The sequence below is a fragment of the Molothrus ater genome, chromosome 14 (assembly GCF_012460135.2).
Source record: "Molothrus ater isolate BHLD 08-10-18 breed brown headed cowbird chromosome 14, BPBGC_Mater_1.1, whole genome shotgun sequence".
NCBI lineage: Eukaryota > Metazoa > Chordata > Aves > Passeriformes > Icteridae > Molothrus > Molothrus ater.
Window position 1 is genome coordinate 1917825 of NC_050491.2, and position 128907 is coordinate 2046731.

General features: G+C 46.8%; 4 protein-coding genes across 5 annotated transcripts; 2 read left to right on the top strand and 2 right to left on the bottom strand.

Moving 5' to 3' along the window:
• The first annotated feature begins 1470 nt into the window (after positions 1-1470).
• CHIC1 (cysteine rich hydrophobic domain 1) lies at positions 1471-20868 on the top strand. 2 transcript variants are annotated; one of them, XM_036402222.2, is made up of 6 exons: positions 1471-1640; positions 7957-8011; positions 14331-14486; positions 16065-16121; positions 16310-16369; positions 17051-20868. In XM_036402222.2, exons 1-6 carry the CDS (start codon positions 1471-1473, stop codon positions 17099-17101), a joined length of 549 nt encoding a protein of 182 aa, XP_036258115.1. In that variant the 3' UTR covers positions 17102-20868. The 2 variants fall into 2 exon arrangements, with proteins under 2 accessions (XP_036258115.1, XP_036258117.1); XM_036402224.1 differs by lacking the exon at positions 1471-1640 and adding an exon at positions 6400-6567.
• A 3537-nt stretch (positions 20869-24405) lies between these two features.
• On the top strand, positions 24406-47155 carry LOC118698564 (pre-mRNA 3'-end-processing factor FIP1-like). The gene is made up of 16 exons (XM_036401943.2): positions 24406-24804; positions 25588-25627; positions 28501-28585; positions 29711-29817; positions 30501-30559; positions 31603-31713; positions 33969-34099; positions 34785-34909; positions 35869-35974; positions 36981-37179; positions 38030-38056; positions 38593-38650; positions 39091-39146; positions 40217-40421; positions 42152-42310; positions 45841-47155. Exons 1-16 carry the CDS (start codon positions 24711-24713, stop codon positions 45971-45973), a joined length of 1695 nt encoding a protein of 564 aa, XP_036257836.1. The 5' UTR covers positions 24406-24710; the 3' UTR covers positions 45974-47155.
• Positions 47156-48419: 1264 nt separating this feature from the next.
• On the bottom strand, positions 48420-78402 carry LOC118698563 (ligand of Numb protein X 2-like). Its single transcript, XM_036401941.2, has 10 exons — positions 78327-78402; positions 65339-65774; positions 62706-62932; positions 61220-61416; positions 59645-60010; positions 57554-57736; positions 56390-56564; positions 56010-56220; positions 51541-51699; positions 48420-50721 (listed from the first exon to the last, which is right to left on the bottom strand). Exons 2-10 carry the CDS (start codon positions 65725-65727, stop codon positions 50586-50588), a joined length of 2043 nt encoding a protein of 680 aa, XP_036257834.1. The 5' UTR covers positions 65728-65774; positions 78327-78402; the 3' UTR covers positions 48420-50585.
• A 32575-nt stretch (positions 78403-110977) lies between these two features.
• Positions 110978-122813, bottom strand: LOC118698511 (ras-like protein family member 11A-like). Its single transcript, XM_036401839.2, has 4 exons — positions 122596-122813; positions 121206-121262; positions 118848-118930; positions 110978-113714 (listed from the first exon to the last, which is right to left on the bottom strand). The coding sequence occupies exons 1-4, from the start codon at positions 122738-122740 to the stop codon at positions 113247-113249; spliced, it is 753 nt and encodes a 250-aa protein (XP_036257732.1). The 5' UTR covers positions 122741-122813; the 3' UTR covers positions 110978-113246.
• Positions 122814-128907: the final 6094 nt, after the last annotated feature.

Here is a 128907-nt window from a genome sequence, read left to right on the forward strand (position 1 = left end):
GACAACAAAAATTTTCACTGTCGAGTCATCCGCATTTTTCTGTAGTCTAGAAACTCCTGAAAAACAATAAAGATGATTCATGAGGGAAGTAGTTTCCTAGAAACGACAGACAGGGATTCAGACCCATTTTTACCTCATGCAGGAGGAGGTGAGCTCATTCCTTAGAGTACCTGTAGGTCAGGAATTCTGATTTGTACACACACCAGAGCCAACACTTCATAGGAGCTACGTTAACACTAAGAAGGATCAACCCCCCTCATAATATCGTTTTTCGCTCTTCTATTGCAATTAGAAACACCAATAGTTTTTAGGTTATTTTCCATTTGCAGTAGGTGAGTAATTAAGTGTTTATTATCTCAATAATAGTTTACACCTGTGTGCTGATGGGGGCATTCCCCTGAAGTATTCTGAGAATTTTTTGCTGTTCCTGTGTAGATTCTCTTCCCTCTCACCACCCCATCACGCTGCACGTAACTCACTTTCCAAACCCACCAACAAACCCCAAAACTCTGGGAAAACTCCACAACCCCCGCCCTCCCTCATCTTCACCTCAGGCGCCCCGGGGAGCGACACAGCGGCAAAAACGGGAGGGGGTGGGCGGAAAGCGCTACCCGGCTGTTTTTATTAAAACCATCACAGAAACACACCTGGAAAAGAGGTTTAAGTAAAGGAGAATCAGCAGCTGCCCTCGCCTTCCCTCAGGAGCCGCCCCTCGCGCACCTGAGGGGCGGGAAAGGGCGCGAGCGCACCCGAGGGAGACGCGCGGAGTTATAAATGCAAGAGTATAGATATTCAGGCCCCTTGTACGCCGAAGGTTCAGGGGTGATTTGATTTTTTGTGGGTTTTTTTTTGGAAAGGAAATGAAAATCCAGTGAGGTTTTTTTCCGGGTTTCCCTATAAGCAGCTAATTAAAACTCCCCTGAGGAGCCGCTCGCGCCGGCTCGTGACCCTCGCGCCCCTGAGGGGCGGGAAGGGCCGCGCGCGCGCACCCGAGGCGGGGGCGGCGGGAAGGGAAGGGAGGTCGGGGCAGTTATAAGCTCTACTAACGCTAGTAGAGATATTCCGCTTCCGTGTGCACGGAAGGCTTGGAGCGAGTCTCTGAAAACAAATTAAAGAGTTCAACGAGGTTATTCCGGCTTCGCCGTAACCACCAACGCTAACTCCTCTCAGCAGCTCCCCGTGCCGGCTCGTTACCCGCCGCCCTGGAGCGGCGAGCGAGCACGCGCGCACCTGAGCGGGCGCCTCCAGCCACCAACACCGGCCACAAGCCGCTCCCCACCGCCTCCGGGGAGCTCGCGCAGGGGGTGGGTGACGCGGGGAGCCCGGCCCGGCCGCCGCACCGTGCGGCCCGGTCCGCAGCCGCGCTCCCGCGGGGCCGCGCTGCGCCTGCGCGCCGCCCTCCCGCCGCCGTGGCCGAGGCGCGGCCCCGCCCCCGGCGCGCGCTGCGCAGGCGCGGCGGGAGGGCCGGCGATGAGCGTCCTGCTGCCCAATATGGCGGACTTCGACACGATCTACGAGCTGGAGGAGGAGGACGAGGAGGAGCAGGATGAGCCCGAGCCCGTGGTGCGGAGCCAGGAGCTGCCCCGGCCCCGCGACGCGCCCGATCCCGTAGCAGTACGGGGCGCCGGGCACATCACCGTGTAAGGAAGGAGCGGGGGCAGCGTGAGGGGCCGGTGTGGCGGGGCGGTGGAGCCGGGCGGGAGCGCCGGGAGGGGTGAGGGCAGCGGCAGCTCCGTGCCCCGGCCCTGTCGGCCCCAGGCTCCCGCCCCGCGGGGCCGAGAGCCGCAGCCCTGCGCCCCTCTCCCCTGTCTGTGAGGGGAACTTGGTGAACGTGGGCATTTTCCGGTAGCTCGAGGGAACCCCCAGCCGTGAATGAACAGCCGGAGTTGGCTGTCGGTGCAGAGGCTGCAGCGCAGCTCTGGCAGCCCTCCCTGCTTGCTCCTCTTTATCCAAACAATTTGTTAGATAAAAAGCAAAGTCCACGCGATGCGAGGACGAACAGCCTGTTCAAAGCATCTCGCTGTGACCCTTGTGTGCCACGGCTGAGCCGGGGAGCCCCCACACTGCACTGCAGAGGAGGCTCCTGCCCGTGCTCTACTTTATCTGCCCCCAACTTAGTTGAGAGTTTGGTTTAGATTGAGTGTTTTTATCACTGGAACACAGCGTGAGCCAGAATGTTTGCTGCTCATTTAAACAGTTGAACAGAAGACGAGCAAGCTGTGTTTCCTTATATGTAATGTTTACTCATAGGGATTTTCTTAGTATTCCTGCTCCAGCAAGCTGAAGAATCAATAGAAGCAAGTGCATCCTTAACAAGTTGTTGGTTGTCATGTTAATTTTCACGGCAGAGAGGGAGGTATTGAAATTTATGTATTGCAGAGACCCACCAAGCTTGTGTTGCTTTGGCTCTGTCTTTGGATTGCATAAAATTCCCATTTCTCTCAGTAAATAGGTGCAGTGTGCTCTAAGTCCCTGCAGCAGAAGCTCTGGCTGGGGAGGCTCTGCCATGCCATGGGAAGTGGGGTTGGATCTGTGTCCTCATGGCAGCCTGGCTCAGGGATGCATTGAGCTGGTGCCAGTGGGGAGCTGCTCTGCTGCACCGCAGTGCATTTGCTCGTGCAGATGGAATTTCTTTGTGTCCTCACCCCAAAGAGCTGCTGGCCTGACTAAAGGAGAGGTAGAGCACAAGCAAAGATGCTCAGAACGCCAAGTACCCATCTTAGGAGCTACCTGATTTGAAGTGCTGAACTGGAAAAAGACATTACACACTCATCTGCTTTGCTTTCTGTGATGCTTTTTGCATGTTAGTGATATTACTTACAGTTCCTTCTTGGCTCCAGCATCTTTTTGGGATGGGTAGGAGCATCTCCAAGAACTAGGGATGTCTACATCACAAAAAGCACTCTTGTCAGTGAAGTGGAAATCCTTAGCTAGCTACATGCCCTTGTAACCATCTGAGCTGAATCCCCATCCAACTTATTTTCCCTTTCTCCCACCCCTCTCAGTTTTCTTCCTGTAACAGGACCTACCTGCATGGTAGGAGGCAGCTTTGATCAGCTCATGCTGTATTTTTAAATCTCCTTATACTGATAAAAACAGTTCTTGGATGTTACCAATAAAATACAAGTAAAGCCTGGACACTGGAGTACATAATCCCAACCTCCTGTTAAATGGGAACTGGTTTGCTTCCCAAAGAGTCTGTGTGTTGGAACTCTGTCACTTTTTGATCACACAGAGGCTGCTGCTTTTGAAATCAGTTGGCTGCAGAAGCAGCCTGCTCCAGTTACTGAAGGGAGAGACGTCATCCAGGAGAACCTGGGTTTGTTTGCTAATGAGAATATCTGAGCTGGCAAGTCAGACATTATTTAAAAAAGAAAAGCAGTTATCTTTATAAAGCCATTGTTTTGCTTGGATTTTTGTTTCAGATGCTCCTGTTCCTCAGCTGGCACTGGCCTTCTTGAATACTTTTGGTGTATAGAGAAGGGATCATTCTCAAGTTCCAGGGTCACTGCTGCAGTTTTTCATGTCCACTTCTCTTACAAAACTCCCAAGTCGGTAGATTCAGACTCTCAGTTTCCTGCAAGAGAGTTTCTATTCTTATGACCTTGTCAGTGAGCTGCTTGCTCTGACAGAGTAACTATTCTGCAGTATCCAACAGTACTAAATACAAATTCCAAGAGTTTTCTGAGGGTATTTGGCAGGATCTTGTTCTTCCCACTTTACTTTTGCTAGCCATTCTACCCCTGTGCATGGGAAGAGTGACCATGTAAAGTGTATTTGTTTTATTTTAGTCAGAGAGGATGTGTGTAAAACTGGTTGGCAAAATCTATGTTCATCTTGTCCAGAATTCTTTGAAAAAATTCTGTCATATTTATTGGTTTTGAAAGCTTTAGAATTTTAGCACAGATAAATTACTAGGTCCTAGTAAATGCCTTTTCTTGTGCAATTCCCTTTTGAGGAGTTCTGAACACCTTGTGTGCTGTTTCTCCCATAGTCAGTGTGGCTGCTTGGTGTACCCAAGGATCTGCACACAGACATTTGTAGTGAACACTGAGTCATGCCCAGCAAAGCAAAGGCAATAACTTCCAAAAACAGAGCAGTAAGCAAACTGTAACTTGGCTGTAGCCTTGTATTTATCTGCTATAATTTTTCCATATCATTAAGTCCATTTGGATGGATGGTACTGAGGTAATGAAATAGCAATTAAACATATTTTTGCCATTAGTATCCAGCTTCCTGCTGAAGTCTGCAAACCTCCTAGTCTGGCTAGAAGTTAACTTTTGGTGTTGTATCCTGTTTTCTGTAGGAGTGCCCCAGGGACCCACAGTCTGGGGAAGAGAGGGAAGAGTTGAGATAACATTTGACTATTATCTGGTATTGTTCCACCTTCCACATGTTTAAAACAGCAAATGACCTCAGCCTTCTACTCATTACCAAAAATTTCATTTTCCAAAACATCATCTGTGGGTAAGGATTCTTGGATAGTTCTGTTGGCTTCCCAGGAAAATGTTCTCAGCTGGGGAATGTTAAATGTTCAGGGAGATTTCAGCTCAGGGCTCTTGAGGAATGTCATCTTTACCCTCTCATGTTGCCAAAGCTCAGCTGATAGCTCATACAGAGCAGTGTGGGATCTGAGCCCCACTCTGCAGAGAGGTTAAACATAACCTGGATTAGGTGTGGGGAAAAGAGCTCTGCTCAGAGGGGGTTGGAGAGCTTCACTAAACAGGTTTAACTTGTGCAGTCCAGTAAGGCTGATTGCTATCTATAAATACAGGAGTGGAGAACTGAGAATGAGGTGAGATTTAAGTCAAAAAAAATTAAAGGTAAAGCACCTTGAAATATTTCTCTTCTAAATGTAAGAAAGTGTTTCCAAACTCTTGCTGTTTCAGTTCTGGGGACAGAAAACCTGAGCTCCTGCTTTGTAAACTAAACAACATTACCTTGTGGTACCTGTTGCAGGTGAGGTTTGCAACTGGTGGTTCAAGATGTTCATTTCAGCCTTTACTGAGGGATTGATGCATTTTTCTTATTATAGCTCCCTAGGACAAGTTGTGTTCTCAGCACTCTGCAGATGGGGGAAATGAGGTGATGGGATTTGCCTGGTGCCATCCATGAAAACAGGGAAGGAGGGCCAGAGCAGGCAAGTGAGGTGCCATCCATGAAAACAGGGAAGGAGGGCCAGAGCAGGCAAGTGAGGTCATCCTGGTTCTGTTGCAGCCTCTAGGAAACAGTGCCTGGCTCTGAGAGGTACTTGTCATGCAGTGAGGAAAGTGCAACAAAGAACGTGGGTGACTGATCTGAATTTCTAAATGTTACACTTTGGGCAGCTTGCACTGAGGAGTCACAGAACTGGCCCAGAATAAATCACCACCAGCTGCTGCTCCAAGTGACTTAAGGGACAGCTACTGGAGTTGATGTATTGTGATTTTTAAATGTGACTGAATTTTAGAAGATTTCATAGACCTGCTCATGCTAGATCACTTGTCTGTTGTAGGAAGTCTAATTAAATTAATTACCTCTTGATCAATACTTAAGATTTTAACTTCTTTACATGGAAGGTTCTAATAACACTTCAGTACTTTCACAAAATTCCCTCTAAAGCTGTACAACTGTATAACATCCTGCTTCAATCTTTTTATTTTATTTGGTTGTTGAGTCACCCCTCTGCTCCATCTAACAGGAGTTTAATGTTTCTAAGCCCTGGAGTAAATAATCACAGAATGGTCTGTAAAACTTCCAGAGATACTTCAGTAAAACTGTGCTAAAGGCCATCAGTGATTCTGACTAAATAGAGAGTTTAAAGTATAGTTAAAACATAAAGTTATATTCTTTAGCCACTCCCAGGTGTCAGTGTGAGAAATGCCATTCTGTAACTCAGGTTTCCTGGACATGCTGCAGCTGAAGGGAGTGTTTTGGCAACTAATACAAATTAGTTATTTGGGGGTTTTAATGTGTGTCATGACATCAGCTTTGAAATTTAACCCAAAACACATTGTGATCTTGCATTCCTAATCAGATGTATTAATCAGAAAGCACTAATTTATCTTGTTCTTTCTGGAAATTGGGGTGCAGTGGGAGTTTCCATGAGTATATTTATCAGTGAGGTAAGAGACACTACCTGTGGCTTAGGAAGTGTTTGAACTCTGAATTGTTGGAGGTCAGAGGAGGGTTCTGAGGAGCAGCTGGTACCTCTTTGCTCTTTATTTTTCATTTCTTTTGCTGTATCCTAAGCTGCTGCTCCTGGCCACTGTAAGAATCAGTGTTGAGGACAAGAGACCTTTGGCATGGTTGAGTGGAATTGGTCTGTTAGATGGGTAGAGTAAATAATTCTTGAATTTTCCAGTAGTTCTTTTATTGTGTTGTCTGATTGCTCCTGCTTTGTGATCATTCCAGGTTGTTCCATTGCTGATGCACAGAAAAGTCTGGGTTCCTCAAAGCAAGCTTGGGAATGTGCTTTATAATTTTAGTCTTTTTTTTAAGACTGGAAAGACTACTTCATTGCTCTCCAAGCTTCCTTAAAACTAAACATATAACATTACAAAACCTGGAAGATTTCAGCTTCAAAAGGTACAAAATGTGGAGGCTGACTTGCCAGATTACAGAGAATGGAAATGTGCTATGTTAGTAACCTTTGTGCTTGCCTAAAATCTTACTGGTTGTACTGTTTGGGGGTTTCTGTAATGTTTTACACAAATATTGCTCTTTACAAGAGGCTCTAACTTAAATTATTCATTGAAGGACTGGATTGAACTTCACCAGTGTTGTTGCCAAACATTTCAGTTACTGGATTTCTAGAGCCAGCACACTGCTTCTGTTCTGCCTGTCTCTTCTTGAAGGTTGATTTGACTTTTTGTTCCCTGGGAGCCATTTCCATGGTCAGTTTAGGGTACCTGGGGTGTTCCAGAGTGCACAGGAGTGTGGGTGTGGCTGTGATCCACTGATGGGCACTGATGTCCAGGGAGGTGCTGGGACCTTCAAGGTCCCTTCCAACCCAACCATCCCACAAGTCTGTGATATTTCAGCAATGCTGCTATTGTTAGAGACCAGTTTGGAGTATGGCAGCTGTCAGTTTGACTCAAAACAAAGTTTGTTTCTTCAATAACTCCTACAATACCAAATATAATTGTTCTCTTCTTTTTGGCAGTGATTCTTTCAGGTATTTTGATTTTTTTTGAACACATATTCAGGAGATAGTTTAGCAGAGCTGATTTGATGTACAATATATTTAACTTTCATCAAACATATAGATTGTAGCTGAGGGCCAGCTGCTGCTGTATTTTGTAAATTACTGAATTTTAAAGGTTCAGGAGTTTTGGAATAGGTGGTAACAGGTTTACAAGCCAAATCCAGCTCCCTGGAGCTTTCACTGGTTATAAGGAAAACCTTTTGCTCAAACCCGAAAACACTTCAGTGAAAAGTAGTCACAGTGGTACCCAAAACTTAATTTTCTAGAATTTCATAGTTGTTGTAAAAGTCTCCTTTGTGTAGGCTCTTAGGAGGTGCCTTAACTCAGCCCAAAGGAAGTTTTTAAAACCACATAGTTATAAATTTCTATGATGATGAATGGGTTCCTTAAAAGAAACTTCATCTGTTGCATGTGGAACAACTGCATGTGTAAGAAAGTCAAGGGGTTGTTGAACCTGGGATTTCTTAGCTGGAGGGTTTTTTCTTACAGAAATCAAAGATTGAAACTTGCTGCCATCCAGTTGGAAAAGGATTTTTCCACTTCTGGAGGTGCTGAAGTAAGGCCCTGAGCTGTGTTTGTGTCTGAAATGGCTGAATGGTACCCCAGGCCTTTATTAACTGAGATCAGAACTCGTGAAATAATGCAACTGTAAGGGCAAAGGAAATTAATAGTGGCTTCTTTTTAAAGTAAAAACTCTTATTACAATTTTGATTAAGGGAAACAAAGTAAGTTAGGTGGAATATATTTTGTTTGTCTCTTTTGTTTTCAAGGTTTGGCTTGAGCAACAAGTTTGATACAGAATTTCCTTCTGTTCTGACAGGGAAGGTAAGTGTGAGATTAAACTGTTCTTTTCCATGGGAGGAGCCAGTGCCTCCAGTGGTTTCTGTGTTGGATACCTGAGCATGATCCCACTAAAAGCTGTTACCTGTGGCCTGTGTGACCCAGCTGCTCGCTGCCCAGCCCCTCAGTGGAGCTGGAAACAAGGAGGATTTGCAGTGATTGTTATCATTATTGACATTCCAAACACAGCAGAGCTCACTGTGGATCCCACAGTTTCCATGCAGACATGAGAGCAGCACTCACTTAACCTTGCTTTGGAAATACCTGGAGTTTGTGCTCCCTCCTGGGTGAATTAAATCAGTGCAAACACTGGACCTCTCTTTTAGGTACGCCTGACAAGCCTTGAGTATGTTTAGACAAAGCTCTGGAAGTGAATCTGTTTTATCTGAAGCTTTACAGAACAAAACATAGTGTTAAATCTACAAATTAAGGAGGTTTTTAGTACATTTGCACAATTACCATTTAGTTCTGAAAATTAGTGGTGATAAGTCTCTTGCTTTCTCTGGAGTCCTGTCATCTTACTTAATGCAAGTGTAAGGAACTGTAATTTGTAGCTATTAATTCAATCTTCACTAAATTCTTAGTTAGTTTTAAATTATTTTTGTAATTATATTTTTTAATCTTTTAATTACTTAATTCTTTTTCTCCTGATTTTTTTTCTTCCTGCTGTTTTCACTCTCTAGTGCTTTGTTTTTACTTTGATTTATATCCCCCTCATGTATCTTTTCCAGAATTTGGGAAGAAAAAAAGTTTATTTGGCTCTTTCTACTTTGTCTCATGTCATCCCCTAGAGCTGCACTTCCTCTGCAGCCCCTTGCAGGGGTTGAGTCATACCAACAATCCACCAAATGCAGCTGAGTGGTTGCTCCTGCTCCTGCCAGATCCATCTGGGCTTTCTCCTCCTGCATTTTCACCCAGAGTGCAGTGAATAAAACCCTTGTGCTGAGGTAGCCCAGCTGATCTGCCAGCAGTAGCCCTGAAAAGCAGCTTCTGCTTGGAGCTTTTGGGTGCTGAAAATCAGCCTGGGACTTTTAGGATCTCACTGAGCTCAGACAGACAAATCCTGCTGATTCCAGTGTGAGGGCTGCTGAGAGCACTTTGCATTTCACCACCTTGTCTGAGGCTTTTTCTTTTCTGGTCACTGAACAGCCACAATACATCTTAGAAAAAAACAATTTTGATGTTCTTTTGCTCAAGTTGTAGTTTATTATAAATAAGCCTGTGGAAAATCCAGGCAAGAAACATTAAAACTAAATTTAATGGTATCATTTCATCTCTGTCTCTCTAAAATATATTTGAGTTATTAAAAAAACCAACCTACAGCCAAGTCTACACTTTTTCATACCAGCATCAGTGGCTGTCACATTTTCCACTTGACTGTCCTTCTGTTGTTAAATAGACAGTGAACAAAAGCTTAATTTAAAGTTCACTTGAGTGCTTGGACTTAATTTAGCAAAGACAGAAAAGAGGAGATTCTTCTGTTGGCATTTACCCTTCTTGTCCTGTGTGTGAAATCAGTGCTCCAGGAGTGGCATGGCAGGGATTTGCTGTGTGTAGGGATGCTCCTCTGCTGAGAATCTTGATATTCTGTTGTCTTGTGGATTTGAGGGGCTTTCTGAGCAAGGAGATGAATTCCCTTTTGTCAGGGGAGAACACCAATCAAACAAGATAATAAACACATTTCTCTTCCTGCCTGCCACCACTGCCATGAAAGACATTAAAAACCACAGTTGTGGGGCTTTCAGTTTTTAATACTTCAGTCAATTGCAAGAAATAAAGAATCTGCTTCTTCCTCTGGTTGAGGCAGTCAATCATCTTAACCTCTGTTGAAAATGAAAATGCAGTCATTTTTTTCAGTAAGTTTTTCTTCAAATACCCTGTTAAATAATTCACAATAATCAGTATTGTAGTCAACTGAGACCCCACTTTAAGATCCTCTGTTGTTAAAATGTAATTTTTTTGCTTTTTATGAAATCAAAATTTATGAATAACAGTGACTGTTAATATTTACAAATTGGGATTAAAATGTTTACTCTGATCTTGCACTGGTCCTCAGCTCCTCTAAGACAATGTCATAGTTTATTCATATGCCTGTGTAACATTAAGTTGAATGGCTTTGCTGCCCCTGTGAATTGATATTCATAATAAATCCCATCTGCTAATGGAGTGTAAGAGATGAAGCCATTAGATGGGTTTGATGGAGCTCTCAGTGGTACTGGTTTTCTTTGGAATAAATACAGATGGAAAAGATGTAGGTTTTTAAAGCAGGATGAGAATCCTAATTAGAGAAAACTCTGTAGCTACACCTTTCTCCCAGAAGCACAAACTTGTGGGGTTTATGCCACATTCTTGTGGCAGGAATTTCCTTAAGCTTTCTGCCCTCAGCCCACCCACATCATGATGGCAACAAACCTGATTTTCTTTATCTGAAATGTGCAATCCCCCTCCTTCACCCATTTTCCCAGTCTCCCAGTTTTTACAGAGCCTGCATAGCTGTTGTAGGTTGGCCTAGAGCTACATGCTGGTAATTACATCTTCAGTGTTTAATTGAGACTTCATTGGTTGCTTTCCTTGGGAGAGGTGAATGTGTACATTTGAGGGCAGAGACAATAAAATAATAAAGGAAAGGAAAATCCCAGGTACATCAGATGTTTGGTGTAGCTAATTCAGCTGGATTAATATTTGTCTTGCAGGATGAGACAGAAACTCACCTGGTTTGTAAATCCCAAGCCAGGCTTCTTTTCAGAGGAACATTATGAGGAAAGATTTGACTACACTTAATACAGAGGCAATATTTAACTTTTAATAATGCAGTTGGACCTTGGCCTAAATTGGAATGCTGGTTAAATTTAAATTCTGTGTGCTACAGGTTTACAGGATTATTAATTCTCTTAAACAAGCTTTTAACAAAATATTCTCTGTGATTTGGAGCACAATAGCAGCCACTGCTCCAGGTGACCAGAAAATGATGGAGGCAGTGATCCTGAAGGGGAAAAGTGGAATTTCCTGCTCTGATCATGAAACAAAAGGGGTCCTGCCCAGAGAGGAGTGTGCAGTGCAGGGCAGGGGGAGCCATAAACTGAGGCTGGGCATTGTGCTGTGTGATTGATAGGGCTGCTGCTGCTGATGACTGAAGGAGGAAGATCAGGCCTGCTGGGCCTTGCTGCCTCCCTTCCTGTGTTTGGAGATCCTCTGCATCCTGTTGTAAAATATTATGACACCCCCTCCTTTCCTTTTATGTTTTTTTGTTGTTTTTTTTCCCTCCTGAAAGGAGCTAATGTCCCTTCCCAAGGTGTACAGCACAGCCAGGAGCAAAGTGCTTATCTCATTCTTTTCAAGAGCCAGACACAAACTCTCCAAGAGATTTCCAGAATTGCTCAAAATTAGGCTTTCTTAGGGAGCTGTCTTTGTGCAGGAGGAGCTGTTAATTCTGTTTGTTTGAAATACATCAGCCCCTTCACAGACACCTTTCAAAAGCTGTACCTGCAAGGAGGCAAGAATTGAAATTGTGTCAGAAAATCAACAGTTCTGTGCTGACTTTCATTTAGATTCCATTTCATTATTAGATTAGAGCAGTTATTTACAGGTATTTTGTTCTTAATCACTGTGTAACAATGCTGAACTGTCACTGAGCTGTAAACTGAGCAACAAAATTGTGATTTCTTCTGTTTGTCACAAGATGAGGCTTATCTTGCTGTCCAGTTCCTTTAGTTTCAGATGAAGATGTGTCATTAGTGACAGAAATATTTGTTGTGATTCCATTTCCTAAAGGCAGAAACAATCCAATAGTTGGGGTTAGTCAAAGGCATCTTAATTAATTGCATCTTATGTTGTAGCCAAGTATTCACCTTTACATGAAAATATTTGGTGAGTTAGCAGGCAGTGCTGCTTTCATAATACTACATTAAGGTAAACATCAGACCAAAACTCCTGAAATGGGAATTTTCTGTTGCTTAGTGGCATCCAAAGTTGGTTTCTGGTTTAGCCATTTGCTCTGCAAGAATGAGAGTATTTCAGTATTCATCTTAAAATGCAGGAACATGTTACCCTGATGTGAACAATGAGTCCCTAAAAATTATCACAGGAAGAGGGAATTTCCCTGGGCTTTCTTCTTAGCTCCCAAATTTTTCTGCCAGTTGTGATCTGAGGAACTGGTTGAGTTCTCTTCATGTTGGATGTTATCACTGATAAAGAGTTATTCTTGTTAAACTAAATTCTGGCCTGTGCCATTCCATTGTCTTTGGCAAGTTTGTTCAGCTGCATTTGGAGCTTGGGCTGTGTTGTTGTCAAGGTCCAGTAAACTTTGTGTCTGAAGGAAAAGGAAACATTCTCTTTTCTTAGGAAATCTCATTACAAAAGTATGAATGGCTTCTAGGAAAAAAAAAAAACCTACTTATTTTTATATTTCACATAAGCAGAATATAAAATTGTAAAAGATCTTTCAAAGGAAGTGCCATTTGTAGATATCTAAATATGAGGCCCATAGAAACTTCCTTAGGAGTTGAGAATGCCAATTAATGTAGGAACCCCAGTTTACTTTGAGGCAGTGAGTGCAGCAGCTGCCTGAGGTTACTGCAAACCACCAGCCCAGATGTTCTTTCCTACAAAACACTCTCCCACGTTGAAGATGAAATGGTTTTGCTCATGTGCATCTGGTATTTGTTATATCCCAGTACAAGATCTGGCACTGGCAAAGAAATCCATAAAACTTTGTTCCAGAGACATGCAAGTACAGGATAGTTTGCCACATTACAATGGGATTTTTTTCATTGCAGATGTCCCAGTACAAAGGATCTCAGGGGGTTTCTTTGACCGTTTTCTTTTATTTTTTTTCCCCTAAACTGCCTCTTGTAAAACAGACAATTTTTTAGTTACATTTGTAGATGTAAAACAAAACAGTCTAATTAATGTGGGAGGGGGACAAGATAACTCCTTTCTATGTCTTTATTAATTCCTGCTGTAAAATAATCCCAAATTAAGTTCTCATGTTTTTAACTGTAGGCCTGGCTGGTGTGCAAGGCCAGCTGCCCCTGACTCTGTAGTGCCTGGTGACCTGAATGGCCAGGAAACAGATGTTGTATTTATTTACTCCCTTCCCTGCAATGCTTTAAAGAATTCAGCTCAAAAGGCAGAGCAGCAGCATCAGGTCCTCTCCCATTTCCTGCCCTGTGGCTTTGCCCCTGCTGAAAGGGATCTTTGTCATTAAATGAACTTTGGTTGGTGTTGCTGCCCTTGTTTGCAGAGTCAGATGAGCAGAGCTGGGCTGCCTTGGCTGGGGGCTGTGGAGCCCAGCTCTGTGTACAGACTCCCACTGGGGATTTGCATGCACATGGCAGGGAGGAAGGAAAGATGGGGTTAATTGTCCTGAGTTGTGCCTGCCTGCTCAGGTCTCTTGTTGGGCCTGATTTATTCTGCTCTGTGTATTTGAATGCTGGGCTGCATTAGAGTTAAGGGTGTCATCTTGGAGTCACTGCCTCAAATCCATGTTTGCCTTGTCAGGTGGAGTGACTGGATTCTGTAGGGAGATGAGAGGCATTTGGGCTGTGTGAGTAGGTGAGAAATGCAGTTATTGGAGAAAAGAGCTTCTTGCTGATACAAAATGTGTAATTCCACTGTGGCTCTGCCCTGGCAATACAGGGATAAAATATTAGTCCTGAATTTCCAAAAGCTAGTTTGCAGTAAGTAGGCTTTATTCCTAACCCTGTACACGGTGCATTGTTCTGCCTTAAATACAATCCAGTGTATTTCTTTTAGGCTTCCCTGTTTTAGGAAGCAGCCACGAGGGAAGTTGTGGCTTCATTATGGGCCACTTCAGGAAGTGATTTGTGGACAGAGCCTTCACCCAGGCACAGTGCAGACTTAGATTGCTGTGACACTAATTTGGACAATATTCTCCCTTTCTGTGGTACCTATTTTTGCTAAAATGCTCCCACATTCCCTTGGAAAGCAGACCTCTGTCACTGTTCCATGGTTTTGCTCAGTGTAGCCAGTGCATGGATTGCCCAGCTGTGTCCCAGTTCTGATTTTGTCTGGGCCCATTGTGTTGTCAGGCCCATTGATTAATTTCTGGTGCAATAAATACAGATGAGCTGCTCATCTAAAAGATGTTTGGCTTTTGAACTCAGCTTTGTGCAGTGCATGCACTAGAAATGAATTTGTGGCAGGAAAATGACTTTTCATGCTCACTGGGTGACCAGTGCTTTAGAAGATTGTGTCATTGCCTGTATCATTTTAACCTCTAGAGGCAATTTCTGTGAAAATGCCCCTGTGCTGGCTCTCCCTGAAGTTGAGCCTTCTGTTGCAGGTGGCCCCTGAGGAATTCAAGACCAGCATCAGCCGGGTGAACGCCTGCCTGAGGAAGAACCTCCCTGTCAATGTGAAGTGGCTGCTCTGTGGCTGCCTGTGCTGCTGCTGCACTCTGGGCTGCAGCCTCTGGCCTGTGGTCTGTCTTAACAAAAGAGTGAGTCCATGGTTCAGCACGTTCTAGGGATTTTTAAATTATTGGTAGGATTAAATAACTTTTCGTAATATCTTCCCCATTTTAAAACCTTGCTTTGGCCTCACATTCAAAAGATTATTCTGGTTTCCATCTTAGAAAATAGAAAAAAATTTGAAATTATACCAAATTACCAGTTGACTCAATAGTTTTAAGAATAGCTGGTCTCATCTCAGTTCAAACAGGATGGAATATATGATACTCTAAATTTCCAGGATTTTTCAAGGTCTAAGAATTGAGTGCAGAACTGAACCTTCATGACCTTCAAAGAGTGGCAGAATGAGACTGAAAAATCACTTCTCCTTTTCACACCCCCCATCCCCACTCCCTCCACTCCCTAAATAAAGATTTTTAAAATTTAAAAATCACTTTTTTGTATGCAATAGACACCATAACATTTCAGAGCTGTGCTTTATTTGCTGTATTTTACTGTGCTGTTTCTGTTAAGAACAAGTACAAATTTATTTTCTAGACTTCCCCCCTAACAGAGTTGACCACTCCTGTAATCAGGCCCAAAGTAATAATTTTGAAAAGCACTTTAGTCAATTACCTCTGTGGTTTGTGTTGAGAATTGATTTATCACAGCAGTAAGTATTGGAAATGCATTAATGTGTTAACTTGTTGAAGTGCTCATCACTGAAGCTGCATCACTAAAAAATTACAGGACTTGTTTTAGTTCATTTTAACTGCTTTTATAAATGTAATTATTGCAGAGGTTTGTGCCTGAGAGATACAAAGGGAGCATTTGCAGTTTTAAAGCCATTTTTAATATCCCTGTACCAATGAAAATCGAAATAAATGCCCATTAATTATATGAAATTCTCAAGGCTGCAGAGAATATGCACCAGGTAGGGGAAATTATGGCACTTGCATAGGAGTGTGAGAGTGATAACAACCATGCAGTGATTAAAATTAAATGTATACCATGCAGGATCATCACAATTGTCTTTTTGTGACCTTCAAAATCACTGAAACTTGAGAAATTATCTCCTCTCCACAGTCGTGGAAAGAGCAGGACATGAAGGACACGTTTGGTAGCCAAGAGTTGAAAATAATTTGTTGTGAACTGGAGTTTGGTGCTGAGAGTTTTTTTCCAAGATCCAGATCACAATTCCCTTAGCAAAATCTGGAAATAAAGTGTATGGAAATCTGTGTTTTCAGCAGAATACCTGCAGTGAGTGTGGATTTGGCCAGGAGACTCTGCTTTGTTGGCTGTGGGAGGTAAAAACACCGAATTCAAAAGGATCTCTTACTAACTGAATGAACTCTGGAAAAGGCACAGGCCTAAGTTGCACTTGATCTTAGAAATTTTTCCAGTGATTCCAAGTTAACAAAAAACCCATGAGTGTTTTCCTTTTTTGAAGAAAGGAGGGGTGGGGGTTGAAGTTATAAGATTTCCATGTATTTCTTCTTTGGTTCATTCTACTTTTATAAAACTTAACTTACTATGGATTCACCTTAGCCAGAAATGCAGCAGTGAGATCCTGCTGGATGAGAGCAGCTGCTGAACCATTTCTGATCCACTTCTGACTTCCTTTCTAGACTAGAAGATCAATTCAGAAGTTATTAGAATGGGAAAATAACAGACTATATCATAAGGTAAGAAAAGAGTGCTTGTTTGTTTCAGCTTGAAGAATATTGGCAATGAAGGATGTTACAGTCTTGTCATAATTCCATACTTTATACTGATCCTAAATAATAGATGCTAGTAATTCAGTATTGCTAATGCTTGGTGCATTCCTCATCCAAACAAGGCTGTGCTAATCCTTTGTTATTTATTTCCTTAGCTTGGTTTGCACTGGAAGCTGAGTAAAAGGAAATGTGAAACTAGCAATATGATGGAATATGTGAGTACTGCTTTTTACTTATTGCTGTTGAACAGAACTATGGTTTAATAGAGAAAATCCTTCACTTAGTGACCCTGTGCAAAAAGATCTCCCAGTCAAATGTGCAGTTTGGTCTGTAATTTGGAATGAGGGAGACCCCCTGGGACTTTCTGCATTGGAGTGATTCCCACACCAGCACCAGTCCATAGTTCCTTAACACCTATCCTCCTTTTCCAGTGGTCTTCACAACCCCTTTGATTCAAAGAATTTTGCAGAAATACTGCATCTTTCCAGGAATGGGGTTTTTTGGTTGGACCTTTTCTTTTGTGTTTTTGGTTTGTTTTGGTGGGGTTTTTTCCTGCCAGCTCTAAATTTCACATGGTTTTAAACAAGACAGACCTTGTAGAAAAGCAGAATTTCAAGTATTCCTGTGCTTCTGCCACTCCCCTATCCCCTTTAACATGTGAAGATTGTGTGGGCTTTAGGGAAAGAGATCCACCCCAGAAAAAGCCAAGCCCCAGAATCCCTCTATTTCAGAATGTCTGCAATCTCTGCTTTGTTACCCTGGGGAACATTCCCTCCTCACTGACTATCTCAGATATATTTAGTCTTATGAATTAGCTTATGTTCATGGAAATTGTGCTGAAGCTTTGAACTTTTTGGTTACTGTCTCCTGTCTTGTCTTTTTCCCTTCTTCAACAGGTAATATTAATAGAGTTCTTACCAAAATACCCCATATTTCGACCTGACTGAGGAACAACATTGGTCTTTCATGTTACCTGTCATTTTCTACCCTTAGTGCCTTGTAGATGATTTTGGAAAGAAGATGGTCTACTTTGCTGTGACTTAAAAATGGTCTTCAGTAGAAATCTTCCTTGCTGTTACTTTCTTTTGTTAAGAAGAGAACAATTTGCACATTTTTTTATGTTAAACGAGGCTTCTATGTTGCACTCTGAATTTTTAACATTACCAATAACTGATAGAGTTGCCACTAGGGATCTTAACATCAGTGCTGCTTCAACTTGTTCTGAGCATGCTGCCTTATTAATTTCTCTCTTTGCTGTCCTCCAATGTGCATCCTAAAGCTGTGTCATCCTATATTTCATCCTAAGTGTTGCAATCCTAGAAACCCTCAGTAGGAATGTCCAGGTAAACTCCAGTAGTAATGATTTTAGTAGAACCTGCTTGCATAGGACTTGCAATCAACAGCACTGGTTTTGTCCTGCACTTTGCAAAATCATCATTTACATTTAGGGGGTTCTTTAGTTTACCCACTATGGATTTGTAAATATTGACTCTTTGCATAATGTCAAGTGTGGTATGCCAAGGTTTACAGAATGTATTATAGCTCTTATTCTATTGCCAACATCCCCAGCATCTGCTCCATGTGCTCCTTCCCCTGGGATTGTACAGCCCCACCCACACTGGTTTTATGGGAAAGCCATAAAGAGTTTGTACATATGTCAGATGTGTAGGGCTCAGTTGCACTTTGTTTAGTAAATGGATGAAAAATGCATAGCATTTCTGTCTTTATTTTAAAAAGTATTTCAGGTGATGTTTGCAGCACCTGAAATACAAAGCTGAAATCTTCACCTCTGCAAAAGCTGCATTTGTGGGGTAGATGGCAGCTGTTGTTAACAAAATACCCTAAAGTCTCTTTTGAAGTGAGGAATATATATGGATGTTAAGTTCTATTTTGTTTCAAAGTCAGGAAAAATTAGCCTCAAATCGGAGATCTTCGTTACAGAAGAGAAAAATCAGAAACAGCCAAATCCCAGCTGAAGCAGCACCTTTGTTACTGGTGTGGCTGCACTTCAGCATTTTCACAGTTCAGTGAGATGAAGTCCCTTCCAGTGGCAAGAGGTTTTATCTCAGTCAAAGTGGAGTTTCCAGACATGCTGAGGGGAGGAAGGGCAGCAGTTGAAAGGGCTCCTGAATATGTTTTGGCAGTCAGGCACTGTCTGGAGAGCCAGGAGAGCCTTGTGGAATTCAGTATTATTTTGGATTCTTCCCTGTTTGCCTGATCTCAGGAAGGGAAGTCATTGTAGAAAAACTTCCTCTAATGGCTGATCTAAGCAAGAGCACTTGATAAAAGAAAGCAAATGGAAATTGTTGCAAGTTCCTTGCCTTTCCTAACTAGAAATAACAAAGCCCAGCAGATAACTGAGCATCTGCAAGTTGTGGTGGATTTCATTATCAGTGTCCAGGCATTTCTTTGCAGCATCTTGACTCCCTGCAACATCATCCCAAGTTGCTTTTTAGTTTCAGGGTGACTTGGGGTTTCCTCTGAATGTATTTGCATCTCTCCAGTTTGCAATATGCTATTAAAATACAGTATTTGTAAGACCATTGCATCCCAATACCTGTAGTAGGTCAGATTCCTTGTACACAGTGTTTACAGAAGGCCAGTTTTATGCAAGTTGTTACTCAAAGGGAAGTTTGTGCTGTTTCCTGTCCCAGACTGATGGTTCACAGTTTGAAATCTGCACATTTCATGCAGAAACTTCATTTGACTGCTAGATTGGTGACAACTAAATGTGTAATTGCATTTGTAACATGAATAAAAATCTCCTGTGTTGTTTGAAATTATCATTAGCTACACCTGCAACTCAGATTTCCATTGCAGAACCAAGCAAAGTGTTGTCTCCAATTTATTTCTTTTTTTGGGGATGAGTGTTAACTGGAAGCAGAGAAAATAATGGCAGAAAAGGCAGAGTAAACCAAAACTGAAATGGCACACTCAGTTCTTTCTTTGGGTTTCACTGACAAATGAGTTTCTGGAGTAATTAACAGAACAATGGAAGTTTCTTACTGTTCTGCCAGAACTTTGTTGTGCAAAATACTCAAGAAATCTCAGCAGGTTCTGATTTTCTTCTTCATGCAAATCTATTTTCTCCCTGTACTTGCCCAAAGGGGAGAACAGGCACTTCCCATGGAACCACAGAATGGGTTGGGTGGAAGGGACCCCAAAGCTCCTCTCATTCCACCCCCTCTTCCACCAGCCCAGGTTGCTCAGAGCTCCATTCAAACTGGCCTTGAACACTTCAGCACATAATATTAATTTGTAAAGTTTACATTTTAAGTACATAAATCCTATACATTTTAATTTGTCCTTAATTATTACTTGTGCAGTCTTCAAACCATGAATGGGTCTTGTCTTTGTGTTTTAATTGACATTTAATTATGTGGCCATAACATAAAGAACCAGAGCCAAACCTGTCATTTACAGTAAGCTCCATGTTTTAATAAGTAGATAAATTTGCATTAAAATGCAAAACCAGCAGCAGTATTATATTTGCATGTGAAAGACACGGGATTCATAGCTCACTGGAAGGTGAAGGCAGCTGGCAGTACTGCTGTGAACTCTACACAGCTTCTTTTTGCTTGGCCTGTCCTTTAAGACCAAAACATCACAGGTAATTCTGTCTCCCAAGACTGGAAATCTCATTTTTGACAGTGAATGATCAGCATGACTTGGTGAAGTGTTCATGGAGGATATCTGTGAGAATTTGTAGCAATGTAACAGATTAAGATCAGCAGAGTGAGTGGAAGTGGTAAAGAAAGTGCCTTGGCTGGTTCCAACACCATTGTGCAGAGAAGGAGAAAAGGGAACTAACTGGTCCCTCTCAGGAGTGGGAGTTTGCAGCAGATTTTTAAAAGCAGCTACTGTCTACCAAATCAGTGTTTATTTCTTCACAATAACATGGTGACACTAATTTTGTTTCTAGGTTTTATCCAGGAAATCTTTGGGTTTGTATCTAGAAAGTTTGGTATGTGGAGAGTACTGAAGGAGTGCAGAACTCTGGCAAAGCACCAAAGCTCCTCCTCAGTGATTCCCCACCTGCCCAAAGGTGTTTTCCCAGAGGTGGAACACAGAAGTGTTCAAACATGCACACCCAAGTCTAGGGAGTGTGGGTTCAGTTGTAAATGGGTGACTTTTAAACAGAGAAAAAAGAATTTTATTAAATCTGGTGTGGTTTTGATAAATACAAAAAAGAAGTTCCTATGCTCTTCTTGATAGGTACAAAACTCCATATGCAAAACCATAAATTGATGTTTATTATTGTCCCACTGACAGTTTACTTCATTTTCTTGTCAACACACTACCATTGGAGCAATAAAAATGTCAAGCTATTAACATTCACCATCAATTATTTATCACTTTAGTAAGCAATGTTATGTGATTCTTCTGCCATTCTTTTGTTTTCTGCTTTTGGTGTTCTTACAGTGTTGTAACATACTTGTATTGCTTCTGAAAAGTGGTTTTGTTTAAGCTGTATGAAACTGTGTTCTTAACACTTTTATTCTGTTTACAAGTGAACAGCCACTTTTTTAACAGGACCTCACGTCTGGAGAGTTTTCTCTCTATTTTTTATTTTAAATGAAAATAAAATTCTAACTGAGCTTGCTTTCTATAATTTACTGCACTGGCTTGTGCCATTGAAAGAAGCTGGAAGTCAGACATGCTTCATCACTTTGAGACATTTTTCTTTAATTAAATTCAAAGATGAAAACCTTGAGTAGTGCAATGTGTTTATGGAAAAAAAACCCTGAAATTTTCTGTGTCTGTCCCTGTAGAGGTGTTTCAGTGGGATGGCAGCAGTGGTGGGGTGTGTCTAAGTGAGACACACCTGACACAGCCAGGCCAGGGCCCTGGCTCCTTCAAACAAGGCTTGGAAAGCACAGGAGGGATTTCCAAAGATGAGAACTGCAGCATGATCATCAATCTGATTTTCCTGGTGCTCCACCTTCCTGCCAGGACAGTGGTGGAGTCCCCATCCCTGGCAGTGTTGGAAAATGTCTGGATGTGGCCCTGGAGGACGTGGTTTAGTGGTGACCAGCGTGGTGCTGCTGGTTGATGGTTGCACTTGGTGATCTCCAAAGTCTTTGCCAGCCTTAACAATTCCATTATTTTCTGCTGGGCTCACAGACCCTCCCTGGTAAGGGAGGAAGGAATCTCTCCCTGCAGCATTGCTCTCCAAAAGCAGAGGTTTCCTCACACCTCCCAGGGAGCCAGCCTGAGCAGGGACAGGGTGTGAGGGTGAACAAATCCTGGCTCCCAGAGGGGTTTGTGCCCCTTTGTGTGTGTGAGCAGGCTGCCTTTGGAGCTGGGAAAGCAGGACTTCAAACTAAAGCCTTTGGCTCATCTCTGAGGGAAAAGCACGCATTCCTGAAAGGGGCACGTGCAGTGTTTTTGTTGGAAGTTGTTCTGGGCAAACCCAGGGCTGCTGGAGCATGGAGCTGATCCTGGATGTTGGCTGAGAAAGCAAGGAATGTTTCTGGGCTGTTCAGCCAAAAGGAGGATGAGGGGCTGAGTCAGGAGTTAATCCCTGGGGGCTTTAGGAGATGTAGTTGCCCAGACTTAGCAGCAAAGGCCTGTGTTAAGGATATTTGGGATTTGGCCCTGACTCTGTTGGAAGACAGTCTCAGACCTGTTGGTAGAGCAGCTTGCTGTGCTGTCTGTGCCACTTGAACTGTTCTAGCTGAGTTTATTTTTTTTAGTGAAGCTTGGAGAGACTTCAACCCTTCATTTCTTAGACCAAATTAAATGTTAGCCTCCTCTCAAAAGCAAAGTTTTGTTTCTGTTCATCCTGCTTGCATTTATTTGAATAGGAGTGACCAGGAACAATATTCCAGTTAGTGGCTCCTGGCCCAGAAGGCACCAGGTATTTATTTCAGTGTTGATAGTTCCCCTTCTTGTGTGAAAAGAATGTGATCCATTAAATTTCAAGGGTCACATTTGTCTCCTTAGTGGCTGTATTGTATTTCTGATCCTTAGCTGTTCTGTGATAAATCTGGGGCTATTTCTCTTCAGCCACTTGTAGTTTGTACAAGTTCCCTGCAGACACTCATCAGTCCAGACTCAGCATCTGACACTTTGTACTGGTGAATCTCTCAATATTTCCATTACTGTGTCCTCCCAGTCCTCCAATTCTCCTTGTACTTGTGCTCCCAGTCTTCCTGGGAGAAGTGTTTGTCACAGGCTGATTCAGTCTGCAAAATTAACACAAATGAGTTTACTAAAAAGATTAGTTCCCAGATAGATGCCTGAATTTTGCTTATGAATTTTCTAAATGCCCTTTTACTTACTTAGTCCCTGACCTGCTTTAAATATTTCTACATCTGACTGAATTTTTTACGTCTGACTGAATCAGTAATTTCCTTGTTGTGGTTTATCTGGGAGATGGGATCTACCTGGCTTGGTTGATTTACATCTGGTTATTTTATAAACATGCAAACAGCAGATTTGGGTCTGGGCTAACCTGTTGAATTCTACATTTTCCCTAATCACTGAATATGTTTAGGTAATGATCCTTTCAATACATTCACATTTTATTTCACATTCTTTATGTAAACCTTATCTATAGTAGCCTTTCTTGAGCAGAAAATTAAAATTTCTGCAGGAAATAGGTTTGTATATTTGTATTCAGTGATAACCATAACCTGAGATTTTGGCTAGAAAAGAAACACTTCTTCACAACAGTGCTGGTCCCATGGGATAGGTAATAAAATTGGAAAGAGGAATTACAGTAGCTCTCAGACTAATAAGAATTTAAAATTAAAAGGCAAATATTAATGAAAAGGTGATGACTGATCTGTATTTACTGTAAATTATACGGTGTGCAAGCCTGGAGGGGTAACTGAAAACTACTGGTTCTCCAGAGAGTTTCTACAACAATCTCCTTGGACATTTCTGACAGTGAAGTGTCTGAACACAGCAGCAAAAGGAATTCTGGGTTTTGTTGTAAATGGAAAAGAGTGGAAAATGGAAAGGCACTGCTGAGGCCTGTTGGTGAGCAGCACTTTCCCACCTCTATACAGGTAACCTGGCTCCACTGGTATAACCAGAGGTCTCATCAGTATAACCAGGGATCTCATTGGTATAATCAGGGATCTCACTGGTATAACCAGGGGTCTCATTGGTATAACCAGGGGTCTCATTGGTATAACCTGGCTCCATTGGTATAACCAGGGGTCTCATTGGTATAACCAGGGGTCTCATTGGTATAACCAGGGGTCTCACTGGTATAACCAGGGGTCTCATCAGTGTAACCAGGGGTCTCACTGGTATAACCTGGCTCCATTGGTATAACCAGGGGTCTCACTGGTATAACCAAAGGTCTCATCAGTATAACCAGGGATCTCATCGATATAACCAGGGGTCTCACTGGTATAACCAGGGATCTCATTGGTATAACCAGGTGTCTCACTGGTATAACCTGGCTCCATTGGTATAATCAGGGATCTCACTGGTATAACCAGGGGTCTCAACCCCCGGTGATTTTTGGATGTCCAGTTCCTACGGTGAGTATGCATTCAGCGTTCCCAGTGTAGGGTCCAGCAAGGCACAAGGAGCAGGAACGCACCTCAGCCCCACCGGAACCGCAGGGCAGAGAGTGGGAACGCTTTAATCCGGGATTTTTCTGGAACGGTGTAGTGCATGGTAAAGGTAACTTGCTTCAGGATTCTCTATAGGTTTTGTGAGAATTAGTGCTGAAAATCAGCTTGCTCTAAGTTTCCCTGTGATACTGAGGGAGGTAAGGGCTCTGGTGATGCTCAGACAGGAGCTCCCAGGTGGAGCTGCAGAAGGAGCGTCAGGCGCTGCATCTCCAGGCCCTGAAGTTCAGCATTCACCGAGGAGCTGCACAGCCGGACCTGGGAGGTGCAAACCCCACCCAGACAGACCCGAGTGTGTCCCCAGCCGCTCGGGAGCAGCGCTGCGCTGACAGCCGCGACACGGAGCGGCATTCTGTGCTTCCCGGTGCCTCCTCGGCAATCCTGCGGGACTCCTCACGTCCTTCCCGGGCAGCTCCGTGCGGGAGGCTCCACAGCGGCCGTTCGGGCTCTGCGTTCCTTTCCGCGCCGCCCCGGGCCGAGGGCGGAGAGCCCCAAATCCCCCTCAGCGGAGCGCTCTGCGAGCGGGGCCGCGGGCAGGGCCGCGCTCCCCCACCGCGCATGCGCGCGCAGGGTTGGCGGGGCGGGCTTGGCGGGCGAGCGGCGCCGGGGCCCGGCGGGGCTCTGAGGGCGGCGGTAGGGCCCGGCGGGGCCGGCGGCGCGGCTCCGTGCGGCCGGCGGCACTAGGGCCCTGCGGGGCGCTCGGGCGGCTCTAGGGCCCGGCGGAGCACCGCGGGCGGCTCTAGGGCCCGGCGGAGCACCGCGGGCGGCTCAGGGGCCCTGCGCGCCCACGCCGGGGGTCTCGCCCCCCTCCCCCCTCCCGCCATAGAAGCAGCAATGGCGGCGCCGTAGCGCGGCCGCCGAACCCCCGCCCGAGCGCCGCGCCCGGGCCCGGCGGGAGCCGAGCGGGGCCGCCGCTCCTCCTCCTCCTCCTCCCGCCGCCGCTCTCCGCAGCCCCGCGGCCGCCATGGCCACCGAGCTGGAGCCGCCGGCCGCCGGCGCCGTGTCGGGCACGGCGCCGCTGGAGGCGGAGGAGGACGAGGAGCACTGGCTGTACGGGGGTAGGTACCGCCGGCCGCGGGGGCAGCGCGGGGCCCGGCCGGCAGCGGGCCCGGCCCCGCCTCAGGGCCGCCCCCGGCTGCGGGGCCGTGCGGGACCGGGGGCGGCCCCGCGGGAGGGAGGGACGGGCATCTCTCCCTGGGCCCCCTCAGAGGGAGCGGCCTCTGCCCCCGGGCCCGGAGAGGGACCCGCGTCCGCCCCCCGGCCTCCCCTCAGGAGCGCTTGAGAGGCTCTTGTGGGCGGGTGGCGGCGTGTTATTGTCCTTTTATCAATAACACTGGTGCAGGGAGGTTAACGAGATGCTTTGTTAAGAGTTTGAGTTCGCTAATCACCCAAACCTTGTAAACCCCTGGGCTAACGGGGCTGGGATGTGGCCGCTATAAACCACAGGACTTTAGTGAAACGTCTTTGTCCTCCCCATAGGCTTTCCACATGAATGCTTTTATGTTTGTTCTCCCCTGGCACGTTAAAATTTTATATATAAAGACCTTGATAGGTGACTTCAGTTCCTGTCTGATAGTTGTCTCTGTTCTCTGAGACTTAGGATCTACATTTTGAATTTGGTTTGGTGTGAGACACCACCTCTGCAGATGGATGGTGTTTGTTGGGTTGGGTTGATTTTTAGTTGTTCCATTTCTAGTTGAACTCTTTTGAAAAGAGAGCGTTGGGGTTACAGTGCCTTGGCAGCGCTGGGTATTTCTGTACCTGTGATGCCTTTTGTGCTTGAATTTAGCTTTTTTCCTTTCACTTGAATGATTCCTTTGTTCTTACTGTTGTTTTTGCAGATGACACCACTGGTAAGCAAGAAGATGGACCAATTTCTGGGTGAGTCCTGAGGCTGTTTATTCACTGTAACAATACATGGTGTAGAGGTTGAGCCTCGTTGAGCAGAGCTTGGTGAGTGCTTTGGAGCAGTGCTGTTGCCAGGAACAGCAGCCTGTCCTTTCCCCATCCCATGGGATCATCCCCAGCTGTCCCCATGGGGGTGGCAGGCATTTATGGATGTGGAAGCTGAACTGGATGAGTAGACTGGTTGGATTTAGAGCTAACTTTTAGGCCCTTTTGTTTCTCTCAGCAATTAGTTTCAAAACAGATCACTTTTCCAGTTTAATTCCCTGGGGAAAATGATGCCCTGAGATTGGTTTTGTGGTAGCCTGGCCTTGCTAAAACTGGCCTGTGCTTTAGTCTGGGAAAGGTCAAAACCTTCAGCTTGGGTTAAAATCTTGAGCTGCTCAAAGCAGCACATTCTGTGAGATCTGTCAAGTGGTGTGGGTAAGACTTGGAGATAAAACCAGTCCTCAGTTTGGCTTTCTGTGTGTGGAAGGGACTGTGTGTCCTGGATTATATTCCCTCTCCATTTGTAGCTGTGTGTTTTGCACCAGCAGAGCTTGGTCTCAGCACAGGATTACCTGTTTGCCGTTTTAAATGTAACATTTTTCAGAAGGCTTGGTTTTCACTGGGCTTGTGTGTGTTCAGCCCCTTCCAAAGTTCAGTTGAGGGTTTATTGTCATTGTAGGTTCAGTGTCTGGAATGTTGAGGTTGTTACAGATACTGTCCTACTTCTGTGCTTAAAGAATATGAAAGCTTGTTCAAATGAGCAAGTGGTGAAAGACAAGGTAAATTGTTACCTAAAAACATCAAATGAGCTTTGTGAGGAGGAACAACTTTTAGACAGAAATTTACAGATGCTTTACATAAATCTGCTGTTCCTTGTCACGTTCATCTGAATGTAATTTTATTTTACAAGCAGGACTAAAAATCTGAATTTCTAGCAACTATCTCTAATAACTGCAAAATGTAGGGAGAAGGAATATTAGTGGCCATGCTGGCTGTCCTTTTTTCCCCCTCCTTTTACTTTTTGCCCCCATATTTCTTTGTTGCACAATGAGAATCTACCTAAATGAAGTGCTGTGAGGTGTTTTAAGAAAAATGACTCTTTGTTAGCTCTGCTGTCAGCAGCTGCAGCTCCAGGGATGCACTGCTGGCTTGTCTGGAGTGTTTGTCCCAGCCAGGGAGCAGAAACCTGCAGAGTTTGGGATGCAGCATCACTGACATCCCGAGCCTAAGGGATGTGTTGGAGGCCAGCAGGATGCTGTGCTGCCAGCAGTGCCCAGGACTATGTTGGCATTCTGGGCAGGTGAAATCTCTGCCACGTTTTTCTGTGCCCAGACAATGCTGGGGACCTGTCAGCTGCTTCATTCCTGGGAAGCAGAGAGGTTGGGGAAAGGCTCCTGCTTCCCAAGTGTCTCTCTGAACTCCAGTTCATACATTTTAATGCACACCCACAGATGCTTCATGTGACTTGAAGCTGAAGGTAACACCTGTCACTCTTCCTGAACACAGAATCTCAGAGTTTTAAGGAGATTCAGGCTGGAGGTCAATGCTGAGTTCCTTGGCTTGGGCAAAAGTTCTTGAATCCAACAGAGAGATTTTCTGCAGTGGTCCCTGCTTTGGTCCTCATGTCACAGCCTGTGTCTGCAGCATGGAAATACCTGGAGGCTGATTTTCCCTCTGACATCTTGGCTGCCTTTTGTACCTGACAGTGTGTGCAGGTGTCACATCAGGAACTTGGCACCCCAGGCACCTGTGCTTGGTCAGCTGCCCAACCCTCAGCCCTCTTTGATCTTGGCCTGATGAATTTCTTTGTGTATGGGACTTTCCCAAAATGAGGCTTCAGTTATGCTCAGATTGTTTGTTCTTTGTTTTACACTCAGTAACAGTTGAGTTGTATTATTTTGCCTTTCTTGTGTGGTGTCTGGTGTCACTCTGAAGTAGCTTTAATGTGAGCAGTGTTTGGATTCTGTGAGATGTTGCCTGTTCATTTTTGAAAACAATCCTAGGGATGTTTCTTGTCCGACGTGGGATTTTAAATCAATAGCAACAGCTCCACAAAGCACTGGTGGAGAATTGGGTTTCTTTGGCTTGGGCTGTTCTGATTGTCTCTCTTGAAAAAAACTCAGAATTATTTTGAAGTTCTACTAAGCTTCACCTGTGACATTAGAGACAGATGAGCTCTCTGTATTTCAGTTCTGTAAAACTTGGCACACTCTTTTCTTGTATGTGTACATCAGTTCCACTTTTTTGCTTGGCCAGTGCAATAAACAATGTTAACATTTGTACAAACTCTTAAACTGGAGTTAAATCCAAACCTGACCATTGTTTCATCAGGTCTAATTTGAATTGAGTGAGAAGAACAGGTACATAATTTTTCCCATAACTTTTCCTTTTGGGATTTTAACTACTTACTGTAAACTATTTGTAGAAACACTAAAATCATTCTTTCATTAATTTCTCTGGGACAGATGCCTTTGCTGTTGACTAAATGCATGTGTAATTATTAGCATCCTTAAGGAGGAGGTGAAATTTTGCTTATTATGGTCTTACTCTTATCAGTTGTGGTTGTGCCAAATCCGAGCTGAGCCAGCTGCCACTGAGCTGTTGAGTGCTGTCAGTGCTCTCTGGATGTGTGAAACTGATTCTTCCCAGCAAAAGCAAAGCCAAGCCAGGAGGATGGATTTTTTTTTTTGGTCAGGTAGTTGAGCAAATGCCAGCAGAACAAACACACAAGAAGAATAAAGCACTGAGTGAAAGTCACCTGGGCAAAGGCTTTAGAACTCATTGTAGTGACTCTCTAGGCTAGGCTTGTCCACTTTTTCTTCTGTGTCATGGTCTCTTTGTTTTGTCTGTCCCCCCTGCAGACACACAGAGTCTGCTCACCCTCTGCAGGATGCTCCCCAGGAGAGCCGGCCCGGCAACAGCGAGGACAGAGAGATGGCCCAGCACGTACGTGTCCACTGCCCACGGTGCCTGGGGGTGTCTGGGCTTCTCAGCACTCCTGGGGCCAAGCAGGGAGTGTAAAGATCCTCCCTGCTATCTGCAGTGTTGGGATGTACTGCCAGCCGTTCCCAAAGCTAGGTCCACAAGCAGCCCTGTCTTGTCATCCTGCCTCGAGTGGTGGGGAGGGAACCCTGCTGCAGGCTCTGCTCATACCCCCTCAGGGGCAGATCAGGGTCTCTGATGCTGCAGTCTGGTAGGAAAAGCAGAACACAATGTGTTCCAGCTCAGTACTCAGTGTGACTTCTCAAGGACCTGTAAAATCTGGGAAACACTGGGATAGAAAGCCCAAGATGCTGAAAATCAGTTTTGGTTCAGGCTCAGACCTTTGAGAAGGCAATCTGGTGGCTCAGTGCTGAAAGAGGAGGAGGAGGGTTGCTTCTCCCCACCCTCCTCTCCTGGACTCTTTGATGAGTTTGTTTTCTGCCACATCAAGAGGGTTCATTCAGGGTTCTGACAGACCCACGTGCTGTGGAAAAGGAGGGAGGGTGAGGGATGCCTTCCTCATGTGGGGTGAGGTACTAATTCAGCTCGTGCTGAATTCTCACAAAACTGCACTTGCTGGATATCTGGAAGATTTCTTCTTCTATTCCCTTATTTTTGTGCTCAGCACTGGGGTTGCACTGGAGTCAAATCTCTAAAGTGAAGTGACTTGGGGGCTGATTGTGCTAAATCAACCAAACCAAACTCCTCAGCAGCTCCCTACCACAGAAGTTGTGGTGAGAGAATATTTGCCTTGAGGTTCTTAGGTGAAACCTGGTGAATGTATTTTGGTGGTTTTCATTTGTGGTTGTGTACTTTGACCATAGCCCTTGTGAAGGAGGTGTGCCTGAAAAGCCCCAACTCTCAAAAAGAACAGAGGGACATGGTGAAATTCTTAGAACTGAGCTAAATGTTCACCAGGTTCACAAACATCACTCCAAATTTCATGTAGGGCCAAATCTTCAAAGGACAGGGGAGTTTCTCTGTGGGCATTGTTGGAGGCTGCTCAGGAAGCCTCCCAAGATTTGGCTGTGCTGGAGAACTCTCAGGTTGTGTGTATTGATGAGCTGCTGTGTGACTGTGCTGTTGCAGGCCCTTCCCAGTGGTGAGGATGATGAGGATGACAGTGACAGTGACAGCGATGACGATGATGTGAAGGTCACAATTGGCAACATCAAAACGGGAGCGCCGTCCTACATGTGGGTACTGCTGGGGGTGGGCATTTGGGGCTCAGGGATCCAGCATGAGGGCATGGAAAGGGATGGGCTGAGAGCTGCTCTGCCTCCTGCGAGCAATGGCCACAACACTTCTGCAATTGCTTGTTGGAGAATCCATCTGTAAAATGGGAATGAGAATCTGTGGGGCTGCTGCTGGGAAATTAATTTACTAATTCCTGGGCTCCCTGGGGCAGAATCAAAGGTGGGAAGTTCTGTTTAACTCATCTGTGAAAACTTCCAGAAGCAAAATCTGTACTGCTAAAAATTTGCATAAGCTGTGAATTTACTAATTTCCAGCTGTCTTGATTTTTTGTGGCTCAGAAATGGCAAGGCTGGATTTGAGAAGCAGGAAATTATACTTTCTACAACTCTGCCTAATGTGCATTGAATAAAAGTAATGAGAGAGCCTTTTGCTTGCTGCTACCAGCCTTCCTCTTACACAAGTGACTTACCTGTGCTTTGCTGCATATTCTAATTTTCCACTTTATGGATAATTTCCTTCTCTTGTTGTAGAGGTGGTTTCACTCTGATGGATGACTCTGAATAGCAAACCCAGGTGAACTGAAGCATCTCCTGAAGGGTGTCAGGGCTTGAATATATTTTGCATGAGAATCTTTAGCCAAGTAATTTGTTCAAATGCCAATGTAGTGATTCTTTTCCAATAGGGGAACTCCTATGAATCTAAACTTAAAAACGGGTAGAGGCTATGGAGCATCAGCTTCAGGTACTGCTGTTATTTTTATCCTTCACTTTTCCAGTATTTCACTGACAGCTGCAGCAGCTGCAAATTTTGCTCTGTTTAAAAGAATATAGAATTAGTGTAAACCAGCAATAGGAAGTGCATTTCCTAAAAATCAGTGTTCCCAGCATAGTGTGAGGGGGCAGGAGGCAATGGAGTGATTTAATTACCCATCACTGAGCAAGGTGACTATAATTCTATTTAAATTAGGAAAAAATGTATTGATACTTTTATAGTAAAACCCCAGAATATTTCTAAAATATATTGTTGCACTGGGGCTGAGCATTGCAGCCCTGGAGAAGGACTGGAACTCAGTGTCCTGAGCTACTTGCAGTGTGAGATGCTAAAAGAAACAAAACTCTGGCTTTGAGTAGCAGCTGTGCTTATTTGGCTGCTGAAATTTTCCACACCAGTTTAGTTTAGTTTCCACCACCAATTCAGTTTAGTTTCTCCTGTAAATTGAGTCTGGGATTCTGTCCTTCCACATATGTGAGACTGTCTTTTCATGGGCTTCATCTACTGCCTTCCACTAATTGCTTTATCCAAATGAATTCTCTTCTGATTGAGAAAATAAGAACAAATTCTCCTTGTAGGTTTTGTACCTGAAAGATTTTTGCAAACTCCTGCAAAAGAGTCTGCAAAAGAGTGATCCTGAAAAAGGCTCTTGTTATGAGAAAATGTGTCTGTCTTGGGAGGGGAAAATAGGTACTTTGTCTGGGGAGAAAAATAATTTCATTTTATTTTCATTTGGGGTAAATTTCATGCATGTCCTAATGATTTACTGTCTGTAGTACCAATCTGGGTTGAATTTGCTTCTCTGCTGTTCAGCTGCAGGTGCTGCACACCCTGTTTGTTTATGGAGTGACTGGAGTCCTTTTTATTAAAAAGCTGATTGTGGTTACCTGCGTGCTGTAAACCCGGTGATTAATTCACTGCAGTGCTTTGTTTTTGCTGCAATAATTTGCTGAGCAAATGAGTGGATTAAAGGCATTGCATTAAAAGTTGTAACAGTCCCTCTCTCCCCAAAGCCAAGTTGCAGCCCAAAGGTATTGACTTGGATGCCGCAGGGAATATAAATGGATTGCCTGTGATAGAAGTGGATTTGGATTCATTTGAAGACAAACCGTGGAGGAAACCAGGTGAGGCCTCACAGTTCCTTGTGGTAGATATTTTCTGCAGTTCTAGTTGTGTCTCTTGATTTCCACATGTAATTTCTGTCCATTTATTGTTGCCAGGGAACAGGGAAGCTGGAACAATGTGTGTTGCTCAGTCTCTGCTGCCTGGCTAGACAGTCAATGGCATTTACTGATTGAACAAGCCATGGTCTATGTTAAATTGGGTTGCATTTATTCTAGTAATTGAACTTCCCTAAAGGGAACAGCTATTTTTTTAATGGTCTATTTTATTAATTCCCTGCTTCCTGAGAACATTGCACTGATACCAATCCAATAATGTTTGGCCTTAAAGGCAGCTGAGCGGGGTCAGGATTTGGCTGTTGATATTTGTTTTCCTTTTCCTGTGCAGGAGCTTGTTCTGTGTCCCCAGGCCAAGCCCAGAGTTGTCCCTATGGTCCCTCCTCATTTGGGGCTGCCCACACTTATTTGTATGAGGGAGAGTTCTCCTCTTACAGCTGTAGGATGCTACAAATCAGCTGCTGTTTTTCTTCTGATACAGAAGTAATTGAAGGAACTAGACATCCAGATTTTTGCTGTGCTACTCTCATAAAATGTGCTCTGATGAAACGTCAACTGAAACAAAAAGTCCACTTGCCTTTTCTCAGCCATCATTATTCTCCCTGCCAGCCCCTGTATTTTATTTATCTTTCAGCAATATTGCTGTGCTGAGTAAGTAGAGCTTTCCTGAGGTTGCCTGTGGTGTGCTCTGGGTACCTCCTGCCCACATGAAGGGCACTCCAGTGCTGAAAGCTCCATGGGCATGTCCAGCTATCAAACCAGCACTGAAACACCCTGCAGATAGTGCAGGCAGAATGGAACAGAAGCTTTTCTTCTGCAGGGATTTCTCCTTGATTGCCAAGTGAGACAGAGGGGAATGGGAAGAAAATGAGTTAGAAAGAATGCAGTGAAGTTCAAAGATAAAGCGTGGACATGGTTGTGGCCATGCTGACATCCCTGGAGCAGAGTAGAGCCAGCTGGCCCTAAAACAGTGTTGGAATGCAATAGAGGGAAGATCTCTGCAGAGCTGTGTGGTCTGTAAGTTTATTTTAGATAGCAAGTAGCTCATTACTCAACAGCCTTTCAAGTTTATATCCTTTACAGTTAATTGTTCAGCAGCTTGGTATGTCTTTGAGTGAGGGAGTGGAAGGAGAAATCCTGTGTGGAAGAACTGATAGAGGTCTGAAATAGAAGCTGATAAAATCGACAAGTAAATGTTGTGTTGCTGAGTCGGTGTGGATGCAGTTTGCATGTTTGGGTGGTACAGCAGGAAGAGTGGCCAGCCCAGGAGATAAGCCTCACTGCTTAGACCTCACACTTAAACCAAGCTCAGCTTGGGCAGAGTTTTGCCTTGCTCTTGTAGCAGCTCTTTGTTTTGGGGTTGGTCTGTGTAGGAATATCTTTACATGGGGGATGTTTGAGGGACACCTCAGCGGGGCAGGAGGTGCTTTGTAGTGCTGGGAGGTGGGAGGGGTGCTCCTGTAATTCCTGCAGCTGGGGTTGCCCCTCTGCATCTCTGGTTTCTTGGCAAGCAGTTTGTGGTCACCTCTGTTATTCAGAAGTGCTCGTGCTGAATTAGCACATTGCACAGGAGGCTGGCAGTGGGAGATAACACTCTGGGATGGCTAATTAGGGTTGTGACTGAGCTGTAATTACTTGTGTAGTCTGGGATGCATCAATAAAAACCTTCCACTTTAGCTGCCTTTCACGAAATGGGTGAGCCCCAGAATCTCCTCTCAAAACAGCAAAGGCAGTGTGATGGTCAGGAGGGGAATGTGTGGGCTTAGTTCTGCCAGTAAAAAGGTTCTGTGGCTCCACCCCATTTTTGTGGTGGGGGCTGGAACTGTCACTCCTGTGCTGTGCCCAGCACTCAGCTCATATGGACAATTGGAAGAAATCAGCCTGAAAAAATCAGGCTGGTGAATAAGTGATTGCAGGGAGCTCCTCCCAATGGCCTGTGGAGCTGTCCTGTGTGTCCCAGGGGCTCCCACTGCTGCTCAGGCCATGTTCCCCTCCCACCCATCAATAAAAACCTTCCACTTGAGCTGCCTTTCACCCAAGGTGCAACCTCTGGGGCACCCACAGCTTTCTGACAAGGAAAGGCACAAGCTGGGCTCTCTGCAGTACTTTTGTTGCCTTAACCCTTCATATAAGCAGTTAAAGGACAGCTTGAGAGTGCAAGTGTGCTGAACCTCTGTGCTAACTCCTGCTCCCTCTGCCAGGTGCTGATCTTTCTGATTACTTTAATTATGGATTCAATGAAGAAACATGGAAAGCTTATTGTGAAAAGCAGCGGCGGCTTCAGCTGGGGCTGGACCCTGCTCCTCCCATCAGCACTGAGAACAAGATCACGGTGGGTGACCTGTGACTCCTGCTCCTGGCTCCAGGAAAACTGGGATTGTGTTTGTAGTCACAGAGATGAGGGTGTAAGAGCAGGAAATACTTGGGTTCTGAACTGTGCTTTCAAAAAGGAGAAATGCAAAAATGAATCTTTAAATCTCTGTTGAAAATATTTTCTGTGAGGAAGGAATAGTTCCATCAACGTGGCAAGTTTGAACCACTACAGCAGCAAGACTGGAGTGAATTTCCAGTTGGCTTGGAAAACCCTCTGGATGAGGGAAGGGCAGGGAGGGGAGCTGAGCCCCCAGGGTTGTTTTGCTTACTGCTGGAGCCTGCTGCAGTGGTGTGGCTGCCTTTTGTGTTTGCAGACTGCCTTGGCCATCAACCTTGCAGGAGTCCATGGTGGCCATCAGAACTTCAGCTAAATTGTCAGTACAAGTATTGCTCATTCCAGTTTTAACTTAGGGACTCCATGGAAAATGATATGAGTTTAATAGAGTCATAACAGAGCTTCTGGTGGGAGACAGTGGACAGCAGGCTGAGGCTGGAATGGCCATTGACTGACACAAATGGCTGTGCCTGGACTGAAGAATAGGTTGCTGTGATTGTTCCTTTTCTTTTGCTGGGGGTTAATCTCTGGTGCTCCATTCAGTTGAAAGAAGGGCACAGCACCATGTGTTATTTATTTCCTTCCATAGGTTCAGCAGGGAAGAACAGGAAATGCTGAAAAAGAAGTGGAAAGCAACATCATCAAAACAGAGTTCAAAACAGACTTCTTGGCTCTGGTGGGAGGACGAATGAAGGCTGGGCCTCCTCCCAACAGGTAAGAGAGGAGCATGTGTTTCATGGGGGCACCTAAGAACCACCTGGGCCACATCTGAGTCTCCTCAAGCCTCAAAGAGAAGCTTTTAAGCTTGGCAAGAAGCTGCTGTGGTCACTCATTCAGTGTCACCTCCAGCAGTGCAACCCCTGCCATCCATTCCCCCCTCCTTGGCGCAGGGAGGGAATCCTGGATCCCAGGACACATCTCTGGGAGTGGAAGGAGCCAGGCAAACACCTCAGCTTCGAGGGCTCACACTGCTGACATTGCTTGTGCTTGCTTGGCTTATTCCTCCTCCCACGATGTTAATCTTTGCCTCCTCAAGTGGAAGTGGATTACGAGTTTGGCAGAGGATAAGAGGAGCTGTTGGTTCCTGAGCCTGTGTGCGACGCTGCTGGATGTGTGGTAAAACAACTGAGTCATTCTGAGGGGCAGCCTCTGCTGGGGAAACCACTTGGCCCTTAGGAGATCGATGGGGTTTTATCAAAAGCTTCAGAAGAACACACCAGATGAGCCAGAGCTTTGGGCTCAGGATGTTTCTGTTGCTTCATTCACAAAACAGCTTTTGCACACCTGCCTTGCAGAAAGCAGCCCTGCATCCCAACTTTACTGCTTGTTTGGGAACCAGCTCTGTGCTTCAGGGATGAGCATTAAAGCGCTGCTCAGTCTGTTGGATTTGAGCATTTTGGGAGCATTTCTGTCCCGGTGTGTAATCCCTGTTTTTACATCTCTTTGTGGTGGTTCTTTGGATAACATTTCTGGGTGCTCAGAGAGCCCAAACCCACCCCTGCTCAGAGGGAAACTGTTCAGGAATGCAAACGGGCTTCTCCTTGGCTTCTCATCCCCATTTGAGAGATGTTTCCCTGGTGGGAAAGAAAGCATGAAAGAAATCTGCTGACAGCAGGGCAAATTGCTCCTTGGGGTGCTTCTGAGCCTAAAAAGGTGCCTGTGCTTTGTCCCAGGAAGCTGGGTGGGACCATTGATGTCATCGGGGGCCAGGCGGGCACAATCCGCAGGGTGGAAGGGAGGCGCCGGGATAAGCACGCCTCGGAGGAAAACCCCATCCAGGTAAAACCCTGCAAGCCTCGACAAATTGCTGATTGTATTGCACTGTGCTGAGCCCTGGGCAAATGTCTGTGTGCTCCTGACCTCCCAGTTCATACCTGCAGAGCAGCAGCTACTGCATTGGCCCTGTTGAGGTGTGTGCATGGATCATTCCCTTCTGCAGGCTCAGTTAATTTCTGGGTTAAAAGCTTGGTCTTGCTAGGAGCCAGATTTGTCCTTTAAAGACCAGTCTTCCCTTTGGAATGGTAAGGCCTGAGTTCTTTCATCATCAGTCCTCCCAAAGTATTCCTAGGAGTGTGTAGCTGGGAATATCTTCTGTGGATTAGTCCCTTCCCTTCCACTGTGGGGTTGGAATCTTCAAATCTGCAGTGAAGGGTTTGTACCTGGGGCTGGTGTCTCTCTGTACTTTAAAGTAACATTTAGTCTCAAATCAGTTGGTGCAGCCCACACCTCAGACTGAGCCTGGGCCTGTGTTACTGGATCTTGTCTCTTCTAAGAAATGAATGCCTGGGTTTAAAGCTGATCCCAGTCCTGGGCTTGCCTGCCCAGTGTGACCATAGTGTTCTGGTTGGTTCCTAGGCAGGAAGCTGCAGGGTCTGAGGAGCATCTGCCAAATCCCCTTCTCTTAACCACCTTGCCCCCCTGCCAACTCTGCTACCTTGCCAGAAAAACCTAAACATGGAACCTTTCCCTTCCTAGGCCAAATTCCTTGAGTTTTTCTCTATGGTTTTGTGGTTCATTTATTTTTTTAGTAGTCAGTTTTCCAGATTTTGCCCACAAGAAGAGTTTGCCTAAGAGACAGAATTTGCTGGGAAAGGGTTTTTTGTTGTTCCTCCCCCTCACAAGCACTGCCAGCTACACTTCAGGTCCCTGTGGTGCCTCTCTGCATTTTGGTCACTCTTCAGGCACAGCCACAGTCCTGTTGTGGTGATGCTGCCAGCACTGTGAGGGCCCTGCTGCAGGAGCAGAGGGATTAAAACACTCTCTTCTCATTCCTGTGCCCCCCAAGGTGCTGGGAGACCATGGCAGTAAGCCCCAGCCCCCCCAGCAGCCCCAGCAGCCCTCCCAGCCCCAGCAGCCTCCTCAGCAGCAGCCGTTTGCTCCACCAGCAGGGCCTCCGCCTCCCCCGCTGGCCGGGCCTCCTCCTCCACACTTCCTGCACCCTCCTCCTCCAGTGACTTCTGTTCCACCTCCCCTGCATCCTCCAGGTATGTGGTCACTCCATGGAACCCGAGTTGGGATGTCCCAGGCTTGCAGCAAATCAGAGCTCTCATGGTTCAGTGCCATGGGATGGGTGAGCACTCAGGGAACAGATCCTGACCCCTGGCCAGCCTTTGTTTAGTCTCCATCAGCCTATTCAATATTTGCCCTGAATACTTACAAATGGCAGCTGGTCCTTGAAGGAAAACCTCTGGGCTTTGTTTCCCTGAGGGAACCTTCCAATGCTACTGATCCATTTGCTTTATAGATAAATGTCAAGAAGCAGGTTCCTGTTTCTCTGGAGGAAGATGAGAACTTTTGCTTCTGGCTTAAATACACCAGGCTGAAATGAGGGGCCACACTCTGGGCTTCTCCTGCTCCTGGAGCAGCACCAGGAGCACTCCATGCAGGGACTCCTGCCTGAGGAGGATTTGCTGCAGCACTCAAGGGCTCTTTTCCCCAGTAGTTTTTCCATGGTAGCTTTTCCTGCTGCCTTAGATTAAAATGCTTGACAAAATCAAGTTGGACACACTGGAGTGGAACCTGCAGCAGGTTCTCCTCTCCAGCTCTTTCAGTTGTTCTGAAGACCAAATCAATTGTTCATGTGTTCACACTCAGAAAAGGAGTTCCCCAGCAACATTTTAAATTGTAAAGAGATTATTTGGGAAAATGATATCTTTTATAGGCTAATTCCTGCTTAGCAGCACCAATTTTTCTCCTGCTCTGTTTGCTCCAGTATGTGAGATTTATTCAAAATTGTGCTTTGAGGTTTAGTGTGAGCTACAGAGAGTCCACGCAGTACAGAGAGGCCACGCTTTCCTTGTTGTCCTCACTTGTTTTCCCTGCTTATTTCCACAGGTCTGCCACCTCCAGGTCCAATTCCAGGTAGGTGTTACCTTGTTCTTAATAACAGCAGCAGTTTTGATCACACAGGTTCAGAGCATTTGGACTAAGTAACATGAAATAGGATGGCACCAGTTTAGAGCACAGCTAATTTAAGATTAATAAACTCCAACTGAGCATTGAACCTGAGCTGCTTATCTTCTATTCTGACACAAATCTGTAGGTCAGAATAACTTGATTGTTATAGTCTGATCAGAATGGAACATGTCTACATCCCAAGGACCACTTTTCCTCCCTAGGGCTATAGGAGTTAATTGCTACTCCTTGATGAATCTTATGTTCAGTATTTAAAAGCCAAAATAGAAGGTAGTTTTTGCTTTGTTTTTCTTCCTATATCCCTACAAAACTAACAGAGCTTTAGGGTGTGAATTTGGGGAGGAGATCCTATCCTGAAAGAAAATTATTCTATTTTAAATAGAGCCTTGTTTAGGGTAAAAAGATTATTTAATGGCTTTCAACTGTGAACAGCACTTGTGAAGCTGCAAGATCTTGGTGCTGATTTAGCCTTCTGTGTCTAGGGCTGTTCCCACCACCTCTGGCACCACCACCAGCTCTCCTCATCCCAACCTTGGATGGGTAAGACCACACCTGGGTAAGATCACACCATGGGGGGGGGGGGAAGAGAACAGGTCCAAAATCAGTGCTGGGGATGCATGGTCTGTCTTGAGTTGGGGTGGGGGAGAGCAGAGTCTGTCAGGAATCCTCTGTGCATTCATCTGGATTTGGCATATTCAAGGCACAGGAAGGAGCCAGTAAAATCTAGGTAAAGCCTAGAGTAGTTCATGGCTTTCTCTGAAGGTGCTCCAGGTAGTTTGTGAGCAGTGGTGATTTCCCAGGGCAAGCAGTGGGATTATGGCAGGTTTGGAAGCTGTGGCAAAACCTGTGAGCATTTCTGATAGTGGGATTCCCATAAGAATGCTCCACAGATCTCTAGGAAAAACAGGGTGAAGCTGCAGCACAGCCAGAGCTGTGGGGGTCCCTGATGTCAGTAACTCACCCCCTTTTCTCTCCCAAAGGCAGCCAGCCAGCTACAACAACAGGCAGCCACCTCCCTTTGGCTACAACTCTGCAGGTGAGCACCGGGCAGGACACATCCCACTGCTGCTCTCTCTCTTGCCTGGCTCTTGGCAGCCCAGGCTTTTCTGAGGCTGGCACTCACCATGCCTGCTCCAGCTCCAGGCTCTTGCTGTGCCCCAGAGGGTCCCAGTCAGGAGCACAGGCTGGGTGTGCTGCTCTCAGTGCTGTGCACCTGTGGGGATGCAGTTTTGTGACCCAGTGCTGAGGCCCAGGTCGCTGTTTGGGCAGATCCCTAGCACAGAGGAGCCTCCCCAGTGCCTCAGCAGTGTGTTCTCCTGCCTGTTGGCACACACATGTGCTCACCCTCACTCATATTCTCCCTTTTCCCCAGCCTCAGGGATTTGCACAGCCATCCACAACTACTGAGCTTGGCATCTCCTTCCTGAGTTTTTGAATCTCTCCCCCATTTCACCCTCTCCCTTGCTACAGGCACCATCTCCTGTGGTTTTGCAATGGGAGAGGCAGTGCCAGGATTTCAGCAGATTCCCTTCCCTGGTGCAGCCCCAGGTCTCTCCCAGTCCTGCAGTGACCAGGAGTGGCTCCTGGCTGTGCTGAGCAGTGGGAGCACAGGCAGCCCTGCAGAGCCTCCCTGCAGGACAGGGCTGCAGGAGTGGCAGTGCCAGCCCTTCCCAAGGAGAGGAGCCTGCAGTGCTGCCAGATGTGGCACTGCTTTGGGATGTGACCTCACCAGTCCAGCTGGCCACCTCTGCCTGGGGACTGCTGGTGGCTCTGGGCTCCCCAGGTGACATCCTTCACTGGCAGCTGCTGCCCCTGGCCCTCCCAGGTGCCACCCTAGAGCAGAAGGTACCTGGTGGGAGGTGGGACCTTGTACAGGTGACCAGAGCCCAGGGCTGACAGAGACTGTGCAGTGCTGCCTGTAAATGCCTCCTCAGGGAGGAGTTCCCTGTTCTTAGCAAACTGCTGGGAAGGAAGGGAAGGACAGCAGGGAGCTGGGCCGTTGTCTCCTGGGATCCAGCTCTGCTGCCAGAGGGCGTCTTTGGGAAGGGAGGGACAGAGGGGTGCTGGCCATGCTCTGGATGACAGGGGCTTCTCCTCTGGCTGCAGATTCAGGTTTCATCAGCTACCCCCCCATCTCCACGTCCCACACGCCCTGGGTGACCACGGTGGACAAGGGCACGAGCAGCTCCAGCAGCAGCCACTGGGAGTACTCGGGCTCCAGGCGGGACCGGGAGCGGGAGCGAGACCGGGAGAGGGACAGGGAGCGAGAGCGGGACCGGGACCGCACCCCCACCACCAGTGAATACAACAAGTGAGTACAGCAAATGAGTGCTGCCCCCTCCACCAGTGAATACAACAAGTGAGTACAGCAAATGAGTGCTGCCCCCTCCACCAGTGAATACAACAAGTGAGTGCTGCCCCCTCCACCAGTGAGTACAAGTGAGTGCAACAAGTGAGTGCTGCCCCCTCCACCAGAGAGCACAAGTGAGTGCTGCCCCCTCCACCAGTGAGTGCAACAAGTGAGTGCTGCCCCCTCCACCAGTGAGTGCAACAAGTGAGTGCTGCCCTCCTGTGCTCCTGGGCCACCTCAGCGTGTCTGGCCAAGGGCTGGGTATACAGGACACCAGCTGAATTCTCTGGAATGTCTGGGGAAGAGCTCCTTAGGATCAATAACTACAGCACAGACAGGGAGCTGTGCCACTGGCTGATTTCCTGTCTCTGGGTCTGGGTTTTTTTGTTTAAATCCAGCAGAACCGGTTCCTCTTGCTCTCCCACGAGGCCAGTCAATGAAATAGCCCCTCTGTGTTTACTCAGTGTTTCACAGCTCAGTGTGAAGCACTGGCTGCAGGAGCTGCTGCTTCTTGTCTTCTAAATGTCACTGTCAGATCAAAGGACAAACAGCCTGCTCTGCTCTCCTGTGGGGCTGGGAGTGCCATTCCCTGGGAGTCAGCCAGGAAATGGGAGCAGGACTGGAGGGACCACCTTGGTGGGAGCTGCTGTGGCCTCAGCTGACAGCAGTGCTGGGAGCACTTGGGAAAGAGCAGGAGGCTTGGAGCCTCCCTGTGTTCATCTGAGGTGGAGGCTGGGCTGCAGACACTTCCCAAACCCATCCCCTTGGTGTTCAGTCAGCAGCAGTGTCAGTTTTCTGCAGGCTCCAGGCTCAGAAATGCCAATAATCATTCAAAACATGATCAGAATGTGCATTCCTGGCACAGGGTCCTTCCTGCTGGGGAGCTTCCCAGCCCAGGGAAGGAGCAAACAGGGCAGCGTGCTCCTAGGATTTTTTTTTTTCCTTTACAAGCTTTTGGGCACTGTGGATGGGAGGGGGGAGGAAGAGAACAGAAGACAAACTTGCTAAAATTGGAAGAGCTCATACTCCCCCACTTCCTGGTCCATGCTGGAGCCAAGGCCTGGGCTCAGCACTCCTGAGCACATTGCTGGCATTCCTGGCTGGTGTGGAGCACCTTGGTGCAGGTCAGAGGAGGGCAAGTGGCCGTGCAGTCCTTTGGGGCACTCCCAGCTGATTGATCCTGGACATTTATTTGTCCAGCTTGTTTCCAGGTGTGTCAGAACAATGTCTGTGACGTCCTTTCTCCCAAGTCCTGAGTATTGTTCCCACAGGGGCACTGTTAACCCTTTGGATTTTGGCTTTCAGAAGTTGACCAGGAGGATGTAGGGGGGAGTGTGGGATGTGTCTCAGTTTGGGGTACACCCTGCCCACTCCTGGGGACTGAATGAGGTGCTTTGAGCAGGTAGAGAAAGCTGCACTCACAGTTTGATGGTTTGAGCCTGTGGGGAAGAAGAGAGCACCTTAGCCCAAGGATGGGAGATGATCTGTGTGTGTGTGTGTGTGTGTGTGTGTGCTGAGGGCTCCCCGCAGCAGGGAGGGACGATGCAGGAGCGCTGTGTGTCGTGTGCGCTCCCGGTGGTGCCGGTGCTTCCGGAGCAGCCCCGCTCGGTGGGAGGTGCCAGGTGTTGCCGGTGAGGGCGGTCGCAGCCCTGCCCGCTGTCCCTGTGCCCACGTGTCCCTTGTCCCCCCAGTGACGACGAGCGGTACCGCTACTACAGCCGCGAGCGCAGCTACGACTTCGAGCGCGATTACCGGCGCAGCCGCGACCGCAGCCGCGAGCGAGAGGAGCGGCACCGCGAGCGCCGCCACCGCGACAAGGACGACGGCAGCAAACACAAATCCTCCCGCAGGTCAGCGAGCAGTTCCTGTTCTGGGGTGGAACGGAGCCTGGCTCATCCCAGCTCCCTCTGCCCAACAGCCTTGGGCAGGAGGAGCCTCTGGGATGGGGAAAGGAGAGCTCAGGGTTGAGTTTGTGCTCAGCGGGCTCAGCCTCCCAGCAGAGCTCCCATCTTAATGAAAGCACACACAAAGGCCATGAGAGCAGCCTCAGCTTTTGGTCCTGCTGCTCCTGTGCACCAGGGCAGAGCTCACAGAATCCAGTAGGTTGGAAAAGAGCTGTAAGATCGAGTCCAGGCTGTGACCCAACACCACTTTGTCACCCAGACCATGGCACTGAGTGCCACATGCAGCCCTTCCTTAAACATCTCCCGGGACAGTGACTCCACCACCTCCCTGGGCAGCCCATTCCAATGCCCAGCCACTCCTTCTGTGAAGAACTTCCCCCTGCCTGCACTCAGAAATTGCTTCTTGAGCAGGAGGAGCAGAGCTCCTGCCCAGAGCCTGGTAGTGAGGGGGTGATGGTCTGCACCAAGATGAAAGTTCTGGGGCAGAGCAGCAGGTCCTGAAATCACAGCTTTTCTGCAGAAAATGGATTTGCAGCAGATGATCTTGCTGGAAGAGCAGTCCCCAGCAGAGCAGCAGCCCTGCTCTCTGGGCTGAGGCAGGTGCTCTGCTCAGGTCCTGTGTCACTTCACGTCTCATTAATGACTTGTTCTTGCTCTATTTTCTTGATGTGTCAACTCCCTGCTTTTAGGGGAAATTCCTGTCAGCTCTGGAGGTAATTACCCTTATTTTGAAGCTGGTATCAGAAAAACTCCCTATGTAGTGACTGGAGGAAAAAGGCTGCTTTTGTCCTTAAGGAGATGAGTAAGTTTTCAAGGAAGGACTGATTGCTAAAGGGTTGGAAGCAAAATGATAGGAAGAAAGACTAAGACCATAATAAAAACTTAATACAGAGCAAGTAGAAGCTGAGCTGGTATCAGACAAACAAGCCATTGGCTTTAGGGTTATTTCTCAGCTTCCTCTCCTCAGAATTGAAACCTTGGAGTAGATACCTCACTGTAGGAATCCCAGTCCATGGTCCCCTCCAACCCAAACCTTCTGGTATTCCCTGCTTGAGGCACGCTGAGGTTTGAGCCTGTTTGAGGCCCTGTAGATGAAAGGGTTTCATTTCCAGCTTGCTGCAAACTGAGCAGTCTGCAGGAAATCACTGACGCTGGTTTCAAAGGACAGTCCCAGTGTCCCAGCACAAACCACTGACACATCGGCCACGAGGTGGCTGAAGGTGTTTTGTGGAGAGGCAGCAGCCTTTTATTTTTCCCTATTTTTCTTGCCTTTAATGGCTGTGAAACCATTTATTAAACCAGCCAGAAAATTGCTTGAAGCCAGGAGCTTTTCAGCCAGGTTCAGCCAGTTCAGTGTCTGCTGCTAAACTGGAATTCCAGCTGTGCTAAGAATTGGTCTGCACACCTGACACTGTCCCTGCTCATGGGGCTGTGCCTGCACTCACAGTTTATCCTGGGCTGAATTTATCTGCTTGTTCCTGTTCTCTGGGCTGTGCTTTAACTCTGCCACCTTCACACCACAGTCAGCTCCTGAGAGCTCCTGTGGTTTGAACCTGTGAGAGAAGCAGCAGAAAATCTCCTTCTGGGGGGGGCAAACCAGCGCTCTGCCTGTTCCTGCTGGGAGGCAGAGCTGGTCCTGGGGCCGTGGTGGCTGCAGGGAGCAGCTGGCAGGGCACAGGCTCAGGGCATGCACAGCCTGCTCAGGCCTCTTCTGCCTGGCATTGCTCCCACATCACAGAAGTCCTGGGTAAACATGCCCAGTTATCACCCACATCTGGAAAACTGGGGAGATAAAGGAGTTCCAAAGCAGGAAGCCAGTGAAGAGCCAGGTCAGCTGTGAGTCAGCACAAGCAGAAACAGGATCTGCCTCCATGGGGAACCCACATTTCTCTCGCTCCACTGATCCCTTTGCTGCCTCTACCCCAGGGATTTCCCACACACCTTCAGAGGAGTGAAAGTTTCAAACACGTCTCAGGTTTAGGACTCCTCCTCCTCTCAGCCTCTGTGCTGTGCCACAAGTGCTGGAGCTCGCTCAGGAGTGGAAGAACAGCAAGGTGGACAGCTGCCTGTGGACACTGCCAGGAGGGGCTGTGCAGTGGGACAGTGGCTGTGGCAGTGTGTGTGACAGTGGCAGTGTGTGTGTGTGGCAGTGGCAGTGTGTGTGACAGTGGCAGTGTGTGTGTGCCAGTGACAGTGGCAGTGTGTGTGACAGTGGCAGTGTGTGTGACAGTGTCTATGGCTGTGTGTCAGTGTCTATGGCAGTGTGTGTGACAGTGGCAGTGTGTGTGACAGTGGCAGTGTGGCAGTGGCAGTGTGTGTGACAGTGGCAGTGTGTGTGACAGTGGCAGTGTGGCAGTGGCAGTGTGTGTGACAGTGGCAGTGTGACAGTGGCAGGGTGGCAGTGGCAGGGTGGCAGTGGCAGTGTGTGTGACAGTGGCAGTGTGTGTGACAGTGGCAGGGTGGCAGTGGCAGGGTGGCAGTGGCAGTGTGTGTGTGACAGTGTCTATGGCAGTGTGTGTGACAGTGGCAGTGTGTGTGTGACAGTGGCAGTGTGGCAGTGGCAGTGTGTGTGACAGTGGCAGTGTGTGTGTGACTGTGTCTATGGCAGTGTGTGTGACAGTGGCAGTGTGTGACAGTGGCAGTGTGACAGTGGCAGTGTGGCAGTGGCAGTGTGTGTGACAGTGGCAGGGTGGCAGTGTGTGTGACAGTGGCAGTGTGTGAGTGTGACAGTGGCAGTGTGACAGTGGCAGTGTGTGTGACAGTGGCAGTGTGTGTGACAGTGGCAGTGTGACAGTGGCAGTGTGTGTGTGACAGTGTCTATGGCAGCGTGTGTGACAATGGCAGTGTGTGACAGTGGCAGGGTGGCAGTGGCAGTGTGTGTGTGTGACAGTGGCAGTGTGACAGTGGCAGTGTGTGTGACAGTGGCAGTGTGTGACAGTGGCAGTGTGACAGTGGCAGGGTGGCAGTGGCAGTGTGTGTGACAGTGTCTATGGCAGTGTGTGTGACAGTGGCAGTGTGGCAGTGGCAGTGTGTGTGACAGTGGCAGTGTGACAGTGGCAGTGTGTGTGACAGTGGCAGTGTGACAGTGGCAGGGTGGCAGTGGCAGTGTGTGTGGCAGTGGCAGTGTGGCAGTGGCAGTGTGGCAGTGGCAGTGTGTGTGTGACAGTGTCTATGGCAGTGTGTGTGACAGTGGCAGTGTGTGACAGTGGCAGGGTGGCAGTGGCAGTGTGTGTGACAGTGGCAGTGTGTGTGTGACAGTGGCAGTGTGTGTGACAGTGGCAGGGTGACAGTGGCAGTGTGTGTGACAGTGGCAGTGGCAGTGTGGCAGCGCTGATGCATCCCACAAATCCCCGCTGTGCCCTCGGCAGTGCACAGGTGGCTCCCTCAGCAGAGAATCCACGCCCCTGTGCCCATGGCTGGTCCCTGCTGTGGCAGGGCTGTGTCTGATGTCCCTTTGTCCCCTGGTTCCCGCTCAGGAAGCAGCACGAGAGCGAGGAGGGCGAGAGCCACCGGCGCCACAAGCACAAAAAGAACAAGCGCAGCAAGGAGGAGAAGGAGGCCAGCGAGGACGGGGCTCAGGAGGGCGAGGAGCAGGACACCAAGGAGTGAGCCAGGCCCCCTGCAGCCTCGGCAGGAACTCTCTCCTGTGGAACCAGCATGGAATTGGTGATGTTTGGTTTGGGGGGTGATTTTTTTTATTATTATTTTTTACTTTTTTCCAAGGGAAGAGGCTGACTGGGCGAGCCGTGGCACAGCCGGCAGCGCTTCAGGAGCTGAGGCTGCACGTGCCCTTAAACTTCCTTTTTTTGTTTGTTTTTGATACAAGACAATACAGCAGTACTAGTTACAAAGCACTGAGCTACTCTACTCATCCACATCCCTAGGGAGAACTTTGGTGTATCAGATCCTATGGTTTCTGATGGAAGATGGCTTCAGCTGAAACTAATGCAATTAGGTCATAGTTCTTGGTTCTTTTTGGCATCATCGTTCCTTTTTGAGGACTAGGACAGTAAGTGCAACTTGAAATTTATTGTCCAAAGAACAGCGTGACTTAGATCCAGGAGCCAGCTTAGAGTCTGGTGTCCAGTAGTGAAAAGTCTCATCCCTGAATAAATCTCTTTATAGCTACAGAAACAGCTTCTGATTTCTCCGTGGCCAGCTGGGCGTGTCAGGAGGAGCTGCAGGATCTGCTCCAGGTGGGCACAGAGGCCTGCCTGGATGTGGCAGCTTCCAGAAGCTGCTGAGGGCGTTCACACAGCGTGTGCAGAGACTCCAAAACTGGTTTTTTATCCATTGCAAAGGTAGTTCTGTCATGTCACACCCCTGTGTGGGGAATCAATGAAGATCCACAGCAAGAGCATGAATTTCTCTTTAATTCCTTTTGACTTAACTATTTTATTTCCTTTTTTTATAAGAGTTGACTGAATAACCTAGAGTACAGTAGAGAACACCAAGTCCCAGTTAGCAGTTTGCCCTCATGGGACTGGTGTTTCTATTTGGGTATCACCAACACTCCTGTCCGATGCATTCCTTTCCCTTAGATCCCAAAATAAATTTAGTCAAATTCCAAAGTTTCTTTGGATTTAGTATTGGTTGGGGAAGGGGCGACAGAAATGTTTCTGGGTGAGAAGAACAGGGGAAATAATTTTGAGGGGTTTTCATCTGTCTGGTCATTAGGTTCCTGCCGTTCTGTTCGTGTGAGTCCACAAATGTCTCATTTTCCTTTGACTTGTTATTTAAAACTGTCTGAAATATTTGTCCTAAAATAATATGGTTCTGAAATGTTCTGTATTTTTTGGTATTGTAATCTTGGAAGAATTGAGTGTGCTGGGAAGTGCCCACCATGTGCCAGGAGAGCCCTTGGGTTTGGGTTCAGCATTGTGACAGTGCAGTGATGGGTTTGTAAGTGCAGGAGCCCAGGGGAGGAGGAGGAGACTGGGACTTCTGCTGGCTTTTGGTTTTCATGGAGTTCTCTTAATGTGCTTGAGCTGCTGGGGAATGTGTGTGCACTGGGCCAGGGGTAGCTGGGATCAGGCTGTTCCTGCCTCTGCAGCCTCGGTGGAGCCCAGATCCAGGAACATCTCTCACTGCCCCAGCACCCCCAGCTCCTGGCCCTGGCTGTGCAAGGAACAAGGCAATGCCCAGGGCTGGGCTGCAGCTGGGAGTGCCCAAAAGCTTTGAGGAGAATGGCATGAACTTGAGGAGAAATGCAGACCAGGGTGGTGAGGAGGATTCAGGAGTGCTGGTTCTGTGCCCCCTGGCACTGCTCAGCACAGAGGGGCCCAGAGCCCTGCCCAGCCTCCCTGGGGAGCCTGCCTGAGGTGAGGATGGGACCTGCTGCATTTCCCAGCACAGCAGCTCTGCCCCCTGGGCAGTGCCCCCAGCCCCTCTGAGCTGCCTCTCCCTGCCTGCTCCCCTGCAATGCTGCACCCAGGGGAGGGGCCTGGCCCCACACAAGGACATTTGTGCCCCCTTTGCATGTCCCTGGTGCCTCTCCAGGGGTGCCAGGGCTGTTCCACAGCCACTGCCTGAGCTCCTGCAGAGTTATTGGTGATCACAGCCAGTCTGCACCCGGTGGGGCTGGGGGACTGGCATGGGGAATCCAGCATGGAGTCAGTCAGGGCTGCCCCTCCTCCTGTGGTATTGCAATGGGCTGGACCAGGTCACAGAATATTCACAAATGGGGAGGTTTTTGGGGCCAGGAGCAGCTGTGGATTTGAGGTAAGTAGTTTTAAATTGGTTTCTTTTCATTAAATAGAGGTAAAGTGCCTTTACTATCAGGGAAATGTACAGGTGGGGTGTTGGAAATCTGTACTCAGCAGCAGGAAGCTGCTGCAGGTTCAGCGGTGTTGGGATGTGGGGTTTTCTGTTGTTGAGGGATTTTTCCCAGCCACAGTGTATTTCAGGAGAGTCCAGCTCCTTTCCTGGGAGAAGCAAAGACAATGACACTGTTTCCTGCCACAGGGTCACTTTTTGCAGCAGTCTTGCTGAGTGAGCTGTTCTGGGGGCATTAGTTACTACATGGAAAGAAAGAGTAAAAACCACACCTAATGCATATTTTTCAGCAATATTACAATAATTTATAAAAGCATCAAAACAAACTCAACATCTATTAACAAGCTGATTTTTGGAAACAAAATTTAAATTATGAGGACATTTTGGTGAAGTTGAAGGCACCTTGAAAGGAGATGGAGTAAAAATGGTTCTGCAGCCTCCTCCTCCCTCCACTGCCAGCCCAGCAGCTCCTCCCTGCTGCCCCTTCCCCACCTTTGGGGCAGGCAGTGGGAACCACCCTCTCTCTGTCCACATCAGTGTTCACTGTTCCAGGCACAGATTCTGCACATTGATTGGAAAGAGATAAAAAATTGCTTCATGTTTTTGTGTCCCAGCGAGGTCAGTGATGAGTTTTCTTTGTGGATTATTCTGCTCTCAGCATTGCCCAGTAGAACAACAGCCCTGGAGGCCAGGTAGCCCCAGCTGTGCTGCCAGAGTGCCCAGAGGTGTTCTCAGCCCAGCCAGGGCTGCTGCCAGGGTGAGCTGAGGCTCCTGCAGTGTCCTGGGCTCTGGGACAGGGTGAGCTGAGGGTCCTGCAGTGTCCTGGGCTGCTGCCAGCATGGAGCTGAGGGTCCTGCAGTGTCCTGGGCTGCTGGCACCATGAGCTGAGGGTCCTGCAGTGTCCTGGGCTCGGGGACAGGGTGAGCTGAGGGTCCTGCAGTGTCCTGGGCTCTGGGACAGGGTGAGCTGAGGGTCCTGCAGTGTCCTGGGCTCTGGGACAGGCCCTGCTGTCCCTGCCTGCAGCTCCCAGCAGAGGAGGTGAAGTCACCGCGTGTGAACAAGGCCCAGGGACAGCAAATGACAAATTGCCAGCCCAGGAGAAGCTTCAGCCAGGCCTGGGCTCTTCCCTGCAGGGCTGCTACAAGGAATTAAACATTCATTCCAATGAATTAAACATTCATTCCAGGCAGCATTTGGACAGGGGACAGACTCCTTGGATTCTTACAAAGCTGCTCCTGCAAACGGTGCAGCACAGGAGCAAAGATCTCTCAGTGCAAGCTGGTTTGAGAAAAACCCATCATCTCTATTGCTCATTAAACTGCTAAAAAAGGGAATTGCTTCAGGTGGAGTTTGCAGGTAGGAACTTTCACAGTGTCAGAGGTCAAAGCACCCTGCCTGGGCTTCAGTTCTTCAACTGTAAATTTTACCTGCACAGTGGGTTTGAACTGAAGCCAGGCTGGGCACAGTCTCCTTCTGGAGGTGACTTTTCCTGCAGCCAAGATCCATTGAGCTTCCCCTGATCCCATAAGTTGATTTTTTGCTCCAGCTGCAAGAGGGACATGAAGGGAACTGCAGGAGAAATCTCACCTGGCAGTACAGGTGCTTCTGCCCCTGCCTGAACTCTGCCCTTCAGCACTGGCAACATAAAAATAAGACAGGCATCAGGCTGGGCCAGGGCTGTCTGACACCAGCCCGTTCCCTTCTGGGAAAAGCTGCTTTTATCAATCCTGAAACCAGGGAAACCCGTGTGCAATAAGTGAATCTTACCCTTGACCTTCGATAAAGTGACATTTTGCAACATCATATTTCAATGAAACCCCTCTCGCTGATGCCTTTGAGAGTGGTTCTTTAAGTTGTTGAAATTGTCCCTTTGCAGTCAGTCAGTGGAGTTGGCAGGATCCTGAACTGGGATTTGTGCCAGGACCCTCCTGCAGGTAACAAAGCTCCACCAGGCTGCCCCAGCAGCTCTGAGCTACTGTGGGCTTTTCATGAGTTAAATCATCCCTTGGGTTACTGACACCTAAAAATGAGGACTGGGAAATCCTGATAGAAATGCCTAAATCGGGTCCCCATCCTTACAGATCCAGTAGCTGCTTCTAGAAGCCTCTGTTTTAACCTGTTCAAATACTCAAGGGAAAGCAGAGCCCTAAAATCAAGGCAAGCCTCAGCAGCCTCCAGGGCAGGTTGTGGAGAAACACTGGGAAGAGCTTTCTGTGCTCCACCAATCCTAAGGAGCTTTCATGAGCCTGAGCAGCTCAACAACTCTTGGGTTAACCCTTACTTTGAATTCAGCATCCAGATTTGTTGGTAAAATGTTTTCCATAGAAAGGAAGCAACGAGTTTTCCATGGCAATGCAGTGGGGCAGTCCCTGTTTCCTGCAGCTGTGGCCTGGCTGCTGCCCAGCTGCTGTTGGATACCTGAAGTGTTGGGGCTTTGCTGGAGCTGTCACACCAGGCTCCCTGGCCAGGACACCACGGTCAGGGTGACTTTGTTCCTCTGCTCCTTCAGCATTGGGATTAATTCTGAGTTGCTCATTCCTATTGCTGGCACTCCATTCACTGCCACGATTTCATCTCCACACCTGCCCAGAGACAGCATCCAGTGAGGACTGGGGTCAGTACCAACCCTGAGCCAAACCATCAACTCCTCCTTGAGAGAACATTTCCCTTGAGCCATAGGGCAGGGAAAAGGAGAACACTGTTGATGCTTGGGTGACAGCAGTGAGGGTCAGGCAGCAGGGGAGGAGCTGTGCTGGTCAAACCCTGCTGGCCCAGGTCAGTCCTGCAGCTCCTGAACTGCCACCACCGGAGCTGGGAGAGGGCCCTGCCCCCTCTGGCACACCCAGCCCCTTCTGGGGTGCAAGGGCTGAGCCCCCACAGCCCTGTCCCCGCTCCACCAGGCTGAGCCCAGGGCTCCCCCCTCAGCTCTGGAGCGAAGCCCAGCTCCCTGCGCCCGGCTGTGTCCCCTCCCTCTGTCCCTGGCAGCCCCACCCTGCTCCTCCCCTGGGATCTCTCACCAACACCCACCCCAGCAAAGCTCGGGTTAAGGTTCCTGCACAGGAGAGCTTTTGCTGCTTCTCTGGGGATGCTTTTCCTAATTCAAGAGGTTTTATAGGCTGGAACCTCCAAGATTCATCTCAAACATCCCCTTTTTACTTTTACCTAATTACTAAATTAAACCCTTCACAGTTAGGTTTTAAAGGGCTGAAAATTCCTTTTCCTTGCACCTTTATGGAGAAACCAAAACTGCTTAACGCAGGCCACGTTTGTTACAAGCGTGGCAACAATAGAAACTTTCAAACTGTGCAGGGTCATTGGCTGGAGCTGAGCTCTTCCAAGGCTCAGAGCCTGGAACCCCCCAGCCCTGGGGTGGGGACGGTTCCCGGGTCCCTCACACCTACTTGAGTTTCCTGTCCCGGAACGCGGGAGTGCCTGGCACGATGGTTTTGATGAAGAAGGGTTGGTTTCCTTTGCTTTCCTCAAAGCCTCCCACGATGCTAAAGCCCCAACTTTCCAGGTTTCCTTTACTGAGGACAATATCTTGACAGAAGTGAAGGTAGCTGTGTCAAAAACAGAGAGGTTCTGAGGAAAATTGCCTGAGGAGGAATTTGTTTTCCCTCATTGAAAGCACAGCTATGAACAGCCTCATTTTCCTGGGTTTTAGGATTTGGGACACTCCTTTGCAAGGTGTGCCTGAGGGTTAATTCTCAAATGGGACGATCCCAGGCCTTTAGAAATCTTTGCAGAGTATTGGTTTAAGAGCTAAGAGGAAATCAGCCAGCTCTAAAGGGGTTTGGGGTCTGCAAGACTCCTGAATAACTTCATGAATTCTGCTAATGAACACCCTCAGCACCAGAGACAAACCCAAATGAACAGTGAGCAGCAGCTACACCCATGCAGGTGATGAGAGTGGAGGGATTTTATCCTCTCTGTGCACTGCACTGCCACAAGGGAGGGATTTTATCCCCTCTGTGCACTGCATTGGCACAAGGGAGGGATTTTATCCCCTCTGTGCACTGCATTGGCACAAGGGAGGGATTTTATCCTCTCTGTGCACTGCACTGGCACAAGGGAGGGCTTTTATCCCCTCTGTGCACTGCACTGGCACAAGGGAGGGATTTTATCCCCTCTGTGCACTGCACTGGCACAAGGGAGGGCTTTTATCCCCTCTGTGCACTGCACTGGCACAAGGGAGGGATTTTATCCCCTCTGTGCACTGCATTGGCACAAGGGAGGGATTTTATCCCCTCTGTGCACTGCATTGGCACAAGGGAGGGATTTTATCCTCTCTGTGCACTGCACTGGCACAAGGGAGGGATTTTATCCCCTCTGTGCACTGCATTGGCACAAGGGAGGGATTTTATCCTCTCTGTGCACTGCACTGGCACAAGGGAGGGATTTTATCCCCTCTGTGCACTGCATTGGCACAAGGGAGGGATTTTATCCTCTCTGTGCACTGCACTGCCACAAGGGAGGGATTTTATCCCCTCTGTGCACTGCACTGGCACAAGGGAGGGATTTATCCCCTCTGTGCACTGCATTGGCACAAGGGAGGGCTTTTATCCCCTCTGTGCACTGCACTGGCACAAGGGAGGCTTTCAGCATCACTGGCAGCAGATGTGAGGTGCAGCAGCTGCCAGGGGAGAGCAGGGAGGGTTTTCCTGCAGGATCCAGGCTGTTCATTCCTGCAGGATCCAGGCTGTCCATTCCTGCAGGATCCAGGCTGTCCATTCTGCTGTTGGGCTCCTCGGTGAGAGCTCCTGGCTCTGCATTCCAGCCGCTGAGGTTTGTGTCCTCGGGGGCCGGGGCGCTGCCTGGGCTGGTGGCACAGAGCCCCAGGAGGGGACACAGGGTGTGGCAGGAGCTCTCCTGGGCTCCCAGGCTGCCTCCAGCTCAGGCCGGGTCCTGGCACCCGAGCTGTGAAACTGCTGCTCATCATCACCCGCTGAGCTATTCCAGCAGCTAAACTTTTCCTAATAAACGTTTTTGCCTCAAGGGCTTTGCTTGAGCACTTTGCTGAGGAGTTTCAGATTTCAAAAGCCTTCCCAGTTAAATTCTCACCAGGAGAAAGATCCAATTATCTACTTTCAAACTGTAATTTACTTTTGTAGGAGTTTTTCACACATAAACACCAGGAGACCCAGCTGGAGCTTACTGATTCCTCCGTGCTTTCCTTCCACCGGTACCACACAAGTGCAAAAACACAGCTCTGAGCCATGGCTGTGGCAGCTTTTGCAAATGAATAGCCCCGAGAGCAACAGTGGCTACGTCAGCACAGAGCATAAATACAAACATCAGGCACGTTCCTCCAGGAGCTGGAAAGGGCTGTTTGCTAGGAATCCGTTTTCCATATTAAAAAGGGGTTCTAGGAAGAAAAACTTTAATTTACCACAATCAAAAATGACTGTGGGAAAAGAATTGGAGAGTTTAGGGAAGGTCGAGGTGCAGGGTGCACGGTGCCAAGCACGCTGCTGAGCTGGCAGTTCTGAGCTGCAGGGGTGGGACTGGGAGCTCCACATGGTTCCTGTGGGAAGAGTCAGGCTGGAGTCACATAAAGCCCAGGGAAGAGGGAGGCAGGAAAATGCTTCTCCAGGAGCCACACAGTGCACTGTGCTTTCAAGAAACAAAGGTTTTAGAGAGAAAAGATAATCAAGCTAAATTTTTGTTTTCTGGTACCTTTGGGATCCAGGGTGTGCTGGATTAGAGCACGGGCCCAGTCCAAACCAGCTTTTGAGATGGTATTTTATACTGGCAGTGACTGGTGTGCATTTAACACAATGCTAGGAAGAAACCAAGGTTTCTGTTTGACAGAAACAGAAATCACGGGTACAAGAATCAAAGCCTGAATGAAACACTGTGGGCTCAAGTGTTGCAAGGACCAAATTCACTTCCCTAGCCCTGAGCACTCGTTTCAACTCACACCTTTCAGCAGCAAGTCTGGGTTCAAACTAGAAACAAATACACTCCTCTAAAAGGAAAGGGATATTTCTGCTGGAGCAGAGGAATAACTGAGGGAAAAAAAGCTGAACAAACCCAAAACTGCACATGCAATTAGCTTTGAGCTTTCACCCTGCAGGACACACCAACACTGGGGCTAGGGCAGCCACCAGGAGCAGATGCCAGTGGAACAGCTGGTGCTGGCTCCAGTCTGGGCACACTTCTGGGGGTTTCTGTGCCAGTGTGGTGCACACGGGGTCTGTCAGGGCCACAGGGCAATGGGCATTCCCCTGCAGCTCTGGGGGTTTGCTCCTGTGCAAAGGAAACCAGTGCGGGTGGGACAGGAGCTCTCTGCAATGGAACCGCCCCACAGCAGTGATGGCACTGGGATCTCACTGCAGCTGCACCTCCCTGAGGTGCCAGAGCACCCTGAACATGCCCAGGTGACAAACACCAGGTGGGTGACCAGCCAGAGGCCACCAGGCCTCACTGGGAGCAGGTGGGAGAAGCAGGGAGGAAGCACAGGAATTCCAGCCCTTTCTAGTGCTGGAAACAGGAGGAAGGTTCTGTCAGATCCCAAAGTGAAATAACCTTGCTGTTATAACCTATAAGTAACCTTGCTGTGTGCCCCCTACCAACCCTCACAGCCAGAACTGCAGACACATTCCAAGGGCAGAATTCAGGCTGGAGTAAAAGAATCTGGAATCACTTCTTGCTTCAGGAGTCAAAAGAAGGGAGAACATCAATAGCAGCAGCAAAGGAGTTCCCAGCAATGCATGAAATGCAGGTGATGTCAGGACAGCCCTGAAATGAAGGCAGGAGACCCAGGGGCAGAGAAGACTCCAGTCCCTGCACAGAGCATGGGGAGGCTGCAAGTCACCTGACAGCCAGAAAAACTGGCAAAGGAAGGAAAGAAGCCCAGGCAGGCTTTGCCTTGCTGTAGTTCACTGCAGCAGCAGCTGAGGGTTTGTGCCCTGCTTTGGGCTCTCCAGGTGCAGCTCAGGGCCAGCTCACACCAGACCTGCCTGGAGCAGCCAGGCCAATGCCTGGGGCAGCAGAGGGGGTGGGAGGAGGTGTGAGCACAGGTCAGGTACAGGAGACACAAAAGCTCCCTTTCCTTGGGCTGGTTTGTTGAACGTTTCTTTCCAGGCTGCTGAGTAACACAACAGAGGCTTTGTGAGTGGTTCTTCCTTAGGTGTCTCAAAGAACCAGGCTGTAAATGATCCAAGCTTCCCACAGCAGGTTTGGCTTTCTGTTCCACCTGCAGATGCTCCTGCAGTCAGCTGGGATGACAACTGACTCTGCTTTTCACAGTGTTTTGATGTAACTGCTAAAGGGAGGGAGCCAGAGGTTCACCCCTCCAGGAAGGAGAGGGAAATTCAAACTTCTCTTGGAACTTACCAGGTTCAAACCTGTGCTGTAAAGCTTGGCAGCAGGAAAACTCAACTGTGCAGAATCATTTCTGCTTCATGCTGAAGATGACACAGTTACAACAGCCAAGAAGAGTTAGACTGAAAGAATGTCTGCCCCTAAGTGAGATGATCAGATTAGAAACTCCCAGACAGCCCAGGTGTCTCTTGGCTCATTTGGGGGATGCAGAAAGAGCCCCAGAGGGATTTCAGTCAGTACTTTAGCAAGGACTGTATCTAACATTGACTACTTCTCTTTAAAAAGGGGCTTTCAGGGCCTCTAAAGCACGGTTACTGTCCAACAGGAGTGTGGGAATGATGTCACTCCAGAAAAACAGTGGAATTTCCTGATGTACTCATTATTCTATGATCTCATTGGCAAATGAGGCTTTCCACTGCCTTTCAGCTAAATGGGAATACCAGGAATGCTGCCAAGTTCATCAACAAAGTAATTAATTTCTAGTGTTTGAGTGAAAGTCAACCCTGTAATTACCAGCTCTCCATCCAGTCCCTGACACACATACCTGGGCAATCCAAGCCATGTGATCCAGAGGGGAGACCAGCTGAACCCCTGCTCCCTGATGTCCAGGGCTGGCTCTGGGGAGTTCAGGGACAGGATTTCCAAGGCTTTCAGTGTGACTGAGTGGGAAGCTGCATTGGATTTCAGAGCTGAGACAGCTTCATAGTAGTTCAGGTGAGTCAAATCGATGCCATTGATGCTCAGAAGGACATCCCCTGTTGATGAAATAAAAGGGGATTGTTACAGACCTTGGGCTATGGAGCCCATTTCAGCCTCAAGGTGTCATGGGAGCCCTTTTCCAGCCTCTCTCAGGGTCCAAGTCCAGATTCCTTTGAAAATACCCCACAGTTCCTAAAGGAGAAAGGCTCTGAGAGCCTCCCTTACCTCTCTTGATTCTGCCATCCCTGAAGAGGCATCCAATGGGCTGCACACTGGTCACATAGATAGGGAGCTTGTTCTTGTTATCCCTTCCACCTCCAATTGTGATTCCCAAAGATTCCTTTGGCTCCTTTTTTATTGCAACTGTCTTCTCATGACTTACATATCCCTGAGGCAAATCCTACAAAGCAATGACAGCACAAAATGCACTTCATTTAACAGGAGAAGCCCAGCTCTGGAAGACAGCACCATTTGTCTCCATCACCCAGAGCATTCCAGCAATGTTGCTGGAGGGCAAAGTCAGCTTCCCATGTCCCTGCTGTGGGTGGGAAAACAGAGCAGCATTTCTAAGGTGAACCCTCCGTGCTGTCCTAATGATCCCAAATCCATTTGCTGCAGGGAGATGCTCCCTCTGAGGAGGGGAATTTTGCACTGAGGAAGAAGCCATGAGCTCATACAGGGCTGCTCATGCCAAGCAGTGAAGCTCTCCCTGATTGAATGTCTAGGCTGCAGTGAAGGCACACATTAGAGCACAGGCTGTACAACAGGGTGTAAATGCTACTCAGGGATTTAAATGCAGGAACAACACTCCAGCCACACAGGGCAGGAACTCCCTGAGCTCCAGGGACACTGAAACACAGCACTCTGAGCAGCTGCAGCAGGTTTGTCACTCAGATGGAAGTTCTGCACACAGGTTATCTCTGGGTTCATTGCTGCTGCTGTTTGTTGTGCCCCCAGGGGTGGCAGAGCCCCTCTGCAGTCACAGCAGCACCACGGGGCCACCTGGGGACTCTTCTCCTGGACCATAAAGGGCTCTGGCCCCACAGCAGCTCAGCTGGGTGTCACTGCAGCACCCTCAGTGTGCAGGCTCGAGGGATGTCAAGAAGCAAATCCCAACGTATCTCATGGATGGCAAATTCCTTACTGCCCTTTCAAATGACTAAACACCAGCTCTGCATCAACACTGAAGAAATTTTGTCACCTTTTCCCCTTCAAATTAGTTTCCCTATAGATGACAAAGCAGTTTTTCAGTAGCAAAAGCCCCAAACCTGCCCAAGCAGAAATGGAGCTGCTGATCAGCCTTCTGTGACAAAACACCATCCCAGAACAACACAATGCATTTGTTAAACCAGGAACAAGCAGCACCTTGGCCTCATTTCCCAGCCCCACCTTCTGGTAGGTGGATTTTCTCCTGTAGTGGCTCTGGTCTGGTCGCCTCCGGTGGTGCACAGGGCTGCCCCCATTGCTGCTGCTGCTGCTGCTGCTGTTGGAGGTGCTGCCATCCTCCCCTGGCTCCCCCAGCTGCAGCCCAGACTGCCTCAGGATCACAAAGTTCACTCTGGATTCCGTGGTCTGCCCAGAGAAACGAGGAGTGGAAATTAAAAAGACAGAGAAATGGGTTAGAAATGAGGGACAGCCCTCATTGCCTTGGGGAGAGAGAAGGGCTGGCATCAGTTCCTACAGAGGCTCCCCACCAGGTCCTCAATGTGATGGAAAGTCTTTTGTGATGAGCCAGGGAATGTGATTGGAAAAAGAAAAAGGGAGTTAGCAAACATGAGTCAGAAGGAACAGGAGTAGAGACAGGCTTCACTCGTGCCTCCCTCCCCCACAAATGCCAAACAAGAGAAGGTGGATGATTAATTCCTGCACTTTGCTACAAACAACTAAAATAGCATCTTGTGTTGTGCCACAGTGACCAGAGCTGGAACCCTGGCTGCTCCACACAGTGACCACGACAAGCACTGGATGCTTTTATTGCACAGGAAGTTGTTAAAGCTCTTTCCCTCCCAGCTTTGTCCATCTATTGTTCACCATCTCCCATCCATTTTTTCCCCAGGGTACCTCTGGTTAAACACTGCACCAGCTGCTTGTCTGGCCTTGGCAGGGCTGCAGGGGAAGTGCTCCCATTGTTCCTGCTGCCCCCACTGGGTTTGTTCCTTCAGATCACCTGACAGAACCTCATTGTGAGGGACTCACTGGGGAGGGCCCAGTGCTCACTCGGCTGTTTCCTGCCCTGCATGGCAGAAATGCAGCTGCTGCTCTCACTCCTTGCCACAGGACCCTGCTGCCCTGGTGCCAGAGAGAATTCCCTGGCCTTGGAAAAGGGATTTTTTAAATTACATTTAAGCAAGGATTTCAATTAGTCCTCAGAGGAACAAATCATGTTTGGAAACTGTCACAGTTTTACACAGATGTCACTTCCAAAGAGATTCAACCCCCAAACCTCATGAAGCCAGTTCTGGGACTTTGGTTGCTGGTTCCAGTGGGATCAAAAGAGTTCCTCATATGGGAGTTGTGTGTGCACATTGCAACAGGAATGCAGCAGCACTTGTGGGATGCAAACAAATTCTAAGAGGCCCCAGAACAGAAGCACAACATGGAAAAGGAGCTCAGTGCTGGAACTGTGCTCTTTCTCCCATGGCACTGTGCTCCTCTGATAACTGTGAGGAGAGCTGCCTCTCCCTCCTGCTGACCTCACATCCTTTCTGGGATATAAACAGAATGGGATGAGGAGCATTGTGTCAGGATCTGTAGATAAAAACACAAACTGGAGGCACTCGCCTGGGGAGATAAAGAATTTAAACTGATCTGGGTGATATCTGCTGCACATGCAGCAGTCCTTAATCCTTTAACTAGAATTCCTTGCCCACTCCTTCCACCAAAACCTCTGGCATGCTGCAACAGGAGCACATTCCACAGGGAAAGACCACCCCTCTTCTACCCATTCAGTACCTTGGAATGCTTTCACCCTGAGGTGCCCCATGTTTTCCAGTCTCTCTTCACAAATACAGATAAAATGGGGAGAAAGGGCTTCAAATCAGTCCAAAGGGCTCTGTCTGTGCTGCCAGCCCATCCCATCTCCCAGCCAGCACCTTCAGTGTGACTGTTGGAAGCACAAGAGGCTGTCCTGATCCCCCCCCGTCTGCTGCATGAATCCACCCTGTGCATCCCAACATTTCCTGTGCAAGGCTGAGTGAGAGGCTGCAAACACCACACAGGAGCTGCACTCTCCTCAGGTGAACTCCTGTGCCATGAGGCACTGCTTCCCCTCAGACCTGTCAGGGCTGACTCACCACAGATTCCCACTCTTGGTGTTTATCTGCATTTGGAAGTGGTGCTGCCCACACATCCAGAGGGGAGTCACTTTCCATGACAGAGATTTGGGGGAATGCAGCCTGTCCTGGTGTGTTCTGCTAGCCCTGGCTGAGAACAGGAGCCCTGCCAGCAGCCACTCACAGCCATTTCCATGTCTGAACTCACCTGGATGATCTGGGCAGCAGCCTCAGGAGTTCCTTGCCTCAAATCCTGCCCATTTATTGAAAGGACTCTGTCATTCCGACTCAGCTTCCCATTCTTGGCTGCCAAGCCCCCCTCTAAGAGATCCAGAATAAAAATCCCAGCCTCGTCCGTCTTCCTGATCAGTTTGATTCCCAGGGGCTCGGATCGGTCTCTCTTCACCAAGGTGACGTGGATCACTTCCCTGCTGCTGGAACTGCAATCCTGCTGGGCAGTCCTGTTGGAAAAGCCCTTCTCCTGCAGGACCATGAGGTGCAGAACAGGCCCTGGGTGGCGCAGGAAGGAGACAGCCTGGCAGTGAGTCACGCTGCTGATGTTGACGCCATTCACCTACAAAGACAAACAAAGCACTCACTAATCAGAGCCCACATTAATTAGGGGCTGTCCACAGTGTGGGGCACGGCCAGGCTGGGGCAGGATGGAAAACTCCCTGTGCAATCTGGGACTCTGATTAGGGAGCAAAGTTTTCTAAAAAAGAATGAAAAAAGCTGATGGAATTAGACTGTAATTGGTGAACAACTGAGGACAGGAACAAGACAGGACAACCCACACAGCTAACAAACCTAAAAATGTTCAGTCATTCCTTCCATGCCATGTAAATGCAGATCTGCTTTGCCTTAATTTCCAGCATTCACTACAGGCTTGGAGAAGACACAAATCTCCACTTTTGAGTGGTCCATAGTCTACAAGCTTCTGGAATCATCCACTTAATTATGCAATTACCAGGGTGACTCTGAGAAGGCAACGTTTTGCCTTTCCTGTTGTCACATCAGAGTCTGTGCAGTCTTTTAGGATGTCAATAGTGCTCCTAAATGTGGGTCCTGCCCTATTTGCTGAGACTGAGGCATGGACAATCCAACTGGGTACAACAGGAGTCACTCCATTGGTCTGCCTGAGAAACCAACTCAGAGATCTCATCAGCCACTTGGGTGGGAGCTGCCAGCCCTTCCTGATGCCCAATCCCATGGGACAATGGGGATTTATGGCTTGGCAGATGACTGGGCAGCCATGGCTGGAGGTGCTAACAGCTGTCACCATGTGTACAAGGTGTCACCTGGGTCACCCAGGGCCACACAGCCCTGCCAGTGTGGGCAGTGCCCTGGCTGTGGGTCAGGCTGGGGCTGGAGCTCTGCATTTACTCATTCTGGAGCTGACACTCACTGCCAGTCAGCAGCTCTCACCCTGGACCTGCCCACAGAGAATATGCAGCTTAAGCAACACAGTGCAGCAAGCAATTATGAGACTTCCTAACTAGAGCAGAGAAATGGGGCTGCTGTGTGAAATTTATCAGGGAGCAATCTTTTACTTTGTCCAAAACAGCCTACATTTCAAAAAGCTGTCAAATATGCAAGAGAAATATGAGTCTGACTGGAAGGAATGCCAGCAGTGCTCCTGAGCCCCAGCAGACACACAGTGCTGCTGACACAGAGGTCTGAGCAGTGCTCTAAAACCCTCAGCTGCAGAGATCTCCCAGTTTTTCCAGGCCCTCTCCTCCCCCAGCCAAGGGAAGCAATGGGGCCACCAGGGGGGTTTCCCTACCTCAAGGATGTGGTCTCCAGGAGCAATTCTTCCATCAGCAGCAATCACAGAGTCCCTCAGCACTTCCTGAACAACGATGTTCCCCAGGGGGGTGTCCTTACCCCCAACTATCCTCATCCCCAGCTCTTCCTCTGGGTCTTCCCGGTGGATTTCGATGGTGGTAGTTTCAGCCACAAGACTGCTTCTCTGAGGAAGGTCTGGTTGTGGAAATTGAAGAGAAAAAACAACACATTAAGAGAAATTTCCTTTTCACAGCACCTCAAGATTCAGGTTGTGTTCACTCTGGAACATCTGGAGGGAAAGCAGCTATTAGGAGACCTAAGGTCACATAAAAAGCTTAGAATCCCTCTGTTTCTTTAAAGTTTCTCCAGAATTTTTCCCATTTTCTCCTAGCTTTTGGTGAATTCAAACTCTTTATTGTTGTTGCTTGGGATTTATTACAAGGCATTCAGTATGGTTTGGCTATATTTAGAGATTTGTTTTTCTCCTGTGATAGCTGGCCTGCTAGAAGCACACACATAATAAATTCCAGTTTCCATGATGCCCATGAGGGAAAGGGACTACCCAGCTGTAATTACTGCTCTGCAACTTCCTTCCTCTAATTTCCTTTGCTCCCCTTTTCCCATCCCCCCTGCAGACCAGGAGGAATGTTTGGTGTTTCACAGCATGGAGATGAAGCAAGGCTGCACTTTGAAGATGAAAGTTGCTGTAAGCAAGTGGGCTGAGACCTCCCAGCATGGGGACACTCACACAGGCCCAGCACAGGGTGAAGGGCAGGTGCCACACCAGGGATGCAAAACCTGCTCCAGGTGTGCTTTGGGAAAAGGCCAACAGGGAACTGAACTGACCTGTGAGTTACCTCTGTCCCAGGCACAGGGGCTGAAGCTGAGCCTAACTCTGAGACAAGGCACTGAGGTCTCCACGCTGCTGCCTCCTACCAAGCTGAGACAAGGCTGCTACACTGAAGTGGAGATGCTGATTTGATCTGCAAGGCTTCCAGAGCTGCCTGTTAATCAAAACCTAACTTATGCTACAAAAACACCAGGAGGGAGGTACTGACCACTCCAGGAAACTGACTGTATATTTAACTTTCCTAACAAGATTAACAAGAACCTGGAACACTTCCTAGTTACTAATTATCTGGCTTCTGCAAGGGCTTTAAGTGCTCCACGTTCACACTGACAGGGACTGCCTTTGTTTCTCCACAGAATGCTGCAAGTACTCACTGCAGTCTCACAGGGTTTCTCCAAATGGTTTTGTACAGTTTTGTGCCTGTGAGCAGACTCTGCCACCCCTGATGCTGCACGTGAATGCATCTCCCTTCTGCTGAAGGAAGAGATGCCTCTGATGACTCCTAATGGCTGAGTAGCATTAGGGATGCCTGACAGTGCTGGGGCACTTAAAAATGGAATTTTCTGAGATAATTGCCTCATTGGTATATCATGAAAGGTAAATACATAATTCCACTTCTGTACCAAACTCTCACCTTCTTCAGTCTCCTCAAAAGCTGGATTAACCAGTCCAGGCTCTGCAGTCCCCAGTGACACCACAGCAGCTCCAGAGCTTTCTGCCACAAGTGAGGAGCCTCCACTTGGGAGCTCTGGATCCTTGGGTGTATTTGTGTCCCCCTTGGCAGGAAGCTCTTCCTTCCCTTTGGAAATGGGGTTCCTTTTCCGCTGGAGCTCAGATTTGTATTTCTTAAACCCAGGACACCTGGAGAGAGATTGGCAGGGACTGTCAGTGACTGTCTCTGCCTGGGCAGGTGACCCAGCACATGAAAGCTCTGACAAACCTGTGGGAAGAAGCTGCTTCCAGATCTCACCAGTGCAGTCCTGGTTCCTCAGATGATAAAACTGAGAAACCTTGACCTTCAGTTTCTACTTCTACGAGTATCAGCTTAAGTGCAGTGGCTTGTTATTTCACCACTTTTCAAATTATTAAGCAAATTATTTGAAAAATAAGAATGTAATAGAAACAGGAGTCTCCTTTGCTAAATATTTACCTGGCAAACAATCCATAAAGAAAACAATCCCTCTTAAATATAAGCAAATACTGAGCTCTGACGTTGTAGAGATCACCATGAACTGTACCTTGATACAAAGAAAGTGGCTCAGGTTTCAAGCTCAGCTTTGAATTAGGCTTTGTTTTAACACACCAGCTACACACAAGAGCAGCAAGGGAGGATTGGGCATTTTCTGTTGTGGAATGAGACCTGATCCTGGACCTGGTGCACTCCCAGGCCATGCAGGTGATGGCTCCACCAGAATGGGAGTAGTTGAATCCCTGATCCCACTGACTGCTCCCCAGAGGTCAGAGGTGCCAGAACTGGGATGTAATTGGATGCAGATACATCAGCAGCCTGTCTCAGCACTATTGGGTGAGCAAGAACAGCTCTTTTATCACAAGTATTTCTAAAAAAGGTGAGGAGGTGATAAATGCAAAAGCATCACTTTCAGAGACATGAGTAGTATTGGGTGTTTACCAGAGTCACTTTTCAAATTAAACTGAACTATTTACACTCTGGCTAAAGAATCTCATCCCAGTATTACTTCCTCTGGTTTGTTCCTGCTCATTTATTCTCCAAGCAGTAAAATAACCCTGCACTTAATGACAGAAGCTGAGTGATCCTCTTGTGCACATGTCCCTCTTAAGATACCAAAACACAAATTCAATTTGCAAAGGCCGGAAAATCCCCCAAGAAAATAAGTTACTATGTGCTTCTTATTTCCTTAAATCTTCTCCTATCAGTTAATCTCCCTTAAAACAAGAGAACACCCAAATCCCAGTGCAATTTTCTTATCTGTTTTTTTTTCCTCCTTATTTTTTAGTCTGATGATCCACTTGCACCCACAGCCCAGGTGAAATAGCCTCGAATCTTGGACTACTCTGTCCCCAAGAAAGCTACAAAGAACTGTGGAATATATAGGAGAATGATACAGTTTCCAGGCAGGTCTCTAATGTAAACGTTTGAGGTGCCTCTCTCCCTCCCCTCTGTGTAACTGCTGTGCCAGAGGGATTACACAGTGACAGGAGTTTACTGATAGCAGGGCAGATTTGCAGAGCAGAGGAAGGCCCAGCCCTGGTGCGAGCCATGGCCCCAGCTGGAGCAGCCAGGACAAAGGGCTGCTCAAGAAAAAGGAGATTATAAACTTTCACTGAAGGGAAAGGGGCACCCAAGCACTTCCATCCCTCCCCTGGCTCTAACACAAGCTCTCAGCTCATGGGGACAATGATAACACAAGGGTCCATCCTTGGCTGGAGCTGCAAAGGTATCCTAAGTGTACCTGCTCCCTGGTTGGTTTATTTTTAAAATATGGCATTGCCGCAACAAACTACAACACAGCTGAATGAAACAAGCCCGTGGCATTTCCCATTGCTGACAAATGCACCCTGCCAAGGAAGCTCTGTTCCACCTGCAGCAGGGCTTGCACTTAGCTCCCCTCCCTGCAAATCATTAACCAGGTAGGAACAAGGGTTCTCCACGCACCACGGCAAGAGCTCTGTCACCTGCACTCCTTTTAAAGTGACAATGTCCTGCCTGCCAACAGCTCAGCCAGCAGGGAAGCACCAAAAAGTCTCCCTTCCCCTACAAAGGAGGAACAGAAAAAACCAGTAATTTTCATTTGCTTCTCTTTCTCAGCAGAAGAATGAGAGAAAATAATGGGATTATAAGTAGGTGTTTCAGCAAGTGCATAATGTGCAGCTTGGAGGGACTTGCACTATTTGAATCAAAGACTTACTGCACATCTTAATTGGACCAATTAAACTGGCAGCACTGCACAATCCCTTGCTTTCAGAGCCTTGACTTTGTGCCTTTCTTCTCTGCACAAGGGAAACAAGAAGAGCTTGTTTGTTTGTACCAACTCCAGAGCTGGCAGCCCAGTTCAGGACCCACAGATGTCTGGGTGTTTGACAGGTTTAGCGTCTGCAGACAGGCTGAAGGTGAGCAGCTCAGAGCACACACACAATTACACTGTCCTCACCCACCCACCTCTGCAGCCTCACCCTGCCTTCTCTGGTGTCCCACCTTGCCCCAGTTTAGGGAGCTGCTCTGGGAGCAGAGGGCTCTGCTAAGCAGCACAGCAGCCTGGCAATAGCAGGATGGAAAGGGGAATGCACCTGTTCTGCAGGTGAGCCTCCAGCTCACAGCGCTGCATGGTCTGCTGGCACTCAGCCTTGAAAGGACACAGCACAACCAGCTTATCCAGCAGGTTCCTCACCAGCAGGCTGGACTTGTGGCACTGCTGGAAGGAGAGCTTCCTGCGGTCCATGGGGCAGAAGCTGTACTCCTGCATGAAGTTCTCCAGGCACTTGAAGCAGTAGGTGTGCCCACAGGGCGTGTCCATGGGCTGCAGCAGGGGCTGCAGGCAGATGTGGCAGATGAGCTCATCGTCCACCTCGTCCTGGAAGTTGTACAGGTGATTGTCCAGCAAGGGGTGGGCCTGGCCACACTCACAGCACAGCTCGGGGACGTGGGACACGCTCTCCTCGGGGACGGGATCAGCCATGGCAGCAGCACCGGGAGGAGACTGTCACACACAGCTCTGCCACACTCCTGTAGGGAAGGGACAGAGAGACATTTCCAGCCAACACTGCTTTAAAGGCAGCCCACTGAAAATTCAACTCTATTCCTGCCTTGAGCTTCCTCCCCCAGAGCCTGCACCCCCCTGACCCCCACAGGGTTCTTCCTTCCAGAACCACCCTGTGAATGAGCAGCCCAGGGAGCAGAGGATGCAAGGACCTCACTCAGCACAAGGTTTAGGCACGTGGATAAACTGAGGCTTAAACTTTATACACACACACACACCAGACACAGACTAAATAAACACAGGGATTAGAAAAGCTGAGACAAAAACTTGCATGTTCTTGATGGAGAACAACCCAGAGAGGGAAGGGAAGGGAAAGGAAGGATACACAAGACAGTGATTTTTAAACTTCCTCTGGCTTTCCAGATTATACCAAATCTTTTAAGGACGTGTGGTGAAAAGCCAATTTGGGGATACCCTGGTTTGAAAAGGAAGTGAGTTTTTTGGGATGCTATGGTCAAACCAACAGGTGCTCAGATTTGAATATTGGCACCTGGTGTGGCCACTGAGGACATGGATACGCCTCTGAGAGCACAGGGGGTTAAAAGCAGTTCTGGTTGTTAAGATTACTGTTTTGTATTTTGGGGGGTGGGGAGGATGAGGCAAAAGAAGAGGACTAAATTTCAAAAGAAACTTAAATCTAAACCACATTTCCTTCCTTTCAAGCCCACTCCCTTAAAAAAAAAATTGTTTTAACAAACAATGCATTGTTCCCCACTCATCCATGCCTAAGTTCCCCCATGGAAACAAATTTCCTATAAAAAGACTAAAGCTTCCTAAGTGGAAAAAACGTAAAGAATAGTCCACATCATTTGTTGCAAGGTTAGAGAGAGGATTGAGGTCCTTTCAGCCAGGGAGAGCAGGACAAGGGACAAACTGAGTCCTTGTAGCTGCTGCTCTCATTTTAACAGAAATGTCTTCAGTCACATCCATTTTGAATCTTGCCTGTTGTAATTAAATATAAAATTCACTTGAGTTTCCTAGCAGATTACAGGCACAGGGATGGCTGCAGGGAGGATTTTTTTAACCTGGCAGTTATTTTAATGAAGTAGGAAATGTGGTATTAAAGGAAGCAAACTACATTACACAGTGGGGGGTGTTGTGGTCATGTTTTGAGGAGTTTGTGCTTTGGTGGGGTTTTTTTAAGTAAAGAATCCCAGACTCTGAAAACAAAAAAAAATTGCAAAACTGTGATGAAATGGAAAATTTCTGAAAGATGATGTGGAAAATACCTGAAAACAATGACTTTATCTGGAGCAGGTAAGCAAGAGGGAACACTGGTCTGCACCAGTGCCTGGAGGACACGGCTGGCACACAGCAGAACTTGGGAGGAGGGGAGACAAGAACAATAAAATAGCAGGAACGGCAAGAAAAAATTAGTCATGGGTTTCTAATAAAAATCATGCATCACTCCAATTAATTGTCAAGGTAAGTCAGCTACTTAATTAAAGGAAGAATGTATCACCAACAGAATCAGCCACTTCACAGGCAAATTCTTACCCAGCCACAGGAACATGTTCACTTCAAAAGATTAAAACATCACTGTCACAGTTCCAGGTGGGTACAACAGGAGTTATTTGCTGCTCTCCCCTGCTGCAGTGCCAAGAAAGCATCTTCCCCTGGAGGGAAGCACTCAGGCTGGGTGAACATCCCTGACTCCTCTGTCTGCATTCCCTCCTTAACCCCTGCATGGCTGACTCCCAAAACAAGGCACAGCTCCCAGACAGCACCCACGGAAATGGAAGCTGCTGTGTCCATGGTTCCTCTCTCAGACAGCACCCATGGAAATGGAAGCTGCTGTGTCCCTGCCCTCCTCTCTCAGACAGCACCCATGGAAATGGAAGCTGCTGTGTCCCTGCCCTCCTCTCTCAGACAGCACCCATAGAAATGGAAGCTGCTGTGTCCATGGCCTCCTCTCTCAGCACCCATGGAAATGGAAGCTGCTGTGTCCCTGCCCTCCTCTCTCAGCACCCATGGAAATGGAAGCTGCTGTGTCCCTGCCCTCCTCTCTCAGCACCCATGGAAATGGAAGCTGCTGTGTCCATGGCTCCTCTCTCAGACAGCACCCATGGAAATGGAAGCTGCTGTGTCCATGGCTCCTCTCTCAGAAATCTGCCTGCTTTTGGTGCTTGCCTCCACCTGAAACAGGCAGGTTCTGTTTGCCTTATTGGCCTTTTTGCCAGCCTTCAGCTGATCTTGAATGACCTTACAGGTGCAAAAGGAACATTTCAACATCAGAGCATCACTTCATATCTCCTCAATTCTAATCAATCAGCTCAGCAGCACCAGGTAATGAACCAAGGAGCTTCCAAAGCAAACAGTACCAATCAGAAATACTTGTGCTTCGGGTTGGACTATTTGCATAAAACTTTGGCAGGTGATGAAACAAATCCACTTTCTTAGCAAAAACAAACCTCACAGTAATTTTGCTGATAAACTACTTTTACTGGGGGGGTTTTCAGATTATTTATCAAATTAATTCTCTGCTCTGTGTCTAAAGGTTACCCAAGATGAATCCCATTGATGAGCAATTTCTGAGTAATAACTTGTGGAAGATAAAAGTGTCACCAAAATTTTGCTGCTCCAAGCTGATCTGCTGTCTCACTCCTAGATCCTTGAAAACAAGGGGTGAAGATTTCATTGAAAGGTGAATTTTACTTTTCCACCACTGTCCCTTCAACAAGGAGGACACTCCTGCAGACACCAGGGAAGCCAAGGCTGCCACCTCTGTGATGAAAGCCAGCCCAGAGCCTTGGGCAAGGCAGGGCTGAGTGAGCAGCACAGGGAGGGCAGCAGGCTCAAACAAGCCTCCCTTGCTCAGGGACTCAGGCACTAAGCAGGGCTTCTGCAGGGGAAGAACTGCTAAAATCTCCTGCAGCACAGATGTTGCTGCAGCCCAACAAGGCAGAGTTGAAGTGTGTAGAAAATCAGTGTTTCAGTGTTTCATCATAACAGGCCTGGCACCCTCAGCTTCCACGAGCCACTCTCAGGAGTCAGTCCTGAGAGCCCACAGGATTCCAGCTTTGGAGGGGAGTCTGATACAAATTCAGTCCTTTGCAATCCAACCTCAGCTCCTCATTCTAACCTCCAAAGCCCAATCAACCCCTCCATCCTCGTGTTGCTTTTTTTGTTCCATCATTCTCCCCTCTCCAGCAAAGGGTGGCATCTTCCCTGCTGCTGCCTTTCTCCAAAGTTCTGGAATCTCTCTGTGGCTTTTCACCCACATCATGAGGGAGTCACAACATCAGGACCCAGCTTGGTCCCCAGTTCCTCCACACTGACTGCATGGAATTGTTAAAGCCTGACACGGACATGTGCTGCTCTAAAAGGGTAACACAAGAAATGCCTCTGGAGTCAGAATTATTTGGAGAGTAACACACCCCACACCCCTATGCCTAACAAAGAATTAAAGGAAATAGATCAGCAGAAATCCCTTTATATTTCCTAATTTCTTATCCCATAAGGATTCCTTTGGGATCACCTTTATCTTTACTGTATTAAAACAAACCAAAAAAGAATTGTTTTTCAAGCCAACCAGTGTTGGAATATTTTTTTAGTAGGATTCCTGGTACTGTAACACTGACTCAAAGACTAGACTTTTTTTTTTTAAAGATGATGACTTATCAGGTAGTCTAATCTGTATTCCTGCCAAAGCAAGACTATTCCTGACAATAATAGCACATTGCCTCTTCTTGTTTTAGCTCTGCCCCCCCTGCACATCTACACCACCGTTAACAGCTCTGGGAGGGGTCTGCCAAGAACCACACCGGCACCATTCACCATTCCTGGTGGGCAAACTGCTCATTCCCTGCCCAGCAGCCCAGACTTGGAAATAGAACTGATGACTCACAGCTTGGGAGAGAAAAAAAAAAAAAAATAAAGCCTTTTAAAGAAAGGGTGATTATCTAAGAAATCTTCCCAACCCCGTGCCTCCACTTGTGCTGGCTCTGACTGAGCAGGAGCTGTGCCTGTGGTACCTGGCTCCACAAGAGCAGCATTCCAGCTCCCAGCTTATCAGCAGCATTCCCTAACACTGCTCTGGCTCTGCTTTCAGGCCATTTCACTCTGCCACTCTTGGTGTGGAGCACAAACTAAAGTTCTGTTCATGCCAAGCCTGTCTGCTCACATAATTCCAGCATTTGGTACAAGTGAATTTTGGCCATAATGTAGGCACCTGAATTTCATTTCTTTGAGGGGTTACAGGGCTGCTATTCCCATTTAAAAAGTGAGAAATTACCTCAGCAGAGGCTAAGACAGACCCACAGAGGCAGCAGCCCCTGGGAATTTAACTCTTTGTTCTGGCTCTGAAGAGGATCTTGAGGGACCTATCTAAGGTCACATGGGAAACTCCCAGGGAAGAAGAACAACCCAAACAATAAAGAATAAAGTCAAGGCTGTTTCTATTAACTAACTGATTTCTAAAGCCACAAATATGGTGAGTAAGCAGATCACATTCCATATTGCAAAACACACAACCACGCAAGCAGTCTGCAGCAAGGACACAAAACAGATATGTAAAATTCTTCCTGAAGGATATGGGTGACTAGAGAATGTCTCAAACAGCTGAAGTTAAGAAATAATTAAAAAAAAATCAAATAATTTGTTCTCAATATTATAAGAAAGGTGTGCCATGGGAAATATTTTAGAAATGCCATGGCTTATGCTTTGGGGCAGCTGGAGGTTAGCACTGATCTGGTGATAAAGAAATATTGGGCTGAAAACCCAAATAAAAGCTGGTTTGGGGACTGTGGGGCATGTGCCCCACATCTCCTGCCATGTAACACTTCACTGCAATAATTATGTCAGTTATTATATTTATAACAACATTTCCCTGGGAGACTGGAACTGCAACATTCCAGCTAAAGGCTAAACAATTAATTAATTTTTTGGGGGCTGGACAAAACAAGCCATCCACAATCTGGATGAAGATGGCTGAGGGCACTGACCAAACCTAAAAGCAAGTTCCAGATGGACTCTGATGGGGCAAACCAAATCCTCTAGAAATAAAACATGAGAAGAAGGGGCAGAGCTTTTCCTTAATGCTCTTCAAACAGTTTTCACTCAGTTAAGAAGTTTTGTGTTTCACAGAATGGCATTTTTTCCATTCCAGAGACAGAAACGTGCATTGAAAATGTGCTCTGTAACAGGGGGGCTTTTGCTGAATTTCATCACTGCTGTGAAGAAGGGTTCATGAAATGAGACAGGTTTATAGGACTGGCACTCCAGTCCTGACTGAACACTTCCAGTGGGTTACCACAGCATTTCACAACCCTTAGTTTACAGCAGTGGCACAGAAAAGTGTTGAAATAGCAGAGGATTTTTATAAACAATATTGAAGGAGGTCAATTTTACAAAAAAACCACAACACCAAACCCAAGAATGGTTTCAGGTGTTGATCCAATTTCCTACTATCTTTATTATTTTCTGATATGGCTGAAGATCAGACACTGAATGTAAAAATCTTCTGGAATATTCTGGAAATGCTGCATTTATGCAGCTAAATAAGAAGCAATCTTTCAGTGATTGAGCTTGCCTTGAAGCCACAGGATTTCTAATGAGCCACCTCCAAGAGTGACTGCTCAGCACTTGTGTGAACATTTTGACTCAGAAATTCTAAATCAAAGCTGCTTTAATGTAATCAATATCAAGAAAAATGGAAATTTAAATTTCCATGGTCCCCATCATTTTTATACCCATTCTCTAATCATAAATGTTAAAATAAGTTGTATTATACTCCCTGGTGTTTCTGTGCTCGTTCAACAATTTGGTATTTTATCTGCCTCAGCTTCTGGGCAAGTATCTGTTTTCTCCACCAGAAAACAGAAAGCCAATTGTATTTCCATTAATTCTAATCAGAATCCTTATCCTGTTAGACCAGGATAACAAACCCATCCCAGGAAACCCTGTCCCAAGAGAAGAGCTGAAAGGCTTGAGCAGAGCAGGACAATCCCAAGGAGGTTTCTGCTGAGCAACTTGTGCAGATCAGCTCTGCAGCATTGATGGATTTCCATTTTTAACATAACTCACTTCCAGACAGGTTTTAAAAATTCCAAATTTTATAAAAATCTTCCAGACTTTTATAAAAAAAACCTGTCTGGTTCATGTATCTGCAAGTTCAACACAAGGAAAGATTTGTAATACTCAGTTTAAAAATCTTGCTAGCAATCAACAGTTTAAATTGTGAGCACTTTTAATTTGAGCAGAATGAAAAGCTGACATGAAAACTTAAGAAGTTGGTACTCCTAATTTATTTCTCTCCCTCCCAGATGCTCAGGACATTTGCTTCTCTGTCAGTCAATGATTGCACAGAACAGTACCTGTCCCACAGGACCCAGAGTGGTAAAGCAGCAGGGTTAAATGAGTGTAATCTAAAAATTAATCCCAGTTCTTTCTGCAGAGCAGGAGATTCTGGAGTTATCATTCTGTTAATATTATCTGGGTAACAAGACCCAATAAATTTCCTCTCTCCTCCCTTCTTTAGGAATTAAGCTTTCCACCTACACTCCTCTTCCAAAGGGGATCCAACAGTGACTATTTTAACATAGTGCTCAGAAAAAATACATTAAATGGATACATTAAATGCCATCAGATTGAAGACAAGTGCTGCAGAAAAAGCTGTTTTATTGATGTGTTTCTCCCTGCTCTCTCACCCTTGCAAGATGCCTCCACTATATCCACCCTCCTTTCCACACAAACACCCATGTTGCTCATTTTGTGCTCACAGGAATCCTTCAGTCACTTAAATCAATTTGCTTCTTTGCAGAATTTGACTCACATATTCCTATGGAAGTTTTATCACCACAGGGGTGGATTGTCTTTATTTTTTTTCTATTGTATCTGTAATCTTCTCTCTCCAGGAAATTAAATACTCCCACCTCCACCCTCACCTACATTTTCAATTTGGCAGCTATCTGCAACTCTATCCCTAAAAATCAGTTTGATGTTTGTGGGAGAAGCTTTCTACAAAGAAAGAAAGAACCCAGTGCTATTATTTAAGAATTTAATCAGTAATTAATAATCAAAGCTTCTCCTGCAACTCAAACAAGCAGCCCAAAACCAAACAAAGAGGGATTAGGAGATGTGATGTTAAGATTTGGGTTCATCTGAATATCTGGGAGCACACTGACTTTCCAAAGGGCTCTGCTTGCTCCTGGGAACATGAGGTAAAAATCCAGTGTCTAATGGCTACAAATGAGTAGCAGATGTTGTTGGCTCATCCCTGTCTGTGTGCCTACCTCCACATTCCCTCTTTACAGAGAGGGATGAGAGCAAACTGCCCACCACCATCCATCTGTGAGCTCTGTTTCAGCACAGCACTTCCAAAGCACACAGGGGAAGAAGCAGACTGTATTTTATTTAACTGGATGTTTTTAAAGCCCCTGTTTGAATAATCTCACCAGGGTGGTCACATCAGAGATATTTAAATGTAATGTGAGAAGGGAGGAGGCGGGAAGAGAGAGACTCTTGCTTTTGGGAGACAAAAGGTATTTCTGTAGCTCTAAGCCTTGCTGTCTTGTGAGAAACTCCTACAGAGCTTTAATCTTTATCACATTCTATCAAAGTGCTACTTTAAAATTAATTTCAGTTAAAAGAAATTAATCTTGGCTACTCTCAGCCTTAAGCACAAAATAACTCATTTTCTAAGTTCGTTGAAACACAAACAAGGAACTCTTGTTTTCTACAAAACTTTACCACAAGCAATCCAGCAGCATGAAAGCAGTTTTGCACCTGGAGATGAAATATTTCCTATCAACAGTCAGTTTTTAAAATCAGAAGCACCAGATTAGGGCTTTGCTGCAGGATAAAGAAGCACAGAACCCCTCATTACCTGGTCCAAGTCCCAGTTTCAGTAGCACTATTTTTTTAAATGATGTTCTGTTTCAAGAGTTTGGCACTTGCAATCTCAGCTCCACAAAATAAACCCAAGGCAGGATGGCTGAGAGTCATTCCAGAGGGTCCAGCACATTTCCCCTGGCTGGCTCTTCTTTCCCAACAGCTCCTGTGCCCGATGCCATGGGTGACAGCAGGGTGACAGCAGGGTGACAGCAGGGTGACAGCAGGACACATTGCCCTGCTCAGACTTCCTTTCACGGGGTAAGAGGGCTTTTTATGCAAAGTACTTTCCAGCCCAAGCTTGTTCACACTAACTAAAAAAGCTGAATTAAGAGGTAATTAAGTCTGTAATTCCCCTTTACATTCCATCTCAGCCTCAGATCGTGGTAAAGGGGAAAGAAAGAAAGAAAACAAGTCGCCTTCATTTAAACAAAACGAAACCTTCTCAAACTGTGGCTCCCCAGGGCAGCTGCAGCTGAGTTTGAAGTGAACTTAAACTCTGCCAGTGCCTCTGGGTAGGCAGAGCTGCTGCAGCCAGGAGTGCAATGCCCTTCACCACAGGTGACAGCTCCTAAGTAAATAATGAAACAGCAGAAGTCAAAGAAATTAAAAATAAAGGTCTCTGGATGACGATTACCTTCCCCTAGAGACAGACAGAACAGTATTAGATCTCATTTTCAGAAGTCTTGAGACATATTCTGCTGTTCAAGACCTCTGTGTTGGTGGTTAATGAGCTTACACTGTTGCACATGGAATTGAAGGTGCCTTTTCATCCAATTTCATGCAGTTTCTCTGGCTGTATCTTACTGACTTCAAACAACCCTCACAGCTGGGGGAAGCAGAACTGCAAGAGGCATTTTGGGATGTGTTTCTCTCTGTTCAAATCTTACCCTGGTACCAGCAGCAGGACTTTAAAACCCGTTGTTATCTCGCCGTATGGGACACATATTTGCAATATGCGAGAATTGATAATTATATTTTCCCTTGTTCTAAAAATAAATTTTAAATGGGAGTGACTGTCTCATCAGCTAAGGGAGCTGAAGCAACAGAGCAAAGTCCTTGAGCTGTTCCCAAATCAGTGCAGCAGCCACATTGCTCCTGGGCCGGCCGTGAGGAGGGCAGGGCGAGGAATCTCTGCTTTCTCTGCTCGCTTTTCAGCCCCGGAGGCTGGGCTAAAGCAGCCCCAGGTGCTGCTCTCACAGGGAATTGGGGTTTAGCCCAAGGACTAAAAGGCCCAGGAGAGCCTAAATTATGTTTATTTTTATGGATCCTCCTCGAAATAATCACGCTGCAATTTTTGTTGCGGCTCAGTTGTGACCACGTTCAAGAGGAAATGCTCAGCTCTCAGTTCCCAGGGCCGGGACTGCTGCCCTTATTTATTCACCCTGTAGGGATCTGCAAGAGCATTTCTTAGGTGAGAAGAATTTCTCTGTTATCAACCCCCCACCCCTAGATAAGCCTGGGAACTTTACAAATAGGGCTGCTTATGATTTACTGGGCTTTCAGCAATGGCCACACGGATGCCACAGGTGAGTCCCTTGAACCCTCAGGGGAACAGGGCAAGTTTTATCTCAACTCCTTTTTAACTGTCAGAAAATCAGCTTTAAAGAGACTCTGCTGCAGCTGTTTGCAAAACTTGCATGATTTAAGGTACAGATAAAGAATAGGCAAAGTTAGACAAGACTTCTAAAAAATGCACAATCCCTTCTAGTGCAACCCTTGGAGAATATTCCAAATAAAGAACGCTGCAGTCTCCAAACATAATTTGTACAGGGAACCTCTAGACTTAGGGGATCACTATATAAATATATATATTAAAAAAATTTTAAAAGCCTTTGCCTGTAAGCTGCTGATTGTCTCTCCAAATTAATCCAGCTTTATTCCATTTCCCTCCTTCCAGCCTTAAGTGCTTTTTCCTGGACCAGCACAGTAACTCTTACTGCTCGTTCATCTAAACCCCCTCTAACCCTTTAGAGATGGCTGGTGAGATACTGACTCATGGGCAATTTCTTATCTGAAATATCAGAAAAACTGCCAGATATTTTCATATTTTCAAACTCCATTGGTGTCAAGAAATTTCTAAGCCAAGAGCAACGTTTTATGTGCTATAAATCAGGGAGCATAAACTGATGAGGGACTGTCAAATGCAATTCCTAACAACTGTACGAGCAGCACCACTAAAGTAAACCGAGAAGGAAAAGCCAAACAAGAGGGTTTTGTATCAAACCAGCAAAACATATTCAGGCCTGTGAGTAAGGCAACAGCTGCAACTCCTCTGGGGAGATCCACACGAGCAGAATGAAATGATGCAGCTTCATTTTCAAAGTGAAATCAATAGAGCTGTTGCAGCAGGAAGTTTTTATTTTAATGCAGAAAATAAGAGATATATGGCAGTGCAAGGAGAAGAGGAAATACAGCAGGGGTGTTTCGTGAGCTACAGGTACTTTATTATGCAGTGATATTTATTCTTTTAGGTATGGAAGTCTAAGACTCTACAACCCCATAAATGAGTAAATTCTTTTAGTAACCACATTTGGGGAAGTACTGCGCTTACTGTAGTTTACAAACCCATTAATTAAAATTTCTAGGAGTTACTGGAATTGCCATTCAGGGAGCACTAAGTTCATCCAGAATCAATCTCAACCTGTTTCCTCAGCTCTCTTCAAACCTCAGGGGGTTTTATAGAGGTCATGTAGCTGCCAGGTCCCTTCTGGAGCTGCTCCTTCCACCTCTTTGAGCCCCCATTCCCCAGGCCATATGGTTGGTTTTTAAACTCTTGCTCACTTCCCTCGGTAATGATTTGGTTAAAAACTTGAAATTTGTCATTCAACAGATGGTGCTTTTTGCTGCACACCCAGGTCCTCCTCTCCTGTTCATCCCATGGGGTTTATGCCAGTGAATCCCCGTTATTTAAATGAGTCCCATCTGCACCCAGCTTGCATGGTAACACTTAGGGAGAGTGAAGGTGTGCATTTCCAGCAGGGCTGACTTTTCCAGCTGGGGAGTCCCCAGAGAAGGTTGGCCTCCTGTTTATCATTTCCCTGCTCCATCCCCAGCCATATGACCCCTTTGTTTTGCCCTGCACAAGCACTGGTGCTGTTCTGACTTCATAAACTGGTCCAGGGAGCAAATCCCTTTGGGGGAGGGAATAAATATTCCCACTGCCTTAGGCCCTTTCAGCAGCAGACACACTACATCTGCTCAGGGAAATTGTGAAAGACGACTTGGAGTGTGCAACTTCAGAGAAAGAAGTTTTGTTTTGAAGGAGCCATGTGTGCAATCTGCTCTCCCTTGCCTGGAGAGCTGCCAGAAGAGCTCCGGCATCAAGGACAAACGTCAGCGCCGTCCCTCAAAGGCACAGCACACAACTGGCGCGGCTGCAGGAGAGCTCCAGCTCTCCACACCGCCCAGACCTTGGGCTGCTTGAGCCCCCAGGGCCTCGAGGATGACACAGGACAACGCCGGGCTTCTGTGACAGTGACAGAAACTCCTCTGGGCCGCCAATTATCGCCACTGTGTCCCCGCTGCGACACACTCTGCACAGCAGAGACCTCCCCTACCACTTACATCTGCACTTGAGCTGGAATCGCTTTTCCTACGGAAACTTTATGTTCTGGTCCTTTCGCCTTTGCTAAAAAACTGGAGCAGAAGTTTAAATGGGACATTTTTTCGGCTTGGTAAGCAGCAGGGAAGCACTCATTTTGCATTTCTTACTTTCCGGAGGTAAAGTAGGTCCCAAAAACCGCTCAAGGAGTTGAAAGTGCCGTTTCAAGCGGGGCTTAAAGCAAACTAAGCCTGCAGTGCCACCGAAAGGGGCAGTCCCGCTGTCCCTGCCACCTCCTGCGCTGGCATCAACTGGCTGCTGCCTGGTCTGCTCCTTCTCCATCAGATCTCTCTCTTCCTGACATTACCCTCGAGATAACAAGTGCACCCAGCCGAGCAGAGCAGAACCGGCGCTTCAGCAGCACACAGCCTCACCCCTTCTTTACACCCCTCATTAAAAAAACCAAAAAATCTTAAAGAAAAATCTTTACAAATAGATGGTTAGTCTTTGGGCTAAGCTAAGCATTATGGTTACCTGTACTTCTCACCTTTAAGGTATTTCCAAAAGGCCCACATCTCACCTTGCTGTGTTTTGGTTGTTTATATCAACTTCTATTTATAGGTTTTCCCCCTGCATTAATTACCAGCAAACTCGCAGACTTTGCCGCTCTCCGTCTCCTAGCAAAGACACTTTTTGCCCCACTGCCTCCCTGCGAGCCCCACGAGCAGAAAATCGCGGGGTTTAGTGAGTCCTGCCCAGGCAGCAGCTGTGAAGAGTTAACCCTGGGGCCGGCAGCCTTCACCTGCGTGCCCGTGTCACTGATAAGGGACATTGGCCGCGGTCACGGCCGAGCCCTCCGCTGGGAGAACGGGAGCTTCGGGAATCCGCGACCCAACTTCAGCCCGGCGGGACCCTCGGGGAACCCCGCATCCCCTCAGGGACCCCCCGAGCCCCTTAAGAGACCCCGTATCCCTTCAGCCCCCGTGGGATCCTCCCGAGCCCCTCAAGGGAGTCCCGCGCTCAGCCGGCCGGGACCCCCCGAGTCCCCCCTCAGCCCGGGGGGAGCCCCGCGCCTCCTCAGGGACTCCCACGTCCCTCAGTCCCGGCGGGGCCCCCTCACGCCCCCCACACCGTCCCCGCTCACCTGGGGCCGCCGGGGCAGGAAAGGGCTCGCTCACCCCCGGGACGGGGAGGGAAGAGGCGCTGCAAGCCCAGCGCCGAGCCGGCCTGCGACGGCGGCGAGCGCGGCGCCTCCACCAAGTTTCCGGGCGGGGAAGAAAGTCGAAACCTACGTGAGAGGAGGAGGAGGAGGCAGCGCAGCCGCCCAGGTGTCACTCGCCCGCCCGGCACGGCACAGATCAGCCCAACCCTGCCCTCCCCTCACCGCCTCCGCCTCCTCCGCCGCCGCCGCCGCCTCCCCGGGCCGCGCACACCCGGCGGCCTCGGCCCGCCCCGCCAGAGCAGCCGCGGGGGCGGGGGCGCGTCCGGGCCTCGACCGCCCGCTCCCCTCAGGGCATTCCCCCTGCCCTCGGGCACGTCCCGGGCCTCGACCGCCCGCTCCCCTCAGGGCATCCCCGCTGCCCTCGGGGCACGTCCCGGGCCTCGACCGCCCGCTCCCCTCAGGGCATCCCCGCTGCCCTCGGGGCACGTCCCGGGCCTCGACAGCCCGCTCCCCTCAGGGCATCCCTGCCGCCCTCGGGGCATCCCCGCTGCCCTCGGGCACGTCCGGGCCTCGACCGCCCGCTCCCCTCAGGGCATCCCTGCCGCCCTCGGGGCATCCCCGCTCCCCTCGGGCACGTCCCGGGCCTCGACCGCCCGTTGCCCTCAGGGGATCCCTGCTGCCCTCAGGGCATCCCCGCTGCCCTCGGGGCACGTCCCAGGCCTCGACCGCCCGCTGCCCTCAGGGGATCCCTGCCGCCCTCAGGGCATCCCCGCTCCTCTCGGGCACGTCCCGGGCCTTGGCTTCCTGCTGTCCTCAGGGCATCCCTGCTGCCCTCAGCGCAATTGCCCCTCAAGGTATTCCCGCTCCCCTCAGAGCATTCCTCCTTCCCTCAGGGCATCCCAGCTCCCTTTGGGGCATCCATGCTACCCTCAGGGCAATCCCCATCCCTTCGGGACACCCCTGCTTCCCTCAGGTGAATTTCCCTTCCCTTCCAGCAATTCCCACAGCCCTTGAGACCATCCCTGCTCCCCTCAGGGACAATTCCTGCTCCCCTCAGAGGAAAAGATGGCACTGGATACCAGGGAGTGCTGATTTACCTGTCATTTCTATAAACTCCAAGTAGTTCCAGGTTCCAGTGTTCCTATTAAGGCAACTCCCTGGAACTCTCCTTCAAACTAGCAAAATGACAAACTACACACATGGGGTTTAAAAGTTTCCAAGCTGTGTTAGCACTATGTCCAAGCTTGGAATTCCTCCCAAAGAAAGAGACCAACCCCACAAGACCCAACCCATCATAGTCTGTGGGTTATAATTTCTTTCTCTTGTTCATCACACAGCCTTGGAATTGCTCTTTCTGCAGACAAGAGGCTCATGAAGTAATAAAGTAGATTATGTTTGTGACAATAAAGAGAAGAAAGTAGAACTTTGAACCAGCGGTTTACAGCAGGATTTATTAGGAGGGGAACTTTTATACACTGAGAGGTAACGTAGTCTAGATGGAACTAGCACATGCCTGTCTGCATTTAATCATTTAGGATGTCACAGAGTTGCTGATACAGACCTAAATGGAGGGAGGAGAAAGTCCTTTCCATGTCCTGAAAACACCTTTTCTGCTTTAATAGGGCTGGGGATCTGTGGTATTCATTCATTTTCAGTAAGTGAGAGACCATCTTTTATTTGGTGACTGGAACTAAATGATATTTAAGGTCCTTTCCAGTCAAGCCATTCTATAATTTTATATCAGTTTTTAAATTCAATTCGTCCCTTTTGTGTCAAATTTTCTATGGAGTCTTTCTGGTTCATTGCTACCTCATTAATGAATTCTGTTCCCTGTTTTTGTCTGTTGAAGTCTGACAACGAGGGACTGTGAGCTGTGCTTGGGGGTGAGTGAGGGATCTTGGTGTTGCACAGGTGAGGCTGTAGGAGGTACACCATGTACTGAAAGAGCAGCAAGGCCCTTTAATTATCTTATTTACATTATTCTTGGAAATGTAGCGGAATTGAGGCACTCCAACAATCCATCTTTGCCCACGTGAGATCCATGTTTCCACAGGACATGAAGTGTAAGGTGATTTTGTAGGGCTCAGCTGAGAATTATGATCCAGCTTTGCAAACCCATCGATTTTGGTTAGGATAAATTAAATGTCAGATAGGATTTCCTCTGAAGCACCAAAGCTCAGGAGGCTGGGTAGCATCTATCAGATCATTGTGAACAAAAAATATTTTAGGAATAAACCTGGAAGTGCACAGCCAGCTCAGACTGGAGGAGCAGAACCTGGTGCAGAGACATCAGGCTGGGTGTGCACCCCAACCTCACACCTGAGCCTGAACTCATTAATCCAGAGCTCATTTACACTGAACAGCCTGGCCTGTAAACAGGCAGAGCTTAAGCTGAGCTCTGAAGGGCTGGAGAACTCCCAAGGGAAGAGGTTTAAACCTTAGCACAGAACCATTCCCTCTTCTGTGCAGCTCCGGGGTGAGGACAGGAAACGTGTGGGTGAACCTGGGCTATTGGGGAGACAAAGCCCAGGGAAATCTGAAATGGATGAAAATCTTCAGAATGAGGAATTCTGTCAAGTTAGCACTTGCTGGAGATTTTTATCAGGTGTTTCTGGATGGACAGTGTGACCAAACATAATTAAGATCTGGTGAAAGTTTATTGTATAAGCGTGCTGGAATTCTGGTTTGGTTTTGTAATAAAGGAATCCCACTGAGTCATGGCTACTGAATGGACTCACAGAGGACACAGGTCTCTTCTGCAGAGCTAACACAAATGTAAGGAACTGAAATTAATTTGGTTTTTAGCCCAGGCAAAAGCAGCCACATCTTAAATAAGGCTTGCCTTGATGACACAAAGACTTTGCTGTATTACTGGTTCCTACCTGCTCCTGGTCCTGCCCTGGCAACAAGGCACACCAACCCTTAGCTCTGCACTGTGAACTGATCCAGCTGAAAAACAAACCAGGTGAAAATCTCCATAAATATATTTTATATTAAATATATAAGCACATTTAAAATAGATGGATACATTTCTAAAGCCAGATGGAGTTCCCCAATCTAGTTTATAATTCAGAGGGGGAATGGATGGATGTGATTCTTCCCTAGAAATGCTAAAGAAGCTGTCAGAAGGGCAAAGTGGCTAAATATGAAACTGATCCTGGTGAAGAAGGATCTCAAACCACAGCTGAATATTCAGTTTGCAAAGTGTGAATTAATTGCTCCACTGGATTGTTGTGCTGGCAGTTAATATGTTGTGTAAACCTGAAGAGGAGGCTCAGATGTGTTTTGCATGGAAAGCATCTCAATATTTGGGAGAGAAATAGTTTCTGGGATAACACTCAAATGTTGACTTTGGTTAAATTGGTGTTGGTGAGAATCTCAGTCAGCTCTGCCTTCTCTGGCACCTCTCACAAACCCCACACTCTGGTCTATTGATTTTGAAATGCCAAAGTTCTGCACAACTCAAGGAGTTTTTATTTACCAGCACTTCTGCTGAATTACTTGTGTAGCTTTTGAGAGCTGCAAAGACTCTCTATCACAAAATCCAGCAATCTCAGGTTGAGTTTTATCTGCTTTCAGTGCTAATAATTTCCTGTGTGTGATTTATACAGTAACCACTGTATGGGAAAGATTAATGTCTGCACTCCTGTGCAGTGCAAGTGTCAGGATTAAAATGCAGCTTTCTGGCAAAGAGAATTTAAATATCAACGGAATAAATTTGGGTGTTAGCAGATTATGAATTCTTTTATTTCAGAAGATTCAGACAGCTTTTTTTTTATCTGAAAAATGGTGTTCAATAAGCAAAATAATTGGAAAAATAACAGGAGGAAAATTGGAGGAGAAAGCAAAAACACATCACACAAAGATTTACAGATTAGTTTAATCCCATTAAATTTGCATAAAACTTGGTAACTGTGTGTGTGGCTGTCCTCTTGTGGGAAGGTGCAAGAAATGTACAACTGCACAGCATTAATTTGGGACTCAACTTTGATGTCTCATCACAAACAAAACAAAATTCCCAACCCACACACAAGAATGTAAACACAATTAAAAAACAAATCCCACAAACAGGGAGAGAGAGTCATCCCAGGAATTTATGATCAAATGCCCTGGAATCTCCCTTTTGTGGAAAGCAGAGTGATGGAAGCACCTGTGCATGAGGACCAAGGTCATTCTGGTGAACCCAAGGTCCCAAACACTTTGTTTGGATTCATTCTGCCAGATTCTAGAAGTTTCTTTGTTGCTTTAACAGTATTTTGTTGTGTTTGCTGTAAATTAGTGCTACCTGTGCATTGCACACTCTGTTTTATAGGGAGTAGCTGAAGTCCCAGTGTTTGGAATTTATAAATGGGAGCAAACAGACTATTAAGAAATAAAACACAAGGATCTTGGATGTGTTAGTAATGATTTAGGACTATTTTACATTATCTATCCTGGTGGTGTTTTATTAACAGAGGGCAGTTATTAACAATGTTGGAGTAGTTTATTTGATGGATCTGTAGGATGTTTTCATTGGATGTAAACAGAGTGATTCTCTGCTTCCAGAAAAGTGCCTGTTGGCAGATATAAAGAGGCATCTGGCTTTTCTTAGGGGGGGAAAAACCCATCTGGCTTTTTGCAGCAGAACAGATATGATAATATAAGGATAAAAAAGAAATACATGAAAATAATCACTTCCTGTGTTTGCTGTTGTGGATAATATTGACACTTGTCCCTTAATTTTGAAATGTTACTGTTGAAATGCTGCAGCTTCTTTGTAACCAACTCAGATTTCTTTTTGTAATAATGCTTCTGTTGCAGTATTTTCAATGAGAGTTCAGAAATATTTCACCTACCAAAAAATGATTCTGTACCAATAAATAAAATAATATTTCATGAGGCCAATTTCAGGTCCCACTGAATTCTCCTTTATTATTTTACAGGAGTGAACTTATCTTTGTGGTGCTTAGCCCAAAAGCCTGACTCCCCTTCCTTATGAATTTCTTGAAGAAAAGAGATAAGGTACTGAGTTTCCAGCAATTATTTCTAAATAGCAAGTATGGTGCTCAATTTACTTTATAACCTGTAATTACAACACTAGTCTCTTAGTTAAAACTGATAACAGATACTGAGGAGACTTGATCCAGTTCTGGAATATTATCTGTACAGTTTTGTGCCTGGGAGGTACTGCTGCTCTCTGATACAGGGTCTGTAGTAAATAATGTGTTCCTGCAGGCTTTAGAATTTGACCTCCAGCCACTTTTGTTCTGCTAACTGGTTAAAAACCAACTTGATTTTCTGTGTTTCTGAGCTTCTTGGGCAGCTGGGCCAGAGGAAAGGGCTGTGTGTGTCCAGGGCTGTTATCCTGTCCCTGGCAGGAAACGCTTCCCCTTGGGCTCCCAAGTGGGGCCGTGCACTCTGATCTTCCTGGAGAGGCAGGAGCCAGGGAAGTCTGCAGCACTGCTCCTGGGGGGGCAAAACTCCCTGCCACGAGTGTGGCAGCAGCAGTGACAGCAGTGACTGTGCAGCACTGAGCACGTGGGGCATCCCTGCAGCCTCCTCAGGGCCTGCTCTGTCACTGCTGCAAGGCAATAGAGCACGTTTATTTCTCCAGCATAATGCAAAGTGTTCAGTACGTGTGAGTCTGGGGATTTGATCACCTTTCATCTGGACTTGTCTGCCAGAGGATAATGCTTGGCCCAGGCTTCTCTGCTTCAGCAAGGGCTGCTTGGCCATGTAATGTACTGAAGACACCTCCATTTGGAACACTGAACCAGAGATCCCCTTGGTTTATGCCACCACAACATCTTTCAAACCATTTTCAAAAGCAGGATCTCTCAAGGTGTCTCTTTTTTGTGGTATTTCACCCAACCATACATTTACAGCTCAAGAAATGACTGCAGCAAGTCCTGAGTGTCAAACCAGCCACCAGCAGTGGGACCAGCCACTGTGAGAGCTGTGCAAAGAATGGTAAAGGATAAAGATAATGATCCTAAAACTCATAAAAACTGACAGGTTCCTCTCATCACTTCTTCATCCACAGCTTGCTGCAAGCCCTTCAGCACAGCAGGTGCCAGAGGAATTTAAATGTGTATGTAGGAAATATCTCCATAGGGATTACTCCTTTGGTGCCTGATTTTCACTTACTTCTGGAACAGAAGAGAGGCTCAGTGTCCATTTATTTCACTGTGTTTAACACCATCCTCCAATAGAGTGAAGAAGCATCTCAACATCAGGAAATGTTTAGATGTTTGTTAGAGAGGCAAAATGTACTGAAATAATTTGACATTTCTTTTCTCCCTCGAGTTTCCAGTTACTAACGTTGCCCTGGAATACCTCAGGTATTTTCAAATCAATTTTTAATAACAGTAATATACATCCCAAAGGAATGTGAGATGGCTGCAAGTCTCATCAAGCTGTAACAGATCTGGAGCCATACTAGTTAAACACACTTTTCTTCAAAACTCTGCTCAGGCAAAGTGACATATTTCCAGCAAGACTGTTCAGTCTACACCAAAAAATAGACATATCCTGAGGAAAAACAAGATCCATCCAAAGAATTGCTATGTGCTGCAGCTGGAGCTCTGTTTCCAGAAAACAGCTAAATATAAACATTCCAGACTGGATGGGTGGGAAGCCAAGGCTGCCTTGCAGCACAGATACCCACTAAATAGGATTGTCTATTAACAAGCTAATCCACGAGAATTCATTCTGCACTGAGAGGAGATCAGAGGAAGAAGCAATACAGCTGCTTCAAGTACAGTTATATAATTAATAGAACTTCTCTGAAAATGCCACTGTGGCCTCTGCTAGGAGTTCTTTCTCACATTCCTGGACCAAGCTGTTCCATTTCCAAATCCAGAGGTTACATTCTGTTAGCTGTCAGTCAGGAACTCTGCACCATCCCATCCCTGCAGCTCTGGCTTTCCTTTGCTTGCTGCAGTGCCACTGGAGATGATGGGAGAAGGAGCCACCACTTCGGTGCTGCTGTCCCAGATTCCTTGGAAAAGACACTGCAACCCCAGCTGTGGGACTTTACATAATCTTTGTACTTGAACATCACTTCTGCTTTTCTAGGTGACCTCTAAAATGGAAATCTGAAGAGTCACAACAATAATACAGCTGTAAAAATAGAATAAACCTTTCATAGGAATACTTCAGCACAGTTCTGTCACAGCTTGGAGCTGGGTTCTGGCAGACCCAGTCATTAAACCCTATTGCTTCTGTAACCTATACTTTGGGCTCTTTTCTGGAGAAATGTAATTCTGCACAGCTGCCACCTGAAATTCTGGACCAGATGCCCCAGGTTTTTTGATGGTTTTCAAGGATGTATTACACGAGTTTGCTGACCATAATTATGGATGGTTGCAGTAATGAAAGTCTTCTGTGCTTCCTCATTAAGCTGAATTCAGATGCACGGGCCGGTGCTAAGTCCAGTCACAAACAAAGGTGCTGCGTGTGACACAGGACATTCCAGCAGTGATTCTCTTCCTGCCACTTCTCCCCCTGAACCCTCAAGTCACCCTCTGCGGAAACCAAGGGTTTTGTGCTTTTGTCCACAAGACAGTTTGAGGGTATTTTATAGGCCCATCTTGTCAAACGCTGAGAGCAGCCCTCAGAGACTGTTCTGACCAGTTTTAGTGGCCTGCCCTGAATTTAAGCTATGCATGACTTAGGAAGAACGAGCTCGTTAAATACATTCCAGAGGTGACTTAGCATAAGAAAAAAACACACCTCTTCCGTGCAGCCTAGCAAATGTGCTGCTAAGTCAGGTGGGGTTTGCCTGTGAATAATTTGCTTGGCTCAAGTTAAGATTCTGCTGTCTGAACATAATAAAAGAGGCTGGGATGAGGCACATCTGCCTCCAGCCCAGCCATCCACACTTGTAAGATCTTCGAAATACCGAAAGAAGTAAAAATAGTTTTACAGGAGAAATGAAGGGATCTGGTATGAAAGAGTTACTTTCAGAAATGGAACATGTCTGTGACTGCAGATATTTTAAATAGATCTTCACCAGAAGAGCCTTCATTAATGTTTTCACCAAGGTGTTCCTATGATAGACCTGGAAAGAGCCTGCTCCACACCAATTGTCTCCTCATTACTGCACAGTAGAACAAGAAATGTACTCAAGAAATTAATAATAATTTTAATAAAAACTCAATTGATGTCAGGTGAAATGGAACACAGATCTGTCATATCATAGTCACTGAAGTACATGAATTAAATCTGCTCTTTTGGTCATAACCCACTTTAACTTCCCCTTTTGGTTGGAATGTGGAGCCCAGCTCTGAATTCAGAAGAGATGCAACAGCTACACTGTTTGTCCTCCTCAGGGAAGGGATGTTTAGGAACCAGCTGCTCTGGGAATATCATCTGCTGTATCCCAGTGTGTTTGCTGACAGGAAGTGATTTGTCATTAAATCTATTCAAGATCAGAAATCACTGCTCACTTCTAGTGTTATCCTTTCTACATTTTTTCAGAAGATTCAATAGTCAAAGTAATGATCATTATATATTAGAAACTGAAAAAAAAAAACCCAAATAAAAAACAACCAAGCAAGCAAGCAAAAAGGCCAAACCCACAAATTCTACATCCCTGCTTAAGTGGGAGATATCCAAACTATTAATCTGCATACCAGGATTTAGCTGGTTAAGAATTTCTTCAGCTGTGGAACTGAAATATATCCCCAAAAATGAATCACCCAAACAATATTATCAACTGCCCACTCCATCTCATAGATCCAGCAATTCCCTCCTGTGGCTGAAGATGCTGGTTTTGGTTGTGCAGCTCACAGAACATCTTTTGTCACAGGACACCTTTTGATTTCTGGCCCAGCTGCATTCCTCACCAGCTGTGGCAGCTCCCCTCTGCTGATGAGTCCACTGGCAAATTTGTCTTCTTTATTCATAACCCTTGGTCTTTCTTCATCTCCTTTTCCCCATCATCAAAAAGCACTTTGCAGATATTCATGTGCAGATTTGCCTGCTGGCAGAGTCCCAATTTCCAGTTCAGGTTACTGATTTAGGAACTGTACTTTAGACACTACTGGACAACAAAGATCATATTAAATAGAACTCAAGGAGCTGCTTTTATTCTTATTTACATCTGCTTCTATTTTTCTTTATTCTTTTGCTAATTGTGGAAATTAGCTCAGCACTTCTCTTGCTTTCTAGAAGAAGGAAACTTCCTGAGTGGCTTTCATTTGCTGTGGGGGAGAGGAAAGCTCGTGTGTGGAATTTTGGGAAGAATTTACCAGATAAGGCCCCAAGTCCAAGCCAGGCATGCTATTTTTATCCCTGGTATGACTGAGTTGCAGTAGTGATGTTACAGTAGCAGTTAGCTTAGGGTTCAAAGCAAGGTAAAAGGCAACTTGATACTCCGTGATTTTGTGTTATTGAACATTGGATATAAATGTTACTTCTGAAAAGGCTATTTTGTAAGTACATCACAAGAAAATTCCTTTTTCTTTGCATGGAGATGTTGCTTCCATGGATCTTGGCACAGAACAGTGTGAATGTATCACATTGTTGCAATCCAAAGCAAAGTTTCGTTGAAATAAGACAACAATAAAATGAAATAAGGGGAATAATCTGTGTAAATTAGGGTTAGTTGTCTATGCACAAACAAAAACGCTGACACCAACAGAGACTTTTCAGTTCAGCAGAACCTCTGCAAACAGGGGTGTTCTCTGCCTGCCTACAGCAACACTGCAGGTGTGGGTGTGAGTAAAGGAGCAGGTCACAAACCTGTCCCTGGATGGCACCGAGCTCAGGTGGAAAAAGAGTCCTGGAGCCCTTGCCTTGTGTGGTCACAGGACAGCAAGCAGAGCCTTCTTGAGCACTGCAGCTAAACTTTAAGCTGCTCTTAAAGGAATAGATCATGTGGCAGCTGAGGAATGAGCTTTCTTGCTGCTCTCTGCTCTCAGGCTGCCTTTACAATCCAAAAATCTCACAGCCTAATTTCCCTTTCCCCCGAGGAATGGTTGGGGTTTGGGCTTTCTGCTGGATACCCTGGCTACTCCCAGCTCAGCCCTGTGGTGGAGGCAGGATCTGATAGAGAATGAGCCCTGCTCAAACCCCAGGTTTTGTAGTGGTTTCACTGCTTCAGCAAAGAGATTTGTGGATTTATTTTTAAATCAATGAATGGCTACATTATTTTCATATTTACTCATATCAATTAATGCCTACAAGCATAGGAAGTAAAGTGCTTATATTCAATTTTTTCCAATCTGCATTGCTATGAGCACATACACTGATAATATTACTTACATTTGGACTTTTATTCCTTTGCCTGTAACACTTTAGCTACAAAGCATAACAATTCTGTGAGGATAATTCCATCAATCCAACTGTTTTGTGACAGCTGTGACCTTCTGCTTGTCCTGGGAGCCTGAGGGTTAAAGAGCAGCTTTTTGGAAACAGCCATTGTGTTTAGCAACAATTTCAAAGTTTGATTTATGCTCTTTCCCTTGCTTCATTGCTAATGAAGCTCCTCAGTGACAGGAGAGCCGTGAGCACCCTTTCAGTCACTTCCCTTGTCCCTGAAGGTGTCCTGCTGTCCCCGGGCTGTCCCTCTCTTGGGAGCACTGCAGAGGTGAAGTAGGAGTACCCTCTGCTGGCACGTTTTGTGCTGGGCTCTGTCCCACAGCTCTCCAGCCTGTTTCTGTTAGTCCATAACACATTTCCCAGTCATCCTTACCTCCATACCTCCATTGACAGATTTCCCTTCAGAGGCATTTTTATACTTCAGTAACTTTTACTACCCAATTCTACCCAAATTTTCTATTTTTTCATCATAGTATGGTGTTGTCATTGTAAATAATTTCTTTCCCTGCTTGGCTTTCAGGTCCTTGAGTTAAATATTTTTTCCAACAATCAGCAGCTGGACAAAACATATTATAATTTGTTTTTAAGTGCTGATACACTTGATACCATACATTAAATATGGAATGCTGATGGGATTCCAGATCACACTCCAGGGATCACAGATAAACAGTAAGAGTCTTGAGGAAATTTCTACAACAGAAATCTAAAGAGGGAGAAGAGTTTTGGTTTCTTTTCAATCACAAAAGTAAATAGCAGAGAAGAATCTGGGAATCTTTTCTCCCAGAATCTTCTGGAACTGGGAAATAAAAATTGTCTTGGGCTAGAGGTGAATCCAGGCCCTGTTTAGCCACTCTTAGCTGGAATTCAGAGAGGAAATCCTGGGAGCTGAGCCCTTTGGTGAGTCTGAATACAATGGACATGGAGCATAACTGGGAGAGAGGAGTAGCTGCAAACCAAGATAGAAATCCCCTTGGGGTGAGGAAGAGGGAACAGATTGTGCTGCCTGTGGTTTGCCCCAGGGCTGGTTCTGATCACACCCTCTCCCAAAGCCTCAGCAGATTTTTAGGAAAGCAAAGCCCCAGGTCCCTCGGGCCCCTCATTGTCCTGCCGTGTTTAACCCTGCTGTCCCATCTCTGGCACACAGGAGCCACCTGCCTGCTCTGGGGCCCCTCACAGATGTTTGGAGGCTGCTTTATAGCGGGGCAGCTGCCGTGCATTGATGGAAACCAACAGAAAACCACAGCAGTTGTTCTTTCAGCTTCTTCAGGGACAAGTGTCTAAAGCAAAACCTGGTGCCTCTGGCTCTGTAACAGCATCAGACCCATCCAGAGCATCAAAGCTGTCACTGAGCAAGCAACACAGAAGACATGACAAAATCACACAGTAGGCTGCACATAAAATAGTAAATGATTGTATTTATTTTCTATGTTTACCTCAAATAATCCTTTGGAGGTCTGAAACAAAACCAAGGCAGTGCTCGGTAGGTGTCAGTGCTTTGAGACTGATTCCACAGCTCCAGCACCGCACCCATCAATTGGGTAACAGCTGAGCTGGGGAGGAAAACAACACAGCTGGGTTTCCTTTCCTGCCCTTGACACCTGGGGATCTCTGGTGACTGGCACGGCCCTGCTTGGATGTGTCACCTTGTGAGACAGCACTTCTTGGGACAGCACCTTCCACAGGTGTCGCATCAAAGAGGAATTCACTTCGGAATGTCTGTGTTTCTGCTGGTTGGTATTGGCTATGAATTATTAATCACAGCTCTGCAGTTTACACTGCAGCCCAAAATCCCATTGTATTCCTAATTCTGACAAAAATAACCATTTCAAAATGCTTTGACATCTGCTTTTCTGGAGAAATGGGATCTGCTTTCTTTCCCTGATAGCTCTGTCACACTGTGAAAGGGAGCTGGGAAACACCTGGTGATTTACAAATCCAACATAGCTGTAAGAGTTTGCAAGTCTCAAGCTGTGTGATTACCACAGACTGAGAAGTCTGTTAAATGAATAGATTCAGATTTTCTCTTTCCAGGAGGGAAGTTGAGCAGTTGGCTTTGCTTTGCTGCTCTGATTCGTATTTAGAGTCAGACATAAGTAGAGCTCACCTCAGCCCCTTCTTTCATGGATTCAAAATCTTAGCAAGGCTGCAGATTTTTGACTTGGGATCACTTGGCTTCTTTTCTAGGGTCTTCTGATTTGAATGATTTGTTTTCAGGAGGCTTATCTGTCTTTAACAGTGCTTTGTAAACTGAGGGGCCAGATCCAGCTGAGATCAAAAGGTTCCCACCAGATTAAGGGAGGGAGGTGAATGAGACCCCTTTCAGAAATCAGGGACACAGACAGAGCTGTCATTAGCAAAGCAGACAGTGGGATTTCTCCTCTCCAGCCGTAACTATTGGCCCTCTCATGCTCCTATGAGGTTATCAAACCTTGTACCATATTAGGATATTAATAGCTCATCCAGTATCCCACTCTGAGTTATGTTGGATAACTGTGTTCATCTGAAGGACAGAAAACAGAAATGGGAAATACCTGTTAAGGTATTGTCCAATAATACATTCATTAGGGGCTTGTCAGTTGAGGGTGGAAAAAGGTTTAGTGTTTCTTGGCTTGACACTTTCTAAATCCTTGTTTAATCTCCTTTTTCCTCCTCATCCTCTAAAACCAACCCTCACATCAAAGTGCTTTGGCTTCAAAATTTCAATCTTGAAATACAGTTCCATGATTTTCACATCTCCATCCCCAGAAGTCTCACCCAGATCACCTAAGTTTTTCCTGAGTATATGCATTGAAAATGATACAACTTCTAAAATTTTTTGAAGTTACTTCAGTCATGGGTTTGTCACAGTTTCTGTGACCTCTGCAGACCCCTTTAAAGTAAATGAATTTGGCAAACTTCCAGCAAATTTAGAGATTTGCATCCTGTCCTTGCCCACAATGTAGTGTCAACAGCACACTCAATATTTATCATTTTCAGCTATCAAAAAGCAGTCACAATATTTGCCAAACTTCTTGAAATGACCAGAAATCCTTCAACGAATTAAGCCTACACACGAGATACCTCCTGTAGCTGGGTAAGTGCTAATTGAAATAGGTGTAAGTGCACGGCACGGTGTCCAAGAGCCCGCCCTGCCATTCCCGAGTATTGAGCCGAGAGACAGCGAGCGTGTGTGCGTCTGCGAGAGGGTGGGGTGGAATATTCATGCCATTGAAAAGACTCACGTTGTTACTTAACAACTCCATTAACCTCCTGCCACAAGTCATGACCTTGTGCTGACCCTGGCCAGCAGAACAGCCCAGCTCTGAAGTACAGAACATGAAAGGGGAGAAGGAAGGAGCAGAGGAGGAGGAAAGCTCAGCGCTCCATGGAAGAGGCTCCCAAAGGCGGTCGGACCAAGGCGGAACAAAAGCCGCTGTGCGCGGCCATCCCCAGCCAGGCTGGGAAGGGTTTTCCTGGGGAGCCTTTCAGAGCCAGCTGCAGCCTCCCACGACCTTTCAAAGAGCACACAGACAGCACCTCTCGATCTCTTGTTTCTGCTTTGCTTTGCTTTGCTTTGCAGCACAGCCCTGTTTGCACAAGTGCTGCTGGAAGCTCATCCCACCTGAATTTCAATAATTCAGGGGAGAGAAAAAGATTCACTATCCAAAGATGCTTCTTCTGTAGCTTTTTTGGTCCCTGGAGTAGTTTTGATAGCAGTGGTGGGAGTTAAAAGGCCGAGTCTGCAATGTCAGTATCAGGAAATGGGCACAGTGACCCCAGTTTTAAGCAAGAAGGATGAAGGTGGGCTCTGATGGGCAAAGGTAGAAGGGCAGCAGGAATTTGTTTTGCAAAGAACAGTTGGAAAAGTTCTGTGAAGCTGTAAAATGGTACTTTGAAGGCAGGTTGGGAATCTCAGTGAGGGCTGTGGAGAGAGATGATGACAAATTCCTCTTGATGAAGGGCTCTGAGGGGAAATATCAACTCACAGAAGCTCAGGCAAAGTGGGTTTTTTCCCTCTTTTTTTCTAAAAGAGTAGTAACAAAAGTGGTGACATCTTGGGGGGGCTTCAATGAGCCTTGAGGAATTATTCACATGTTTTGCTGAGCACAGCCTTTGGTCAGCAGGCACCTCACTGCTTGGGGAAGTGCTGACCCATCTGACCAGTGGCTCATTTATTCATTTGGCCTCTCCAGCAGACAGGACAGGATGTTTTAGAGGAATTTCCATAAAGAGCCTTTCTAAAATAACCTGCTTCAAAAAGAGGCTCTTGGTGCAAGCAAAGATTGGCTTCTGTTCTGAAGCTTGAGGTTTATGAAAATCGCTGTTTCTCTTTGATTTTCCAGTAGTAAATAATTATAGGTTTGACATCCTCAAGCTTTTAAGTATTATGAGTCAGACATCCAGCTATGAGATGGTTCATAAAATTCTCAGTAACCTAAAAATAATAAACACTGGGTTATTTTTGCTTTCTTCCTGGATTTGCATCCTTTAGGGTTACAGGTTTTTGGTTTTCTCCTGTGGCTGTTTAAAGTGTCCTCCTTGTTCCAAAGGCTGAGGACTGCATGTGCACAGCAAGTTCCAGGAGTGAGGTCACCCAGAGAAGCTGGACAGCTCTCAGGAATTGCAACAGAACCCTGACAGCAAGCAAAGGAGACCTGGCACAGAATCCTCCAGGGTAAGCACGTGCCAGGCCAGGAAGCTCCCAGATGTACAAAGCCATGGATTCTCCTGGGCTGTATCTGCTGTTTGATCTCCAGGAGGCTGCAGCAGAGAGCCCTTCCCGTCTGACACAGCCAGGCCAGGCCAGCTGGGCCCTGCTCCCCTCCCACTTCCCTCTGCAGCTCCCTCCTTCAGCTCCAAGCTGCTGGCCCAGCTCTCCCTGTTTACATGTTTCCAAATTCAGGGAGGAAAAGGGAATATCAAACAGACCTGGGCTCTTTTGAAGTGGTGGAGGATGCTATCAGGTCCAGGGGCTGTGTTGTGCCTTTGAGGCTTGTTTGTCTTTCCCTGCTCCTTGTGTGCAGACCTTTAACCATCCCAGTCTCCAAACCATCCCAGTCCCAAAGGAGCTTTAACCATTCCAATTTCCAAAGCCATCCCAATCCCAGTGCAGCAGCCCTGGCTCCACTGCAGAGCTGGGGTTGGCTGTGCTGAAACACTTCTCTGTGTGGTTTTCAGACATGGAAATTTCTTTATTCTTCTGAAATAAATGCTTGGACTGAAATAAATTCTTTTCTGCCAGGAAGAAGATCAGGGATTATTAGATTTGTTTTTAAGGAGGAGGCTTTGTCCCTTGGCAGGGAACTTCCTCCTTTAATGTCAGCTGCAATGTTTGCCATTTGGAGACCTTCAATCCTACACACGCACCATTAAATAATGGCCTTAAAATCACCCTACTCCTTTTCTCAGCTTTAGCCTTTAAACCAGGAGCTCTCTGCGACTTCGGGCTGCATCCTCAAACCCTTGTCTGTGCCTGCGCTCTCCTGGTCGGTGCCTGGAATTGCTGCTTGAGCACTCAAATCGTGTTGAAAGGCGAAACTCAAAGTACCTGGGGCTTATTTCAGGACCGGCCCACTTTGCCAAATCTCCTTTCACGTGAGAAATCTCTGATAGGTGAAAAAGGGTGCTTTTATCAATTAGAAAGCAGCGAGGCAGATAAAATTTTGAAACTCCAGATTCTTGAAGTGAGTTACTGTTTTGAATATCAATACTAGAAAAAAAACCCACCAAAACCAATAAAAATATTTCCAATTCATTCCTAAGAGCTTATTTAAATGCAGGCTCTGATTCAAGGAGTCTTTTTATAGATTTTTCCAGGAACTGGACTAAAAGCAGCTCAGACATAGAATCTCAGAATAATTGAGGTTGGAAAAGACCCTTAAGACAATCGAGTCCAGCAGTGCCAAGGCCACCACTAACCCGTGTCCCCAAGTGCCAAATTTTCACATCTTTTAAATCCCTCCAGGGATGGGGACTTCCCTATCCAGCCTGTTCCCTCCTTCTGGCACAAATTTGTGCTCTGGCCATAAGCAGCCAGCAACAGGTTGAAATATCCTTACTTTGATTCCATGTACTCCTGTGTTGTGCTACTTGCGTTAAAAAAATAAGTTTAAATTCATTTTAGAAATTTTTTGAAAACCGAAATTATCAACAATGTCTCTGAAAAAACTGCCAAAAATATGAAAATATTGCTTGACTTTTTTCAAGTTTAATTTTTCCATTTGTTTTCACTTTAAAAATATGAAAATTATCAGTTCTATTTATATGAGTAATTGTAGGTATTCTGGGTTTTAGGCAGCTGCTTAACTGCTATTTCTGTTCAGAGATAATTAGTTCTGCCCTAAATGGAAAGCAGCAGGAATTTTTAATTCTTTAGTGTTCTAAGTGAGTCCAGGTAACCAGGAAAGGGAGCAGGGTTGAAGTTTTAGCACAAGCTGGATTCTTTATTAACTGGGGTTTTACCCTTCTGTGATCAGCCTTTTTCCCTCACCTCCCTCGGCCTGGTGAGGGCAAAGTTGGGTTCTACAGGATCCTCCCTCTTTGCTTCCCAGATTCCTGGGACATCTTTGCAGAACTTAGAGTGCAGCAACAGGAGGAAAGTATCTTTTCTCTTCAGCTAAAATTGTTTTTCACATCCCTTTCCTTACCTGGGAAGAGTTTCCTCTGCTGTTGAAAATCACTGTTGGGTGATTTTTATGTAGGAGCAATTTGCCAAAGTTTGGAGACCTGCTGATTGCACAGGGTGTCTATAGCAGAAAAAGTCTGCAAGATTCAGATTAAAATGATCAGAAATCTTCCTGAGAACCTTCTGTTCTGGTGTGGTTTGTTCTTAGATTTTGGGGTGTGATGCTTAGGAAAGAAGGTTGGAAGCAGCCTGAGATGTCCTGGCCAATCTTCCTGGATGATACAGAGGGATTGCATTGAATCCTGCAAAAAAACACCTCCTGCAGATTGGTAAACTTTGTACTTGAGTGGTTATAAAGCATGGGCAGAGATTAAAGAGTCATCTTTAATTGGATGCCTTTTTAGGGTCCAAAAACCTTGTGTGATTCCTTTTCCTTCTAAGTATTCTTATGCCAAAATATTCTCTTTCTCTAGCTCCTGTAATTTGTCATCAAATCGCTATCCTAGTCTTAGGGACGTGGTGATAATTTCCATGACAACACAGAAAGCTTCCAGAAACAGAGATTTCTGACTAAATATATGAAGGTTGTTGAAAAGCACAACTGTGAGAGTTCTGCCTACCCACTGTAAATAACAGACAGAAAAGTTAAGGTTACATGATCTCATCTTTTGAAACTGAAATGTTCTTCACATCATGTTGATTTACTGAATGTCAGATTTTTTTTAATTGGGTGAACAAACATCTCTCCAAACAACAGCAATAAGCCCTTAATATGCTGATCCACAAAGCCTTGCTCTGTGTCATGGTTTTAAATAAAAATACACAGAACTGAGGCTGTCTGACAAGATGGCTGGAAACCATTGAAACACTTCTAATCCACCATTTGGTCTGAATGTGAAACTCTGTGAAAGTGCAAATGTAATTGAAAAATGTGCTCAGATCTCAGCCTGCAGTTTAAACCCATGATAAACTAAATCCTAAAGCCTCATGTTTGGAAATGTTCAAAAACAGACTCCAACCCTGAGCTGTGATTTCCCTTGTTGGCTGATCTACCTTTGATGGAGTATCCAGTTGTCTGGGTGCCAAATGGGTTTTTATAGCAGTTTTCCAGGATTTTAACCCCCCTTTCCTGTTCCATGAACAGCACCCCTGTGTTTGATGCTTTCTGAGGCAGGATCAAGCCAATCCTTCAGCAACTTAAAAAGAGAAGTACTGGGCCCTGCCCAGGAGTGCAGCAGGATCAATTCCATGGGGTTCCATGCTGGGGAAGGAGTCAACTTTTTAATTAATGTATTTAGGGGTTAGAAAACTCCCCCTGGAAGTGATGTTCATCATTGTCTGTGTGCTGCACCCACACTCTGCAGTGACTGACAGTTCCTAATTCATGGAAAATGGCAATGCTTTGCCTTTCACTCTGCCTTGCTCTTTTATTCTGGTTCCTCTTTACACATCTCAGCCCTGCAATGTAACCTGGTGAGAGAACTGGCCATTCCCACCTTTCTTGATAAATGCTCCATTTGCATGGAAAGTCATGCAAATCAGCTGTTGAATTTTTGTCCTACTTAATTGCACAGCTCTGTGTAAACGAGCTGATGGTGTTTTGTTTGCTGACAGGAAAAAAAAAAAAAACAGAATTGGGACAGTTTATATTTGGCAATACTTGGTTTTTGTGGGTGGCTTATGGCCTAATCCTGATGGAGACATTTGGTTTCTATTGTATGCTAGAAAATAACAAGATTGTAGGAAAGAAATCTGACTCTTCTTGGTGGGAAGTGTTTGATTCAGCCCTGATCCATTCTTTTTCCTTCTGTTATATTAATAAAATCTGAAGTAGCAAATGAAAGGGGATTAATTGCATACTGGCATCCAGCAGCTTTGATTCTGTTTTCCCAAATTTTCTGTTGCTCCTTTCATTGCTGGATGGCTGTAAAATGTAACAATGCTCTGTGGGTGAAATTTCATTTGCAGAGGTAGAAATAATTCCAAAGGGGGAGGAAAAGACACTTTTGCATGTTAGCTTTTCTGTGTCAAGCCTTGTACCCTGGCACAGTCCAGGAGCTATATCCCTGTATATGGCAGCATGCAGAGACACCCCCCCTCTGCCCACAGCACGAGGATAATGCTCAGGATTGGGGCTTGAGGGGGAAAAATCCCTCACTATGTGAGGCACTGGCCTTGGCCAAGCAGCCTCAGGTTCTCCAGAACCCATTCCCACCTTTCCTGTTTGCTGTCACAGCGTGGCTCGGGATGCTCTGGGTGTTGCCTCTGAGCAGATTTTCAGAGAGCTCCTTTGGAGGTGTCTGCCACATTCCAGGGAATTATGCAATGAAAACCACCCTCATTTCTCCTGCAGACTTTGTGACAGACTCATGAGATGAATTCAGGAGATTCCCATCCCCTGGTTATCCCAGACATCCACAACATGGGAGCTGGGACCTGCACTCAGGTGCTCCAGGAGCTGATCCACAGAGAAGGCTGGACAAGTATTAATGATGATGTGATTGGGGGGAAAAAGGAAATCCATCTTTTCATACAACAGAATCTTAAATTGGATCAGCCTCTTGGATTTCCAATGATCCAAAGGACATTGGCTTAGCCCCATGGCTCCTTTTCATTCCACACAGCCTGTGGTATTTTAGTGATAGGGAACTGTGGGGAGCTACATAAGCCTTGTTGTTCTGGGCCAAAAATAGTTTCACAAGAAGTGACTCCTGCCAAAGAATTGGTGCTCTTAAGTCGCAGACTTTGGCCTCAAAGTGTTGTGGAATGCCATGGGCTCTAAATGCAGGAGGAAAAACATATTTGCAGGCAGAGTTTCATTTGATTCTATCAGTGGGGACGCCGAGTAGTATAAATAAATGAATTTCAGGAACAGACTGTATCTAGCTCTAATTAAAGGAAGATTTCAAAAATTGCCAGATTAAGTAAATACTGTATTAGCTCTGTCTGTTACAGCCATGGCAAACCAGCCCATTTGGAAGCTGAATTGTTTCCTGGAGGCACATAAGAAAGAGAGTGTATTCTACATGTTATTTTAGCATAGAAAGTCTGGGATGAGCAAAACACTCCTTTTGCCCAAATTAAGAGGCCAAATACTGCTCTGCAGGCTGTGGTGGTTTTCTGTGCTGGGCAGGAATTGCCCCTCAGTTACTGCAGTAACACAGCTCCCAGAAACATTTAATGTGAGGGAAAACTCCTGGGAACTGCTCTAGGAAATTTCACCTCATGCTCATTCTGCTTCTGGAGTCTCAAACATGAGAGACTCTGAACCATGGGGAGATTTGAGAGAAAAACAAGAGAAATATGATGCAGTTGTACCCCTCATCTGTGACAGCTCCTTGGTCCAGCCTTGGCTCAGAGGTTTTGTGCCACAGGAAGAGCCACTGGAGCTCTGGGTGCCCAGTTCTTGTGGGTGTCATTTGTCCCACTTGAATTTTTCAAAGAGGTAATGGTCAGCATTAAAATATGTGGGCTAATGAGAACATATCAAACGTATTTCTGCTGAAAATTTAATTTAAAAAATTGTAATCTCTTCATACAAGGAGCTAGCAGGGCTTTTCTTTAGGTCTTTGCAGTGGAAGTTCATGCAATGTACAGCAAAGGCTGAGGCAAGAAAATCTCTCCTGCAGCATGAGGGCAGAGCTCATCTCTCCACACTAAATATTTGCCACACCAGAGAGTTGTCCAGACTGTCCTTACAGGATCTTTTAGACAAGGTTTTATATCTATTGTGTAAGGTTGATATATATGGTGTGTCCAAATAAGGGAAAAACAGGTTCCTCTCTGAGGCACAATTCATCTCACCCTGGCAGAGACATTTCCAGATGTCCAGGATAAGACAAAGTGTGTCCTTCAAGTGCTTATTTCTCCCAGTTGTAGAGAGAAGTTGGGAAAACTGGCCCTCAGATATATTTCTGTGTGCTCTGGAGGGATGCAGAGGTACTGCCATTAATCTGGGCAGTGTACTCTCCAGGGGTGCCAGCAGATAATCCCTCTGTCCAGCTCTTCACCTATGAACAAATACACAACATTCTCACCCTGGATTTTCTGTCATGCAAATGAATAATTTCAAGTGTTACAGTCTTAGAAATAATTTAGAGAACCTCATGATTTGTGATGGTTGTAGTGTCAGCCAGAAATATGTTAGAAAAAGACAAAGGAGATAATTTAAAATTTGAGACAAATCTAAGGAATTCAGTAAGGAACACTCAACTGGGATTCCTGAGTCTAATTTCTCTGCTTGGATTTCTCCTGTAATTTATGGCAGCCTGTCCAAGCAGAAACCATTCTGGCAGTGTTCCAGCAGACTGACAGCATACAGGTTAAAACCCATCCAGCTTCCAAAGAGATGGTTCCTCCCTCCCCACTCCCTTTCTTTCCACATTATGGCTTCAAAATGAGCAAGCCCAGTGCAAATCTTTGCACAGTCTGGCCACATCTCCTGCCTTCCTTCCCCTGCCTGCTGAGGTGCTCAGTGCACCACTAGTCCTCATCTTAAGGTAGGAAAAAAAGAGAGTTTTGAGGGAAATATTATCCCTGGCTCTGGGACTTCCCAGTGTGAGATCAGCACCCTTGTTTCCCATTGCTCTCTGCATTAGGACTGTTTTATTGGAAGTGCTGCTTGTTTATGTCACCAGGTCAGGGCTGATCTGGGTGTTCTCTGGGGCAGCTGCAGATAAAGAGAGTCACCTTCCAAGGCTTTCAGGGAGCAGGTGTGCTGAGGAGGAGCTTCATGAGTAACTCCTGTTCTGGAGGATGACAGAACCATCAGTGTGGAGACACAGGAGTGGTGCAGGAGATGTCCATGCAGCCACACCTGGCTGGGCTGATGGAGAGGAGCCCTGGGCTCCCCGTGCCCACACTGGGCACACACTGATGATGCCAACACGGATTTTTCAGCTCAGACCAGGAGACAGAAATTGAAAACGAGTGGTTTGAAAGTGTGGCTAAGCAGAGTGCAGCTTCCTGTGGCAGGGTGTAGAGCAGCGCTGTGCGAACCTCAGGGATGTGAGATCAGTCCCTCGGGTTTGGGAGGCAGCAGGCTCGGGCTGCACGCAGGAGCATCTTTGGTTACCAGTAGGTGTCATCGCAGGTTTGCAGTCACTGGGGCCCCAGCATTGTGACAAGCACCCAAACCACGGCCCTGCTTCTTGGAACTTCACCTGCTGCCATGGATGGAGCCAGTTCATAATTCCCACGCCGCTGGGAATCCGTGGCCACTTTCCTCAGGATTTCCTGCTCAGTGTTGTTCCTTAGCTAACAAATTTGTCCCCAGCACTCCAAGGGGTGTGGAGCAAACAGCTTTGTTTCTTCTGGGCATACATTCCACAAAGAGGGCACCTTTGGGACCCTCTCTCTACAATGGAAATATAACTTGGCCAAGATTCCCAAATCACCATCGACTGAGCCATCTCAGATTTCAAAGGAGCCCAGGCTGCTTGACTGTCTGGAGACTGGATCTAGAGAAACAGCCCTTGTATTACTGCAGTATTGTTCTTTGGATGGATCCGTTTTCTGCCTCCCTTGGCAGGTGGCTGCAGCATGTTTGTGTCAGCAGGAGGGAGGTGAGCAGCCTGTGAGGCAGAACAAGCAGGTGGAGGCTGCAGTGGGGCCCTAAACCCCACCTGAGCTCCTATTTCCATTCTCTATCTCACATGGACACAAACCCACATTTGTACCCACTCCAGGCTCTTTGGATGTCACAGATATAAAATACAACCACAGCTTCAGCCTCCTGTGGTGGGGCAGCTTTCCTGCCCCCACTTATTCCTGTCCTAAACCAAGTACGGGTGGCCAGGGCTGGGGCAGGAGCAGGGAAGTCTCTGGCACTCTCTAAGTCCAGCCCCAGCTCTGCTGTAATTATTTCACCCTCAGATTCCATTTCCTTTTTCAGAGCTGTAGCACAATGACATCTATACATGTGTGTAATATATTCTGGCCTTTCTCTTCCTGTGTTGCTCCTGACTGATTAGAGGAGAAATTCTTGTTCTCAGTCCCAAGGCATTTGTTCTTGCCTGCCATGACCATGATCCAGCTCTCCAGAGGAATGCCATTCTTCCTGCAGGGCACTGCATGTCAATGGTGCCTCCCAGCTTTACAGCATCAGCAAGTTTCACTCACCTGTTCTGGCAGTCCCTGCCAGGGTCCTGCAGAGAAATATTTTACAAGTCTGATCCTTCGGCAATTTGAGGAACTGGCCAACACCAGTCCATTTTTTGGTCCATTCTGTTATCATTTATTTTTTAATAGTTTTCTATCTACAGCAAAATTCTCACAGCAAGCCTTGTTTTCCGTGGTTTAACTCTGATGTCTCAGCTGATATTTTGCCAAATTCTGCCCTGATGTCCACATGGCTCAATTCCACACCCATGGAGATCTGGTGAACTGCCATTCCCTTCCATTCCATCCCCAGATGCTTGTGTGGATGCCTGAGTGGGAGCAGTCAAAGCACATTGTTTGGGACTTTGGTAGTGGAAAATGTTGTCCCCAAAGTCTGTTACAAAGAACCCCCCTTCACACAGCCCTTCTGTCTCTCACAAGTGGCTCAACAAAAACCTGACAGGTGACATAGAAAAGCCTCCATGGAAAATGTAAGGAGGACGTTACAGAAATGAGGGACAAATGAAGAACCAAGAATAATAACTTATAACTGACTTAATAAAATGCAAAACTAACTTGCTGTTATCCTTCCTTTAAAGCCTAATCTAGCCTAGACTCACAGTTCTCAGATTTGTGGGGGTTATAAAGTGTTTTTAGCCAGAAAGAAAGGACTGCCATGCATCTGCCCAGCATTTTCAGCTGAAAGATTGAGAGTGTGGTTCTGCAGGGCAGCTGCAGGTCTTTTCTCATGGCCTGTAAAATATCAGTGATCTGGGAACCACAGCTGTAGCACCAGACAATGTTCAAGCTCCTTTTTTCTACTTAGAATTCAGGTTAAATGATTTTTCTTAAAAGGGGGTAGAATTTCAAGGCAAACATTTATTCAAGAAATCTCATGCACATAGAAGTACTAATAGAAAAACAGGTTGACAATGGCAAGGTTCTTTTATTTTCTTTTTTTTTTCTTTTCTTCTGTATTATTGCTTTAAAAATGATGGTACTAAATTTATGGTTTTAAAATTTTTGGCTGCCATGAAACTCACATAATGAACTGGGCCAAGTGGCTCCTTATAGTTCATTTGATTTCCTGCTCTTTTCTTCACAGGTAGTGATGATCTCTTTTTGGAGTGCCTGGACTCACTGCAACATTGAGAGGTAAATTTGGTGTGAAGAGTCAGAAGAGCACTCAGAGATCCTGGTGCTTATGTAGCTGCCTTCAGCATCAGAAACAGCAGAGGGAGGGAGACACACCAAAGAAGGAACATAACCAGAAAACTGAATTTAAATAGTATGACCCAAATTTTCCATGACCATTTTAATCAGTATCTCCTCAGTTGCTTTTATGCCCTGCTAAGTAACAGCCCAAGAGAGTCCTGTTTATTTTTATGTGAGAGCTCTTTCTGAGACCTGCATTTCTGGGCAGGCACAGCTCCTGCCATCACTGATGTTGTAATAAATGGAGATGTTTGGTGAGCTGGGGTGTTCCCAGGCCACTGCCACATCTCCAGCTCGTGGCACAACAAGTGTGCAGCACTTGGAAAGCTGCTCATGGCAGAGAGCATCTTTTAAACACTGCTTCAGCTTTAAAGGCAGGGAGAGGTTGCTGCTGCTGCTGGGTTCAGGCTTTGTTTTGCTCCCTGAATTCTTGTGGTCAGATTATTTACTTTATTGTGCCATTCAAAAGCAGTGGGGAGGTAATTCTTTGTCTGTGTATTTTTCCATTGATGTTGTGCAGGGCTGGATGATTACATGGGTTGTGCTTTGTTAATTAGGAGCACTTAGAGAAAAATCCCCTTGCATTGTTGCTGGTGAGTGTGCAGCCTCTCCAGAACCAATTCCCAGCTGTGCAGCTCCAAGGGCATGGCCACATCACACAATGGAGTGTGGGGCAGCCAGTCCCAGGGAATTCTGACCAAACCAGCTCCAGGTGGTAGCAGGGCTGTGTTAGCAGCCAGAATTGTTCATCAGAATGCAGCTTTCTGCAGCTTGCAGGGCTGGGCCTGGTGTGGCTGCACTCCCTGGATGTACCAGCAGGACCCCACGACCTTCTGTACCATATAGAACCTATATGCACCTATAAATAATCCATTTGGCTGCTGCTGCAGTATCAGATTTGTTATGTGATAGTCCCGGGGCCCACAGGTGGATCAGGGCTCCCCCAGCCCTTGGAGCCATCTGGCACTGCACAAAAGGGAATTGGATATCCCAAAGACACCAGGAATTCTTGGGCCAGGGTGAATCTCCCTGGGCTATTCCTGGAAAGTGAATGCAAAATATGCACGAGGAGTTTAAAGCAAATCAGCAAGGCCACTGAACAGGCAGAGTTTTGTTTATACAGCTCGGAAACTTTTTCCGTGTGATTTCATGGAGACACAGACGATTCCAAGGCTGCCCTGCACAGCTCTCCCTGCAGCTGTACCCTGGCCTTGGGGAGATGGGAGCCCTGCTCCACCTGCAGGGTGGAACTGCCCCCCCAGCTCAGAGATGGCTTTTGCTAGGGATGATTTTCAGTCTGGGTTAAACCCTCAGCTAACAAAAGCCAGGATTTCTTTTGATCCCCAAAACTCTCGTGGTGCTGTGGCAATTTACACCACTCAAAAATGTGGCTTAGGCACATGTTAACAAAAATCCCAGGCTGCAGAGAGCATTTGCAGCAGGAAAGCCTGCATCAGAGCAGTTCTATTCCAGATGCCTCCCTTGGAGAATATGCACAAGGTGAAGAGGAGGCAGCCTGCCAACCCAACCTTGTTTTAATTCAGCTCCCTGTGAGACATCAATCTGGGTTTCTACTTCTGGGATTCACTTGCCTTAGAAACAGTTGCTCATTCCTAGGTTTATCCAGAAGCTACAGAGCTCTTACAGCTTTTGTTTGTAATTAGAGAGCAAAGTTTAATCCCCACTTCCTGCCCTATTAATAACAAACCATCAGCTCTTCTCCTGCACAAGGGAGCAGCAATTGAATATTAAAACCACTCTGACACCTGGCTTGCACACAGGGGTTTTGATCAATAGATCTCAAAACACTTTGCAAAGGAAGGAAAAAAATCATTTTAATTTCACTCAGCTGAAGCACAGGGCTGAGACAAGCACTCTGCAGTGCTCCTGGCCCCTTGGATTACACTGCACCAGCAGGAAAACATGCCCAACACACAGGGAATGTGAAGACATGGGATCAGAGAAACTGCTAGTGTCCCATAAAGGACATTCCAAAATACACAGAGAAGCACTAAAAAAGAGATTTAAATTGGGATCTTCCAGTTCTGTTTGGAGGCTGAAGCTGGATGCTGAAAACTGGCAGGTCTGGCCTAGGGAATTTTTATGTGGCCCATTTTAGAAATAGAATGTTTGGAGCTGTGGGCAGGAGTTTGATCTTTTCCTAAATCACTCCTAAAAAGAGTTCTAGAATCCGACTGCATCTTTATCCTGAAAGCATTAGAACCTATATCTATCTTAAAAATAGGATTTGTACCTCTCAGCCCTCAGAAATGCTTGCTGTCCAGCTTTTCTGCCTGTATCATTCACCACTCAAAATCCACTGTTAGCAGGTTTGTTATTTAAATCTGTCTGAATCCTGGTGACAAACTGGCCTGAGGATTTCCTGCCATGAAAGGAGTTTGTTTTTTTCATGCAGCTTAGGGACGAGTGGTGTTGAGCAAGAGGATTTGTCAGCTGATTCCCTTCAGACATTTGTTATCATTTGGTGGGAAGATGCAGAATTTACTATTCTCAGCAGCAGGGTGATCTACTGAACGTCCCTGTGTTCCTGCCATGGGCTGGGGAGGGAGGGAGGGGGTGTCCTTACCTTTGCTCCTTGGGGGAGTGAATTGGGCACCCACTGCGGGGTCACTGCACCGATGTGCAAGCAGGCACTGGGTGCAGCTGGGGGCTGCAGAGGTGACCCCTGGGGTGACCATGTTCCTGTCACACCCCATCACATGCCCAAACATCAGCCCACAAAGGAGCACGTGGTGCCCTTGCTCAGATGTGTTTAAGGAGGAAAAACAAGGATTTGGGGTGGGCTGAGTAACCCAGGGTGTAAACAGAGAGGTCGAGACTGTTGTGCTTGGCTTAAGAGGGAGGGCATGTAATGCATTTAATTAAGTGTTTGTGTAATTGTTTATGTTTTCTTTTACTTTCAATCCTTGTATCAATGATTAGAAGTTTATGTTGATGGGCAAAAAATGCAATAATTCTCCAAAAGAAAACTTCTTCCCCAGAGTAGGTGAAAACTACAAGGAGAAAGACAAACGTGGTGCACTGATCTGTAGAAATGTATTTTGACATGGAGACAGCCATGACTGAGTGTTTTGTCCTTGTAGGAGGGCCTGCAAATGAAATCAAACCAGGCCACTCTTGGTGTAAGAAGTGATGGTTGTTCCAAAAAATCAAATGAATTTGAAATCTGCTTGAAATTGAAGTTCTCTGCGCTGATTGAGCGCTTTGGTGCACGGAACGGACCCGGTTGCAGAGGAAAGGTCCACACAGGAAGGGAAAATAAATAACAGCCAGCAGTGTCCCCAGAGGAATGCCATCTCCTGCATGTGCAGGGTGCAGGAAGGACTGGAGCTGCACTTTGTGTCCAGGCACAGCCACTGTGAGAAACTCGAGGCACATTTTGCAACGTGGCGTGGGAACAGTGCCCAGAGCTGAGCAGGACCACAAGGGACAAGCAGAGGGAGCCCAGAGCAGGAAGTCCCTAAAGTCCCACACTTTACCCATGGCTCCACCACAGCCATCCCAGAAGGGCTGAGGCTGCTGGAGAATCCATCTTTGTCATTTCTCTGGATGTGTCTCTCTGGATTTAGCAGCTCACCACTCCATTCTCCCCCTCACCTCTCCCCATCTCTCCCCCACTTTGACCTCACACCATGAAACTGTCAGAGTGAGGAAACAGTTTGAGCTGAAACATTCATTCCACATTACGTGATTCTAGATTAAAGGCAGGAAGCATTTAACCCTTTGAGAGCCTTTCCCCTCATCCTGGGATGCCTTGGCTTTCAAACTCCTTGCAAACCATGTGTAAGTGAGTGATGAGAATTGGTGTTTTTTAGATGTCTGTTCTTGTCTTACCAGTGGCTCTTCCCAGAAGCCACAGCACTAGAATTCAGGAGTGTCTGGACTTTGCAAACTGAACATATTCTCCCAGCCCTACTCAAGATTTTTGATTTTTCCAGTGCTGAGATGTATTTGCTGAGATGTGGTAAAAATGTGCATTTCCAAATGTACAAAGAGAAGAAGCTCTGGCTCCATGTGTTTCACTTCATTCCACAGTTTGAGGTTCAGAAGTGCAAATGGCTAAAATTAAGGCTACAAAACCAGATAAAATGAGGACTTACAATGATTAGCATTCAGGATTTAGAAACAAAACTTCTTGCTTTCTTTAAAGCTGCCTAATAAATAACTCCCACAGAAAAGCACTTACATGTAAAATGTATCATTTCACAGGCCTGACACAAATATGTATTCTGGCCTTTAAAAGCTGCTCTTTTGGCAGATTAGGGCTCTCCTGAGAGCCAGCTCCTGCTCTCCAGCACAGACTGATGAACACTTGTCAGATATATTTGGTATCTGGTGCTAACTCTCGGGTTCTGCACTTCATAGGTGGTCTTGGCAGTAAAAGGGTGGAGGAGAAGGGCAACTCCAACCTCCATTCCCAGTGTTTGCACTGGGAACAGCAGCACCATGGCAGCCCTTCAGGAGCAGAAGTGACTTTGATATTGGCCTGATGGAACCACATGGTCTGGAAGGTGATGAAGATGTGGGAGTTTCACCACTGCTCCCAAGGATGTGAGTGGGAAACACTCATGGCTCTCCCAGGCCTGGATTCTGGGTTTCCTTTTCAGCAGAGCATCTCCAGATGTACAGCTCACACAAAGAACATTTTGGTTCAGCCTCAGAGAGCTGATAGTTCCCAGTAACCTTCCTTTGGACATTTGGGAGCTTCCTACAGGTGTTGACCTCTGCCACCATTCCCAGATGGGGGGATTGGAGCACAGACTGTGGAGGCAGAATTGCCACCATCACCTCCTCCATGCCCAGCAGCACCACCAGCCTGTCACCTTTCCCAGAGCTTGAGGGAGGCTCAGGCTCGCTTAAGGAAAATCAAAGGCAGACGGGAGAGTAATTCAAATCTTGGATTCCTCTTTTATTCCCTGATCCCACTGCTCTTTGCTGACAGTCCCAGCACTGCTGGGGTGTGCCTTGTCCTGCTGGTAAAGAATGAAGAGTCTTGTTCATTCAAAACCACAGAGTCACGGAAAGGTTTGGGTTGGAAGAGACCTTAAATCCCATCCAGTCCCTCCCCCTGCCCTGGGCAGGGACAGCTCCCACTGTCCCAGGCTGCTCCCAGCCCTGTCCAGCCAGGCCTGGGACACTCCCAGGGATCCAGGGGCAGCCCAGCTGCTCTGGGAAATCTGGTGAAACACCTTTGCTGAAGAGCAGGAGTTTGAGTTCAGGTCCTCAATAAATGCAAAGCCATGACCATCACTGAGAACAGGGAATCAAGGGAATAGGCTGTTACATTCATCATGGCATAGGAAAATACTGAGTTTTGAAGTGAAATACAGTGCAGAACAGCAAAGAGTGGTGGCCTCTGCAAGCATCTGGAAACCTGGATCACAATCAAAAGTGAAATAATTCAGCTCTCTCTGTGAGAGTTCAAAGGCAGCCTCAGAAAAAACCCAACTTCTGCTTATCTGGTGAGCTTTCTAACCACCAGAGAAGGTACAGAGTGTCTCCAGACTCAGCACAAACCCCCCTTGTATGTTCTCCAAATGACCGGTTACTGACTGTGAGTGTTCTGCATTACCGGCCAGGGAGAAGAAAAACGTCCTTAGGAACAGTCTCCACAATCATCCCTCATAACAGCACAGACATGCAGAGTTCCACCCATCAGCCCTGGAAAATGTGCAGCTTCCCCTGACCTGCTGGAGGGGATGGAAGTGTCTGTGTGATGAGATGCAGAGGCTCCGTCCTGAAACCCTTTTGGATAAGAGGGAAAATGTAAAAAATGTATCTTCTAAAGAAGAGAAGATTGGTGTGACAGCTCCTGAATGAATTGGATCCCAGGGTTTACAGTCTATCAGCTCAGCTCTCTGCTTCATATTTGGTGTTTTTCCATCTGGAGGAAAAAGCATTATCATTTAGGATGAACTTTGTCCACTTCATGACAGATAGAATTATTGCACCAGCTACAGATGAAGGGAGACGAGAAGTGCCTTTGGTGCATCATTTTCCATGCTCCTGTTTATTCCAAAATCTTCAATAATGGGCTAGAATCTGACAGAGCAGAAAACCACCAGCTGTTGTGAGCTGCTTTTCCAGTTGCACAGCTGCTTAGAGAAGAGAATCTGTCTGATTAAACGGAAGGGATTTCAGAGAGAGCAGCAAAATTCAAGAACTGAACAGGTTTAAGTAAGCAATGACTCTGCAACATTAATAAGCCCAACATTGTAAGCACAAAACAAGGGGAGGAAATATTGGGCTAAGCCAGTGAGAGCTCTTGGGGAGAAGTGGCAGGAATTCAAAGCACAGAGCTGTAGCTGTGCTTTAAAATGCTTTAGGTAAATAAGGTCAAAAGACTAAGTAGACACTCTTCTTTTGTTATAAACCGTGCTTGGAGTTCAAATATTTGGAAATAAATTTTAAACTAGCCACCAAAAGTATGTTTCTAAGGCAAAGGAAGAAGAATTGCAGAAGTTGTTGCTTGCTAAGTGAAATGAGAACAAAGGCATGAATGGGAAGGGGCAAGGAGGGCAGAGCCAGTGAGAAATTATCAAAGGAAGAGTCTTGCTTTGTCTCCATTAGTGATAGATTGGATCATCTTCTCTAGCCCATTGTCCCTGCTTTTGAGCTTTTAAAGGGAAGCTGGAGATTCTATTTTAACTTTAATTCCGTGGTTTTCCTGTGTGAGCCCCAGAGGAGACAGGCAGAGCTCAGCAGAGCTCTGAGAACCCATGAACATGAAATATTAGCAGCTATTTCATTGTGCTCTGCTGCCTCGGGGCTGTGGGCAGGCTCTGCAAACACAGCTCTGGGATTTTGACCCCAAATCTGCTTTGCCAGTGGGCAGAGGGAAATCCAGCAGTAACAATCAGCTGGCAGCCCCCCAGCTTGCCTTGGAAAACAATTAGACAACTCTTTTCTGGTACAGAACAAGTTTCTTTTGATGTCTCAGAAAATGGTTCCTTCTTCATTTGTACACCTGACACAAAGCCTGGGAGCAGCCAGGTAACCTGGATACAAATCTGGATACAAATGGCTGAGCAGTTCCCTGAAATCAGGACCTGAATTTTCTGGTTTTGTCCTCTGCTCCAGGTGTAAATGTGGGATCCAAACAACAACAGAGTTTTAAAGGAATGCAGAAGCAAGATGTGAGTTCAGATGTAAATATTTCAGCCATCCCTATGCAAATGGGGCCAATTCCTTTATTTCTCCTTGGTGATTCTATCCCAGGGATGCTGAAGTGGGTGACAGCTTTCTGTGACCTGTGGGCACAGTAATTCAGATGAAGGGATGTGGCCAAGATGCAGCTGCCAGGAACAACACAGAAATAACCATTACCAAATATCTCCAGTGCCTCCCAGGCCTGGCTGGTGTCCTGTGAGCTGCCAGCCTGCCACCGAGGCTTTGCTCAACACACGGCACAGGTGGAACTGAGGAGACTTTTCCCAACTTTAATTACATTGCTGTGCAACACAACTCACTGTGCTTTGTGCATCCCTGGAGGGAGGTGTAAGGGCTGAGAGCTGTGGTAGAGAGTTGGGAATTAATTACAAAGGACACAGGGTTGGAGTTCCTCTCAAGTACTTGCTCAGCTGTGTAACCTTGGGGCAAATCCCTCAACTGCTTTGTGCCCAAGTAAACCCAGCTGTAAAACCATCTTGAAAACCAGATGGTGCACAAAGATTTAAAATGCTCAGGAGAATGATGAGGGATGAGAAAAAAAAAAAATTGAAAGAAGGAATTCTACAGTTCACTGCTGTTGGTATTGATTCCAGCAGAGATAATCTGGACTGAATCAATAGAACTGAGAGGAGAATTTTTCTTGATATCCAAAAACCATCCCACACTCTCAAGTCTCTGTTTTCCCTCTCCCCTCTTGACTTGGTACTTTCTCTCTAGAGGGTTAATTTGAAACCTTCAGTAGAATACAAGTTTTCCCCTGGCAGCCTGAAGTTTCTAATTCAGGATCAGGTTCTCCATGACTAAACTTTGATCTCGTACAGGATTATTTTTAGGCACTTAATTCTATAGCATTCTTTTCTCCCTGCTTTTTGTGCTGCCCTTCAGCCTTGCCTCTGGGGCACAGTGAGGTGTCCTGGGGCTCAAGTGCTGCACCCCAAATAAAAATACTGAGCTTTACTGCCTTCTGTAGATGCTTAGTCCTGGCTTAAAACCAGTATTTGTACTCCTGGTCAATGAACAAAGGAAATACTAAAGTTTCTGTAGCAGAATAAATGTTTGCCACATGTTAGTATCTAAGAGAAGACTTAAATGTTTCAATCTTTTTTGGCTTTAGCCAAAATGTAGATATTTCCCCCCCCCCACAGGAATGTGGGAATACTTATTTGCATGAGGAGTATTTCCTTACATAAGGAATATTTCCAAAGCAGGGTGTCTTAGGTTGTGAGAAGGAAAACCAATAGATTTTAATGTAAATAAGGATTATTTCAATATGTGACACATAGAGAAACCATTTTGTTCACTACTCAGGGAAGACCTTGCAGGTTTTTATCAATCACTAATGAAACTAAAATATTGACAGGTATGAATTTTGGTGACATTTCTTCCCAAATTAGAAAGGATTTGAGCTGAAGGAAGTTGCAAACAAATCAATGTCAGCAAAATGTCTTCAGCAAATTTAGCCCTTGTTATGCAGTTCTGGAGTGGCAAAATTGTTAATTGCTATTCAAAATTGGTGATCATTTTTCCAACACAAAAATACTTCCATTTCTGTGTGTCTTGCAAACTGTCCTATTTCTTGTTATTGAATCTTTAGACTCAATATTTGAGCCATTGAATCTCTAGATTCAATATTTGAGTTATTGAATTTCACATTCAATATTTGAGCTGTGCTATTATTAATTTAAAATATTGAAATTCCATGCCATAAATACCAGAGTGCCAGGGATGATTAATGACACTGCTCAAACACCAAATTTTTAATTAAGCATAAGCCAAAGTAAAAATTCCCTGATATAATTTGAGTCCCTTTTTGGATGATCCAACTTTTCCCCTCCTAATACCACTTGAAACTGAATTTAAAACCAGGTGCAGAGCATTTGTGGGAATGAAAGACTCTTAAATGAATCAGAACACAAGACATTCTCAGATGAGCAGCTGTGGAAAACAATAAATAAAACAGAAAGTGAACTGGAGATAAGGCAAATCCAGGTGATAAAATCATGGCTAGAGCTGTCTAATATAGGGAAATTAAAAATACAAAGTACATTTTAAAGCCCTGAGCTGTACAAATACTCATCAGACTCCATTTCCATTTTTGCTGCTCCTAATGAGGAAAGGTTGATTTAGCTCAGTCTTGCCAGATGAAACTGCAGCTGGGAGTGTTTTTCCATATCCATCAAACTCGGGTTTCCCTCCAGTGTCCCTGAGTATAAATCACTGAGCTTGACTTCATTTCATGGTCCTTGAATTGCTCATCTGCTCTCTTTGAAGAAGAGGTTGGAGCATCATGAATTTTACATGGTCCAAGCCCACTGCTGCCCATCTCACTGAGCACAGAGTGCTGGGAGCTCCCTGTGCTGTTGTTGCTTCCATAAATCAGTTCATGGGATGCAGCCCCAAATCCTTGGACGTGCTGAGGCACAACCACTGTTGCCACTGGGATTTGTCCTGACAGGCTGGGAGGTTCTGGGAGCTGTTCAGGGAAGCCTGGCTTTAACAACAAACACTCAAACAACAAAATAATGAATTCCCAAAGCCAAAAATTTCAGGCATCATAAAACCTTTTCTTCTTTAAAAAGTAAATATGTTTCATGTGAAGGCTTTGTTTCTTTAAAAATGTTTTGAACTTGAAGTCTAACTAGTTTGGGGAAAAGAAAAATTAAGAGTTTTAGGTGACCTCCTTGCTCTTGATCAGTGAAGCCCATTTTTGGCAGGTTTTAAACCACTCTGATCTATTTTTCCCTTCTGCCATGTAAGAAACTTTCAGAAAAATGAGAAATGCCATGGAGAAACTACTGGACATTGTGACATTGGTATATACAGAATGCTGCCCCAAATTTTGCCCAAATAATCACTTTCAAAAGCAGTCACTGTGCTTTTAAACAAAAATAAAATGAAAAAATAGTGATTCTTAAAAAATCTCCCTTTAAAGAGACACTGTAAGGCTTAAGTTTGCATATGAACAAATCTCTCCCCATTGCTCAGAACTCTTTCTTTCAATTAATACATTTCACTATTTATGCTCTTCATTTAAATGAATTAATTCATTTATTTTCCACTCTTGCACTGAAGCAGATCTGCTCCATTTTTCTTGCTCAGTACAGCTCCCATCACTCTCCTCATGCCCTGCTGTAGTTCACTGCCTGTGTTTGGGAACACAACCATCCCCAAGAGAAGTCACATCTCTTAAAAGTAGGATTTCATTATTCTCATTAACAAAACTCAAGATATTTGACTGCACCCCTTTCCAAAAAGAAATAAAAAGATAGAATGAATTTGGGACAATCTCTTTTTTAAACCACAGTTTTGAAATCCTTGCCCCAGAGAGCAAATTCTGCTGAACGAGCAGGGGCTTTTTGAGGAAGATGTGAAGACCAAAGGAAACAGTCTCTCACAGGACCGAGTCTCTCACACAACCTGATGGCTGAACTGATGCCCCTTTTCCCCAGCTTGTTGCCCTTTTACCCAGGGCTCCAGAACACGACACATCAAAGCGCGGTGGCAGATTTGCCTTTGGAAGTCAGAGCCTGCTTCAAACGCCTCTTCAAGTCCTGCATGTTGGGCGACTTGGGCCTCACCAGGTGGAGACCTCTCCTCTTCTCCCCGTTGCAGCTGCTGCTGCTCCTGCTGAGCTCCTGGCACAGCTGCTGGAAGGCCTCGTGCACGCCCTCGCAGCTCTCCCGCGCCGACACCTCGCAGTAGGTGCCGCCCAGCTCGGTGGCCAGCTGCAGCCCCTCCTTGGAGGACACCTGCCTGGCCCTCAGCAGGTCACCCTTGTTGGCCATGAGCAGCAGGGGGATGTTGGCGTTGGGGTGGATCCTGCGGATGTGCTGGTGCAGCGGGCGCAGCAGGCGGAAGCTCTCGTAGTCGGTGATGGAGAACACGAAGACGAAGCCGTCGGCCCAGTAGATGGAGCGGTTTATCTGCTCCTGGCAGCAGATGCTGTCCGTGTCATCCTGCAAAACAGCAGCACGGGATGTGCACATCAGGAATCAGCCCCAGACTGAGCTGGACTTGAGCATGGGCCTGTTTTCCCTGAAACCTCTCTGGAGGTACCAGGGAAATTCCCGGTGTTGGCAGCACTGTGCTGGCTTGTCCAGCCTGGAGAAATGTAGGGGGATAGAATCTAAGAAAATAAAGACAGTGTAGAAAGTAATCTCACCCCTAAGGAGTTGCCCAAGCCATCCCACTCTCCTGCCACAGAGACGGGTTCGCTCAGTAACAGCTGCTCGTAAGTAGGTGGGTTTCAGGATAGCAAACTTAAATTCCTTTTGCTTGGTTTTTCTTGCTAGACCATGATGCAAAAGGCACAAGGGCTGATCTTTGCTGTTTATAGCTCAGTTTATTCATTATTATTTCACCTTTCCCTAACGGTACGCAGTCTCTATCGCGCCAGTGGTGTCTTTTCTATTGCCTATACTGGGACCAGTAAATGCTTTGGTTGAGTGTTGAGTGGGCCAATGATCAAAGATTAGGAGCAGGCCTGACTTTAACAGGCCCCAGCTGTAACCAGTGAGAAGAAGATGCTATAGAAGAGTGGGGTGGTGTTGAGAAGGGACCTGGAGTCACTTGGCTGCTTTGTGAAGAAGCAAGAGTCAGTGCTCTGAGAGGCTGCCCATGAGAAACACCAAGAAGGTGTGAAACTTTTGTGGTAAGGAGACAACAGTATGGAACCCCTGTGATAAGATGACAACAGAGAAAAGGAGATTCTGGGGTGACCTGGTGGTCACTGTTGAGCCAGAAATGACACAAATTCACTCAAAGGCTGGTTTGCAGGAGAAGAGCATTTAATACAAAAAATCCTCTCTTTTATAGATAGCCAATCAAGTAGAATGTGTCAAATCTAACTAACAAAAACATCTTTCTCACAAACAGTCCTTGAGAAGAACAGAAAAACAGAGGAGGAAAACACCACCTGCAGGTTGTTTATACTAACAAGTTACCATCATTGCTACAACTCCCTAAGAAGACTCACAAGTGCACTCTGGGAAAACAAAACCCATTTTCTCACTCTCTGACCCGGCTGTTGCATCCACACCTGGTCACTGTAGCCAAGTGTGGCCAGGTTCTGCTCCCAGGGACAGGACAAGAGGAAACACCTCCAGCTGCACCAGGAGAGTTTAGGGTGGACATCAGGGGGAGTTTCTCCATGGAAAGGGTGGTCAGGCATTGGCAGGGGCTGCCCAGGGAGGTTTGGAGTGCCCATCTCTGGAGGTGTCCAAGGAATGACTGGAAGTGGCATTCAGTGCAGGATGGGGATCAGTCATGGGTTGGACTCATTCCTCCTTTTCCAGCCTCACTGATTCCATGATTCTCTCATCCCATACTACAGGAAAGCAGTAAGGTGAGTGGAGAGGGGTCAGAGCAAATTGATTGAAGAGAAAAGCCAAAGTACTGCTTTGAAAAGTTAGTTCTGAATTCTCTTCTACCCCAGCAGTCAGAACCTCACACTCTTATTGTGGAAAAAAACTGTGATAGGCACAGTGAGAGCACTAAAAATCCACCAGGTTTGTCACAGCATGACAAGTGAACAGCTGTCCCCCCATGTGACTTTTAGGGCTTTTCCCAATTCTTTACTCAATGTCTCCATGGACAGAGGCTCTCACTAACTCTGTTTGGTGAACCCTGCCAGGTTTTCCTGCCTTGCAGGTCTCCAGATAGTAAGAGGCAAAGTTCTTTTGAAAAAAACTAATTGGTTACCAAGAACCAATGACTGGAACTGAAAATCAGCTGAAATCTCATTGGTAATTTGTGGAGCAGTGATGGGTTTATATAATTTTTTTTCTGGTTACACATTTTTGAGACTATCACCCCTCCTATTTAGAGCCCCAACAACACCAGCTCTGGGACTACAAAGCTGAGTACAGCACTGTGGGCTTGGAAAGAGATCAGCTCACTTGTCAGGATGAAGCTATTTCCAGCTAATCCTCTCCTCTTTGTTACCCTGCTGGGACAGGGATAGCCCAGCCAGAGAGGGAGATCCCTGCTGCAGCCTGCTTGCTTTGGAAGAGCTGTCACTCCTGTCAATATTACATTTCTGTGTGTTGTAATTTTTTTAATATCCTTTATCCTATCCTTTTTTAATATCCTTTATTTATATTTTATATAACAAGCATATTCTGTGTACAGCTCTTCATGAAGCTGGTAGAAATTGTGTATTTTAAGAGGAGTTCAACATCCCAAATACAGAGCTCAATTTTTTATTATTGTTGCTAAATTCTATCCAAGAAATTTTCATCAACTTCAGTAAGACTAATAGAAAACACATTCCATTATCTATTAATCTACAGAATGCATATCTGCCATTGACATTCATTCTAACAGAAGTTAGTGCTCAGCACTGTCCCCAAACAGATCACTTTTATTCAGACCTAAACACGAATGACAAAGCCTAACTTCAGAGAGCAGAGGCAGCAAAGAATGAGTAAAACTGATCAGTTTTCTCCTGGTAGATCAGACAGTAAAAGAAGAACCACTGACAAGCTCTTCTGTGAGGAGGAGGAAGCAGAATTTCTGAAGGGTCAGAGTGTAAATTAGGCTCAAAGCTTTCCCCAGGAGTTCTGCCAGCCAAGTGCCCTCTGTAAATATTTCATTATTGCCCTCAGAGACACTGGCTCATCACACCTTGAGGTTCTTTGTCCTTGCCAGCTCCCAGCTCAGTCCTGTGAGCAGTGACTTTGGTTATCAGCTGCCCTTATCCCTCCTCCACAAACCCCTCACTCCCCAAAGCAGAATGATGCACAGGGATCCTCCCAGCAGCCTTGTTGGGAAGGTTCATGAGAGTGAACTCCAGCCAGGCTGGGCAGGCTGTGGGAAGAAGGGCAATTTGCACTGCTGGGGTCTGGGTTGTAGCCAGTCTGGGGATAATTAGCCACTCTCCATGTCCTGGAAGCCTCTTTTCACCAGCAAAACCCTTTCATGGCCAAAAAAAAAAAAAAAAAAAAAGGAACTAATTGCACTGGCAAGCTTTGCAAATGGGTTTGGAGAAGGTGCACATTCAGAGAGCCCTAAGAGCAGAAATTCTCCTCACTCCAGCTAGGCCCACCCAGCAGTGGGATGGATGGATGGAAGGATGGATAATCCCAAGTGGAATGCTTTATTCAGGAAATCAAAGGTTAATGGGCTACTTTTTAAATGGAAATCCCTGCTCCAGAATGAATTATGAAACACACAGGCTTTTGCAGTGTATAGGCCAAGCAGCAATGAATCACCCAACAAAACCACTCATCTGCTTCTGTTTCTCTCTTACAATTTCACATTTCTGGGGGCTTGAATCCTGAGGGTTTCCACATGATTTCCTCCTGGAACACTGTACTCAGCCTGCAGAGTGCAGGAAACTCTCTTCCTTAAGAATTTTAATTAAAAAATCCAGCCTTTTCTCAGTCTTAACCTGTTCTGTCACAGTCTCCTCAATTATTGCAGATTTATCATTTGAGGCAAACAGACACAGGGGGAGATAAGAGTGTCTGTGGGAGATCTTGGAACAGCACAGACCTTGGACTGGGACAAAGAAAATGAAACTCCTTCCTAACTAATTTAAAATCATTTCTGACTAAGCAACCTCAGCTGCAGGCTTGACTAAATTTTGTGCAGCTCTGGTGTCACTGAACTGTAGGGCACAGCTTTAATTTAAACAGGAAAATAGCATCTGTGTGATCTGAAAACAGGAGTTAAATTATTCCATGGGACAGAAGAGAGAGGGGATTCCCTTTGTTTAGTGTTTCTCAGGCAATCCCAGTGGTGCCCAGTCACCCCCCAGCTCCTCTCTGCAGGGCAAGCTGGCAAGGCCTTTGTGCTGGTAAATCCCACTTGAATATTTGGAGAGCTTGCACTGCAGCTTTTGTTTGCTTCTGAGTGTGCAGAGCAGATGAGGGCTCCTGCCCTCTGCTCCGTGCACCCTGCACAGCACAGAGTGGGATTGCATCAAAGCTTTCCCCTTCAACCCACTTCCAGTCAGAGAAGCTGGAAATGAAACTTTGGAAATTGGAACTTTGCTTATTCCCTTCTGGGAATTCAGGGAGGAAGAGTCCCGTGGCACAGAGATGCACAGGTGGCTCTGTGCAGGTCAAACAAGGCTGCAGAGCTGTGCAGGGCAGCCTGGTACATGAGGAGAGAGGTGGTGCTCCCATCCCAACACATATTGGCCAAATCTAAGTCTAGTCTGAGCTTAAGGACACATCTAGAAGTTTAAGCTTGGTGGTGCAATGAGAATACCTGATTTTATCATGAAATCTCTGCTGCTCTGTAGGAATTATTACTCAGGAGCCTTCCACCATTCATGTAACCCCAAATTTCACTACATTTCCAGTTGCTTTGACACTGTTTTCATCCTCTTGTTCTGCATATGAAGCAGATTTTTAAGGAGATACAGCATAAATCCTGCTTGGAAAAGTATTCCTAGAAAGAGGTTCCTGGTAGAAATTTAAATCTAGAATATAATAGAATCATCAAATCATTAAGATTGGAAAAGGTCTTTAATATCACAATAGAATTATAGAATCATTAAGATTGGAAAAGGTCATTAATATCATTGAGTCCAACTGTCTAGAACACTGACAGAAAAAGGAGTGTGATAAAGGCTAACACCTTAAAAAAAAAGGAATTAATTACATTTAAAACCAGGGTAAGGAAAGCAGGGCAAAGCACCACAGCTGGAAATGGCAGCTGCTGTGAAGCCTGGCCCCTTGGAAAGAAAGATTTCTCTAAATCTGAGGGACTTTGGGTGGAGAGGAAGGTCCAAGCTGAGGCAGCTGGGCCTCTGAGCAGGTGAGTTTCCTGCCATGCAGGGACAGAAACCACTTGACAGAAAATAAAACAATCAAGCTGTTGGCAGGAGGGAACCAGATTGTGATGTTACTGCTGTTTAGTAATGTGTTGGAAATAAAATTGTTTTAATTTTGGCTTACTCCTGAAGGAGCCTGATTTAACACCTTCAAGAGCTCATTTTGGTGGAGTTTAAGGTACCTTGATTAGTCTTGGGTTTGAGCCCAGGTATTTTCCTGCTGCTAAGCAGAGTTAATCACAGATGGAAGTGCTGGCAATAAACATAAGACAGAAGTGTGTTGAAGAGCACAGAGCAGTTGTTTTACCTCCAATGAGACAAAGGGAGTGTCCTGCACCTGTAGAGAGATCTGCTCCCCGTCTATGGTGAACTTCCTGGAATACAAAGCACCTGGGGGAGAAGGAAGATGTCAGTCAGGGACTGTAGCAGGGAACCAAAATCATAAAGGAAAGGTAAAATGGGACTGGTGAAATCCAGAGCTTTGAGGTTTAGGATGTGGAGCTGCCTGTAGGGAAGTGCCTGGCCTGGAGTGTTTGTGTGGCTGTTTGCTCAGCAGTGGGGCTGTGTTTGCTGTGTGGGGACATGTCCTGGAGGCACAGCCAGCCTGGGGGCTGGGAAGGGTCACTCAGGATTGAGTCACACACTCAAAGTGGGCACATAAATCCCACTCAGGTTTCCAGTCCATACTGTCAGCTTTAAATAGAATTGCAGGTCACTTTTATAATCACAAATGAAGACATCCAGGTGGGGTTGGTGAAAGGAGTGAGTGTTTCCTGCTGGATTTTTCTGAATGCCTTTAAAAAAGGAAAGTGTTTCAGTTTTGGACACAGAATGAGGGATGGTGTACAAATCCCCCAGGTGCTCTTTGGGGTTTGTGTGATTTAGAGCTTGGTTGAAATCCCCAAAGCCTGGACACTTTAAACCTGACTTTGGTTAATCTGGAGGACACATATTCACAGCCAAGTGCCAGTTCTACCCAGCTAGGCCTGATCTAGCTCTGGTCTAACCACTGCTATCTTGGGCTTGAACTTTATTTTGTTACTGATGCTGAGGTAAACGACAATGAAAATTTAAGTCTTGATCTTGTGAATTCTCTGTGGTTCAGAGGTGGCTGTCATCATCATTTTCCTTTAGAACTTAACCCAAGTCACATGGGGCTGTGAGGAAATGCTAATCCACAGCTGCTGTGTACAGCCCTTCTGTCCTGCCCCAGCACAATTGTCACTGCTGCCTCCAGAACAATGTCAGATGTGGAGAAATCCACCCACTGGAGAGCAAGGAATTCACTTTAACAGGGAGCCCAGCTAGTGATAGTAATGCCCTCACTTCTGAAATTCAGCTTTGTTTCAAGAAAACAAGTGATTTTATTCCAGTGGAAAAGAGCCTGAGCTCACAGAGCATTTTCAGCACAAGGAAATTCAGCACTGAATCCCACATTATCATGTTGTGGTTTAACACTGTGAGGGGATCCAGCCCTGGTGGGGTTTGGTTTGTATTTAAAACCAGCCCTGGTTTAAAGCTGTCAAGGTGGTTTGATGAGAAGGCACTGCAGCCCTGCACCAAGACCAGACAGCTCCACGTTGCCATTCCATGATGCCCTCCCTGCAGAACAAAGAGCAGGAGCTGCCAGGCACTGGCACTGCCCCTGCTCTGCCCAGTGATGCCTGGCACAAGGACAAGCAGGGCTGAGTGACCCCAAGGGCAGTCACTGCCACCTGTTCCTTATTGCTGGAATATTCACCTCTCCTGCAGCATGGCCATGGGCCTGGGAGCTTAATGGGAAAAGCATGTGGCTCCCAGCACTGCTCTGGCAGCAATCACTGCACAGCTCCCAGCTCCCACTTGATGTACAACCTCCCAGAGAAGAGGTGACAGAAGAAAAGGAGCAAAAGTGCAGCCAAGCATCAGGGTTAACCAGGGTCAGGGAGGGGGAGCTGGAAGGAGGAGCTTTCAGAGTGCATTTCCTCAGATCAAAGGTGTCTTGTGCTGCTCCCTCCTCATCCTGAGCTCAGCAAGCATCTCCAAAGTGAAGCATTTTCTGAATTCTGTCCAATTTCACCCCAAAACTGTGAGGTGGCCAATGTATGGGGTGAGCATAGGGGGTACATGGATCCATCCTACAACCCTGGCCAAATCAGTCAGTGTTTGCCTGGAACAGTTCACATGAACACACCCTCTGGATTAAACAAGGAATGAATGGTTGCTTTGCCTGTCTTGTGGAGAGAAGGTTTCAATTTCAAGGTTTGCCTGGTTATAATAGCCCCTGAAATAAGGGGAATGCACAGAAAAGGTTCTGAACTGCATTTACACTCCTCAGAATTCCTCTGCCTTCCCTGGGGTTGCAGGGGGAGCAGCATTGGGTTTCCATGCTTTAGTTAATGTGTAGGCTGTTCCTTGAGCCTGTGTTTCACTATAGGTATGTCCTCAAGCACACCTTTTACTCTGATCCTTTTCCATCAGCTTGGGGAAAAAAAAAAAAACAGCTGAAAGGATCATAAATAAAGAGCCTTTGATTTATTGCTTTCATAGCTCGAGGCTATGAACTGAAAATATGCACCTTATGGACATCTAACAGCACTTGCTTCCCTGTAACGTGCAGCAGTCACAAAGCAGAGAGGATTTCTTCCCCAGTCCCTGCAGTGCTGCTGGGGAGAGCAGAACTCACCGGTGTTGGCTTCGTAGTCCCCAATAAATCTCTTTGTGAGGAAGCGCACGACCAGGGCTGCAAAACAAGGACAGAAAGGTGGGTCCTTAGTGAGAGAGAGCCCTGAGGCCTCCTGCACAGCTCCTGTGGCATCCTCCTGCAGGACAGATCTCACTTGGAACCACCTTCATCTCTGCATTGCTCACAGCTTGCTCTGCAAGCTGCTGCTCTCAGCTCTCACAGACAAAGATCTGGGGCCAGCCTGGGGTACCCAGCCCAGAGTTTTTCACAGCTTGTGTTGGAAATGAGCCCTGGGATTCAGGGAGGTTGCTTCCCTATGCTTGCAGGTAAAACAATCTGCCCTTTGGTCTGAGATAATTTAGGAGAAGAGTAACAGGCCAGTAGACTGCAGCTAATCCAAATTTAAGCATTTTCTGTCATGCAAGAAGTGAGGCTGATGGATGGAATGGTTCTTTCCAGCCTTAAAACCTCTCACAAAACCCATTAGTGATATCTAATCACACCCAGCAAACAAACCCCATGTGCTCTGCACCCTTGGGTCATGCTGGAGCATCCTGGCTCCTTATTCGCCTTAACCTGAGCTGCTTTCCTAAACTCTTTGATAAGAACATTTTCCTTTTTCTGCATAAAACATTTAAATCCCATCATGGCAACAGTAACTTATATTCCTGTGCTGCTTTGATCTCAGTAGATTCCTAGTAACTTGCAACACCACTTAAGAGTTAAATAAAATGTCTTATTCTGCAAGCAACATTATTTTATAATGGATTTAATTTCAAGCAATAATTTTTCTCACAGTCATACTGGGTCATCCTTTAGCATCCTTAAATGAAACTGCCTGTGCAGCTGTCTTTAAGAAACTATTTAAAAATAATAGGAAGATGTGGCTGCTTCAAAGCCAAAACAAACATTTTGCTGAATCCCGTGGAACCACAGATGTAACAAATCAATCTGCTTTTCATAATTCCTGAAATCATGGACCAGATATTCAACAATGCTCTCTTTACCCTCTTTTCTTCCCCTCTCCTGTGGAGAATAATAAAGGCACATCTTGTATGCTGTGATTTGTCTGCAGAACATAAAACACTTACAGCACGAGGATAAAAGCCACCTTTTGGCGTGCAGAAATTTAGCTACAGTTAAATAATTTGCACAAGAGCAGCTAGGAGCATTTGTGAGTACAGAACTCGCTGCTGGCTCATGTTGGCTTCTCACGCATCTACAGCAAATCTCAAAAATTCTCCTGTGCCTTTTCTTTAAAAAAAAAAAAAAAAAAGAAAGAAAATAAAAGCAAATTGAAATAGTTAAGCTGCGATTCATGTCGCTAGTTTGGGTGTGTGCGGCAGCGAAGGAGCAGAGAAGGAAAAGCGGGGCACACACCTGTCCTTACCTGTCTTGCCCACGCCGCTGCCGCCCAGCACCACCAGCTTGATGATTTTGTTGGGCGCGCAGTCCAGCGCGGGGTACTCCGGGATGGGCAGCAGCAGGAAGTTGGTGGAGTACTGAGACATCGTGTCCTCAGGGATGAGGAGCATGCCAGAAGGGATGGCTGCTCGGCTCGGGCTGCGGGAGAAAAGCAGGAGCGCGGCTCCGCGGCGCCCGTCCTCGCCCGGCTCTGCCGGCAGCCAGGAGCGCTCTCATCCCACTGCAGGCGTTCTCCCGAGGAATGCGAGAGCGCCCGGCCTCCCGCAGCCGCTGCCTCTGCTCAGACAGCGACTTCGCAGAGCCGAGGGGAACTTTTTGATCGGCCCCCGTGAAAGCTGACTCCGGCAGCCCGCAGCCAATGGCGAGGGCAGCGGGACATTCCTGCCCCGGCCCCGAGCGGGCCGCGCCTACCACCCCTCACGGCTTTCCCCTCACAGCGCTCCCCTCACGGCTCTCCCCTCATAGCCCTCCCCTCAGCTCTCCCCTCACAGCGCTCCCCTCACGGCTCTCCCCTCATAGCCCTCCCCTCACGGCTCGCCCCTCACAGCCCTCTCCTCACGGCTCTCTCCCCTCACGGCTCGCCCCTCACAGCCCTCTCCTCATAGCTCTCTCCCCTCACGGCTCGCCCCTCATAGCCCTCTCCTCATAGGTCTCTCCCCTCACGGCTCTCTCCCCTCTCAGCTCTCCCCTCACAGCCGTCCCTGGGCCTAGCTTTGTGCGCTGCCCCTGGCCGGCTGCTAAAACCCAGATTTTGGGGCTTTGCAGCCGTCACGGGAGCGCTCGGAGCGCGGTGCGGTCACGGCCGTGCTCTGCTCTAATTCGGCTGTGAATAATCCAGTTCTGCCTGTCCGGGTCCTTCACCCTTTCCGCGGCCCCAGCCCCGCGCTCTGTTGTTCTCCCTGGGCCCTTCATTGTGTGCTGCCCCTCCAGAGCCCCGCAGCCCATGGCATCCCGTTCTTCAGGATAATAAACATTTCCACCCCCCTCAGAGCTTTCGGGCAGCTGTGGGATATTCCAAAATCCCAGTTGACATCCCGTGAATCCCCCGGGATACATTTGATCTGCTGCTTTGTGAGTCCTGAAGGGCGGCTGGAACGTGGGGCAGCGTTGGGGTGGGACACTGCAGGCTCTGCAAACGCGGGGAAGGGAATTTGGAGCTGCTGACAGACTGGGTGGCTTCCAGAGGGAAGAATGAGGAGAGAATGGCTTCTCTAGGAAAACTGAGTGGGGTTTTAGGGCAGCTGGCAGGGTCTGTGGGATGACAGCCTGGAACTGAACACTGGCTACAATCAGCTCTCAGCTCTCTGGGATAGCGGGGAGGGAAGAACACTGGGGAGGGAGTGACCCAGATAAAGCAGAACTGCAAATAATACAAAACAGATGTAAATTAAACTTAAAAAAATAATGTAGTTGGTGCATTCATCTTTGGAAGGCTTCTCAGAAGGGAGCAGAGGCGAGGCTGGGACATGGACTTTGTCAGGCTGTGTGGGAGACGTGGATGGGAATGGAGAGCGAGATAAACTCCCAGAGCTCATGGAGACCTGGGGATGCAGATTCTGTGCAGGCAGGAGATGGGCTTGGCTCACTCTGGAGAGGCTGCAGCCACCAAAAAGCCTCTCTGTGCCCAGCTGCTCTCATGGGGCTCTCATGGGGACCCAGAGCACAAACCTGAGCCCTCCCCAACAGGCTCCAGAGCCAGCCTGGGCTCCCAGGGGATGGGAAATCAGGGCAGGGCTCTGGATCTCTGCCCCTTCCCAAAGTATCCAGCTTCCACAGCAGCATCTTCACAGGATGTGAACTGCCCTGAGGAAAATCCAGCCCTGAGGCACAGCAGTGCAGTGAAATCAGCACAAGAATGCCAAGATTTATGGACATGTCCCTTTTCCAAGGTTCTGTTTCCCCTCTGAAATCTCGTTGTGCAGCAGTGTTTGTGCAGTGATGCTCTGCAAGCTCCCAGCATTGCTCCTTTGACCATCCTGGCAGCTGATGAAGAGGAAGAAAGGTCTGGAGGCTGCTGCAGCTCATGCAGCTCATGGAACTGGGAGGAAGTTGCTGGATCCTCTGTCTTTTGGGATATGGCTCCTGTAGGAATGGTTTGCAAGTCTTCCAGTGTCAATTTGCTTCCAGATTTTTGCAAAACCCCAAACACTGATAAAAAAAAATCTTTTCCAAGAAATTTATTTACCGGCATGCTTTAATCTCACACAAGTTTTGTAAGAAGAGGCAAAATAAAAGGAAGAATAGGAAAAAAGCTCAAAATCTTGTGGTCAATTAATAGGGCAGCACTTTGAAATGTGCTATTGAGCAGGACAGTGATAAATTTGGGATTAGTTAGCAGCAGTAAGTCACTGTCTGCCTCTCTGAGTGCTGGAACCTTTGTTCCCATTTGCTATTAAAAGCATATGTTAGTGAGTAATATAAAACCATTCATCACAATAGTCCTCCTCCAAAACCAAACAGTCATAGATCTGTCAGCTTCTAGGTGGCCACAAGAGCTCCAGCCCAGGAAAAAAAAGCCAGATAAGTTCAGAATAGACCATGAAGAATATTCTATATGAGCAAAGACATTCCTAGAAGAAAACAGTTCTGCTGGCTTGCTCCAAGAGGGAGGCACGTTCAACTGAAAAAAAAAAAAAAAGTTGAAATCATTTTGGGAAACCAAATGTGGTGCTGAGGAACACAAAGTGAGTCAGAGGTACACAGAGGGTGAGCTTTGGCCTGGATGAATGTGAGGCAGACACAAAGAATGCTCAAAGGATGCTGAGCTTGGATGTGGCACTCAAAAGTCAGGAGTCCCAAGCAGGGGCAAGGAGCAGCTGCTGTGGGAGGAGGGACAGGGAAGCTGCTCCATGTGCTTGCAGGGCTGGATCTGCTGCTGACACGGGAGAGGGGATGTGTGGGGGCAGGAATGAGACAGCAGTGATGCAGGAAATGTCAAACTGCTGCTTTTGGCAGCTCTGAGGGCTTCTGGTTGCTTAAAACAAATGTGAAACAGTTTCAGGCTGCATGTTGGAAGCAGAGCAGTGGAGTTGGAGCTCCTTGGCTGATCTGGTTCAATATGAATTTCTTCTGCACCAGCCCTGGCTTCTTGTGCTTCTCCCCAGATCTCGTTCCACCACATGCAGGAATCTCTGTGCAGAGAGAAGGGCTTTTAGTACAAATAAAAAGCTGTGCATTCTTCCAAAGTTTTCAGCCTACTCTCAAGCTCCCCTCTCCTCTCAACTTGGAGGATTTAATTCTTAAACGATTAAGTAAGATACAGAATCAAACCCAGAGGTTTTCAGATGTGGCCCTTGTCTGATTTTCTAGATTGCCAGAGCAGCCTGTTCAGAGAGTGAAGCCCTGCAGAAGGATTCACACTCTCTGAGATTGTGTAACCCTTGGCATGTGGAATAACAATTGTTTTTAAAGGAGATATTCATTGTTTGTGCACAATGGACTTATATTTAGCTAAAAAAACCCCATGTTTTAAATTCTAATTCTCTTGGAAAAACAATAACTTAAATTAGAGGGGGAATGTTTGCAAAATTGAGAACAACTTTGGAAACACTTGGATGGTTCTGGTGGTTTCACTTTACCACCCCTTGGGTTGCTCATGCAAAGATCTGTGCCTTTGCATGGTGCACAGAGATTGTTATTTCCACACCAAATTTTTCTACAGATTTATTTACTGCTCTGTGTTGCTTTTGGCTCTGTTTGTTAGAAGATTTTCTATTTATATTGTTGTTGGCCCTCCTACACATTTTCAGAGACGAAGCTTGCTAAAAATAAAAGTATTTGCCATGACCATAGTGCCTGTCACAGGAGGATGGCAGAATGCTTTAAAACTGGCTGTAATTATTCCTAATGCATTGTACAAAAGGAGTAAGAGATGAGCAGAGCCAGAGAGACCTTGCTAAGGTCCCAGCATGTTGGGAAAATGTTTCTCTTTCTGCCTAGCTCTGGCAGAAATGATTTTTCCTCTAGAAGTCCATTTGTAACCATTACATGTGCCTCTGGTACATCTTTCATAGAATATATTGATGTTAGGGGGACTTGGGAGGAGAAACAGGGCTGGTTTTGGAGCAGAAATGAGAAATGTGGCTGTGAGGAAGTGCCAGGGGCTGTGACAGGTGCTGAGACACAACTCATGGCTGGCAGCTCGTGCACACACCCCTGAAGTGACTCCAACCAACAAAAATTGATGCCTGCAGCTCTCTCTGCCCCTCTTTGTGGCAAACTTGGGGCCCAAAGGTCATTTCTGACACTGCATTCAACAGAAATTGTCTTTGAAGCACCTTTGTTCTCCCAGGAACTGAATACCTCCAAGCTGGGAAAGGCAAAGGAAGAGGAGGTAAGAAAGGATCAAAAATGAATGTGGTGTGCTCGGGGAACCAGCCTTGGCCTGTGTGCTCAGAATTCCACCTTGCTGAGTTTAGATGAATTAAAAGTGCATCTCCATGCTCCAGCAGTGACCTCTGAAGACATTCAGGGACAAGACCACAATTTTAGCCCTGTAATTCTACTCAGCACAAAGTTGTTCTGATCCTGAGGCTAAAGGGCAAGGAAATGTCCTCAGATGCTGCTGCAGCAGCTGTGATAAATCATCTTTGACTCTATTTTGGAATGTAAAAGAGATGAACATTTAAATACACACTTCAATCTGGTCAAACACTGCACAGCTTCCACAATTCCTGCATTTCCTGTCCCTAATTTTAAAGCATTGCCATTCATGGCAACCTTGTGAGGAGCACGTGGCCCTTTTCACTTTGGGGATTTTTGGGAAGGATTGGGGTTTTTGTGCTCCTGAGGCCTGTCCCTGGGGAGGCTGGAGCAGATGACGTAGGAAGCCCAACGTGGGTAGGAGAAGATCTCTGCAGGCCAGCAGCTCAAACAGAATGGAAACATCTCAGCCTCATAAAAAGGTTTCTGCTTTGGAAACAGAACCATTCTCCCTTCCTCACAGATATTCCCACAGGGTCAGGGCTGGAGAGTGGAAACAGCCCTGGCAGAGCTGGGACTGTGAGCAGGGAGCTCCCAGTGCCCTCAGCAGCACTCCCACAGTTTGTGGGGATGGGGGGAGGCTGCAGCCTCCAGGCTGGGCACAGCTCTGGGTCAGGATCAGCCCCATCCCAAATTTCTGCCCGTTCCTCGCTGCTTCCCAGGGCTGTTCCTTCTGAGGTGTGTTTGCCCTCAGGGTGCCCTGCAGGATGGGCTCTGTGGTGTTTCAGGAACATTTCCCACTCCTTCTCCCACTGGATTGACAATGGGCACTGTTGTCATTCACAGAATTCCCAGCATCACCAGGTTGGAAGAGACCTTTGAGATCATGGAGTCCAGCCCAGCCCCAACAGCTCAACCAAACCCTGGCACCCAGTGCCACATCCAGGCTTTGTTAAACACACCCAGGGATGGGCACTCCACCACCTCCAGTGGTGGATGAGATCGGGAATGGGAACAGGACCAGGATGGGAATGGGACCAAATGAGTCCAATACTTTCTCACCCTTTTTGTAAAAAACTTTTTCCTAATACTCAACCTGTATTTCCCTTGGTTCAGCTTCGAGGCTGTGTGCTCTGGTTGTGTCAGTGCTGCTGGAGAAAGAGCCCAGCCCCAGCTGAGCACAGGCACCTTTCAGGAGCTGTGCAGAGTGATGGGGGCACCCCTGAGTCTCCTTTGCTCCAGGCTGAGCACCCCCAGCTCCCTCAGGGGTTCCTCACAGGGTTTGTGTTCCCAGCCCCTCTCCAGCCTTGTTGTCCCCTCTGGATGTGCTCAGTGTCCCAAGGTCCTTCCCAAGCTGAGGGGCCAGAGCTGGACACAGCACTCAGGGTGTGCCCTCACAGTGCCAGGGACAGGGGCACAATGACCTCCCTGCTCCTGTTGGGCACAGCTCTGGGTCAGGATCAGCCCCATCCCAAATTTCTGCCCGTTCCTTGCTGTTCCTTCTGAGGTGCGTTTCTGTCAGTGTGCCCTGCAGGACGGGCTCTGTGGTGTCTCAGGAACGCTTCCCACTCCTTCTCCCACAAGACTGACAATGGATTGACAATGGGCACTGTTGTCATTGTAGTGCTGAGCTCTCAAAGAGCCCTTTTGTCACCATGCTGCAGCAGGGACATGTGGAGTGGAACAGCAGAGGATCCCTGGGCAGCACCACTGACCCACTCCATCCCAAAATCCCACTGCCCACAACATGTGCAAGGAGCATTGGGAATCACAGAGCTCCATGGCCACCTCTGAGGGTTCTGGTGCTCTGGGCTGGCTGTGGTGTCCCTTGGTGGGGTTTTGGTGACACGCCCCA

Excerpts from the sequence above, each read along its gene's own strand:
- LOC118698563 (XM_036401941.2), bottom strand. The coding sequence starts at position 65,727 with ATGGCTGATCCCGTCCCCGAGGAGAGCGTGTCCCACGTCCCCGAGCTG. Across the intron at positions 62,933-65,338 it reads GAGGCTCACCTGCAGAACAG|GTGTCCTGGGTTTAAGAAAT; the intron begins GTGCATTCCCCT and ends ATCTCTCTCCAG. Across the intron at positions 51,700-56,009 it reads ACATGGCTTGGATTGCCCAG|CTACCTTCACTTCTGTCAAG; the intron begins GTATGTGTGTCA and ends TTTTTGACACAG.
- CHIC1 (XM_036402222.2), top strand. The coding sequence starts at position 1,471 with ATGAGCGTCCTGCTGCCCAATATGGCGGACTTCGACACGATCTACGAG. Across the intron at positions 1,641-7,956 it reads GGCGCCGGGCACATCACCGT|GTTTGGCTTGAGCAACAAGT; the intron begins GTAAGGAAGGAG and ends TTTGTTTTCAAG. Across the intron at positions 14,487-16,064 it reads TGGTCTGTCTTAACAAAAGA|ACTAGAAGATCAATTCAGAA; the intron begins GTGAGTCCATGG and ends CTTCCTTTCTAG.
- LOC118698564 (XM_036401943.2), top strand. The coding sequence starts at position 24,711 with ATGGCCACCGAGCTGGAGCCGCCGGCCGCCGGCGCCGTGTCGGGCACG. Across the intron at positions 24,805-25,587 it reads GGAGCACTGGCTGTACGGGG|ATGACACCACTGGTAAGCAA; the intron begins GTAGGTACCGCC and ends TTGTTTTTGCAG. Across the intron at positions 31,714-33,968 it reads CAAACCGTGGAGGAAACCAG|GTGCTGATCTTTCTGATTAC; the intron begins GTGAGGCCTCAC and ends TCCCTCTGCCAG.
- LOC118698511 (XM_036401839.2), bottom strand. The coding sequence starts at position 122,740 with ATGCTCCTCATCCCTGAGGACACGATGTCTCAGTACTCCACCAACTTC. Across the intron at positions 118,931-121,205 it reads GGACTACGAAGCCAACACCG|GTGCTTTGTATTCCAGGAAG; the intron begins GTGAGTTCTGCT and ends CTTCTCCCCCAG. Across the intron at positions 113,715-118,847 it reads CTCCCTTTGTCTCATTGGAG|GATGACACGGACAGCATCTG; the intron begins GTAAAACAACTG and ends GCTGTTTTGCAG.